This window comes from Carassius carassius, chromosome 26, assembly GCF_963082965.1.
Source record: "Carassius carassius chromosome 26, fCarCar2.1, whole genome shotgun sequence".
NCBI classification, from domain to species: Eukaryota; Metazoa; Chordata; class Actinopteri; order Cypriniformes; family Cyprinidae; genus Carassius; species Carassius carassius.
Genome location: NC_081780.1, coordinates 4,735,913 through 4,878,828, shown reverse-complemented (window position 1 = coordinate 4,878,828; position 142,916 = coordinate 4,735,913). Strand labels below are relative to the sequence as shown.

At 36.3% G+C, this 142,916-nt stretch overlaps 13 protein-coding genes, 2 long non-coding RNA genes and 1 pseudogene across 30 annotated transcripts in view; 10 read left to right on the top strand and 6 right to left on the bottom strand.

Annotated features, from left to right (window-relative positions):
* Nucleotides 1-14,212, top strand: part of LOC132105579 (serine/threonine-protein kinase WNK1-like) — a 76,090-nt gene extending 61,878 nt beyond the window's left edge. For 6 of the 12 annotated variants that reach the window (XM_059510802.1, XM_059510795.1, XM_059510800.1 and 3 more), the window contains 12 exons: nucleotides 1-382; nucleotides 2,220-2,300; nucleotides 3,619-3,705; nucleotides 4,390-4,426; nucleotides 4,554-4,624; nucleotides 4,718-5,214; nucleotides 5,309-5,511; nucleotides 5,659-5,859; nucleotides 6,940-7,032; nucleotides 8,687-8,728; nucleotides 11,530-11,735; nucleotides 11,978-14,212. The exon at nucleotides 1-382 is cut by the window's left edge and continues 709 nt beyond it. In XM_059510802.1, coding sequence (XP_059366785.1) covers nucleotides 1-382; nucleotides 2,220-2,300; nucleotides 3,619-3,705; nucleotides 4,390-4,426; nucleotides 4,554-4,624; nucleotides 4,718-5,214; nucleotides 5,309-5,511; nucleotides 5,659-5,859; nucleotides 6,940-7,032; nucleotides 8,687-8,728; nucleotides 11,530-11,735; nucleotides 11,978-12,322 — 2,245 coding nt within the window. In that variant the 3' untranslated portion in view covers nucleotides 12,323-14,212. Of the gene's footprint in view, nucleotides 383-2,219; nucleotides 2,301-3,618; nucleotides 3,706-4,389; nucleotides 4,427-4,553; nucleotides 4,625-4,717; nucleotides 5,215-5,308; nucleotides 5,512-5,658; nucleotides 5,860-6,268; nucleotides 6,328-6,939; nucleotides 7,033-8,686; nucleotides 8,729-11,529; nucleotides 11,736-11,977 lie in introns of those variants that run through there. The other 6 variants (XM_059510794.1, XM_059510797.1, XM_059510798.1 and 3 more) reach the window with 6 other exon arrangements.
* Nucleotides 14,213-16,329: 2,117 nt separating this feature from the next.
* On the top strand, nucleotides 16,330-16,778 carry LOC132106248 (uncharacterized). The gene has a single exon (XM_059511886.1). It carries the CDS (start codon nucleotides 16,359-16,361, stop codon nucleotides 16,770-16,772), a length of 414 nt encoding a protein of 137 aa, XP_059367869.1. The 5' UTR covers nucleotides 16,330-16,358; the 3' UTR covers nucleotides 16,773-16,778.
* A 1,448-nt stretch (nucleotides 16,779-18,226) lies between these two features.
* On the top strand, nucleotides 18,227-18,747 carry LOC132106247 (uncharacterized). Its single transcript, XM_059511885.1, has one exon. The coding sequence runs from the start codon at nucleotides 18,260-18,262 to the stop codon at nucleotides 18,665-18,667; it is 408 nt and encodes a 135-aa protein (XP_059367868.1). The 5' UTR covers nucleotides 18,227-18,259; the 3' UTR covers nucleotides 18,668-18,747.
* A 6,583-nt stretch (nucleotides 18,748-25,330) lies between these two features.
* On the top strand, nucleotides 25,331-25,946 carry LOC132106246 (perforin-1-like). The gene has a single exon (XM_059511883.1). It carries the CDS (start codon nucleotides 25,456-25,458, stop codon nucleotides 25,855-25,857), a length of 402 nt encoding a protein of 133 aa, XP_059367866.1. The 5' UTR covers nucleotides 25,331-25,455; the 3' UTR covers nucleotides 25,858-25,946.
* Nucleotides 25,947-28,744: 2,798 nt separating this feature from the next.
* Nucleotides 28,745-29,355, top strand: LOC132106245 (perforin-1-like). The gene has a single exon (XM_059511882.1). The coding sequence runs from the start codon at nucleotides 28,865-28,867 to the stop codon at nucleotides 29,264-29,266; it is 402 nt and encodes a 133-aa protein (XP_059367865.1). The 5' UTR covers nucleotides 28,745-28,864; the 3' UTR covers nucleotides 29,267-29,355.
* A 2,805-nt stretch (nucleotides 29,356-32,160) lies between these two features.
* On the top strand, nucleotides 32,161-32,775 carry si:ch211-240l19.7 (uncharacterized protein LOC799219 homolog). Its single transcript, XM_059511881.1, has one exon. It carries the CDS (start codon nucleotides 32,285-32,287, stop codon nucleotides 32,684-32,686), a length of 402 nt encoding a protein of 133 aa, XP_059367864.1. The 5' UTR covers nucleotides 32,161-32,284; the 3' UTR covers nucleotides 32,687-32,775.
* A 3,507-nt stretch (nucleotides 32,776-36,282) lies between these two features.
* LOC132105578 (uncharacterized) lies at nucleotides 36,283-43,055 on the bottom strand. Its single transcript, XR_009423962.1, has 2 exons — nucleotides 43,003-43,055; nucleotides 36,283-36,380 (listed from the first exon to the last, which is right to left on the bottom strand). It is a non-coding gene; the product is annotated as an uncharacterized LOC132105578 (long non-coding RNA).
* Nucleotides 43,056-43,155: 100 nt separating this feature from the next.
* Nucleotides 43,156-48,760, bottom strand: optn (optineurin). 3 transcript variants are annotated; one of them, XM_059510791.1, is made up of 15 exons: nucleotides 48,560-48,760; nucleotides 47,849-48,005; nucleotides 47,573-47,766; nucleotides 47,337-47,483; nucleotides 47,192-47,256; nucleotides 46,767-46,877; nucleotides 46,596-46,674; nucleotides 46,279-46,394; nucleotides 45,632-45,781; nucleotides 45,411-45,495; nucleotides 45,046-45,201; nucleotides 44,794-44,936; nucleotides 44,633-44,718; nucleotides 44,215-44,535; nucleotides 43,156-43,333 (listed from the first exon to the last, which is right to left on the bottom strand). In XM_059510791.1, the coding sequence occupies exons 2-14, from the start codon at nucleotides 47,979-47,981 to the stop codon at nucleotides 44,429-44,431; spliced, it is 1,572 nt and encodes a 523-aa protein (XP_059366774.1). In that variant the 5' UTR covers nucleotides 47,982-48,005; nucleotides 48,560-48,760; the 3' UTR covers nucleotides 43,156-43,333; nucleotides 44,215-44,428. The 3 variants fall into 3 exon arrangements, with proteins under 3 accessions (XP_059366774.1, XP_059366775.1, XP_059366773.1); XM_059510792.1 differs by having other exon boundaries at nucleotides 47,849-48,000; nucleotides 48,572-48,760; XM_059510790.1 differs by having other exon boundaries at nucleotides 48,572-48,759.
* A 1,304-nt stretch (nucleotides 48,761-50,064) lies between these two features.
* On the top strand, nucleotides 50,065-56,056 carry ccdc3a (coiled-coil domain containing 3a). The gene is made up of 3 exons (XM_059510789.1): nucleotides 50,065-50,601; nucleotides 51,387-51,561; nucleotides 55,177-56,056. The coding sequence occupies exons 1-3, from the start codon at nucleotides 50,234-50,236 to the stop codon at nucleotides 55,462-55,464; spliced, it is 831 nt and encodes a 276-aa protein (XP_059366772.1). The 5' UTR covers nucleotides 50,065-50,233; the 3' UTR covers nucleotides 55,465-56,056.
* Nucleotides 56,057-64,773: 8,717 nt separating this feature from the next.
* Nucleotides 64,774-110,403, bottom strand: camk1da (calcium/calmodulin-dependent protein kinase 1Da). The gene is made up of 11 exons (XM_059510787.1): nucleotides 109,934-110,403; nucleotides 82,476-82,607; nucleotides 78,530-78,604; nucleotides 74,448-74,586; nucleotides 74,239-74,365; nucleotides 71,592-71,667; nucleotides 68,118-68,230; nucleotides 67,762-67,840; nucleotides 67,009-67,096; nucleotides 66,632-66,890; nucleotides 64,774-65,601 (listed from the first exon to the last, which is right to left on the bottom strand). The coding sequence occupies exons 1-11, from the start codon at nucleotides 110,029-110,031 to the stop codon at nucleotides 65,471-65,473; spliced, it is 1,317 nt and encodes a 438-aa protein (XP_059366770.1). The 5' UTR covers nucleotides 110,032-110,403; the 3' UTR covers nucleotides 64,774-65,470.
* Nucleotides 110,404-113,103: 2,700 nt separating this feature from the next.
* cdc123 (cell division cycle 123 homolog (S. cerevisiae)) lies at nucleotides 113,104-116,750 on the bottom strand. The gene is made up of 13 exons (XM_059510786.1): nucleotides 116,606-116,750; nucleotides 116,236-116,307; nucleotides 116,079-116,139; nucleotides 115,961-115,993; nucleotides 115,781-115,876; nucleotides 115,587-115,693; nucleotides 115,420-115,468; nucleotides 114,849-114,924; nucleotides 114,596-114,718; nucleotides 114,478-114,506; nucleotides 114,194-114,319; nucleotides 113,933-114,070; nucleotides 113,104-113,336 (listed from the first exon to the last, which is right to left on the bottom strand). Exons 1-13 carry the CDS (start codon nucleotides 116,677-116,679, stop codon nucleotides 113,283-113,285), a joined length of 1,038 nt encoding a protein of 345 aa, XP_059366769.1. The 5' UTR covers nucleotides 116,680-116,750; the 3' UTR covers nucleotides 113,104-113,282.
* Nucleotides 116,751-117,017: 267 nt separating this feature from the next.
* On the top strand, nucleotides 117,018-119,852 carry nudt5 (nudix (nucleoside diphosphate linked moiety X)-type motif 5). 2 transcript variants are annotated; one of them, XM_059510784.1, is made up of 10 exons: nucleotides 117,018-117,040; nucleotides 117,171-117,271; nucleotides 117,519-117,586; nucleotides 117,785-117,837; nucleotides 117,925-118,032; nucleotides 118,554-118,649; nucleotides 118,734-118,835; nucleotides 119,042-119,095; nucleotides 119,189-119,348; nucleotides 119,414-119,852. In XM_059510784.1, exons 2-9 carry the CDS (start codon nucleotides 117,221-117,223, stop codon nucleotides 119,296-119,298), a joined length of 642 nt encoding a protein of 213 aa, XP_059366767.1. In that variant the 5' UTR covers nucleotides 117,018-117,040; nucleotides 117,171-117,220; the 3' UTR covers nucleotides 119,299-119,348; nucleotides 119,414-119,852. The 2 variants fall into 2 exon arrangements, with proteins under 2 accessions (XP_059366767.1, XP_059366768.1); XM_059510785.1 differs by lacking the exons at nucleotides 119,189-119,348; nucleotides 119,414-119,852 and having other exon boundaries at nucleotides 118,950-119,068.
* A 3,423-nt stretch (nucleotides 119,853-123,275) lies between these two features.
* On the top strand, nucleotides 123,276-124,774 carry LOC132105571 (uncharacterized). Its single transcript, XR_009423961.1, has 3 exons — nucleotides 123,276-123,418; nucleotides 123,508-123,777; nucleotides 124,698-124,774. It is a non-coding gene; the product is annotated as an uncharacterized LOC132105571 (long non-coding RNA).
* A 642-nt stretch (nucleotides 124,775-125,416) lies between these two features.
* On the top strand, nucleotides 125,417-127,263 carry LOC132105375 (protein MCM10 homolog; annotated as a pseudogene).
* A 755-nt stretch (nucleotides 127,264-128,018) lies between these two features.
* Nucleotides 128,019-132,697, bottom strand: ucmaa (upper zone of growth plate and cartilage matrix associated a). Of its 2 annotated transcripts, none has more exons than XM_059510782.1 (5): nucleotides 132,557-132,697; nucleotides 132,117-132,173; nucleotides 131,902-132,000; nucleotides 129,601-129,699; nucleotides 128,019-128,547 (listed from the first exon to the last, which is right to left on the bottom strand). In XM_059510782.1, exons 1-5 carry the CDS (start codon nucleotides 132,612-132,614, stop codon nucleotides 128,450-128,452), a joined length of 411 nt encoding a protein of 136 aa, XP_059366765.1. In that variant the 5' UTR covers nucleotides 132,615-132,697; the 3' UTR covers nucleotides 128,019-128,449. The 2 variants fall into 2 exon arrangements, with proteins under 2 accessions (XP_059366765.1, XP_059366766.1); XM_059510783.1 differs by having other exon boundaries at nucleotides 131,902-131,997.
* A 4,563-nt stretch (nucleotides 132,698-137,260) lies between these two features.
* On the bottom strand, nucleotides 137,261-141,511 carry phyh (phytanoyl-CoA 2-hydroxylase). Its single transcript, XM_059510781.1, has 9 exons — nucleotides 141,360-141,511; nucleotides 140,957-141,012; nucleotides 140,726-140,836; nucleotides 139,728-139,896; nucleotides 139,549-139,630; nucleotides 138,910-139,091; nucleotides 138,677-138,826; nucleotides 138,161-138,295; nucleotides 137,261-138,077 (listed from the first exon to the last, which is right to left on the bottom strand). The coding sequence occupies exons 1-9, from the start codon at nucleotides 141,423-141,425 to the stop codon at nucleotides 138,024-138,026; spliced, it is 1,005 nt and encodes a 334-aa protein (XP_059366764.1). The 5' UTR covers nucleotides 141,426-141,511; the 3' UTR covers nucleotides 137,261-138,023.
* Nucleotides 141,512-142,916: the final 1,405 nt, after the last annotated feature.

Sequence of the window (142,916 nt, the reverse complement as noted above, 5' to 3'; positions counted from 1 at the left end):
CAGCCAACCTCAAACCTCCACCGTGGCCAATCAGAGCCATGCACATTGTGTAGAATGTGAGAGTGACCTGCAGGGAAAAGGTGTTGATGACATTCAGGCTCTAGATAAAAAGCTGCGCTCGCTCTTCATGGACCTGGGCTCTGGTCCGCCCTCTGCCCAATCTGATGTCACATCTGACCCCATGGCAGCTGCAAGCATCCCTGGCACCTCCTCTCCAACTGCCTGCACCACCCCTAGTGGCACCCCTCTCCCTCCCTCAAGTTTACCCCTTAACTCCTCCAGTCAGCCCACAGGCTCTCCCATGACATCCATGGGTAATGCCTCCACAACGGTCTGCTACAGTCAGACGACTCCATCCAAAGCGCCATTATCAAGATTACCGGTGAGTTACCGTTGTCAAAAATTCAAAAGGCTGATTTATAGTTTCTCAAGAAACCCGTGAACATGTATGGTCACACCACAAAATCAAAGAAAAAAATGAATTATTTTTTTACAAAGCAAATAAAGCCTATTTTTAGCACAGTTATGATTTTTTTTTTATTGTGGCATTATTTTCATTTAAATTGAAAAAGTGATATAATGAATTTTTTTTACAATTTTTACAATTTTCTCAATACTACTCAATACTATATTTTTTACTATATATATATATATATATATATATATATATATATATATATATATACTGAAAAACACAAAATGCAAAAAATGTACCATATTTTTCGGACTATAAGTCGCACCTGAGTATAAGTCGCATCAGTCCAAAAATACGTCATGACGAGGAAAAAAACATATATAAGTCGCACTGGACTATAAGTCGCATTTATTAAGAACCAAGAGAAAACATTACCGTCTACAGCCACGAGAGGGTGCTCTGTTTTCAGGTGTAGACTACAGGAGCACTGAGCAGCATAGAGCGCCCTCTCGTGGCTGTAGACGATAATGTTTTCTGTTAGTTCATTTCTCTTGGTTCATGTCAAATTAATTTTGATAAATAAGTCGCACATGACTATAAGTCGCAGGACCAGCAAAACTATGAAAAAAAGTGTGACTTATAGTCCGGAAAATATGGTAGGTGCATTTTAAAATCAACTTATACTTTATGAAATTAAACTTCTATTTTAATGAATTATATGCAGCAATAAACAAAATGTAAACTAAAGCTGCAAGACTCTGGATAAATTGAGAATGTTTTTTTTATATATAGGCCTATGAATTGGAGATCACGATTCTAAAGAAAAAAAGATTAGAAAACTAAACAAAACATAATTTACTATTGGTTCTGACAAAATGTTAAATGCTTAACTTTTTTTTTTTTTTTTTTTTCATTATTATTAATTTGTACAAAATAAAAAAAAAGAATTAAGGAGTCACTGTCTAAATTCATAAAGACCTGTTTCTAAATTAGAATCTTTTGAATGAATGATTCAATGACAAATACTTATTTAAAACTGGCAGTTGTATATATATATATATATATATATATATATAATTGATTAAAATAAACTTAATTTAATTATGAATGCAAATAATAATAATCATGTGTCCAGGCAAAATCATTTACATTACTGCAGTTTTTAAAATAAATTTAAACTCTTTTCAGCAAGGACACATTAAAATGATCAAAAGATACAGTAAAGATGTTTATAATGTTACAACATTTTAAAATTCTAAATAAATGCTGTTCTTTTGATGTTTTTATTCATCAAAGAGTCCTAAAAAGTAAAACAAACAAACAAAAAAATTAAGTTTGTTTAAATGGTAGTAAGTATCCAGTGTAGTGTGTGTGTGTGTTTGTGTGTATATACAGTAATTTACATTTGGGGCATAGTTGTCATAAAAACAGTGTCAAAATGCAAATAAGTTAGACATCATGGTGCCAGTTAAAGCAAACACTGTTTTTGTCTTTAACATTGCATTTTAACCTCCCCCTCTCAAACCACTAACACTATTGAAACCTGTATGATTTTAGTCTTATTTTTAAACCAAGTTTATGCATGACTGACAATATGCATGATATTGTAGTTCTACATCAGTGCCATATAACTCAACTGACACTTTTCTGTAATAGTATAAGAAAGCTCTAGTCCCATTTTGAGTACAGCTTTGACCATAACGCTCAGTCTTATGCTGCATGTAGCTAGTGGTGGTTCATTGGCACCTCTGCCAGCTCTCGATCTTTACAATGCTTTAGATTCTCTTCCATCTTCATTCATTAGGTGTTGCCTGTCGGCCCAGATCAGGCTGGCACGCCACCCACAGAGCACCTACCACCCTTCCCAGGACCTTGTTTAACTCAGGTGCCCTTTTCTTCTTTCTTTCTCTTTCTCACTCTGTTTTTACATAGTTGCATTCCTGTAAAACATGCAGAGCATGAGTAAAGATTTGTAATCGCATAAGAATCAAACCACTGCATGGCGTAGCTTTCCTTTGAGGCCGGTTAGGAGCATGACCTGTGACACTCATTAACTCAGACTCGCTCCTCTTTCTCTTTTTCTCTGCCGTTGACGAGTGGAGAACAGGAAGGTTATGCTTTGAGAATACATTATCACACATGAAGCAGTGTTTTGACTCAGGTTCTGATCTTATTGGGATTGTAAAAAAACTCAAATTCATTTATTTTATGATAGTTAAAGGAAGGATGAAAGTATTTCTCTGTCCCGTTGTTAAATTTGAGTTTAAAGATAGTTTAGTTTCTTTTATTATTATTATTATTATTATTTTTAAGTGTGTTTACATGTTTACATTACATGCTAATTTATTTATAAAGCACTGAATAAAACAACAAAGTTGACCATAGTGCTGTACAAGCAATAAAACAATGAACAGAGAAAAAAACAAATAAAAGAAAATGCATATCCATAAATCTAAATAGGTAGTATAAACATCATAAAACACAAAAAACATATATTAATTCAATTGGAATTTTTTGGAATTAGATAGATTAATAGATTTGGAATTAATTCAATTTTGTAATTTTGAGCATTGCTTCTGCTCTGACTCTTATTGAGTGTAATCTTTAAGCCCTAAAACATCAGTGATTTGTTATCTTTTGGCATGTTGTGGATGAAGTTCAATTTCGTTTAGTTCTCAGTTAATCAAAGTCATTCAGACATTATATAATTTCCCTTGCTCCAATTGAACCCTGCTTGCAGTCACGTCATACTCAGAGAAAATCCTTCCCTTCTGCTTAAGGCGATTCATTCTAAATGCAAGAGACTTTCTCTAATCCTGTAGATTTGATGTGATATTTTTCATCCATCACTTGTGAATAGAAAAGTTACAGTGATTGCACTCAGCCGCAAGCCAACCTGTAAAAACATTTCAGGAACCGTGGTGCATGGACCAATTAAAGGATTTACTCTCCATTTCACAAATATGTAGTGGAACATGAAAGGAAACCTCAGCTTGGATTAAAAGCATTTAGTTCTTCCAGGCAGTGGTCATCTGACCCTGTACTTACTGTAAGAGATCATCTCATGCAGAAGTTAATTAGATACACAGTTCCCCTGCTGTATTTGTGTGCACTTGCCATGAGTAATAAGTGTACAAGGCTGCATGTGTGTGTGTTTCTTGGGGCTAAGTGAACTTGACTAATTGCCGAAATGGATTATTTAGTCCCAGCAACCCCTGGAGGATCTGGATGCCCAGCTGAGACGGGCGCTGAGTCCAGAGACCGTCCCAGTCAACAGTGTCACGCACCAGGTACACGCAACACCGACTGGGGTCTGGCCAAAAACACCAGCACACGTGGATTGAGTGCAGGATCTGTCTGATTTGATTTATTGCAGTTAAAGATTCAAAAGTGCACTACAGTGGAAATTTTCCATACACCAAAAACAGATAAAAAGAAATGGTTCTCAAATTAGCTCCTCGTCTATCTATCTATCTATCTATCTATCTATCTATCTATCTATCTATCTATCTATCTATCTATCATTTTTTAAAATCTATATGTATGTTAATACTTGTCTAAAATGACCTTATATAATATTTGATTATTAATAGTTTATCATTTTATTTATATATAATGATAAATAATTATTAATAAATATTATATATGATCATATTAGATAAATACAGAATACATACAGATATAAAAAAAATTAGATTAGTGCTGTCAAACGATTAATCGCAATTAAGCGCATATAAAAGAAAAGTTATATATAAATATATTTTATATACAAATATAACATATTTTTCTTAAATGCATACATGCATGTCTGTGTATTTTTATATGCATAAATATAAATACACCGAGTACACACCCATACTGTATATTATGTCCACAAAAACTTTTATTTTGGATGCGATTAATCCCAATTTATCTTTTGACAGCACTAATGTGTGTATAATTATAAATTGTCTACTTGTTTCTCATCCCTGTAGTCATCTATCACTGGGATGCCACCTGGAGGACAGCCAGGTTTGTGCTGCCAATTTTACTTTAACGTGTTCTTTAAACAAACAGTAGGCAGCTAAAAAGTTAAGTTTGTTCTCATGTTACATGGGCTCATTATCAGCTCTGCTTATTAATGATGATTCTCTTTCAGTTCCGTTTTCTCTGGATGATGAGACCACAGTTGCACCTGCAGCTGGAGGATACACACTGGGACGATTCCAGGTACCTTGATTTCGCAATGTGATAAAAGGAACGGGATGTTCATAGTGTTTGAGTATGACAGCAGGTCGCATTCTTGTTCTCGCTTTCGTTCAGGTGTCAGCGGCTCCTAAAGAAAAAGCCCCGCAGGTTCCAATCACCTCTCATGACTCATCCTCCACATCTTCGTCCTCCACCACCACCTCCTCTTCATCATCCTCCTCCAGTCTCTCTAGCCCTGAGAACACGCTGCACCGAACCTCCTCTCACCATAGAGACACGAAAGCAGATGTGGTTGATGGCCTCCCTGCTCTCCCCGACCAGACGACAACCCAACCCCAGCCCACCACCATCGGCCGTTTCCAGGTGACCACAAAGACTGACACAAAGGTGGGCCGTTTCTCAGTGAGCAAAGCACAGGACGAGGCTCCTGTGGCAAACTTACAACCCCCAGAACCCCAACCAGGACCTCAAGCCCATCTAGCTGTAGGCAACGGTCCAGCTCAGAGCCCCGGGAGCCTCAACAACTCCATCAGCTCCTACTTCAGCAGCGACAATGACTCCGAGTTTGAAGATGAGGACTTTAAGAGAGAAGTCAGCAAGCTGAGGGAGAAGTATGTTTGGTTTTGATTCATATATTGTAACAGGAAAGTGTAACATAGTTTAAAGATATGCAGTGTAATTGTGACTTCCTTGTTTTCCTCCTAGGCACATGATGGAGAGTCAGGCTCTGTACACCCGGCAGAAGGCAGAGATTGACGCCCTTTTTGCTCGCTTGGGCAAAGCACCTCCCGCCATGGTCAACCCTCCCGTTGTGAACCCAGCTGGCCGCAGACGACGTCACACCAAGAGCAAAAGCAGCAAATCCAGCCGCAGTAGCTCACAGGGAAGCAAGAGTCCTGTACAGCCAGGTATTCACTTCTACTTGCCTTTTTGTGCAAATCAGGAGTTGGATTCATTTGAATTTGAATTTATGAATTCAGCCCCAGAAATTTTAAATCTGTGTTTGTGTCCTGACTCTTCTATATGTATGTGTGTTTTTGTTGGTGGTCTTACAGCAACCAGCACTTTATCAGCACAGAGCGCTCCCTCTGTGTACCCGCCTCAGCAGGCCTTCCTGGCCCCTGGAGGGATGATGGATGGGGGGAGCAGCCCTCTGCTCCAGTCCTTCAAACCCTCCCCTTCTAATGAGAACCTGTGCTCCACTTACACCAGTGACGCCACGCTCTCTGCGCCCAGTTTGTGTGTCACCTCGCAAGGTAAAAATAAAGAAACCTAACATTTCACAGCCCTAAGCTTGACCCTGTGCTTTTTATTTTTTTGACTTTGTTACACAAATTAACAAAGATAAATTGACATTAGGGGTGGGCAGAAAGCAGAAAAAAAAACATTCTCACAATTTTGATCTATAACAATATCAGTGTGTGCATATTTTTATCACAAAGTAAAACGTTTAAATCATATTTTAACCATTGAAATGAAAAACATTTGTCGTCATCACATTGAAATGCATTTCTAAAAATACTAATATTTTTATAAATCAATCATAAATGTAATTAAAAAAAATCTAAACATTGTGGACAAAAAGTATTTTTTTAATGTAAATAGATTAGATCAATCTCTTCTTATTTGATTTACTCATCTTATTTGCATTTGCTTTGATTTCAGAATAAGGGACAACTGTTCGTGCTTCACCTTCTTCCTCGCAAATTTATGCCAAAATTATGGTATTTATGACTAATTTCAACCCATATATCGCCCACTCCTAAATGACATAGTTTACTGTTTTGGTTCTGTAATTTTGGGAAGTTTTAGTCACATAAAGCAGCTCTGGCCTATTTCCTGTGGGTCTTCCAAATATGAGGAGAAAACTTCAGGATGACACAGTTGGAAGAAACTTGTCTATTGGTCATCATAATGTTATTTTCCTGTCTAATGTTCCTATGATTTTTGTGGTGGATCATATATCGGATCTATTTGTGCTAGTGCTGGTGAATCAACACTAAACATAGGAATATTTGCTTTGCCTATCTGAGAAAGTGCACGCTTTGGTTTGGATGAAGCTGCAGGGCTGATGCTTGTGCCTCCAGGGGGCGCTTTTCCTCTCTTTCTTTTCCGTACAGCTCTACGCTCACCCACCCAGGGCCACTCCTCCCCTCCTTCACCTCCTTCACTCTCTGTCAGGAATCCATGGCTTACTGACCTCTGTTACCATTCTCACTGTGTATTTGTGTACGTTTCCTTTCTCTCTCTCTCTGCTGTCTGCTCCATCTCTCTCTCTCACTGTCTCTTCCTCTCTTCCACCTCTCTCTTTCTCTTTCCCTCTTTTTGTACCACAGGCTGTGTAAAGTTCAGCTGTGGGTCGGAGAGAGTGACCTTCAAACCAGGTGGCAGGAGGACGCGTTTTCTGAGTACGCCCTGCTTGGCTCTTTGTGTGTAACGCTTTTTCTTTTGTCTCTTTCCTACAATGTCATGTGATTAGTTCTTGATTCTGCCAAGCCTACTGATTGGCCGATCATCTCAGACATTGTATCATGAATCTTAAAAACAACTTGTGCTCATCACTTAACAGTTTTCGTTCATATCCCGTAATGCACTAGTGTAACCTATGAGGTCCGATAATTATTTCTAATTCAACGGTGTTCACAAGTGGGCACTTTGTCATTTGTAATTCATCTAACTAGTTTTAATGTTTCCTTCATATATGCTTTGGTTTAACATTATAATAAAATGTGCCAATTGCTGAAGATAATTACTAATAATTTATAAGATGAATAACATGCTGCATTGGACAGTGTCCAAAAACAGTATGGCTTGTACTTTAGCAGTTCCTAAGTAGTTTAAGCAATTTCTACTGAAAATACACATCAATTTCACAAAACAATCACAGCTGGATGCCATAAACAACTTTGTCCAATTGTTGTAATTATAGGTAAGAATTTAAATGTGCAGTGTCCATATACTGGTAAAACTTCACAATAAAGTTGGAAATGTTACTATTTTTAATAATAAAAAGGTATAATGAACTAATAATGAGCATCATTTATTAAGGTAGGTAAATGTTAATTTCTACATATGCTAAATAATTTCACGTTGTATAGCTCAGTAAAGTTAATATATTATAAACCAAAAATGTATTAACATAATAACCCTAGATTAAGGGCCTAATAAGCATAGATTAATAAATTGTATATAGTAGTTTATTGTAAGTGTTATTTTAGTATTATTGACACTGTTAAAATAGTATTAATATTTTGAATTAGTTTTTTAAATTTGTTTTATTAATTGTATGTACTTGTCACTTTTGTTTATTTTTAACATATCTAACATTTATTTTAGTTATATAATTTATTTTAATATTGTGGTATATAATTATATTTAATATTTATTTATTTCTATGTTTTTTTATTTATATATATATATATATATATATATACTACTATAATTATTTTTTTTATCTTACTGCTTCAACTTCAGTTAATTGCCAAGCCATTTGTAATTTCTGTTTGTTTGTTTTTAAGTGTAATATTTTTATATCAATTTAAGTTTCATAATAAAAAAAAAATTAATAGTTTTAGTTCACAATAAGATTGTTACCGACTGTAATGCAAATACTAACGGTAATTTATTGTAATGATACTCATGTTCTTCAGTATTATTTGGCTCTTCCTTTTCTGACACATGCAGTGTGAATATTATTTATGTAATTTATGTTATGGACTAATATTTCTGTGCATATATCTTACAATCTGAAGAATTTTCCTTAGTCTCTTTTCTTTCATTAAAAAAAAAAGTCAATTAGAGCAGGTACTTTCACACATCCTCTCACTTCCTTTGCAAGCTTATAATTTTTTAAACTGCCCTCACAATGTTAATGCACCTGATCACAGACCCATTAGTCACAACCACACGTGAACCTTCCTTCGCTCACCCCACCTTCACTGAGCATGAGCGTAACAGCCATCAGGGCTTGATTTCATGTTTTAGATTAGCATGTTCTGATACACTCCCATAATGCACTGTGTTTGACGTGGAGTTACTGTAACACTGATTCTCTCCAATCCCACCGTTCTCTCCATGCTTCAGGGAAGATGGTGAAAAAAGTGTGCCCCTGCAACCAACTTTGTAGTAATTATCTCTTTTTTTTACATCCTCCCACTCCTCCTTCCCTCTCTTTCCTGTCGTCACCTTTCGCTTCATGTCCTGTGGCCTGTTGAAGCTGGTATTCCCACTAAGCTCTCAGGCTGACTTGAGCATTTTTTTCCTGTGATGATCCATTCATGTGTTTATAAATGTGGCATGCCACGTATGTTTTCACTCTCAAATTAAACTCGCACTCCCCTAAATTCGAAACCAAACTGGAAATCACTCTCGATAAACGCATCGCCAGGCGACAGCGCCCCACTCAGCAGTAGACTGACTAATGCACTCTAAATGGACCGGTCTGAGCACTCGTCCCATTATGCACAAGCCATTTTGAAGCCCCAGAGTCCCTTATGCACCTTTATCTCCTTAATACTCATCCCACTTACTGCACATCGACCTCATCCTGTTCGGATGGAGTTTCTCACCTATTACAAGGGTCTAATGAGGCCTGGCTGATCTCCCCTCACTGTGCACAAGCCTTAATCACTATCCAATGCACAAACCACTGTATTGAGGGAATACTGCTCACATTTTTCATGCAGAAAGGTAGGTTTTCACAAAGAAAATTCCGGGATCCTTCAGTATTGAACAAAGTGAATGGAAGTCATCCAGTAAATGCTGAAGTCAAGCTGCGTGTGGAGCCTCCTCCTCTCCCTTAGCCCTTTTCCACCAGGTGGTGCCATTTTTTTATTTTTGTTGGCCAAATCTATATTCAGGTTTTATGAATATTGTAGCATTCACAATATTTCATGAGGATGCATGTATTCGATCAGAAATGCACTTCAAAATAACTTTTTTCTAATTTAATATATTTTGAAATGTAATTTATTCCTGTTATCAAAGCTTAATTTTCAACATCATTACTCCAGTCTTCAGTGTCACATGAGCCTTCTGAAATAATATATAGCAATATAATTTGCTGTTCAAGAAACATTTCTTCTTATCAATGTTGAAAACAGTTATTGCTTCCCTCAGTTTTCATGCAACCCCTGGTGTTTAGGGGTTAATATTTAAAAACTGCCATGTATTGACCACAAACTATACAGTTGTTTTTTTCTAAATGATTCATTTAGTTTTAAAGGCCAGTATAAACCAAATGAATGAAACTGGGCAAAAATTGGATACCGGTTTTGACGTCAGTACCAGCATGGTGGAAAAGGAGTTGCTGTCTTTCAAAGCATGGCTTGCTCTGGACAACATTGCCCAGAATTCCTTTTGGTGCTTCAGTCTTGGCACAGTGTGTCATTTTTTTGTTGCTGCATTCTGGAGGGGCTGTGTTTGCCATCCTAACAGGTCTAATCTGTGTCGCCGGGTGGCTGCCTGGATAGTTGGCAAGATATTTGCGCTGTTTGTTTTTAACTGTGCAAGATTTTATTTAGAATATTTTTCCCCCATCAGCTTTATTTTTGACTTACAATCTATTCTTCAAATGCATCAGCTCTTTGTTCCACAACAGATATGTGTAGATAAATGGACCAATCAGCTTATACTAGTGCATGTTTAAGTACCGTTATCTCTTAGTCATGACAGTGATGAGTCTTATGAAGGAGCTGAGGCATTTCCACTAATTTGGTGAATTTTTCATCTTGCTTCCCATTAACTGCACAGTAAAGAGAGCTTTTTTTATAAACATGTACCATATAATCCTCACTGCAATGCTTTGTTTTTCATAAAGAGGCTTTTGTACTCATACTTCCTGTTAATATTGACGTCCTAACAAGATTAAGGCCATTTTTGTTTTAGTATTTTGTCCTAGCTAATAGTACTAATCAACAATCTTTTTACGCTTCTAAATAGTAGGTACTGAACGTTTCGGATTGTTAGCCTCCATGAATTTTGAGACATTGCAGTTCAATTTAATCTAATACTGGAGCTCATGGTGAATCCATTTCCATTTCACCACCTTGTGTTGCAGTAAAAACAACCATGGCAAGCATGATGATGAAGCCCAGGCAGATGCAGATCGCTAGGTTTATGTACAAGTGAAAAGCCAGAGATGGTGTTTTAATATTGTCTTCGTGACCTGTTTTGCAGGCTGGACTCAAAGTGATAAAAGTGTCACTTTAGCCTCAGAGCGGATGCCCAGGTGCTCGATAGGGCCTCACTGCCATGACTTTTTTGTATACACATGACATTATATTATACAGTTGTGCTCTTAGATTTACATACCCTTTATATAATCTGCAATATGTTTTACTTTTATTTAAATTAGAAGAGATTGAATTAAATATTTTTATTTAGTGTTGTCCTAAAGAACCTGCATAACAGATATTTAAATATAATCATAAGTCAAAATAAAAGCTTAAATTTAATAACTGTTAGCGTTTTCAAACCCTTCAGTGTTCAGTATATTGCTCTATGCTCTTTATTTTAAATGTCTTGCTTTTACTGACAGCAGCTCTATTTATTTATTTTAAGCAAGCTTTTATTGGTTTAACTAAAGATTTCTTCATTTCCAGGTTAAAATGTAGTTTTGAATGTACAATCTGTTATGTCTAAAAGTCCTTAGAATCAGGTCAAACCAGGGCAGAACTAAATGGAAAAAAATAGATACACTGTAAATGTATAACCATATTTTAAAAATCTCTTCTTTTTTAAATCAATAATTTTACAGATTATATAAAGCGTATGTAATCTAATGTGAGGAGCTGTATATAAAAATATACACACATAAATATAGTCTGTGGGGCTTCAGATTGTATCAGCTGTTTTGGTATGATGCATGTTGGACTGACTTCATTTTTACGATCATATTCTCTCTTCGTGTCTTTTTCTCCGCTCAGGGACGAGCAGCACCAACACGGTGGCGGGAAGCATTCAGAATCAAAACCAGCCGCCCATCTCTCAGTCCCAGAGCTGCAAGGGCATGTTCACAGACGAGCTGCACAAATTGGTGGACAACTGGGCCAGGGACGCTATGAACCTGTCGCAGGGCAAGAGAGGCTCCAAGCACCAACAACAAGTATCTCCTCAGGGCCACAGCTACGAAGTAAGACATTCACAGTCCTTCACAGTTCTCAACTTTTAGGCCCTCAAAGTCCACTTTCCTGCAGAGTTTAGCTCCAATCTAATCAAACACATCTGAACAAGCTAATCAAGGTCTTCTAGAAAGTTACAGGCAGGTGATTTTGATCAAGGTTGGAGCTAAAGGAAAGCTCTACAGTGGACCTCGAGGACCAGGGTGGAGAATCCATGCTCTAAATAAACATTTTTCGTTCCCTCTCTTCTCAGATGGTTCCTCCTACCAATATGGGCCGTAAGTACTCGGCTCCTGGCCAGCTGTGCCCAAGCATCGCTTCAACTCTGAGCGGCCACCCGCCCATGCCCAACACTCCTGCTACCTCTCTGGGGGCCCGGAAGGGCTCCTTGTGTCCCACGCCACAGTATGGCTACCCCTCTGCACCTTACAGCACCCAGTGGGCTGGTTCAATCGCGCACACCCAGGCCGGACTGCTGGCCACCTCGCAACCCCTGGGACAGTATCCCCAGGTTCCCACCCCTTTACAGACCTTCCACATCAGCACTTTGCAAAAGTCAGTCAGCCACCCGGGTGGACCCAACCTGAAGACCACGTAGGGCAGGGCCTAGCCGTGCTAGGCCTAAATAACTCTTGAGTTGAGGGAAGCAAGGGGGACAAATTGGGCAAGCATTTGAATGCATTACAGCGATTCTGTCACAAGAGTTGATAGTTGAGAAAAAAGATGCCAGAATCTGCATACATGCTCACAGTTACATCACGGGGATGATGCACAACGGGATAAGAGAAGGATGAAAATAAAACAATGGACACTTGTGTGCAATGTTACGTGGCCAAAGAAGGTGTGACCATTTTTATTGTTAAGGTGTGTAGTGATGGCATCCTTCACCACCTAGCCCTAAACATTTGTCAAGGGGTTCGATTAGAGGTTTGCTGACCTAAAATGGAATGAATGCCACTGGCTTCCATCTGTATATCCTCCTGATAAATTCATACATCAAGCATGTCAACAAAAACAGAGGTCGGGTGGGTGATGGTGAGCAGCAAAGTGACAAACCTAGTTCCCCTCTTGCCCTAAACCCTCTTCTGCAATGCCATGGAATAATGCAATAATTACAATGTTTAAAAAAAGCCCATTTTAAAACACAGGAAGTGGCCTTCATTAGATTAAATGACAAAATCCATGTACAGATTTCCTTTGTTTTTAAATTGAGTTATGAGGGTTTTGATTTCATTCATTTGGTTGGTTAGTTGGTTTTTCTTCCCTATGCCCTTCAAGCCGGCCTTGTGTAGCAGAATGTTAGGGACAGTACTTTTTTTGTCATATGTTCAGAGGCCTTTCAGCTGCCTGTCCTACAAAGCTCCTACATGCACATTCACACTCTTACCATTCTCTTACGGTTTTCTCGTTCCCACACCACAAGGTGACTTGTAAAATGGTGGATTAAATCAGTTGGATTGGGGTTTGAATATAGGATCGGTTACCTTTAAGGCCCGTGAAGCTTTAAATCTTTGGCTAATTATCAGCTTTTTCTAATCATGGCAGCATTAGGGGCCTCTTACGATAGTTTGATTGAGACATTCAAATAAGAAGTTGTGTTCTGTATGGACCTGTATTTACTCATCAGTTTTTGATGTTGAAACACTGTGATTATTATAAATGTTGTTGGACAACATTAGATAAAAAGAAAGTAGACAAAAAAAAAGACATTTTGGAGGATGGAAGGCTAGCTATTTAATTACTCGCATCTTATTGGAGACACTTTAACCCTTTTTCCCCCCTTTGTACTTTCTTTATATTATTAGATAAATGTGAATGTAAATGGATTCTATTAACGTACTTGAAGAAAAGAATCTTTCCCTCTTTCGCTAAGCCCAGTGAGCTTTCTGAAGATTCTAGTGCCTTGCTTTATTTTTGTGTTACTTTTTTTGCTTCGGGGTTTGATATATAAGGCAGTGGAGAGTCTCTAGTTGGAGTGACTTCACAGAGGGTGATTATTAATATATTGCAGGAACAAGGAGTTGTTTTGGATGAGGTTTTGAATTGGCTATGACTGAAACCATTTGATGGCACAGTCCTAGTTGCAAAATGCTTCATATATTGGGTGCGCAAACACACAATCCACCCATTATATCACATTCAAAGGCTGTGAAAGTGCTTAAGGGGTTGAGTTTTAGATACTTTGATCAATCTACCTTAGTATGCAAGTGGAAGCGTGCCTATCATCAGCACATTTAAACTTATTTCGACAACCACGGTGTCTTTGTTTTCAAGATGGATTCTTAAACAGCGTGAACAGTTCTTGTGAAGGTGAGGGCTTGGCTCAGATAGAAACGCAGGACGAGGAAAGGTAGTACGCAAGGGACAGTATGTTGTAAGTATTTCAAAACCATCAACAGCTTAGATGTTTCTCCAGAACGGCTTAGTTGGTTTTGACGCCATCCAGTGTCAAATCCTCTCCAGGTGTGCATAGGGAGACACGTTTGACTCATTTAGCAACAGATGTGACTGCAAGCCTAGAAAAGGACCAGAAAGGTGAGAAAAGACCGTTAGCACCCCTCACCGACACAAGAACGCCACTCTCTGCCAAAACAACACTATTAAACTATATTTCTCGCTGGTTTCTCATCAATGCGCTTCTTTTGAACTCTCACTGCCCATGAAAGTTCACCGTACTGACAACAGCCCTCGGTTTCATGGCAGATCAGTAGCTTCTTTTGGAGGATCTCACTCTCTCTCTTTTTGTAGCAGTCAATCAAATCACTCTTGTAAATGCTTTGGTTTATTCAAAATAGCTGACCTGCATTTGACTGTTCAGATAAATGGAGAACAGCCCTGATCCACCAGAAACAAATGTACAGATCCTTAGAGCATTATATTCAGAGATGCTCTCATCACCTTAACTACTGAAAGGACTTAGATTACAACTCGTTACATACTGCTCAGTGTGCCGTCTGCGTGAAACGTCTGGTACAGGAACTTCACTTTAGGTCAACTGTACAGTTTAGATTCTCAACTGGCTCTCTATATTCAAAATCTGATCGTTTTAGCTTTATCTCTTGCTTTGTACACAACGCTTTACCTGTAGACAGCTCGTTTTTACCCACTTTATTTTGCTCGGTTTGTTCAAACTGTGAACACATCAGAAGGTCTTTAACAAAGAGGTCTAACCTGCTAAGTGTTCAGACTAATGAAATACTACCTTCTGAGTGCCATGTCCCTGTTCCAGATATGACATAAGTGTTCATTTGCTCTCGCTATAAGAAACAGGTCCCCCTGTTTGACTGTAGAGGGTGCTAATGTAACTGCAGTGCAGGTTTATTCACCTCTGACGAAAATGATACAGCACCTTGGAAAATGAAAAAAAAATAAATAAATAAAAAAATGTTTGTAGCGTGCTGATGTATGAACAAGCCATTCAGTATCGCTAGACATTCAGTTAATGATGGAGAATTATTTTTTTCTTTATTTTTGCATGAGACTTTAGTTACACGGATAAAATGCACACAAACTTCCTCAAAACTATCTTATTGAATGAATCCCTCCTTACTAGTCGCTCTCCTGTGGAAAGAAATACAACAGAACAGTGTTTACTTAATGCTACTGACCTGTCATTGAGTTATTTTGTTTTGTACTGCTATCTGATCCGCTTGTTTTGCTGTCTTTTGAGTCTCTAGATCTCCTCTGGTGACTTTCATTCAATGTTTGTTTTTTGTTTCCTCCGTATGATAGTTAACATTGTACAAAATGTTAAAAGAGTTACTTAAAATGAAAACCAAACAAAAACATGTAGGGAATCATCGGCAATGTTTAACTGTATGTTTTGCACTAAGTATAGGATGTTCAAGCTTCATATAAAACTGAGCTTTGCGCTCCAATAAAACAGCATTTGTTACCCTATTTGTAAACTTAATAAAAGTCATTTAAATAAATTAAGCTTGCCTCTGCTTCTCAATTCACAATGGATGCTGGATTAGCGATCATTTGTTCAGAGCAATAGAGCTGATGAGATTTAAAGTGCATTTAATATCAGTTACTCTACTTCTGCACTCTGTTAATTGTTCCCACCGTTAAATATGTCATATACTGTTTATCCATTAATTATTTGTGTTTGTACAAGCCAACCTGCATCTGATGTAGAAAGAGAATGTTTTGTTTTGGTTGTAGGTTTGGTTGAATAGTGAAAGATCGATGTGAATTACGTGGAGGTGGTTGTACTAAACCTCATCTGGTTGTGATCCTATTTGAAGGTGAGTGGCACACACTCTGTCCTTCCACATGTTTACATGCACTCTGCCCTGTTCTCCTAAATGTGTACGTGCATTATGTGTCTTGACTGTTCTTCTATTGGTGACATTGGAGTCTGAGTCAGACCGGGGGGGGGGGGGGTAAAATTTTATACACTCCTGGCAGCTTGACATGTAAACAGGCCAACACAGAAACTTAACTCAGATGTGCATGACATGACACCACCTGATCACCTATTGGAAGATGGTACTGGCTTTATAAAGGGGGTGAGGATCACAAAGCATTCATACGGAATCAAATACAAATTAGGTAAGTTATCTAACACTTATTTTTACATTTCAATATTTGTGTTTAACATCTGTGAACATGTGTTCATTCTGACAGCCATGGCAGTGTTTGATCATCTTGGGCTGGTGTCTCTGGCCGTGTTGATGCTGGTGTCTCTGGTGGACTTCACCAGCGGTGCTGTTCGAGTGTTTGGCTTACATGCCAAGGACCTCACCGGGGATCCTGCCGGAAACGATCCTGATCCATACGTCAAGGTCTGGTGTGGCTCTACTTTTGGAGGGATGACAGAATTTCGCAGGGATAGCGCTAATCCTTCATGGTCTGCAGAATTCAACTTCCCAAATTGCAAAGCAAAGGATGACCTGAAATTTCAGGTGTGGGACAAAGACCTGAATTTTGATGACTACTTGGGCACGTGTGTAAGAAAGGTGCAATATGAGTCTTCCACCGGTACTTGTGAGCTGAAAAATGGAGTCCTGTATTACAGCTTTGAAGCAGCCAGGTATTTGTAAGGCTGTTTACATAAAAGGCTGTTTGATTTAATAAAGTAGAACAGTACTGAATGTTTTGCACTGTTCATCAAAATCGTTAATTGTCTGTTCACTAACAAAATATGCTAATAAAATTCTTAAATCAAAGGTGTCTCTGTTTTTCACTTTGTGGTGGGAATAAAGCTTATCTGGCTGTTCAGAGAGTACAGAACTATGAAAGCTTGTTTCTGCCATGGAATAAGAAAAAGGGCAATTTAGACTTTTGACTTGTTTTTCCAATTGCACTTTCTCACAATGCAGACTTTCTCAGAATTGCTAGTTTATATCTGCACATTATAACTTTTTTTTTTTTTTTTGCTAATAATTAAAAGAAAAAATTAAAGAGCTGATTAAACTGACTTTTAATTTAATTAAACTTAAGTACATTTAATTTTGATAGATGCTCATTTGTGATATATGGTACAGTATATAAGGAATATTTGTGCCTACCTTCATGAATGACATATACAGTATGTTTGTCAATGTGTTCATACTAGTCAACCTACAGTACACAGAAAGATGATAAAATGTTTTGGATGAAATGGTGAAAGATGACATTATTGATGTGAATTACTTGATCATAGATGTGTGGATTTGGAGGTCCCTAAATCTTCATCCATTCCTTGTTACTTTCCAGGGGCGGACTGGGGCTAAAAAATGGCTCTGGACTTTCTGGCACAGAGCGGCCCACCACACCATAAACCCACCAGCTCATTATGGACAGAGCAATTTTAACACCACCTTCTAACATAAAAATATAACACAATACAGAAATAAAATGCTATTTTGTTTTTATTATTAACATTAATGAATGACTGGCATACTTCTTAACATTATAACTGGTCGTTCCTTGTGTATATGACACAACACATCTCTTTTAAAGGGACAATTCAATATCACTTAAGTTAATATCAGTCCATATGACGCAATGCTCAGGTCTTTGCCAGAATTGCCAGGTGGCCAATCCGCCATGTTACTATCTGATGAAAGTTTGAATGACCACCTGTTCTTTCACATGTGTATGTGAACTACGTGTCTTGTTCTTGAGCAAACTCATTTTTACATGCTGGTAACACTGGATTCTGAGTCAGACCTTCGACCATTGAAATGAGTTTGTTGTAGCTGCTCAGGGCAATTAATTATTAAAATGCTTTTAATGCATTAGTTCTATGATCTCTTATGACCTTAGGATGTAGGCCTAGTTTGACACCCTATTGGCAACTTGACAAATGTAAATAGGCCACTATGTTTTATAATATTTAGCACAGATAAGCATGGGATTTAACCACCTGTTGATCACATTTTGGAAGATTTTTTAGGTTAAATTGGCTTTATAAAGGGGATGAGGGTCAGGAAGCATTCATACAGACTCTAATGCAAGTAGAGGTAGACATCTTTAACACTGAATCATTTTGACATTTAGTATTTGTTGCATCATTATAACTGAACATGTATTCTTTTTGACAGCCATGGCAGTGTTTGATCATCTTCGGCTTGTTTCTCTGGCCGTGTTGATGCTGGTGTCTCAGCTGGACTTCACCAGTGCTGCTGTTCGAGTGTTTGGTTTACACGCCAGGGACCTCACCGGTGATCCTGCTGGAAACAAACCTGATCCATACGTCAAGGTCTGGTGTGGCTCTACATTTGGGGGCCAAACAGAATTTCACAAAGATACTGCTCATCCTACATGGTCAGCAGAGTTCTACTTCCCAAACTGCAAAGCAAGTGAAACCCTGAAGCTGGAGGTGTGGGACAAAGACCTGAATTTTGATGATCACTTGGGCACATGTACCGAACAGGTGCAAAATGGGTCTTTCGCTCTTAATTGTTATCCGAAAAAAGGCACATTGTTTTACAAGTATGAGATGTTACAATAAATCTGTTCCAACCAGTACTTTGTAAAGACAAACCTCTACTGTAACTAGCCAGGTAGTAATAAAAATCTAAATTCTGTTTATGTTTTACGCTGATATTTTTTTCATAATCTACTCACTGCTGACATAATTTTTTTTTTCAAAAACTGCTTCGAAATTACTAAGAAAACTAATAAATCAAGTTGTTTCTGCTTCTCAGTTTCCACTGTATCTATTTTAAAAGGGTTTAGCTTCATTACATGGTAGAAATACAGTTTATCAGGCTCAGGCTGTCATAAATTAATACTTCAGACTTAAGTTAGGGTTCTTATTCTCATATGTTTGTGCCATATTAGCCCTGCTTCTTCTCTTCCTGCTCACATATTCTTGTAAACATGACTATTTTACAACAGTTTTTATGCTAAAGAAAGAGTGTACATCAAATGTTCAACACGTAGTAAATGGTAAACTAGCTTAAAACAGGTCTTTTGCTTCTAGATGGGGAAATAAAAAATTAACGTTCTTCAATAAAATACCAAAGGTGTCATTCATCACTTTTTTTTGTGTGTGTGTGTGTGTGAAAGAAACAAAAGAAAAATGATTTCTTTGTGCAGCAACTACACAATTTCTTTGTGTTTTTAAAGCATAGATGTGTCTATTTTTATGTTTGGCTGTGTATAAAAATGACTTTTTTATACACAGCCAAACATAAAAATAGACACATCTATGCTTTAAAAACACAAAGAAATTGTGTAGTTGCTGCACAAAGAAATCATTTTTCTTTTGTCTTAAGTCACGTGAGCAAATGATGTGCAGAGGAAAATATGCCAAGAATTGAGGCCAATGTTGCTTCAGTTTATTCGTCACACTAGTATAAAGCCATACATTCCTGGTATAGTGGTATTCTGTAACATCTATATACAGGGAGAGACAGATTTGTGAGATTTTTTTCTTTAATAAAAAGTTAAATACATAAAAAGAGAAGGTAGACATGAAATGTAGTCACCAGAAGAGACTTTCATAACACCAAGACATGAATCTCTCATCACAAGATTTCTATATGTGCCATATGTCCCATTCCCAACATCACAGTCCCCTGCTAGAGTCTACTGTATGTAATAATAACAACAATTTTAACCATGTTTATGAAATAAAGAGCTACAGTACCCCCACTGTCAAAGTACTACCTCTGCATATAGACAGCACACAAGGGCATATATACAAAAACAAAACAAAAACCTTTGCTGCAAAAGTACTACCTCATATCACTAAACACAAAAATTATGCAAAAACATTAATTAACAGAAAATTTAACACATTACTGTTTTTACTTTGAATAATATGGTAATCCATAGTTTTTACTTGTAAAAATAATATATATATATAAATTTGTCAGTATTTTACAGTAAAAATACTTTTCATTCAATGTTATACTGTTTACACCATGTTACTGTATATGGTAAGGTAACTTACACTTAACTAATCCACAGTTTTTGAAAATGTAAAAAGAAAATGTACAAGGTATGTACAGTACAGACCAAAAGTTTGGACACACCTTCTCATTCAAAGAGTTTTCTTTATTTTCATGACTATGAAAATTGTAGAGTCACACTGAAGGCATCAAGGGCTATTTGACCAAGAAGGAGAGTGATGGGGTGCTGCGCCAGATGACCTGGCCTCCACAGTCACCGGACCTGAACCCAATCGAGATGGTTTAGGGGTGAACTGGACCGCAGACAGAAGGCAAAAGGGCCAACAAGTGCTAAGCATCTCTCGGGGAACTCCTTCAAGACTGTTGGAAGACCATTTCAGGTGACGATCTCTTGAAGCTCATCAAGAGAATGCCAAGAGTGTGCAAAGCAGTAATCAACGCAAAAGGTGGCTACTTTGAAGAACCTAGAATATTACATATTTTCAGTTGTTTCACACTTTTTTGTTATGTGTATAATTCCATATATAATTCCACATTTGTTAATTCATAGTTTTGATGCCTTCAGTGTGAATCTACAATTTTCATAGTCATGAAAATAAAGAAAACTCTTTGAATGAGAAGGTGTGTCCAAACTTTTGGTGTGTACTGTACATAGGGCACTCCACTCAGGACTCTGGCATCTCCTATTTCCATTAACCACCAGATGTCACCATATAATCACTTGGACACTAGCACCTTTCATTGTGTTGCACCACACCCGAACTACATTCCCCATGAACTACTGCATCGCAATCACCTTGCCACACCTGCACCTTATTCATCAGCCTATTAGACACACACCTGCAGCTAATACAGACACATATTTAAAAGGGTTAGTTCACCCAATAATAAAAATGATGTCATCAATAACTCACCCTCATTTCGTTCCAAACCCGTAAAACCTCCGTTCATCTTCGGAACACAGTTTAAGATATTTTAGATTTAGTCCTAGAGCTCTCAGCCCCTCCATTGAAACTGTGTGCATGGTGTACTGTCCATGTCCAGAAAGGTAAGAAAAACATCATCAAAGTAGTCCATGTGACATCAGAGGGTCAGTTAGAATTTTTTGAAGTATCGAAAATAATTTGGTCCAAAAATAGCAAAAACTACGACTTTATTCAGCATTGTCTTCTCTTCCGGGTCTGTTTTAAAAAAAAAATTTTAAACACTGCAGTTTAGTGATATCCAGTTCGCGAATGAATCACTCGATGTAACCGGATCTCTCAAGAAAGGGCCCTCAATAAAGGGCTACTACTACTACTACTATCTTCTTGAACCAGTTCACCAAATCGAACTGAATCGTTTGAAACCATTCGCGTCTCCAATAAGCATTAATCCACAAATGATTTGATTATAAAATAAACCAATATCCCGAGAACAAGTCAATCTTTCGTTCATTATCTGGCTCGGCTCTGTGTTCATCTTCAGTTCTCTCTTCACAGCAGTTCAGTCAGTGTACTGTTTGAGTAAATGAATTACTCCGGGATAATGGTTTATTTTAACTCCGAGGGAGTATCAGCCACGTTAAAAAAGCTAACAGCTTAAGTAATTTGTGGATTAATGCTAATTGGAGACGTCTACCGTTTTAAATGATTTGAGTTGGTGAACTGGTTCAAGAAGATCCGGTTACATCGACTGATTCCTTCGCGAACTGGATATCACTACACTGCAGTGTTTTGAAATCTCACAACAGACCCGTAAGAGAAGACAATGATGAATAAAGTCGTAGTTTTTGCTATTTTTGGACCAAAATGTATTTTCGGTGCTTAAACAAATTCTAACTGACCCTCTGATGTCACATTGACTACTTTGATGTTTTTCTTACCTTTCTGGACATGGACAGTATACCGTATACAGTTTCAATGGAGGGACTGAGAGCTCTCGGACTAAATCTAAAATATCTTAAACTGTGTTCCGAAGATGAATGGAGGTCTCACTGGTTTGCAACGACATGAGGGTGAGTAATTAATGACATAATTTTGATTATTGGGTGAATTAACCCTTTACGCAGCACAATCACTCTCAGTCACTGCGAAATCTTGTTTAGCCCCGTCTAACATTTCTGAGCGTTTTTCCTTGTGTTTGTTATTCCTGTGTTTGACCTTTTTGGACCGTGTATTCCGACTCTGATTCTCTGCTGCCTGCCCCGATCTCTGCTTGTTTCGATTCTGGTTATCCCTGACATAATTCCTGATTTCTGCCTGTCTGACCATTCTTTTTAATAAATGCTGCAATTGGATCCGAACGTCTGACTCTTCATCTTAACACTTATAAGTGTATATTCAGATTTACATTTATATATTCATTAAATATATGGTATATTTGTATACGTATATTTGCATTTCTAAATACAGGTGCTTCTCAACTTATGTCGTGGAAAAGTAAATTTATTGCAGTAATTCTACTCAAATTGTGAAATTTGTGTATTTAATAAATTCATACAGACTGCAGTAGTTTAACTTTTTGGTTCTTTTAATTGTGGTGATTTTAGCTCACATTTAACAAAAACCCACCAATTCATTCAACAAATTAGAATACTTAAGACCAATAAAATAATTTTTAGTGGATTCTTGGCCTTCTGGAAAGTATGTTCATTTACTGTACATGTACTCAATACTTGGTAGGGGCTCCTTTTGCTTTAATTACTGCCTCAATTCAGCGTGTCATGGAGGTGATCAGTTTGTGGCACTGCTGAGGTGGTCTGGAAGCCCAGGTTTCTTTGACAGTGGCCTTCAGCTCATCTGCATTTTGGTCTCTTGTTTCTCATTTTTCTCTTGACAATAGCCCATAGATTCTCTCTGGGGTTCCGGTCTGGTGAGTTTGCTGGCCAGTCAAGCACACCAACACATGGTCATTTAACTAGCTTTTGGCAGTCTGGGCAGGTGCCAAATCCTGCTGGAAAATGAAATCATCTTCAAAAAGCTGGTCAGCAGAAGGAAGCATGAAGTGCTCCAAAATTGGTAAACTGGTACAGTACTTTGTTTTTCAAAAAATACAATTGGCTAACACCAGCAGATGACATTGCACCCCAAATCATCACAGACTGTGAAAACTTAACACTGGACTTCAAGCAACTTGGGCTATGAGCTTCTCCACCCTTCCTCCAGACTCTAGGACCTTGGTTTCCAAATTAAATACAAAACATGCTCTCATCTGAGAAGAGTACTTTGGAATACTGGGCAACAGTCCAGTTCTTCTTTTCCTTAGCCCAGGAAAGACGCCTCTGACATTGTCTGTGGTTCAGGAGTGGCTTAACGCGGAATACGACAACTGTAGCCAAATTCCTTGACACGTGTGTATGCGTTGACCCCAGCCTCAGTCCATTCGTTGTGAAGTTCTCTCAAATTCTTGAATATATTTTGCTTGACAATCCTCATAAGGCTGTGGTTCTCTCGGTTGGTTGTGCATCTTTTTCTTCCACACTTTTTCCTTCCACTCAACTTTCTGTTAACATGCTTGGATACAGCACTCTGTGAACAGCCAGCTTCTTTGACAATTAATGTTTGTGGTTTACCCTCCTTGTGAAGGGTGTCAATGATTGTCTTCTGGACAGCTGTCAGATCAGCAGTCTTCCCCATGATTGTGTAGCCTAGTGAACCAAACTGAGAGACCATTTTGAAGGCTCAAGAAACCTTGGCAGGTGTTTTGAGTTGATTAGCTGACTTGCATGTCATCATATTCTAATTTGTTGAGATTAGTGGGGTTTTCTAAAATGTGACCCAAAATCATCACAATTAAAAGAACCAAAGACTTATACTACTTCAGTCTGTGTGTATTGAATTTATTTAATACACGAGTTTCACAATTTGAGTTATATTACTGAAATGAATAAACTTTTCAATGATATTCTAATTTATTGAGAAGCACCTGTATTTATTCAGACTTATAAGCATATATTCAGATTTACATTTATATATTCAGATTTATAACTATATATTCAGATTTACTTCTATATATTCAGACTTACAAACATATATTCAGTTTTACATTTATATATTCAGACTTATACTGTAAGTATATATTCAGATTTACTTTTTTGTCATTCAGACAAAACAATATATTCAGACTTTTAACTATATATTCAGAGTTTGCATTTATATGTTTAGGCTAATAACTATATATTCAGATTTTTATATAATTATTTCCTGCTTGGCACCTCATGTTTTACTGTTTACAGCATGTTACTGTATATGATAAGGTAACTTACATTTAACTAATCCACAGGTTTTTTTTTATTACCAAAAAAGAAAGAAAGAAAGAAAGAAAGAAAGAAAGAAAGAAAGAAAGAAAGAAAGAAAGAAAGAAAAAGTACAAGGTATGCACTTAATACAACATTGCACCATGCATCACTCTCTGGTACATTTAAGAATATTTTGAGTGTTATTTGCGCCCACCCTTAATGTGTCGTGTACTGTATGTCCATCTCAAACTCTTGATTAGTTCTGATCGTACAGTATATGATAAAGGTGTGAATGACACCATGTGTGCACATGCACTCAGTGCCCTGTCCTTCCAAATGTGTGTGTGCACTACGTGTGTTTTCCTTGAGCAAGACTCTCTTCAAATTCATATCCATTGGATTCTGAGTGCAACCAATACCCAATTAAATTAAACCATTGCACTTCCATATCATTTTACCATGTGCTTTCTGACTGTCACAAATACAGTCAATTATACACGTAAAAGTATTATAGCAATAATTAATTTGAACATTTGAGAAATGTGGTCCAACCGACATTAAATATTAGATTTTATTTGCAAGGCATTCATCTATATAAAAATTACTAGATGGTTGCACCACATGACTTTTTTGTCATTAAATTTAAAACAAATTTTGAAAATGGTGTAAGATTATTTTAATTTTAATTTTAAATCAAAATGAATTTGGACAAAATGTTTAAAAGATGATTTATTTCTTCATAATGTACACACTTGTATGTCACTGACGCAGTGTTTTCTTCTGTTGTAGCCACTGAGGACAGACAATTATTAAACTTATTTTAAATGATCACTTTTACGACTTATTAGGATGCAGTTTTACACACACTTGGCAACTTGACCAATGCAAACAGACCACTAATGTTTCATTATAATATTTGACAGAGATTCGTATGGGATTTAACCACCTGTCGATCACCTGTGGGAAGATTTCTGAGATTGCGTTGGCTTTAAAGGGGTGAAGATCAGGAGGCATTCATACAGACTCTAATACAAGTGAGGTAAGGCATTTCAACGCTCAATCACATCTCAGCTTCTACTTGTAATATATTATTATTTCCTCCTTTCAATACTTGTGTGTTAAATCTTGATTATAACTGAACATCTGTTCTTTCTGGCAGCCATGGCAGTCTTTTATCATCTTCGGCTGGTGTCTCTAGCCGTGCTGATGCTGGTGTCTCTGCTGGACTTTTCCAGTGCTGCTGTTGTTGTGTCTGGTTTACGAGGATATAACCTGCCTGGTGATGCTTTGGGAAACGCACCCGATCCATATGTCAAGATCTGGTGCGGTGGTGAATACAAGAGAACTAATTATTTCCAGGGTAAACGTGATCCTGAGTGGACATCAAGCTACAGCTTCTCAGGCTGCAAATCTGGTCATACACTAGAGCTGCAGGTGTGGGACCAAGACGTCAAATTTGATGATCTCTTGGGCTCGTATAGAACAACAGTGAGAACTGGATCTAACTCTGGTAGTTTTTCTGTGGGCAAAGGAAAAATGAATTTCAAATATAATGTTAAATAAATCTGTTCCAAATCAGCACTTTGTAAAGCTGCTTTGAGACAAACCTCCTCTGTATGAAGCTCAGCAATAAAAAAGTAGAAAAGCATGCATTGAACACTCTGCGTATGTTTTGCATTGATGTGTGTTCATTAAAATCTACACACCGCTAACACTACATTTTAACAAAGTGCTTATAGTCTATGTGCTGAAGGTTACATGTGCACTCACAATAAATACTAGTATGTAGCCTTAGAAGATAAAACTGAAGAAAGTTAGCTGAGTTTTAGCATCATTACTCCATTCTTTAGTGTCACATGATTTGAACAAATATATGTTATTATAATCAGTGTTGAAAACAGTTTTTGCTGCCTAATATTTTTTGTGGAAACCATGATAAAAAAAGTTAAGTAAAGTAAGATTTAAAAAAAAAAATAAGAAGAAGAAGAAATAGATTTTTTAAATCAGTAAGGACTCGTGAAATTGATTAAAATTAACAATAAAGACATTTATTGAAAGAAATGCTCTTCATTGAACTTTTGTATTCATCAAAAGAATCCTTAAAAAAACTATTACTGTTTCCACAAAAATATTAAGCAGCAAAAACTGTTTTCAACATTGATAATAATTAAGAACAATTATTAATAATTGAGCACTAATAATAACTTGGCACTAAATCAGCATGTTAGAATGATATCTGAAGGATCATGTGACACTGAAGACTAAAGTAATTGCTGCTGAAATTCAACTTTGCAAATTAAAAAAATATATTCAAACAGAAATCGGTTTTATGGTTTTTGTATTTCTGATCAAGAATAAATGCAGCTTTGGGGATCATATGAGACTTATTGCAAAAACATTCATAATTATATTATTTATTTAGGATCCACTGGTGAGCAAGTGATGTAATGCTACATTTCTACAAATCTGTTCCAGTGAAGAAACAAACTCTTTGAATCTTGGAAGGCAACGTAGCCCAATTTTAGTGTGATCTATTAACTACACATAAATCTCTCCTTTTACTTAAGTAGCAGGTATGGCTGTTATGCCATTAATTATTTTCAATACGTCTGACTTTGTGTTTAACGTGAATTTAATAAAAACATTTTAAGTTACTAATTATAACACTTGCATTGCACAGAAAGAGAGCAAAGAGCATTTACATGATCAAAGAACATTATCAATGTCTTCAGTCTATAGCCAGAGTTCAAACACTCTTAAAAACTCCTATTATAATCACTCAAACTGTTTAAACTATTTAAAAAGGAATATCTTACATACACTGTACACACATCTGCACTTTGTTGTTTCTGATGAGAGAGTTCACCAGAGATCAGACTTCAGTCAGTGAGTGCATGCACTGAATAGGTCCGCTTTTAGAAAAAAAAAAACCTTTAAAATGTTTTTGAAACAAAAAATGTTTTGTAAAATGTTTTTTTTTAACTAGATAATTGCAAAACATGACTTTTTTCATTTAAACTTCGAATTTAAAATTAAACTTTTCTTTAAAATATGTATAAATGTTTTGTTTTAATTATCTGCAACCAACATTAATGCAAATAGTTCATCTGAACTAAATGTTTAAAAGATCACTTCTTTTCTTTATAATGTACACTCTTGTATGTCACTGACCCAGTGCTTTCTGCTGTTGTAGCCACTGAGGACAGAATTACTCAAATTATTGAAATCATCACTTTTCTGCCTTCTTAGGATGCATTATTTTACACACTTGGCAACTTGACAAATGTTAATACACCACCATGTTTCAAGATAATATTTAACACAGATTTGCATGGGATTTACCCACTCGTTGATAACCTTTTGCAAGATTTTGTTATTGCATTTTGAGACTGAGATGCATTTTGGGATTAATTTTATGTAGCATACTCCAGTGTTACTTTACTAATGTTATACTGTTTACAGCATGTTACTGTATATGGTAAGGTAACCATTTAACTAATCCACAGGTTTTTTTTTTTAATTACCAAAAAAAAAATTGTACAAGGTATGTACTTAATACAACATTGCACCATGCATCACTCTCTGGTACATTTAAGAATATTTTGAGTGTTATTTGCGCCCACCCTTAATGTGTCGTGTACTGTATGTCCATCTCAAACTCTTGATTAGTTCTGATCGTACAGTATATGATAAAGGTGTGAATGACACCATGTGTGCACATGCACTCAGTGCCCTGTCCTTCCAAATGTGTGTGTGCACTACGTGTGTTTTCCTTGAGCAAGACTCTCTTCAAATTCATATCCATTGGATTCTGAGTGCAACCAATACCCAATTAAATTAAACCATTGCACTTCCATATCATTTTACCATGTGCTTTCTGACTGTCACAAATACAGTCAATTATACACGTAAAAGTATTATAGCAATAATTAATTTGAACATTTGAGAAATGTGGTCCAACCGACATTAAATATTAGATTTTATTTGCAAGGCATTCATCTATATAAAAATTACTAGATGGTTGCACCACATGACTTTTTTGTCATTAAATTTAAAACAAATTTTGAAAATGGTGTAAGATTATTTTAATTTTAATTTTAAATCAAAATGAATTTGGACAAAATGTTTAAAAGATGATTTATTTCTTCATAATGTACACACTTGTATGTCACTGACGCAGTGTTTTCTTCTGTTGTAGCCACTGAGGACAGACAATTATTAAAATTATTTTAAATGATCACTTTTACGACTTATTAGGATGCAGTTTTACACACACTTGGCAACTTGACCAATGCAAACAGACCACTAATGTTTCATTATAATATTTGACAGAGATTCGTATGGGATTTAACCACCTGTCGATCACCTGTGGGAAGATTTCTGAGATTGCGTTGGCTTTAAAGGGGTGAAGATCAGGAGGCATTCATACAGACTCTAATACAAGTGAGGTAAGGCATTTCAACGCTCAATCACATCTCAGCTTCTACTTGTAATATATTATTATTTCCTCCTTTCAATACTTGTGTGTTAAATCTTGATTATAACTGAACATCTGTTCTTTCTGGCAGCCATGGCAGTCTTTTATCATCTTCGGCTGGTGTCTCTAGCCGTGCTGATGCTGGTGTCTCTGCTGGACTTTTCCAGTGCTGCTGTTGTTGTGTCTGGTTTACGAGGATATAACCTGCCTGGTGATGCTTTGGGAAACGCACCCGATCCATATGTCAAGATCTGGTGCGGTGGTGAATACAAGAGAACTAATTATTTCCAGGGTAAACGTGATCCTGAGTGGACATCAAGCTACAGCTTCTCAGGCTGCAAATCTGGTCATACACTAGAGCTGCAGGTGTGGGACCAAGACGTCAAATTTGATGATCTCTTGGGCTCGTATAGAACAACAGTGAGAACTGGATCTAACTCTGGTAGTTTTTCTGTGGGCAAAGGAAAAATGAATTTCAAATATAATGTTAAATAAATCTGTTCCAAATCAGCACTTTGTAAAGCTGCTTTGAGACAAACCTCCTCTGTATGAAGCTCAGCAATAAAAAAGTAGAAAAGCATGCATTGAACACTCTGCGTATGTTTTGCATTGATGTGTGTTCATTAAAATCTACACACCGCTAACACTACATTTTAACAAAGTGCTTATAGTCTATGTGCTGAAGGTTACATGTGCACTCACAATAAATACTAGTATGTAGCCTTAGAAGATAAAACTGAAGAAAGTTAGCTGAGTTTTAGCATCATTACTCCATTCTTTAGTGTCACATGATTTGAACAAACATTATATGTTATTATTATCAGTGTTGAAAACAGTTTTTGCTGCCTAATATTTTTTGTGGAAACCATGATAAAAAAAGTTAAGTAAAGTAAGATTTAAAAAAATAATAATAAGAAGAAGAAGAAGAAATAGATTTTTTAAATCAGTAAGGACTCGTGAAATTGATTAAAATTAACAATAAAGACATTTATTGAAAGAAATGCTCTTCATTGAACTTTCTATTCATCAAAAGAATCCTTAAAAAAACTATTACTGTTTCCACAAAAATATTAAGCAGCAAAAACTGTTTTCAACATTGATAATAATTAAGAACAATTATTAATAATTGAGCACTAATAATAACTTGGCACTAAATCAGCATGTTAGAATGATATCTGAAGGATCATGTGACACTGAAGACTAAAGTAATTGCTGCTGAAATTCAACTTTGCAAATTAAAAAAATATATTCAAACAGAAATCAGTTTTATGATTTTTGTATTTCTGATCAAGAATAAAGCAGCTTTGGGGATCATATGAGACTTATTTCAAAAACATATTCATAATAATTTTATTATTTAATTAGGATCCACTGGTGAGCAAGTGATGTAATGCTACATTTCTACAAATCTGTTCCAGTGAAGAAACAAACTCTTTGAATCTTGGAAGGCAACGTAGCCCAATTTTAGTGTGATCTATTAACTACACATAAATCTCTCCTTTTACTTAAGTAGCAGGTATGGCTGTTATGCCATTAATTATTTTCAATACGTCTGACTTTGTGTTTAACGTGAATTTAATAAAAACATTTTAAGTTACTAATTATAACACTTGCATTGCACAGAAAGAGAGCAAAGAGCATTTACATGATCAAAGAACATTATCAATGTCTTCAGTCTATAGCCAGAGTTCAAACACTCTTAAAAACTCCTATTATAATCACTCAAACTGTTTAAACTATTTAAAAAGGAATATCTTACATACACTGTACACACATCTGCACTTTGTTGTTTCTGATGAGAGAGTTCACCAGAGATCAGACTTCAGTCAGTGAGTGCATGCACTGAATAGGTCCGCTTTTAGAAAAAAAAAAACCTTTAAAATGTTTTTGAAACAAAAAATGTTTTGTAAAATGTTTTTTTTTAACTAGATAATTGCAAAACATGACTTTTTTCATTTAAACTTCGAATTTAAAATTAAACTTTTCTTTAAAATATGTATAAATGTTTTGTTTTAATTATCTGCAACCAACATTAATGCAAATAGTTCATCTGAACTAAATGTTTAAAAGATCACTTCTTTTCTTTATAATGTACACTCTTGTATGTCACTGACCCAGTGCTTTCTGCTGTTGTAGCCACTGAGGACAGAATTACTCAAATTATTGAAATCATCACTTTTCTGCCTTCTTAGGATGCATTATTTTACACACTTGGCAACTTGACAAATGTTAATACACCACCATGTTTCAAGATAATATTTAACACAGATTTGCATGGGATTTACCCACTCGTTGATAACCTTTTGCAAGATTTTGTTATTGCATTTTGAGACTGAGATGCATTTTGGGATTAATTTTATGTAGCATACTCCAGTGTTACTTTACTAATGTTATACTGTTTACAGCATGTTACTGTATATGGTAAGGTAACCATTTAACTAATCCACAGGTTTTTTTTTTTAATTACCAAAAAAAAAATTGTACAAGGTATGTACTTAATACAACATTGCACCATGCATCACTCTCTGGTACATTTAAGAATATTTTGAGTGTTATTTGCGCCCACCCTTAATGTGTCGTGTACTGTATGTCCATCTCAAACTCTTGATTAGTTCTGATCGTACAGTATATGATAAAGGTGTGAATGACACCATGTGTGCACATGCACTCAGTGCCCTGTCCTTCCAAATGTGTGTGTGCACTACGTGTGTTTTCCTTGAGCAAGACTCTCTTCAAATTCATATCCATTGGATTCTGAGTGCAACCAATACCCAATTAAATTAAACCATTGCACTTCCATATCATTTTACCATGTGCTTTCTGACTGTCACAAATACAGTCAATTATACACGTAAAAGTATTATAGCAATAATTAATTTGAACATTTGAGAAATGTGGTCCAACCGACATTAAATATTAGATTTTATTTGCAAGGCATTCATCTATATAAAAATTACTAGATGGTTGCACCACATGACTTTTTTGTCATTAAATTTAAAACAAATTTTGAAAATGGTGTAAGATTATTTTAATTTTAATTTTAAATCAAAATGAATTTGGACAAAATGTTTAAAAGATGATTTATTTCTTCATAATGTACACTCTTGTATGTCACTGACGCAGTGTTTTCTGCTGTTGTAGCCACTGAGGACAGACAATTATTAAACTTATTTTAAATGATCACTTTTACGACTTATTAGGATGCAGTTTTACACACACTTGGCAACTTGACCAATGCAAACAGACCACTAATGTTTCATGATAATATTTGACAGAGATTCGTATGGGATTTAACCACCTGACGATCACCTGTGGGAAGATTTCTGAGATTGCGTTGGCTTTAAAGGGGTGAAGATCAGGAGGCATTCATACAGACTCTAATACAAGTGAGGTAAGGCATTTCAACGCTCAATCACATCTCAGCTTCTACTTGTAATATATTATTATTTCCTCCTTTCAATACTTGTGTGTTAAATCTTGATTATAACTGAACATCTGTTCTTTCTGGCAGCCATGGCAGTCTTTTATCATCTTCGGCTGGTGTCTCTAGCCGTGCTGATGCTGGTGTCTCTGCTGGACTTTTCCAGTGCTGCTGTTGTTGTGTCTGGTTTACGAGGATATAACCTGCCTGGTGATGCTTTGGGAAACGCACCCGATCCATATGTCAAGATCTGGTGCGGTGGTGAATACAAGAGAACTAATTATTTCCAGGGTAAACGTGATCCTGAGTGGACATCAAGCTACAGCTTCTCAGGCTGCAAATCTGGTCATACACTAGAGCTGCAGGTGTGGGACCAAGACGTCAAATTTGATGATCTCTTGGGCTCGTATAGAACAACAGTGAGAACTGGATCTAACTCTGGTAGTTTTTCTGTGGGCAAAGGAAAAATGAATTTCAAATATAATGTTAAATAAATCTGTTCCAAATCAGCACTTTGTAAAGCTGCTTTGAGACAAACCTCCTCTGTATGAAGCTCAGCAATAAAAAAGTAGAAAAGCATGCATTGAACACTCTGAGTATGTTTTGCATTGATGTGTGTTCATTAAAATCTACACACCGCTAACACTACATTTTAACAAAGTGCTTATAGTCTATGTGCTGAAGGTTACATGTGCACTCACAATAAATACTAGTATGTAGCCTTAGAAGATAAAACTGAAGAAAGTTAGCTGAGTTTTAGCATCATTACTCCATTCTTTAGTGTCACATGATTTGAACAAACATTATATGTTATTATAATCAGTGTCATGGCTGGACTGGCCATTGGGCATACCGGGCATTTGCCCGGTGGACCGACGTGCTTTTTGGGCCGATATCTCATACTCATACTTTTTTTTTTTTTTTTAAACGGCCCATAAAATTTGTACATCGGCCGCCCATTCGTTTTGTTTTGTTTTGCTTAATTGGCGGCGCTGGGTTTGTGCCGGTGTAATGCATTGGTCAAAGTCAGTGTTAGTTTTTTTTTCTGACAGACCAGCCCATGAGACACGTAGATCAGCGGCCCATTGGCTCTTTTCTTGATTGACACTGGGCTGGCCCAATCACAACTTTAAACGAGTGAGCGAGCGGCAGCAGTGTCAGTGTGTATCTGTAAAAAAAAGATGGAGAAGAAACGCAAGGAATGTGCAGATAAATAGCGTGAAAAAATAGAACCAGGCCCTTAAAGCAGACACTGTAAACTGTGTCAAAATATATCTTTATTTTTTTTGTGCATTTGTTTTACAAAATATGGCTATTACTGTCATTGGATTAATATTATAACTATTATTATGTATAGGTGTAATGTAAATAGACACTATAACTAAAAGAGGTTTGAATTTTTCTTTGTGTAATTTGCACACTGAATATGGGTTGGAGCTTTTAATCTTGAACTCTCAAAGTGCACCAGATTAATGAAGTTAACATTAAAATGCACAAACCTTCTCACGGGGGGGCATGCCCCCCAACCCCCCTAGAAGGACCGAGGACACACCACCATAGTTTTAACAAAAATCCTGTAAGAAACACTGGTATTGCTATGCCAGAGCCGCTTATAGCTTGTTTTAGGATTCACCGCTGTGGAGTATAGTTCAACTGTATTAATAAATATAACATTTTGACTTATTTCATCTGTTAACTCTCACTCGTTCCTATACTCACTCATTACATGGCATTAGTGGTTTTAATGAATAGGAGTTGGTATGCATATAATTAAGGGCGTGCAAAGATGGATGGTGTTTATGATCATATAGTGGGCCGGTCTGGGCAAAAATGCCCGGGCCGATTTTTTGTCCCAGTCCAGCCCTGATCAGTGTTGAAAACAGTTTTTGCTGCCTAATATTTTTTGTGGAAACCATGATAAAAAAGTTAAGTAAAGTAAGATCAAAAAAAAAGAAGAAGAAGAATTAAATGCTCTTCATTGAACTTTCTATTCATCAAAAGAATCCTTTAAAAACTATTACTGTTTCCACAAAAATATTAAGCAGCAAAAACTGTTTTCAACATTGATAATAATTAAGAATAATTATTAATTGAGCACTAATAATAACTGGGCATTAAATCAGCATGTTAGAATGATATCTGGAGGAACATGTGACACTGAAGACTAAAGTAATCGCTGCTGAAATTCAACTTTGCCATTAAAAGACTTCTCTATATCAATTTGCATATGTTTTCCCAAATGTCCCCAGTTCAGACATAGGAAAACACAAATACGTGCATAAATTCATTAAATTCAAATAAATTCAAATAAATTCATGCATACGGAAAGCACATCGGTTTCAACAGCTGGGCACAGTTTAGTTCTACCTCAGGACAGTGAATTGTTAAAATAATTTTCATACAATCTTACAAACATGTTACAAGAAAAAAGTTGTAAACAAATAGGCATGGGATCTAACCACCTGGGGTCTCATTTCTATAAACGTTGCGTACGCACAAAATAGGCATAGAAATTGCATATGCAATACGCACATATCGGGATTTATAAAAAAATAACTTGGCGTAAATATGTAGCTATGCATCTCACGGACATTCTAGACCATGCGTGCGCACTCTTTTCTTGGCGTAAGAAAAGTAATGAAGTAAGGAACGATTTTAAAATCAGTTTTCATTTCAATGTATTTACATTAAATATTCCACTCTTATGGAGATAAGCACTGAAAATACAGAAGTGCTACAGATGCACCTTAATTCATCTTTAAACTAAACTTTAAACCGCAGCTGCATGCAAGGAGGTGATGATGACGTGTTAAATCCTCTCTACAACATTATGAAAAATACCACTGTAGTTGAAAGATTCAACTTGAAGAAAATTGTAATTTGCCTGTTTTCTTTTTAAAATAGGCTACTTTGTCAGTGACGCACCGAGTCAGAAAATTCTATTTACACTGCAAGAAATATAGGCTAAAAATTATATGTCCACCTTATCATCAATACTGCATAAATTAAATTTGATTTGAATTTTTTAAAACAATTGAAATACTATTTGGCCAGTGGAAAAGAATGAAAGCAACTATATTCTATTAATCTGAGAACTATTTTAAACAGTTTTGTTTTTAGGGATTTTAATTTTTATATATTTATACTAAAAGGATACTGGATGATTTTTAGTAATAAAAACTGTGTTTGGCACAAATATCATTTATAGTCCACATCTCATATTTCCTTAATGTCTTGTAGCCTACCTTAAACGGCGTTAAATATGGTGTCACGTGGATGGGAATATGCAAAGAAATGATATGCAGATGAGGTTATGCATAGTAAAACTAGGCGTTGTAAACTCCATATATGGTGATTTCGGGGAGGAGTCGGCTGGAAAGGCAAGTAATCTTCCCCAGACTGGGATTATTAGTCTCGTGTAGCCAACGGTTGCAAAGGGAGCTAACGTTAGGGTCAAAAAAACATGCATACACACAACACCGACATACAAGCAAGGTAAGGCATCTTAACACTACATCACATCTCAGCTTCATATATTATTAAATTTAGCTCTCCTTGGCGCGTTCATAGAACGCCGCGTCGATGTAGTGAACGGATGGTTCATTTGAATAGAATCTTTTCAGTTCAGAGAATCGATTTAAATGATAAACTACAGATTCTGACGACTTCGACGGTTAACAGTCTTCGGGAGGTGACGCTTGTCAATAAATAACAACTTTAATTTCGGTTTGTTCTTTACACACATCTATTCTGGTTTACTTATAGTAGTAGTAGTAGTAGTAGTAGCCCTTTATGTTTATAATAGGACGAAAGCGGGCGAGTCGTATTAGATCATTAAAATAGTTGAATTTTTGTTATTGTGGATAGTGACGGTGCCCAGTAGCCTAATCATTAATACATTTGCGAGATTGAACATTATGTGCTGCAAAATTTTAATTTTGTCTTTCAGTTCCGACATGATTAAGGTGAGTAAATGACAACAAATATTTTGGGGGGTGAACTAGTACTTTAATATGCACTTTAATGCTATATGCTGAGTTTATTTACCCATAACCTCAAGAGCACATTAATGATAGAGCCCATGTGTCAAACAATATGAACTTCAGAAAAGTATTTATTAGATTTAGGCAGGTATTAACATTCAGACATAGTTTATATTTAGAGGAACTTGCCCCAAATCTAACTAACCTTGGTTATTATTAAACAGAATAAAGTGCTAGTTTAAATGTTAACAGATCCAACAAACAAAAGTAAGAAAAACATTAATGTTATCTGTTGACCTGTCTGTAAAGTGAAGTGAAGTGACATTCAGCCAAGTATGGTGACCCATATTCAGAATTCATGCTCTGCATTTAACCCATCCAAAGTGCACCCACACAGCATTTTTTGCTGCGGCGCCCGGGGAGCAGTTGGGGTTCGATGCCTTGCTCAAGGGCACCTAAGCCATGGTATTGCTGGCCCGAGATTCGAACCCACAACTAGGGTTAGGAGTCAAACTCTCTAACCACTAGGCCACGACTTCACTAGACCACGACTTCCCTAATGTAGGGCATTGAGAATATAATGAAAATATAACTAACTGAGACCTTTTCTAAGTCTTTAAAATATATAATTCTCTCAGAAACATTGATCTTAAACAAAAATATTTTTTGCTACCAACAACATAATTCACCCACAATAGATTAATCGATAATGTTTGCCACACTGATTGCTCACCTGTAACATATTTTTTCTTGATAGTTGACAGTGATAAATTGTCTTAAAGCAGCTTAATAATGTTGCTGTTATATAGAGTGTACTTAAAGTAAATCCATCAAGTCAGAACCTAAGCTACACATTAAATCCTGATTCTCACCCTCGACTAATAGCATCAATTAATCTGAAATCATCCACACTGATAATATACCGTATTGTTAGGATGCAGGGTTTATAGACCTGTGTTACTGAAACATTATGTTTCAGGCTGCTTGAAGGTAAAGCTATCAAACCACTAGTTCACATATAGAGGATAAACACAGTGTGCAACTGAGTTGATTCTATATATCTGCCATGCAACTTAATTCAAAAATGTGTGTTTTTGTAGGCATCAGATGCACTCACTTCTCATCCTGAGTTTTCTTCTGTTCCAGTTTAACAGCAGCCTGAAGGCTTTCCATCTTTACCTTCAGAGTGTCGTTCTCAGCCAGAACCTTCAGTTTCTCTCCCAGCTGAGCTTTCAGAGTACCTAGATCCTGCTCCTGATCTTTACACCTGCAGAGAGAACATTAGATGGGAGAAATAGGAAACTCTGTAGACTTTTTTTGTAGACCTTCATGCCAAAGAAAAGAAAATGTCCATCCAAAAGGAAGATCTGGATTTCTACATTTATTACTTATAAAATGTGTTATACAATTCTAGGTTAGTTTAATATAAAACGCTCCTGTGGCACCATATAACAACAGACTATTAAACTTAAGATGACCTTTGAAGTTGTCCAAATGAATACAGTCGTTGCCAAAAATATTGGCCCCCTTGGTAAATATGATCAAAGAAGGCTGTGAAAATTAATCTGGATTGTTAATCCTTTTGATCTTTTATTTAAAAATTTCACAAAAATGTATCCTTTCATTGGATAATAAGAATTAAAAATGGGGGGAAATATCATTATGAAATAAATGTTTTTCTCTAATACACATTGGCCACAATTAACGGCCCCCTTTTATTCAATACTTTTTGAAACCTCTATTGCCAGTTTAACAGGTCTAAATGCCTGATGAGGTTAGAGAACACCTCACAAGAGATCAGAGACCATTCCTTCATCCAGAATAACTTCAGACCCTTTAGATTCCCAGCTCCATGTTGGTGCTTCTCCTCTTCAGTTCACTTCTCTCATTTTCTGTAGGGTTCAGATCAGAGGACTGCAATGGCCATAGCAGAAGTTTGGTTTTGAACTCAGTGACCCATTTTTGAGGTTTGTGTTTGGGTTATTGTACAGTTGGAAGATCCAAACATGGCCTATTATAAGATTTTTAACAGAGTCAGTCACTTACTGATTTTTTATCTGTTGGTATTTGATAGAATCCACGATGCCATGTATCTAAACAAGATGTCCAGGACTTCCAGCAGAAATATAGGCCCAAAACATAAAAATACAGCTGTATATTTCATTGTACACATGGGGTACTTTTTATCTCTGTGTTCACCAAACCCATTTTGAGTGTTTGCTGCTAAAAATTTTTGACTGACCATTGAAGCCAGTCCCATTTGAAGTTCCAGTCGTGTCTGATAAATGAATATGCTGGAGTTTTGTTTTTGGATGAGCTAGGAGAATTTTTCTTGTAAACCTCCCAAACAACATGTGGTGATGTAGGTTCTGTTTGACAATTTCTTTTAAGGTTTTCTGAACCCGAGATTCAACTATTTTCTGCAATTCTCCAGCTGTGGTCCTTGGTGAGTCTGTCTTTAGCCACTCAAACTGACCTCCTTACCATACATTAGGATGATAGACACACATCATCTTCCAGGCAGATTCGTAACATTTTATGTTGATTGGAAATTCTTAATTATTGCCCTGATGGTGGAAATGGGAATTTTCACTGCTCTAGCTCTTTATAGCCACTTCACCCATTTGTGAAGCTCAATTATCTTTTTGCTGCACATCAGAAATATATTCTTTGTTTTTTCTAATTGTAATGGATGATTAAGGGAATTTGGGCTTTGTTTTCCCTCCTCTATATATTTTTGTGAAACAGGAAGCCAGAGCTGGATAATTTCATGTTTATAATCATGCTGGAGTGCTCAAAAGTGTGAATATGAATGGGAATATACTTAAGAGAGATTTTACTCATAAGAATTTCTAGGGGGGGCAATAATTGTGTCCAATGAGTATTTGAGAAAAACCTTTATTTCATAATGGTATTCCCCCCCGTTTTAAATTCATATTATCCAATGAAAGGATAATTTTTTGTGAATTGTTAAAATAAAAAATAAAAAGGATTAACAATGCAGATGAATTTTCACAGCGTTCTTTGATCATATTTACCAAGGGGGGAAATATTTTTGGCCACGACTGTACTTAGCAATGCATATTACTAATCAAAAATTAAGTTTTAATATATTTACGGTAGGAAATCAAAAAGATGTCTTCATGGAACATGATCTTTACTTAATATCCTAATGATTTTTAGCATAAAAGAAAAGTCAATAATTTTGACCCATACAATGTCTTTTTGGCTTTTGCTAAAAAAATATACCCCAGCGACCTAAGACTGGTTTTGTGGTCCAGGGTCACATATGTAACACAGATAAGCATGGGATTTAACCATCTGTTGATCACCTGTTGATCATCAAGGTTTTTGTGATTGCATTGGCTTTATAAAGTGGCAGAGGATCATGAAGCATTCATACAGACTCTAATACAAGTGTGGTAAGGCATTTCAACACTCAATTATACCTCAGCTTCTACTTTTAGCATATGCAAATATTATGCTCTCGTTTCAATATTTATGTGTAATAAATCTTAATTATAACTATAAACGTTTGTTCTTTCTGACAGCTATGGCAGTGTTTCATCATCTTGGGCTGGTGTCTCTGGCCGTGCTGATGCGGGCATCTCAGCTGGACTTCACCAGTGCTACTGTTGGATAATTCAAATCCTCAGTGGACAGGAAGCTTAATCTTCTCAAGCTGTAGTTCTAGTAACAAACTAAAGCTGGAGGTGTGGGACAAAGACACGAAGTATGACGATCACTTGGGCTGGTATAGCGGATCGGTGGGAACTGGATCTAACCAGGGGCGTCATGCATTCATGATTTTTGAGGGGGCACATTTGGGTGGGGGGGGGTTCGGGAGTATAAGTCATTCTACGAAAGCACTGTATAACTGATATAGGCTTATTTTTTTATATTTTTTTTCCCTTTTTATTCAAAACAATTCCAAACATGCTTAATATATCAGGAGATATCTCGTTTCTCAAATATGTGTAGGTAAACGCGTTTTGCACCTTTATAGATTGTTATTTGATCAATATATGGAAATGTAGTGTAATCTATTAACTACACATAAAAATCTGACTTTTTACTTAAGTGCCATATCATGCCATAAAATATTTTTAATACGACTGAATTTGCATTTAATGTAAATTTTAATAACAATATTGTAAGATACTTATTTTAACACTTTCATTTTACAGAGAGTAAAGAACATTTACATTATCAAAAAACATTTTCATTCAGTCTAGCCAGAGTTCAGGCACTCTCAAAAACTCCCATTAAAATCACTGAAGCACTTTACATTATGAAACGAATATCTTACTTACATTCGTACGCACATCTGCACTTTTTGTTGTTTCTGATGAGAGAATTCGCTAAATAATTCAGTCAGCGAGCAAGTGAACAAAACACTGCGTTTCAGTGATGACTCTTCTGGACGTCTCTGATTGGCCATTGCATCCATAAGCGCAACAGAATAGTTTCTGATTGGTTATCATGAAGCGTTGTACGAACGCGTCTGTCTCTGGCTCAGCGCCAGCCAGCGAACGCAGATTTGAATTTAGCAGCTGATGCTGTGCACTGAACGATCTATTCTCACAGCTGTGATTGTATCAAATATATAAAAAATATTATTCTGCAATTTTTTTTTTTTCGTTTGGAAGCTGCATTTAAAATCCACTTGGCTCAGAAATCTGAGGGGGCACGTGCCCCCTCACTTTGAATGGGCACGACGCCTCTGGATCTAACAACCATGTTTCTTTTTCTGTGGGAAAAGGAACTCTGTTTTTAAGCTACGATGTGAAATAAATCTGTTCCAGATCAGCACTCTGTAAAGTGTTCGCTTTGAGACAAACGTCCTTTAAAATAGAAAAGCATTGGACACTATGTTTCGCTTTGAGTCTATCCATTGCTGACTTTATATTTTAACAAAATACTTTTGTCTATTTACTGGAAAAAAGCAGGCTACCTGTGCATTCACAATATACGCTAGTGTCATCAGTTTTGGTGAGCATGGGAGATGTAAAAAAAATTCTGTCATAACTATTTTGAACTTAGATTTTTTTAATTTTGTAATTTTTGGTGGGGGGGGGGGGGGTTGACTTACTCCAACAAAAATGATTACAAATACAAGTTGAGATCCTCTGAGGTGCATATTAGTCCCATGAAAAGTGTCTGCATTCCAAATGTACAGCAGTACCAATCGCATGTGTTTGGCTGGGATCAGATGTTTGTCATTGCGTGTTTAATTCTGCTTGGTGGCGCAAAAAAAAAAAAAACAGAAATTTAACTCATCACCTCAAAAGACTGATGCTGTCTCTGAACTTACTCACTCATTCACCAATAGCACATGACATGGCAACTGAGTGCACTATGAATTGAGTGAATTTGGATGGTGACGTGCTTTGGAGAGATTACATTTATCTTACATTCATTCATCAAATACAAATAATCAAGATTTAGTCTGATAATGTCTCTGGACTTAGAACAAAATTTTGGAGGCAGATTGTCAATGACATTATCAATTATGGCTATTCATAAAAGTGCATCACAAGAGTGAAACGACTCCCTAGTCTTGTGTCAAAGACAGTTTAGATAAATTAAAATTCAGAAAATTAGGTATTATTAGGTAAGTAAATTAACACAGAGACACAGTTGTATTTAAGCTAATACTTTATAGAAAGACTCTGCTTCGGTACAGTTACTGTGTCCTGATCTTGAGCAAGACTCTCTTCTCCATATCAGAGATGTTGGACTTTGTGTTGGACCAATTCCATATCAATTTGTTAAGTGCTTTTCCAAATCTTCCCAGCTCAGCAACAGAAAAACACAAATGCACTGACCAAGCAAATTAAACAAAATATGACTGTAGATTTTTTTTTTTTCCAAAAAATATATGAAAGACAAATCTAAACAAATAAATAAATATGGCAAGCTGTCCAGTTGTAGATAAGATCCTAAATAAAGCACACAAATAAAAGCACTGGGGTTTGCTTAAAGACATACATTTGGTCTTTGACCATTTTTTATATTTACATTTTTCTGTAATTGAAGAGAATTTGAAACTTTGATGAAACTTTGAACTTTGTTTAAACTGAATGTTAAACTTTGTTCTAAGTAAAAAGCTAAGCAAATCTAACAGATATGCATGGGATCTAACCACTTGTTGATTGACGAAAAAATAATTGTGTGGGCGTTTGCATTTTAAAGGGAACTAGGATCAAAAAACATGCACACAACAGCTAAATACAAGCAAGGTAAGGCGTCTTTAACACTACATCACACCTCAGCTTCAGATATTATTTTTTATTAAATCTTAATTATAACTGAACATGTATTCTTTCTGACAGTCATGGCAGTGTTTGATCATCTTCGGCTTGTGTGTTGATGCTTCAGTAGTTAACAGCTGTTGAGGAGTTAATTTCACTTTGTTCTTTACATCTATCATATTTGCTTATAATAGGAAGATAACGGATGATCCATATTGGATCACCTTTTTTTTCTTTTTTTTTAATCATGATTAAGATCGACTGCTGAGAGCTTCAAAACTTTCATTTTGTCTTCCACAATGACCCTTTGAGAAAGGCAAACTGATTTCGACATGATCAAAGTGAGTAAATTACAACAAAGTTTAATTTTTGGGGATGAACCAGTCCTTTAATATGCATTTTAATGCTACATTCTGCAGGCTTATATACCCACAACCTCAAGAGCACATTAATGATAGAGCCCATGTTTCGAAAGCAATATGAACTTCAGTAAAGTATTTATTACATTTAGGCAGGTATTAACATTCAGACATGGTTATATATTGAGAGTAACTAGCCTCGGATCTAACTTACTAACCTTGGTTATTAAACAGAATAAAGTGCTTTAACAGAGCCAACAAAAAAAAATGTAAGAAAAACATTATCTGTTGACCTGTCTGTGTAATGTAGGGCATTGAAAGTATAAAATCTTTAAAATATATAATTCTCTGAGAAACATTCATCTTAAACAAAAATATTTTTTGCTACCAACAACATAATTCACCCACAATAGATTAATCGATAATGTTTACCACACTGATTGCTCACCTGTAACATATTTTTTCTTAATAGTTGACAGTGATAAATTGTCTTAAAGCAGCTTAATAATGTTGCTGTTATATAAGGTGTATTTAGAGAACCAAAGCTACACAGTAAAGGCAGGGTAGGTAAAAAAAAAATGTATAAAAAACTTTTTTCCCAAATTTGTTTAAACTTTATTATATATCAATACATAATTAAAATGTAAGTACTCTGAAAAAGAAAGTATAAAAATCGAGTGACTGTAGACCTCTCACGACTGTTTTAAAGACAGCTCATTATTTCCATTCACTCCACCCCCTCCCTTCTGGGCTCCTTCCAAAGCCTCTACTACGGCTCGCTAAGTAATGTTATGTTAGCTATATTACGCAGCTACGTGTGCTAATGACACATGCTTCATAAAAAAAATATGTATGATCAAAATACAAAAAAGAAAGATTTACCTGTCCAGCAGAAATAAAGCCATCAAGGAGTCACTTTTCAGCCCCTTGAGTTCCCTCAGTTCTCGCCATCGCTGGAAAGCCACGCCGATATTAACTCGCGTTTTATTTCTTTGTTTATCCAAAGACTTTTTGTTCATTGCCTTTTCTTGTACTGTTACGGTCTTCCTTTTTTTGCCTGGTTTGCCTTCACTAACTGCATAGGCTGGTACTGTGAATTTTGCTTGCTGTTTCTCTGCCATTGTTTTGGTATTCCTAGGATCCGTGCCTGTTGAATTCCTCAAGTCAAACGTGCACGCGCAAGTGGGCAGGTCATGTGTGGCAAAAGGGTGGTTGCCATGGTTGCGAGAGAGTGACAGTCGCCTAAGCCAATCCTATGTTTCGTCCCGAAATGGAAATAATGAGCTGTGTTTAATACAGATTAAACGGTCTAGAGTCACTCGATTTTTATACTCTTTTTATCAGAGTACTTACATTTTAATTATGCATTGATATATATAGAAAGTTTAAACAAATTTGGAAGAAAGTTGTTTATTACATGTATTACCTACCCTGCCTTTAAATCCTGATTCTCACCCTCGACTAATAGCATCAATTAATCTGAAACCATCCACACTGATAATATAACGTATTGTTAGGATGCAGGGTTTATAGACCTGTCTTACTGAAGCATTATGTTTCAGGCTGCTTGAAGGTAAAGCTATCAAACCACTAGTTCACATATAGGGGGGGATCTGGCATAGGGTTACAAGGCAACAGGCTCAAATGATGCAATCCATGATGTGGATCTGCAGGGAGTCCAGGTCAGGTAGGACTTCCCCACATTTGGGACAAGCATGTTCTGGAATATTCTGCTGCTGCCAGTCACCTGTGGAATAAAGATGTCTATATGATCCTGATATATAGTTACAGGTACAGGAGCACAAAAGTTCACAACATAGACTCTTTATGGTAAGGACCTCTACCTCCTTGTGGGTGATGTGGAGAAGCTGGCCCTTGTGGATTGGCCCCACGTGACACATGTCTCCTTTGCATCTCACTCATGGAATGCCTATAGCATAAAAAAATTCCCTTTTCAAAATCACAGAGGTCACATGTGCACAAGTAAGTGAAGTTTATGACGTACCTGCCAAGTGACTCCATCTCATCCTGAAGCTGGGTGTTCTGTTTCTTCACATACTCCAGCTGAGTGGCCAAACGCTCTTTCTCCTCGTGAATCTTCTCCCGAGCAGCTCGTTCTGCGTAGAAATCCGAGGAATATATCTCTGCCTGTATGTGTACAAAAAAAAAAAAAAACACTTGATAAAAAATAATGATCCCGATTGCAAATAGTTTAAAATGTGGGAGGACACCCAGCAAGCCATGCAATTGTTCATACCTGAGCCTGGAAAACAGAAACGGTTTCTAGTTCCTTTTCCTTCTGGAAGATTTCCATCTTCATCTCATCAATCTTCTTCTGTTTGTCTGCCAGCGCCTTTTCAGCTGTATCAAACCTGGTTTGGAGGTCATCATAGTCTTCCCGTGAAACACAAGCCTGATCATGCACAATTAGGTAGGTAAGAGGGATGAACCACCAACATAATCTGGATGTAAAATTAACTGCTTTAAATCAAACTGTATTTAAATATAGAAATGTTCTGGTGCAAGCTTAATAGTCACAGATGTACCTCATTAATAGTGCCTGGCCGAATACAAAAAAAAATTCTAAGCCTGAAGTTTTCTAAAGTAAATGGGAATTTGTACCGCTCTCTTCTTTTTCTCCTCTTGGAGCTCATTGTAGTCCTCAAACAGCTTGGTATAGGCATCTTTCAGCTGGTTCAGGTTGTTCCTGACAAAGAAAGATAAGAGGAGATGTGATTGTTATGAAAACATCGTAAACACAATGTGCAACTGAGTTTAGTCTATATATCCAGCATGCAACTCAATTCAAAATGTGTGTTTTTGTAGGCATAAGATGCACTCACTTCTCATCCTGAGTTTTCTTCTGTTCCACTTTAACCGCAGCCTGAAGGCTTTCCATCTTTACCTTCAGAGTATCATTCTCAGACAAAACCTTCTGTTTCTCTCCCAGCTGAGCTTTCAGAGTACCTAGATCCTGCTCCTGATCTTTACACCTGCAGAGAGAACATTAGATGGGAGAAATAGGAAAACTCTGCAGACTTTGTTTGTAGACCTTCATGCCAAAGAAAAGAAAATGTCCATCCAAAAGGAAGATCTGGATTTCTACATTTATTACTTATAAAATGTGCTCTACAATATGAGGTTAAATAATATATAAACATGCTCATGTGACACCATTATGCAGACTATTATAACAATACTGTGTAACATATTGCATATAACAACAGACTATTAAACTTTAGGTGACTTTATATATTGAAACTAGATTAGCATTTCCAGAAGAAACAACTTTCAGTCAAGTCTGAAAGCAATTTAGTCTAAATTTCAAGTTTAATATTTATAAAAATACAAATTATATGTAAAACATAATAATGATAAACAAAAATAAATGTATTTTTATTATTTAAAAAATATATGATTTGTTTAAATAAAAAATAAAAAAAGTTATTATAACTTTGTGTATAAGTTATTGTTGTCTGGTGTTTCTGACCTGTCCTGCAGATTTCTTTTCATGTTCTCAGCCTCGTCCAGTTTGATCTGAGCCTGTTTCAATTCATTACAGAGCTTCAGCAACTGATCTTCCAGATTCTTCACCTCAGCGCTTGCCTGGTGAAAACAAACACAGAAAACACACAGTCGCTTCCTCATAGTAAATGTAAATTCATAGTTGTTGCCGCACTCCCAACTATTTTCTTTCACTTTCTTTTAGAAAAGACTGGCCTCAAAGACCACAGTCACATGGATGTCTTGATTAAATAACTAGTTAAAAATGCTACATGGATAGCTATAAAAGTCTGATTATCCTACATTGATTTCAGTTGTAGAGGGGGGAGATGTCTGTGCACTTCTGTCAGCGTGTTCCAGTCTGTTCTCCAACTCGGCAATTCTGCAAATACCCAATATGCGCATACAATAAAAGAAGCTCATACACCTTAAGTACTGTCTCTGAGAAGGTTTGACTGAGAAATGTTGTCCTACTTCCCACGTGCCTCCTGGAGCGCTAGCTGCAGTCTCTCCTTCTCATCAGTCTCTGCTCTGAGGGAGTGAAGCAGCTGCCTCACCGTCTGTTCCTCCGACTCAGCCTTTGGCCTGCGTACACACACATATTGGCTTAATTATCAAATCGAGGACCTATTGTGTTTCTACAATTACTATACACCTTCCGTGGCCCACATCCTATCTTTAATCCATAAAGATAGAAACTATTTGAATTAGTTTTCCAACTTAAGACACTCAAATAAAGAGTTTTTGTCAGATCTAGTTCCATTTCTAGCTCACAAACTATTGCTACATACAGCAAATGATCAAGCAAGCAAGCAAGAGGACAAAGACTTGAATTTACTGCATCAGAAGCATTTCATTAGAAATCTGCTGAACCTCATGCTTAATTCTGCAGTGCTTACATGCTGAAAGCGCAAGGGTCCTTTGGTATATTGGGCAAATCTCTGGTTACTTTTAACTCATCTTCCTGTGGAAGAAAGCACAGAGAGTGACATTGAGCAACACCGTGTTACTTTATTGAGTTTGTGTGTGCGTGTGCATACTTACAGCTATTCTAATCTCAATGAAGGAATCTCTAGGTGAACCTTGACCCATTTTGAGCTGGAGTTCAGAGTTTAATGCTACCAGATCATTCTTCTCGGCCTGAAGACGAGCGATCTGACCTCTCAGCGTCTCCAGTTCGGTGTGTAAACACTACAGCAGATATTTAACTTCATTTAAGTCTTTTTATGATTAGATATTTTTGAGTGGTATGATTTTTCACAGCTTCTGTCTTGTCTTACTTCAGCTCCACTTTTTTCCAGGTCTTCCACTTGTTTCTTCAGTGCCTCGTTCTCTGAATCCAAAGTGTTCAGTCTGGTTTTGGCCTCCTCTAATCGTTGCTCCAGGAAGTCTCTCTCCTCCTTTTGCTTCTCCTTCCATGCCGACAGACCCTCAAATCTCTCCTTCATGGATAAGTTGGTTTGTTTCAGGGCCTCTGCGGGACAAACATAAGGATTTTATGTGAAGGAATATGTTTATGTACCGTGATTATGACTGAAAGAGAAATTGAGTCTCACCCTTCAGTTCTCGGTTCTCTTTGATTAGGGTGTTCATTTGCTGGAGGGTCTCTTCTAAACTGCCCAGGTTCCCCAGGCCGGACACGCGTGGGTGATTGATGTCCCCATTCATCATTGATGAACCAGATGCCATGTTTCTTGAGTCACTCGAGCTGAGCTAGGAAAAACCAGAACATGACTCTTAGTTCAAGAATGGTTTGCGTTTAAATATGCAATCATCAGCACAATGAAAAGTGAAACTTAGACTGAACTAAAAAGAAAAGGTATGTTCTAGTGCTAGTATGTTCAAAATGCAATCAAAAAAGTAACATTAGAATAGTATCAGTCATTTTATCCAAATCACCAAGTCTGAACGATTCGTTGAGTCGGTAATAGAGTTAAACCCAGACTTAAAGATTCGATGGGTAAGTAATGACTGTTCTATCGTCTGGCTCGAAATGACTTTGGGATGACATTATTGTGAGTAGATTACACATGTTTGAGTGGCAAACAATGATTTAGTGTTCTAGTGTGATTAAACGCTATTCTAATCCCACCTGGGACGTTTCACAATACATATGATGAGAAAACGAAAGTTAATTAGGATATCTGCGGTAGAAATTAACCAAAACTCGTAAACTAGCCCTAATATGTTTTGTAAGTGCGCAACATGTTAATATATGTAGAGACACTTTATAAATAAATGAAATAGCTCGCTACATTTAAGCGCACCGCGATACTCACCAAGCGTTCACTTCTTCTTGTGTACACCAGCTTGTTTTGGGAAATGCTGCGTTTCCTGATCCAGACGTCAGTGCAGCGCGCCGAACGCACAGATCTGTGATCCAGAAGGATTGGTCTGTTTACAACAAGCGTGATGCATGTAATTGTCTATCCGTTGTCATAAGGCTCTAGCCTCTGAAGCTGCTTACGTGCAGCACAGCGCTGAACCAGCTGACGGTGACGTCACGACGCGGCCGGGGTTTCCCTGCGCCTGTTCTGCTGAGGTCATCCCGCATGAAGCACCCAGAACTGCGGCAAACGAAGGGGCTTTTCTGGCACCCATTATGATTTTAGTGTGTAACAGTCATACTTTCCTATTTATATGATGTAAAACTCTCGTGGGTGTAGAATCATCTTTTTTTTGCGTTTTCCTTCCATGTGGTAAATATAGATTAATGGATCATAAAACGCTTCAATATAGTAATATAACTATATCAATAGCAATAGATCAGTATCGTTGTAATAAAAAGTTTTTACCTCTAATGTAATGACTTTATTTATGCACTAGAGAGAGCCATTGAGACAGAGCTGAACGACGACCATTCTTTCAGAACTTGAGGAGCGTTTGATTTTAATGGTTTTACCTCGGGAAAAAAACTAAAACAGAATTTCAAACAACATTTTTAGTTTCAAAGATAGTTCTAAGATAAATTATAATCCTACTACTTTTCAAAAAAAAAATACTAGTTTTGACACTAGTTTGTGTCATCAGCATGATATTAAAGGATAATATTCTGTGTTGTATAATTTATATGATTAATTGATTATTGTGTGCTGCATTTTGTAGACTCGTCACTACCGTCATGTAGTCTAAATAAAAAAAGAGCACAAGTAAACAAATAAATCACATCTAAATATTATGTGGTATCCCAGTTACCATTTTAGGCTCCTGGCTAATTTAAATAATTTTAAATGGACAACAAAATACAGAGACAACCTATTAAGTATTATTTAATAATAATAATAACAACGCACATACGTTCTATAAATGTATTTTCCCTAAAAGCACTTTTGTAAAAAGTGAGTTTCCACGAACTGTTTTCCGTATAAATTATACTTTGTTAACCTAACAATTAAGGGGTGTCTGAACTGAACGTTTTAACACGTATATCACCAGCATGAAATAAAAGAATAATGTTCTTTGTCATATTATTTATATGATTATTGTAGTCTGCTTTTTGCAAACTTGTTAAACTTTTGCATGACTGAAAAGTGATGGGTCCATACATTTCGATTTAATATATTTTCCCTAAAAGTACTTTTGTAGAAAGTGAATTCGCATGAACAGTGATCTGTTTCCTGCCTGTATAATCAATAAAGACATAAAATGAGTCTAAATGCCATCCAGGAATGCAGCAGTGAGGCTGCTGGACGGACGCAGGACGCAGCGCGTCTATTGGCTGTTTATAAACTCCCGCGCGCCGATTGGCCTGAGACGAACTTCAGGAGTGATGATGGATCGAGGAGGAGCAGGATGGGAACTCGTACTTGTGAACCTAGAGCAGTCGGGACTATGTGATCTGACCCCGGGCCGCTGCATGGGTGCTTACACTTGCATCGCCTATCCACTGAACCCTTGAACGAGCACTTTTACGCGTGGGTTTATTTGCTGGCACAGGAAGCATGCACCTTGCGCTTCTGCTGACGCTGGGTGTCGGGTTCGCGTTTGCGTGCCAACTGCCCAGCGAGTGGCGACCCTTGAGCGAGGGCTGTCGAGCTGAACTCGCCGAGATTATCGTGTATGCCAAGGTGCTGGCCATCCACGAGGAGCCGTACGCGTCCAGCCTTTACAATTACCTGCCGCACCTGAAGCACGAGCGCGCGGAGGACGCGCTGCTGTACGCGGCGGAGGTGGAGCTGCTGTGCGATCAGGCGTGGGGCAGCATGCTGGAGGTGCCTGCGGGCTCGCGCCTCAACCTCACGGGACTGGGGTACTTTAGCTGTCAGTCACACACGGTGATGGAAAACAACTCCTACATATTCTTCCTCAGGTGGGTTCACGTCTATGAACCAAAAACCGCTTCTTTTTCTGAACTTCAGCTGGGGGGAAACGAATAACCTACGTTCCATTATGTACAGTATAGGCTATTCCATAATAGTTTTTTCGCCCTCTTTTTTGTTTCTTTTTTTTTATTTATTTTTTTATTTTTTGCCCTAACATTCAGTACAGTACCGCTACTCAATGACTCTTATGAACCAATTCTTTTTAGTGAATCAAAACACTGAAGTCAATCCCGAAACGAATGACTCTTATGAACCGGTTCTTTTAGAGAATCAGACACGTACAGCGCGGCCAGTGCAGTCGAGACGAAGAACTCTTTTGAGTCGGTTCTTTAAGTGAATCAGAAACGTACAACAGGACCAACGTAGTCCGATTCTAGAACAAATGACTCGTACAGATTCTACTTAAGAATCGAGTTGTTAATGAATCATTCTAATCACATACTGAACTACAAGTTTTTTTGTGTTTTTTTTTTCATTTTTGATTTGAAATATATTAAAATTAATGTAGGGAATGAGTTGCCCCTTTAACCTACAGTACACTTTCTTTAAACAACAAACAAGCATTGCTTGTCTACTTATTTTCAAGAACTGAATGTTCTTTTTTAATAAAACAATAGTTGGATATATTTTTATTTTCAGTTAGTCGTAGTATTTAGTATTTGAATGTATTTAGTAAATTTGTAAAAATCTAATTTATTTTAAATGAATTTAAGTCATAAAGTCAAACATCCTCACAAGTATATGCAAACAAACATGTACATGTTTCTTACAGGATGGATGAAAACTACAACATCATCCCTCATGGAGTCAACTTTCAGGATGCCATATTCCCTGACACACTAGAGAACAGACGACTGTTTTCCAGCCTCTTCCAGTTCTCAAACTGCTCTGGTGGACAGACGATTCACAGCTTTAATAGTGATTGGGAGAGCCAGGAAGACAGCAGGGTATGACACCAATAAACACACACACACACAGACACACACACAGATTGGCTCAATATGCACTATAGAGTGGCAGACATAAATAAAAACTATATATCTTGTCAAGACAAGAAAATTGAAAGCCATAAATCTGTGAAAGGTGAACATCAGTATGTTTACATGTTTGTGCAAGCTTGCTTGCATTGTTACAGGCAGACGTTCAGAGCGTGTTCACTGTTTTAAAACGACCGTTGTAAATTCAAGAGTCTCGTAAATTACTTTTTATTAAGACAGGAGTGTCTGCTTGCACAAATGCATTATTTTACCTGTGCTTCAACAGTAAAACATCACCAGCGTCTGGAGAAAAACAACTAAAGAATTGAGAAATCTGACTGGCTGTGGCCAAAAAGGTGTGAGTAACACAGAAAGCAAGAATAATATAAAAGTAACATGTTCAGATTCTCATAAGTAAATGCAGCTCCATCATACAGCACACACTTAGACAAACAAGTCCCTTTCTTTGGTGGTCTTTGTATTGACGACTGTGACTGTTCATCACGGTAGGAGGCTGAGGTAATTCAAGAGTTCAATCGGCTAGATAAAGGCCGGATTAAAGACCTCCCAGCTAGAGCTGCTGTACCTTACACACATATACACACACACACTCACGGACAGCCTGTCTCACCTAAACACACACATCTGCCACTGAAAATAAAGCTGAGATAGAGAGAAGAAGGAGAAAGAGTGAAGGAGACGTCAGCTGGACATGTGGACATCCTCTCGGGGAAACAGCAGTGGGTTTTGAAAGGAAAATAAATCATGCGTTTGATGTGGACGGTTTCGAGGCAGAATGGGAGGAATGTCAGGGGTCCTAAGAGGTTATGGCAGGGGTTTTGAAGGATGTGAGGATCTAACACACACACAGTATCAAGTGGAGGCAGATGAGATTAGCCTGCTGTACATTCACACACATCAAACACAAAGCCGCTCATTAGTCGGACTGTGGTCTGCTGTTGGGAGGGGGGGGTTATTTGAAGACGAACACAATGAGATGCCTGAACTAATAGCCAACTTCAGCTTACTGAAAACAGTCATCAGCTGAGGCGATACAGTTTCAGATTTATTGAGCGTAATATACCAACAGAGAACAGTTCTGGGTGTGAACCAGCGGGAACCTCCCTTGCCTTCCAGACAAATGCCAAATGCTTTTTTTGTTTGTCTGCATATGTTTGTCTGGAAGGCAAGTGAGTAGAATTGCAGTAAGAATTTGCATTCGAAAAAAAAAAAAGTAAACATATGATATTTCTTTCAAGAAAGGTTTTTTTTTTGTGTGTGTGTTTTTTTTTGTCTTTAAATGATAAAACAATATTGGGTACTTTCAGGTTGTCAGATTTGAACAAAACGGACTTCGTCCCCTAAAACAAAAAAACAAATAATATAGTTACAAAAACAGTAAAAGTAGTAAAAAACAATTGTAAAAGTTGCAAAGGAAAGTCAAGGAAATGTTCAAATTTTTTTTGCAGATGCCACATGGTATTTTGTTAACAGAGTTACATTCAAACAGTGATTTAAATGATGAAAAAATTATATATTTTATAATATTATTGTATTTAATAAGTCAGGTATTATCTTGATAGGTTTAAATTCCCAGTCTTTTATACCAACCCAAATATTTTTGAAAAATATTTCATTCAATTCATTCAAACATTAGAGACCATAAAAGACACACAGGGACACTTCAGTAATCACATCTGCACAGAGAGACAGACAGATGCCGAGAGAGAAGATAAAGATAATGATGGTGTATGTGCTGCAGGAACAGGTGGGGGTGATTATCAGGCCCGGGAACCTCAGAGAGATAATGAGAGCTGTTTTACACAGGAGCTTTCCTGTGGGAAAAGGATTGTTTGAGGCCGCCTGAGGGTCTTTGTGCTCTTGTGACTGTATAGCCGGCACAGTGTCAGTTACTGTTACGTACCCCCTGCTTCCCGTACCATCCATCTTAAACACCCATTATGCTTTATTAAACTCTTATCAGATTCACACAAATGCAAAAACACCATTGCATTTGCTACACAGTCAAATGTTTCAATGCATATGTATTTTCATCAAATATCATGTAGGATTCTGAAGAGCTAGGGCAAAACTTGCTCAACTACATCCATGCATCCATCTCTCAATCTCTCCCTCTCTCTCTCTCTCTCTCTCTCTCTCTCTCTCTCTCTATCTATCTATCTATCTATCTATCTATCTATCTATCTATCTATCTATCTATCTATCTATCCAAACCCAAATGTGTGCCCAAATTCTCTCCGTTTCTTCATTCTTTCTCTCATTGTCTATTGTGCATTCTTGTCTAATTTTCTTTTCACAAAAACACTCATCTATTGTTATGGATGACTCACGTACCACAACATCTGGGTCTGGTTCTGGTTTGGGTTTGAAAGCAAAGCAGGCTATGTTTGGCTCTTGTGGTTTTAAATCCACAACACCCACATTAAGACGAAACCTTATTATATCAAATCGCATTGCTATAAAGCTGTTTACATAGATTTAGAAGCAAATGAATGGCTATAAGGTCTAGTTAATGAGCAGACATGTTATTCCAGCATGTGTGTGTTGTGTCCACCTGTCTGTCGTGTAGTTTGGAGAGTGTTGGTGTTGTTACAGCAGTGGCTGTTTTGTTTGGACAGTAGGACACAACAACAGGCATTCGCAGCAGTCCTTATTCTACAGTATGCATGTTTTTCTGTCCAAGGACAGTGTTTAAAAAGCTGTGCAAACATAGATGAGCTTATAAACCATTGTTTAAAAAATATGGGGTCTGTATTTTCTTATTTTAAGAAATTAACACTTTTATTCAGGAAGTATGCATTTAATTGATTAAAAGTGACAGTAAAGACATTTGTAATGTTTTCAGTTTAAAAAATGCCGTTATTTTGAAGCTTCCATTTATCGAAGAAGCCTAAAAATATATCACAGTTTCCACACAAATATTAAGCAGACCACTGTTTTCAAGACGGATAGTATTAATAAATGTTTCTTGACCAGCATATTAGACAGATTTCTGAAGGATCATGTGACACTGAAGACTTGAGCATAATGATGCTGAAAATTCCGCTTTGCATCAAAGGAATAAATTACATTTTAAAACATTATAAAATGCTTGGCATTTGAGTCATTATTAACTTTTAATGACTCCATGTCTCTATTCATTTTCATGACATTTGGGTTTCACTTTTTGTGCAGTTAGCTCGTGTGGTGACCTTTGACATCATGTAACTCAGATTTGGTTCTCTACAATAGGGATTTAGATCTTTCTGCTTTTCAGGGATAACATGTGGCCTCCCATTGCTCAAATCCACACAGACATGGCCATGCAAACACACACTCTCCACATGTGCACACACACCGCATGCCTCAGCTTGTGTCTACCGTGGGCATGACAGCGGGCCACTTTTGAACTGCCTCCATCACACACACGCTGGCATGTCTAGGGGCCCAGAGAAGAAAGGCAGCGCTCAACAGGAAATAATAAGGCTGACGGAGGCTGGAAATGATGTCATGTTGTATGTTGAACTATGCTGAACATAGATTATAATGTACATGAATGAGCGTCTCTCTCATTTTATCTTTCAGCTCCTGTGTTCCTCCGTGCAGAAGGTGTTGTTTGAGGAGGAGGAGCGAGTTGGACAGCTTGAGGAGCGTGTGGCCGAGCTGGAGAGGAAGAACGAACAGTTAAAAGAGCGAGTGGGGAAACTGAGGCATTCTCTGAGAAAGGCCCGCAAAGTGTCCCGCCGTTCAGAACGGGAACGCCTGGAGCTGCAAGAGCGCCTGAAGATGGCGGAGAGACACGTGGGACAATACCTCAATGCCATTTCACCCCAACACAGCCCTCCCCGCCACAGATACACACACGGACTGTGAGCTCCAACACACACACACACACACACCTTCACATGGACTCATACAGACTGCAGGGCAGTCTTCAAATCCCATATATTTGCATTTTTTGTTCTTTGCATAGTTTTTAGCAATTAATTAAACTCCAAATGCTTGATGTAAACTTTTTTTGTACATAATTTTAATGTTGATATTGATAACGTAAGCTTAAATTTAAATATTCTTTTTGAAGAAATGTAAGATCTCAGTGTAAAAACTGAATACTTATGGAGCTATTTCTAATCTGACCCTTAAAAATGACTTGTTAGTGTTTAGCTGATGTCATATTTTAAGACTTTTAGTTTGAATTAAACTAATTTTGATGCTACCACATGAAGTGCATTTTTCAAACATTAAAGTGTCTTTCTTTGAATTTTTAAAGGGATAGTCCACCTAAAATTCTGGCAACGTTTACTCACCATCATCAATCTTCTGCTGAACACAAAAGAAGATATTTTGAAGAATGTTGATGGCCAAACAGTTTTTTTCCCCATACTAAGAAAAAAAAAAACATTTTTCTTTTGTGTTCCACCGAAGCAAAAAGTCATATAGATTTGGAACGACATGAGACATGAGTCTGAATTATCTGAATTATAACAGAATTATCCCTTTGACATACACTGATGGATTGTTTACGCATTCTAAATCTAACGGATAGTGATGGTCACTGAATTATGGTTCCAAAACTAAATTAAGATGAAAGTTTGTAAAGTGTTACAATAGTAATAGCATTCATAAAGTAACAAGAAGCAGTGATGTTATCATAACATTTGCGTACTGAATTGTGGTTGGTCTGTCTTACCTGAAAGTATTTTAGCTTGTTTAGTTTAGTTCGTACATTGTAAAACTCATACAAAATTCAAAGCTTAAGCAGAACAAATGCTATTAGCTCTACTACTTCTGAGAAGTTTGAGACACATGATGGAAGTTTGTGCAGATGGACGGAAGAAGCGTACATTTCACTACCCCAAAAATGTTTAACTTTGAAGCATTTTCTGAAGTACTTTCTTCACACACACACAACACAGAGGAACATCAGGAGTTTTCATCTGTACACCTCCAGTTCTTCCGGTAATGAAACTGCAGGCATCGTGCAGCAGAAAGAAAGGTTAAAAACATCTAGAATATTTCTCTTATTCCATATGGCAGAGTCACATCGCATGTGCAGAGTAAGAGCGCCTGCATCCTCTCTTTTAAGAAGACAATCGCTTTGATTTCACCAGTTAGCTGTAGACTTTCTAAATCAACCAAATGACTCACTGTGAGCTAATATTGAACTTTGTGGGACTGCTGCTACACAAAACATTATCATGCTGACAATGCAGAGCGTATAGATCTAAGACGGTTCAATCTCACTCCAACCCAAGCAAACACTAACCAGTCCTCTCATAAACATTAACCTCAGCTGATCCCACTACAAAACATACCAGACTGACGTTTGTCCACTTTCACCACAGTCTGAGTCTGTTATTAAAGTCTTTGAGCTGCAGATGTGATCAAACAGCAGGAACTAAGAGGCTGATAGCAGGAGCTGATGATGGACACCACAGAAATAGACTAACTGAGGACAATGTTATGGTTTTGGTCACTAACATAGCATCTCTATGTTAGATCACATTCTGTTGCAAGATGGCAACATCGATTCAATTTTAAGAAAATTTAAGGAAATGCTCTTTTAACATTTATGCAGGGTTTCTGATGGTCTTAAAAGTCTTAATTTTCCCTTTCTACAAATTAAGACCTTAAATTGCCTTTCAATTAGAGCAGTCATCCTCAGTATTTTTGTCTTGTATGAAGAGTGTGAAAATATGGAATAACGCTTAGATTCTTTTTTTTTTTTTTTTTTTTTTGAAGCCCATTGGCAAATAGATATTCTTTTTTAAATCCTGAATTCACTTCATGAGTTTGAATCATTCAGCTCATTTAACATTTACATAACCAAGAATAAATTTTTTTTTAAATGTTTTAAAAAGGATTTTTTGTACATTTAGAGAGCATGTAGTTAATAAAACTTAATATAATTGTGAGCAAATTCTTTTGGAACATATTTGTTACCTGGGCTTGAGGTATTTTTCTTGGTGTTGCCAAGATGGCCGCAAAGGGATTTCTTTTAAACACCCTTGTCATGCTTTAATTGAAAATGCATTCCTTCATAGACTGGCAGATTTCAGAAGAAAAATAACCGGTCTACGTTTAAGTGAACATCATTGGTGAGTCAATATGCTTTCATGCTAATTTGACTGTAAGATATTGCATTTGAAGTGTTGTTGATTTGAGATATTCCAACATTTTGGTTGATTAGTTTGGTTGTACTGATAAAGTGAGCTATTTGAAAAGCATGTGAAAAGACCAGGTAGGTTTGTTTATGCGCTCATGTTGGTCAAACAAAGAGCCAGAGATGCCATCTAATGGCTCAGGTTTTTATTTCTATGACCTGCTGGATTTCTGAGATGTCTTAATAGCCTGGTGTGTGTATGTGAGTGCACGTAATGCTCTGTTTTCTGTTATGTGTGCCACTATTCTGGAAAAGTTTCTTCATTTGTACCCCCAGCATCCGCTGAAATGCCCTTCAGCATGATTCAAACAAAAAGATGAAGATTTTTGTGGCTTAGAAACTGTAACATTATCATGACTCATAATTTCCCACTGTTAGGTTGAGTAGAGAGCGGGTCACATGTTGCAGAGCACACTGACACTGGCTCTCGAGGCGATGCAGTTAGAAGTCATTTATTTTAAGAGGATAATGACAGGGAAACTCTACTGCTCCCTGCGGCAGCATGAGAGGGAAAACAATGTGTACTGTCCTCCGGGGAAATCTCAGCATCTATTTTAAGATGTTTTGGATATCGATGTGTAAAATGAAAGTGGGTTCCTGCATGGTCAGGTCTGCAGAAGAACCATTAAGGGTTTGACTGCATCTGGTGATGGTGAGTGAAAAGAAAAATATAAAAGAGAAACTTATTTTTCTTCTTTGCATTTCTCCTTTTCTCTAGCTTGCTTCCTAATCTAGTTATCTTATAAATATGGCATTGTAGATTAATAAAAGCATCAGCTAAATGCATAAAATTTAATGTAACAATAATTTAACTTTTCACATAATTCCATTTTGAAGTACAGTTGTAAAGTTTGGAGAAGACAGTTGAACATCAAAACAAGAAAAATATTGTGGGCAAGAAAAATAATCTTGTTATGAATATTTTTCTTAGTTGGGAGATATTTTTTTTTGTCTTAAGCAAAAAAGTAAATGCGTCTTGATTCAAGAATGTTTAGAAAACAAGGCAAAAATTTTAAGAAAATATTGTTTTGCAGTGTATTTTTAATGTGTATATAGATTAATCTAGTTGCCATTCCCAGTTATCTGTAAAAAAAAATAATACTAATAATAATTAAAATTAAATAATAATAATGATATGCATCCACATGTCATTTTGTCAGCTATCTCGTGAAGTTCCAGTTTTGGTTCTTGCTTACGACAACAAACACAGTGCGAGCCCTGATACTTGATTGTCTAACAAATGACTCTTTTGAACCGGTTCTTTGTTAAATAGTTGGTCAAAGTGACTCAAAGGTACCAATTTGAATCAAACTTGCTCAGTCAGTGAATCGTTCAGAGCTGTTAATGAGTGTGTGTACAGTATATATAGCTTATTGGTCATTGTTTATCAAAGTAAGGTCCAGTTGTAACTGTTAATCAATTGTGAGGGGAACTGCAAAGGTGAGTGTTTTTCTCTCTCAATATTTTTAACACATATTGAAGTTTACGTGGTATTTTATTCATTTTTCTTAATATACACTGTATATACACACGGTCTTATTATACTTATACTGAGTGTGTGTGTGTAATGTCTGCTAAGCCGGCAGACAACCTGTACTTTTTGAATATCGAGTAATTTGGCAAGCAAGTTGCATTTTCACCGATGCCTCCTTGACACGGCTAATGTCTAACATGTTGGCCAGACACACACACACAGATGCCTGGGGTCGTATGAGGTCACGCATGGCTGGATGGTTTTCACATGCTCTCTTTCCAGTCTGTTTTGAGTCAGTAACAGCAGGCATCGCCTGAAGCTCTGAGCTGGTGGGAGACCAGCAACCTCCAGCCCCACTGACCGCTAATGAAAGACCACTTTCACTGGATCCAAACCAACGGCAGAAAACACAGTGTTCAAAGGCTAAATAGGGGTCAGAGAGATACTGAGATCCTTTACAAGCCATAAAATACAAATCATGATCATTCAGGATTTATTTAAGGAAAAAGGAAAGAAAAAGAAAGGAAAAAAACAATAATTCATTTCCCATTGCTTTACAGCATGGAATAAAAACTTTGATATGTGCAGATGATTGTCAAAGGCATTGGATATACAAGCCCCATATCAACAGAAGATCACGTCACAGTAAAGTTAGTATTCGTATGCCACTCCCAAAATATGATCATCATTGTCACATGCATATGAGTATATAATTCACATTTCACTGGGCAACTTTTATTTCAGACAGGTTGTGTCAGAGATGCAGAGATCACAAGGCCTGCATTATCAGAGTTGCATTTTTTAAAATATATATTCATATAGATATAGACATATTTCTTCATACATATAGTTACATGGTGAGGACTTCTAAAAATACGCGAATACAATCGGTTGAATCGGAAAGCGCATTTAACATGCTCGCAGTTCTTTATAAAATCATTTGATGCAGTTGCAAGGTTTTTTCTTTCTTTTAATTTGCAAAGAAGATTAAAACTGCACAGTCACTGGGTAGCACAGACACTTGTCAGTCACAGCTTTTTCATCATAAGAGGCAAAAGTGACGCCTGAGTTGGTAAAAAAAAATAAGAAAAGAAACCTTCAGGAAACGATTTGTTCGGAGAAGGACGTTAAATATTCATCATGTTGCACGTGGGAAGTTTGTACAATAGAAACGTGATTTTCTCGAAACGTACGACATTGAATAAGAGACAGATTTGTGAATATACATCTGTGTGTATTACTGTCAAGTGTGGCTGATAACTGCAGAGAAAGGCAGTGTTAAGAGAACGAGATGAGACACGCAACAGACACACTAACATCTCCTCAGGGACAACATGACAGACACGACACAATCACAGTCTATTTACAAAGCCTTTGGACACACAGAGTGATTTGCTCTGGACACAGACAGACCATAGTGATGCTGTTATTGAACTGAACCTCTCTGACCTTCACTGCACTCACTGACTGATCAGGGTGTGTTTGTGTGTGACCCATGGCACATCTGTGCATGTATTTACTGAATTGCATTACTATAGTAAGTTCATAGATTTAATTGTTAGATTTAAAATACATTTTTGTTTGGCTTGCAGTGCCGTTAACTATATATAGGCTTATTTATCTTCGTTCAAAACACCCTCAAATTTTGGTTTATACTTTTTCTGTATATCCTAATGAGGGTTTAAAAAATTCAAAACCAGCATGTCAGACAAATTTCCTGCATTTTACACCCATTAATGCACACAGAAGAAAGTGACACTTACAAGCACAGACTACATGAACACTCAAGCCAAAAATGTTAAGCGCTGTTACCACAGAAAATCATCTCTAGTTGTCCTTTAGTTTATAAAAACAAACAAAGTGACATTTATAGTAATGCACTTACAATCAAAGTCTACAGGGGCAAGAAATGGCAATGAAATAAATGTTAACACTGCACTTGTATTTATTTATTTTTTTCAAGATAACTGGAATATGTATTACAGAAAAGATAAAATAATAATTTCAAGCTTTCTACTTTAAAATTTAGATTTAATGTTTTACTTGCCATTTCTTTAGAATTCATTGTGAAATTTACTAAAAATTTCTAAGTAAAAATTGTTACTACATCAAATGTTTTTCATGCACAGTTTTCAAAGAATGAGACTAGTTGTAAAACATTACTTACTAACCTTGTTTGAAAAGTTACATTAAGTTTAAAAAATAAAACAAATCTGCCAAATTTCATACAGTATGCACAAAGGTACTGTTTACAATGACTAAATATCTAGATAACATCAAATTACAAGCCTAGGACAGTTAACTAACTCAAATAACAGAGAAATTAATAGAGGTGCTTTAAGAAAACCCATAGTGTCTTTAAACTCTTTATATGCCTTTCTATACAGTGGACTTTTATTCTTACAAACTAAGAGACAAATTGAAATGATTTCCTGTGGTAATCAACATTACGCCACAAATACTATCAAAAGAGCTCAACACTCATTTAAACAACTGTTACTTATCAAACACCTCATGCTTACAGCATAAACTGCTCTGAATGAAACAGAAATGTGCAGTATGGTTCACTCTCAAAGAAAACAGCTCTCAAAATCATAACGTCGCCCCAGTTTTGTGAAAAGCTTTGCAGCGCATCTCCGTTGTGAGATTACGAACTCCTCTCAAGTGTGAAAATGAAGACAAAATGGTGCATGCATGACCCGACTGAAAAATAAACCCATTAGCTCAAACCCCTCACGGTAAAGCGCCCCCCACACCGAAACAAACATTCAGGATGAAACTAATAAGAAATGCATGAAGATTTTCGATGGCACTTTGGAAAATGTCACACACTCCTAAATCTTGTCTGTAGACGAGGTTCCCTCCTGTGATATTAACAAACCCTAAAGGGCAAAGAAGACATCAGTCACTTTAAAAACCCAACAGGACATAATAAGCAGAGCTGTTCGGGGGACAGAAGAGCAGTCACCCATCAATAAGGATGTGTAAAAATCTTAACTTAGCCCTTAAACCAATGCTAGAAATTCAGACACTTTGAGTCGTACAGGAAAGATGTTTACAGTTACTGAAAGTTATGCTGCGTTTGCGTTGAGTCAGAATTACGCAACATGTAAATGCATAATGATGACTTTACTGCAAAATACTTAACAGACACATTAAATAGACACTTTTTTGCAAAATCAGGAAGAGCGAAGAAAGCATACCATGATATGCTGGCTATAATAAAATGACATCAAATAGAAAGATTTAGCAGTATACATACAAAACTGCCTTTAAAGCGAAATTCCTATTCCACTAGCATCACAAAATGTTGCAGAAATAGTAACAGGTATCCTAAACTCTCTGCCGCCTTTGACTTGTTTCCAACGTGTAAAGTGGGCGGCCACTATTGCACTCTATTATCAGTAGCCTTGGATCCGGAAGTATTCTTTCCATTCATTTTCCCCATCTAAGAGATATGAGGCATTAACCAAACCAACCAGAAACGAGGTAACTAACAACATTATAAACTTTGATTTGAAGTATTTGAAAATCAGAGAAAATATCTCTAATGAGGAAAAGAACTACTATCCCATGAAGCACTACAAACAACAAATTCAAAACATCAAATACATATAAAAATATTTATTTAAAGATGTGTATGATTGTGTATTGCAAAATATACACAATAATATATGCTAATATATATATATATATATATTAGTGCTGGGCAGCGATAACATTAAAAAAAAAAATCTCGATTAATTGCATTATTGTCTGCGATTAATCGCATTGTTATGCACAAAACTAATAATGCATTCCAAAGTAGTGTATTGTGCACCTTTTTCATTTAAAAGTACTGCTATATGAGTGTAATAACATTTGGTTTGCAAACACTTTAAACAAATAAGATGCTTTTTACAGCAGTGTTCCTTTTACATAGTAGCAGTTAAAATATTTATTGTAGCCTAAATCTCAACTTATAACAATAATGTAATTAAATTAAATATAAAACAAGCTATCTGTCACTGCCAGGACATTGACGTTTTTATAGAAGTATTTTATAGTTTGTTAAAGAAAAACAAGTTATGCTCAGAGTCCAGAGCCTCGATCATAAAATTATAACAGGCACCTTCCTATTAGAGACCTGCACGATCACGGGCCATCACTTGATGGGCGGATAGAGACTCGTGTGTGCGGGATGTGGGAGAATAATTAGGGTGTGCTCACACTAGGCAGTCTTAACCGTGCCGGAGCATGTTTGACCCCCAAAGACTGATTCGTTTGACTAGTGTGATCGCCACGTTTAGCAGTCCCTGGCTCGGTTGGAAGAGGTGGGCAAGAGCGTGGTTCAGTTATATATAGATCAGTGAGTGTGAGCGCTAACCGCACCAAAGTGTAGATCTTCTCATAGGCCTACGTGCTGCATGACTGTGTGAATATTTCTGAGCGGCAAAATTGATAGATCTGTAAAGCAATATATTGTGACTTGTGTTACCGTGTCCCATATGATTCAGAATAATACGAGCTCGTTGCATTCTTTTCTGTTAAAAATAACAGTGGACAGTGGTTTGTGAATGTTGATGCTTAGCCTATATAATTTGATTGGGAGCATCTCCTCCTGTGACCCATGATTTGTCTGTATGTGTATTCAGAGCCAGTGAGCAACGGATTTTCGTAATAATAAAAAACTGTGTCAATGCACAATAACATAATTGTCGGCGTTTATCAATTAATGTGTTAACGTGATAACGCGTTAACTTGACCAGCCCTTATATATATATATATATATATATATATATATACACACACACATAGTTTAAAAGTGTAGGGAGATTACATCAGTCATTAGCATTAGTGGTTCATGGGAGTGTAGTTGTTGTTTTTTTCCTGAATCATGGGCAATGTAGTTTTTCACTAGGACTCCCACTGTTAAACATTATTATTAAAAAACGCTGAAATAATGCTATCGATAAATGTAAAAAAAAAAACATATACCACTGATAAACAACCTCGTAGCTCACAGTAGGTGATTAAAGGCTTATAAGTTATGGTTAAAAAAACAAATCTCCAATTGAGAAAAATGATGGGATTTACTTCCAGAATCCGACTTTTGCTCTCTATCAGGAGTTTGTAATCACGGTAGGCTAATTCCGAAACGGCGTGAACGTAGCATAACATATCAGTTTTCCCGCATGATCAAATTGTCATACAATCGTTGTGAGAGTTAAACAACTGTCCATAATCCTAATCGATATTTTTGACATTATTCCAGCTGGATGAGACAATCTCAAACCATGGAGACGTTACTAAAGATACCATCACTATGTTGCCCAGTGCAGCTGCGGAATTCCCTGAGAACTCGTACACTGGGCATAGAAAGATGCTGCCATGGCTTTTTCGGGAGATTTGTGTTGCGTATTAACAGTTATACTATATTCAATAACTAACACTGACTGCCTGTGTGTATTTAAAGTCACGTTTGAAGCAGAGAGTAACAGGATCAAGCTGTTTTTCTCTCTGCTTTAAAAAAAAAAGTCCAGTAAGGTAAGATAACAATCAAACATACAAATCAATAATCTCCCACCTCGTAAAACGCTAGCAATTGCGCTACCTGTTCTCTCGTATAAATGTGCAAACAGAAGTCTCGACTCAAAAAATTTCGCAAAACAGTCTAACGTGATTATTAAAAGCACTTCTGCAGGTCAGCGCGACACATCATTGGAAAGCCCCAAAAGATCAAAATGGTAGCTAAAGAGAAATATAATAAATCGTGAGTAGATTATGTGAGTAGAGGGTAAGAGGGAAGAGCTAGACATGTTACGATATAGTAAGAAGAATCATTTGACATTGGCGCTGTCCTCCAATAAGTGCGGACATGATCATGCACACGCTTTCGCACGTAAACCTCTGCGCTCATCGTTCGTTTTTTTTTTTGTTTGTTTTTTTCACGGCCGGAGAGGTTCGTAGCACACTCATAGCAAAGACATCACAGTTCTGTCCAGCCACACAAATTCACTTCTCAAAATGGAAGCCTTCTGCTGGAATCTCTGACTCCTGCCGCTGCATGCATTGCACCCTCTAGTGGCCTGGAGGATTAATGGCAGGAGTGCGTTAGGTGCACGCAGTGTTTTGAGCCTCACGGTGGTTGCTATGGTGATGGGTCAGTCCTCTGCCTTATTTGGCGGCAGGGCAGGGAGCGGGCTGAGGGGCGGGGCTCACAGGGCAGTGGCCTCCCAGCTCTCTCCCCGCAGAACCTGGCGTCACTTGGTCCCAGTTAGCACTGTGCTCACCGATGCAACTGAGGAAGGGAGTGGCCTGCAGGGCTCCGCCCCTGAGGCAGAGGAGGAAGCAGCTGATGCCAGGGAACAGGAGGTGTGGGGAGGGGCAGTACCTACAAATGCAAATAAATCGGTTAGTGCATTTATGCATTTAAGTTACTAGGGTTAGGCAATTATAGCAGAAAATATATCTAATTTAAAAATTTTCAGCTATTCTAGAAGCTATTCTACATCTGAATATTTATTTGGTTTTAAATGGCTTAATAATGTTTTTTTTTTTTTTTCATTTTTTGAAAAGTTAGAAGAGCCATCATTTTGACGCTCGCTGATGAAGTGCGATAAGTTAAATATGTTAAAACTTAGTTTTAAAAACATGGGTGTTTTACCACAACATTGAAAAGTAGTATAGCTATAAATAATAGGTTTTCCACATTTTGTACAACATTTAAAACATTTTGTAAAACATACCATGTGACATTTTTGAGTTTTGACATGAACAGGGTCAATACTGTTAACTAAACTAAAAATAAAACCACTCAAAACGTTTTTGTTAAATAAAATGAAGATGAAATAAAATATAAATATCAGAGGAACAACTTCAACAAAAATTTTAAAATTGCCTTTGCAAAGTGAAGCACTAAAATTACCAGAAATAAATAACTAACTAAACTTCAATTCTAATCGAATCGAATCTAATCTAATCTAATCTAATCTAATCTATTAATATTATAATATAATATAATACAACTTAAATATTAGTAATATAAAAAAAAAAATACTAATCAAAAAAATTAAACACATAGCAAAGTACTAAAAAATAACATTACAATTAAAATTAAAACAAAATATAAAAATGTATATCTCATTCTAAACATAAAAAATGTGTACTGATTGAAAAGTAATACTAAACACATAATGTGAACAAGTGATTAAAATGATTCACTGAAACAGACATTTGAAATGAACTTAAATGCAAAAATTAAACAAACAGCCCCATTTTTTGCCATTATACATATAGCACAATTATACTCCCCAATTCTTGACAGGAGCGGGTCTAAAATTGGCCTAAGGAACTTTTAAAAGTGCCTTCACATTATTGCAATATTCATGTTGATTAATATGATTAATATGACTAATACTTACAGTCTTTGCGTGGTATAGAGGTGGTTGCTGTGGCCACATCGTTAATGAGAACGGCGTTTGCGTTGGGAGCAGCTTTGTGGTTTTGGGTAAGTGCCGCAGTGGAGTTTGGTGTGGTGTTCGGCGGTAGGTTTGGATTCTGGTTGGCGTTCAGTATGCGGTTCTGGTTGGCGTTGTTTGATTGGTCCATGCTGCTCCCCATGCTGGTGCCCAACTGCAGTCTCCTCATGTGGCGAACCACGGCGGTGGCGTTGAAGGCTTGCTGAAATGCGGAGAGACGACAATTCTAGATTAGAGACACAAGCTCAATTTTGTGTTTAAAAATTTTACTCTCCTTGTATAAGGTTGCTGGCCTTATTCACAATGTCACTTCTACTCACTCTCCATTTGCTTTTTGCAAAGTTTTTGCGCATCTGTCGACTGACAGACTCATGGATGTTCTTGCAGAGTGCAGTGTCTCCTGCGATCCTGAAAAGCAAAACAACAAAGTCTAAACTTTGCACCCTTCTTCACCTCTTCACTTTGTCCTCCCCTCTCAAGAAGCACTTTGATTTACTCTAAAGTGTGTCAATTCCCTATGGTTTTCGATCCTTCTGCTCTGTCCTCCAGTTTTTCAGACTCAAGTGTTTGGTAAAGGCTTGTTAAAGGTGCCAGTAGAGGATGTGCTAATTGCAGATTAGCGCTTTGGAATACATAATGTGAGATTAGGCGCAGTGTCTTAATTGGCTAGCGTTTATTCAGTAGCTTTCCTCCTGCCCTTGAGAGAGCATCTTGGTGCATGATAATAGAGAGACAGAATTCAGCCTGATACTCAGAACGTACACGCAATCCCCGGCTGACGCAGACAGCATCTCAATCGAATACCAAATGAAATGCTGCACTAATAATTTAGTCTCTAAATGCTGTTTATGAGGTCACAGTTGAATTGCTCTTGTACGGTTTAAGTGTCTTTGAGGACCTGAAAGACAGTCCAACAAAATAAAAGTAAATCATAAAAAGAAAAATGATCTGCAGAGACCTTCTTATTTTTTTTTTTTTTTTTTTACAGCTCAACTATATTATACTATATTATTTGTAACAAGAACGGATTTTTATTATTTAAATGTATTATTTATTAATCAGGACTGACTTACCAGGGATGTCGAAGGGACTGTTCACATGTGTATCGCTTTGTTGGGTCCTTTTCCATCAAACAGCTGATGAAGTCTTTTGCTGTGGATTAAATATAAAAGATATAAAAGTTAAACATTAATGTTCAGTAGCTTAGACCCATTAAACTACATTGACATTTCAAGGCATCATATTTGCGTTCTATACTGTGAACCTAGAGCCGGAGCTCAGACTTTCCTGTAAAACATTTTTCCTCTCTTACTGGCAGCATGTGCAGTTACTGATAGATGAGTAAGTGAGTGTGTTATAGATTAAACACCTATAAACCAGACCATTAGCACCATGTGCTTCTTTTCTACACTTTACAGAGTGAATGTACCTGAATCAGATATATCATCCCAGTACGGTGCATCGAACTCATAGTCTGCTTTCAGGATCTGCTCAAAGAGTTTGGAGTCATTCTCATCATAAAATGGAGGGTAACCACACAATCTATAAGAAAACAAAAGTATATTGTATCATTTCCATTCATACAGCTCATTCAAAGTATGGAAATATTTAAGCAAGTGTGTGTGGAATCCAACCCACAACCTTAAATATGTAACATCAGTAGTTCTTATATGCTACTTATATTTTTAATGGGACAGGTTACCTGAAAATTTTATATTTTGTCGTGACTGTTTTCCTCAGAATTTACTTGTTGCTCTTTTCCATATAATGAAAATGGAATCCACTTTGTCAAACTCCCAAATGTCAAAAATTAAAGCTTTATATTTATTTCCCATAAGCTATATTGAAGCTATATTTTACAATATAGCTTCAAAACACTAGTAATATAATGCTAGAATCATAAGGACTACTTTTATGTACTTATTTTGGCGATTAGTCCTGAATAAATAATGCCAGATTCTCACTTGTGAGTGAATGATCCCTTTAGAGTTTAGATTATCACTGTTATCCTCTAAAAACACGTCAGCTCACACCTTGATTCAACAGTAAACAGTAGGGTTCGTAAATAAGAGTAAATAAATCCCATGGGCCGGAAATCTGAAAAGAAAGACAGCTGATTAAACCTGATCAATGTAAATCAAATTTCCTCAACACATCTCTTGGAATGTTTTTCTCCTCCCATCATCAAAGCCATTGAAATACCTTTCCTCATGGGGGACGGAGGCAGTGGGGGAGAAAGGGATGGTAATTTTCTGCCTGATTTCGACCCCATTAGCTTTGTGTTTTTCTCTCTTCTCGTTGGGTTAGCTAATCAGACGCTAAGAGAATTAGCTATGGTTTCGGCCGGCTGTCACTGTAATATTCACACCTGAGAGGAGGCCATCCATCCATGAGATCTGACTCCAAGCTCTAGCGGACAGCTGGCTCCGAGGAAGAGGACGGGCAGAGGCCCTTGTGTGTAAACAGTTCTTTTAGTATTATTTTTATACATATTAATATTCTGAATTTGCTTTAATTTTTAGATTTTCATGTTTTTAATTTCATGTTTTTTGTCAACTTTCATTTATTTATTTTTACAAATATTTAGCTTAAGTTTTAGTCATTTTAGAACTTCAACTTAAAATTAAGTTGGCAGATAAGTCAACTTAATTTTATATTTAAGATCTTTAAGTTTTTAGTTTATTTCAGCTTTACATCATTTAATTAAGCTTTTAATAGTCAAATCATAGTTTTGGATTTAGTTAGCAAAAACAACACTGACACACTCGTGTCATGTACAAACTTAGCTTAAATCAACGTAAAATGTAAATGTACTTTTATACACATTTCTGTTCTTACTGATTCAAAATGTAATAAAATGCTTCACTTACAAAAACAACATCTCCTATCCAGCACTTTTTCATATAGAGACCACTTTTCAGGATCCAATCAATTCCTAATGGATAAAGTCCTGCCCTACATTTTTCTCTTCTTGTTTAAAAAATTATTTCTGAAAATGTATTAAACAGCAGATAAAAACATCCCAATAATCCAAAACATGACTCCAGTACATCAATGTCATGTGATGCCAAAGGCTGTTTTTGTAAGAATGAAATCTATCATTAAGGCATTTAAATTTTTAACCATCACTTCTTCCAGTTAAAAAGTTCATCCTATGTTGTCTTCTCACATCAAAATCCACTGATATATTTATTTAAAACAGTTTTTGATTGTAAATGTTTTGTGCATATTTCTCTCCTGATTCACGTGAGGAGAAGAAGGTGAAATGAAAATATCGCAGTATTATGGCTAGAGGATTTGTGTTTTAGCTGAAAGTTTGAAGTTAAAATGCCTTGATGGATTTATTTTTTACAAACACGCAGCTTTTCACTTCACAAGATGTTATTTGGATTCTGACGGCACCCATTCACTGCAGAGGATCCAATGGTGAGCAAGTGATGTAATGCTGCATTTCTCACCTACATCTTGGAAGGCATGAGAGAGTACCTTTTTAGTACATTTTTATTTTTGGCTGAACTTTTTTTTTTAATCACATATATTACATTATGGGAGTTAAACATTTCAAAAGTAAGTTAACGTTAACCTGTGCAGAAGTAAACATTGTAAACAAACTCAACCATAAACATGTGAATATTTGGGATCAGGACAGCTGTGAGTGGGAGTGATGGGAAGGACAGCTTCAGCAGTTTGTTGACAGACAGTGTGAGTGTTTGTGTTGGCGCAGGAGTCGTCCCAGAGCAGCCGGGATCCAAAGACCAAAACAAAAGACAATTGACTCAGATGTATACAGAGAACTGCAGCAGATTAAGATATGAGAAGGTGATGAGGCACTTGTTTTTATGTTGATTTGTCTCCGCTCAGTAAAATGCTAATTCACAGACAGAGAAGCACAGATGGCCACAGCTCATGTGAAATGTACAGCTTTTATGACACACTCTCAGTATCCTAATGAACATTCCCACACTAAGAAATAGAAGAAAACATTCAGAGGGAGAAAAAGAAGGTGAAATGAAAATATCACAGTGGTATCGCAACGATTTGTTTTTGGGACAATGTACTTTTAGTGTAAGGAATATTCCATTTATAGGCTTTTTAATAGCTTGTAAAATTATATTAAGAAATGTCATATTATGTCATACTATAGACTCTTCAGGTTAGAGCCAATAAGTTTGGTTCTTCATCTTGAATCAGTTCAAACCATCTGATATATATATATATATACACATATATATTAGTTTAGATAAATACTATTTTTATCCATGTTTTTTAGATATTAAAGTGTATGTACTATAATATGGGCAAATATATGGGAAACATGGAGAACATTTTGAAAATCCTGTTGTTTATCAATTGTTATATTGTTTAAAATCTAAATATCTGTTGTGTTCATTTAGTGAAAAACTACCAAAAGATAACTATTTTAATATAAAACCATTATAATATTATGTAAATATTTAAATCTTTTTTTGCCAAATCACCCTGCCCTGTTAAGTAAAAAAACATGTTATATAAAAATTTATATCAGTACCATGGCATTAGCATCTCATACCATCATCATGTACCATGGTAACACCGCAGTGTTTATTGGTAAGAAAGCATTCCCATCTGCTGAGGAACCAGAGAAAGTCAAGAAAGCTTCCATTAACATCAACATCTGAAATATTTACTCTCTCTTTTCTGTTTTATGAACTTAGTCAAACTGCACCACAACAATAAGCCCATATAAGGAGCCTGAGTAAAGTCGGGCACAACATCTGTAGCTCATCTGGAGAGATAGGTCATTTACTCCGTGGTCCAGTGACACTGCAAACGTTTTCTTCTTCTGAAAGATTCATTCAAACCTTAGCTGAAGGTTTCCTCAGCTTATAAATGAAAGGATGAGTGTGGGATTGTGGGTACTCACAGGATGTAGGCAATGACCCCAATAGACCAGCAGTCCACAGCTTTACTGTATGGCTTCTGAGCGAGAACCTCTGGAGCTGAGAAGAGAGAAAGAATCAGATCAGGTCAGATTGAGACAAATCATATCAATCCTATCTGCCACTGACTTTCTGTCTTTTTCGACCATCTTGCAACTATATAAAATCAATGTCTTGAACATGTTCTTGTTTGTATATTATATATATATGAGTGCAGGAGTCTGGGAAAGCAGACAACCATGAAAATCATGAAGGGGCACTCAATTCACCATCTTTTTGAGACACACACCTTCACGCACCCTCACATACTCATAATCCTGTTATACTCCAGGAAGTTGAGGCTCCTGAGTCCTTATAATTTATTCTGCTTTTTCCTCCATTTTCTGGCTCTAGACTTTTTCTTCCTCCCTTCAGGAAACAGGCTTTCACTCACGACACAAAAGCTTTGGTTCTGTGGTTTAGAGCTTCAACTTATCTCAGAGTCGCCTTTTGTGTTTGCATGCCGGACTTTTCTGTTACTCATGAAAGCTGTGTTTGAAAAGCCCTTGAAATGAAACAGGCCCATTTCCATCAGAAGTGATAGAAACTGTGACCTTTAAAAAAACAGCTCTTAAAAACACACACAGGTAGCAGAGATGAGAAAGCTACTTTGAACCTGTAGCTTGCTTGGCTACAAGTGATGCATAATTCATAAAACACTTCAACCAAAGAGAAGCTACTCCTTGAAAAAATTAGCTGCATTGAAGCTATTTACAAGGGCAATATATTAGAAAAAAATTTAAATATCTGAAACAAAATACAAGGATGTAAATTAGGGTTGTGTTATGTATTAAGTATTCATAATACATTTACTATTATTTAGCTGGTATTGAGCAACATTGTGAATTTCATATTTTATTTTGCAATCAAGTAAAAAAATTCCACTCAAGAATTTGACCGTGTTCTGGTATAAAAGTCAGTAGGTAAACTTCACTTAAGTTGGAAGGTTTGATTCATTTCTGTAAATCAGTTTAAAGGTTTCATTGCATAAAATCAAAACTCTGATTCAGTCCACTGTGTGACTAAATATCATTTCTAATGTACTAGTCAAATAACGGTTTAATTTGAATGATTTCAAATGATCTTAAGAGTAAATACATAAACACTGAGTAGATATATGTATATATACTGATACTGTACCATTGAAAGGATAAAATCTCAGTTATGATGACTACAACAAATTCAAACACATAATGATAAAATAATACACCAATTTAATAATAAAACAAACTAAAAACATGAATTAATTAATATTAAGTATTTAAATTTCGCAATTCTGAAAACAGTTCTTTCTTCTCAGAAGTGCGAATTATATATTTTGCAATTTGTGAAAATCTTTCAATTCTGACTTTATATTCTGAAGCCTGAATTTCTTTTTAGTCATGCTAATTAGAAAGTGTCGTGTCTACAAGAACACAAACACATACATACCGCATTAGGTCATGTGAGCTTCTTTTACAGTTTAATTCAGGGATGTGCAAACAAAACCTGCTTCAGTTCATCTCCCTATGAAAACTAAACAGTTCATTCCTGTCCCAGGACTGCAGGAATGGAAGTTTTCCAAGACGGGCTATTTTGAGGATATGATCAATATAATCCCATCATCACATCTGAAGTGCTTACTAAAGAGATGTGTGTGCATGAGGAAGACGGTGAGGCAAAAATAGGGAGAAAAATGAGGAAAACGATGACAGTGGATGATCCTTAAATTTGATTGGAAGAGCTTGGTGTGAGGTTGTTACCATTTAAAGACAAAAAGAGGGCATTCCAGACGCACACACTCATACAAACACACACTGAATGCATGCCTGCGTGCTGCTCTCATTCAGCTCTAGTGTTTCCATTGAGGAGAAAGCTCACACACAGCACCGTCTGATCCCGGTCCAGGATGCAACTGGTTGCAGACTCGTTTTATAGCTGCCACAGTGCCGTTTAAACACCGTTACCATGGAAACTTGCCCATAAAGACTGCCTTAAACACACATGCATGAAGAGGCATGTAGGAAACTCAACACAAGTGAGATTCAAACCATAGTGACTTTATATGGTTTAGTTACGGTGTGTGAAGGACCTACAAGAGGAGATATTTCCATCATGATCTTATTCATTTTGACTTTACAGTTACTACACAAGTGAAATGGGTTTCGGCCATTTCTTAAGCTTGTTTAATGGGTAATGCTCTACAATAAGGTTTAATTTGTTAAAAATGCATTAAGTTACAACGATTTTAATAGCAAAATATCTGACCACATAATAAAAGAGTTACCTTTCTAATTCAATAATTTCTAAACTGAATATTGTATCCAGCTGTGTGTTTATTTCACATACAGCATCACATACAGCCATGTTGGCTCAAGAATGTAGCAGTCGCTCTAATCGCAGGGGAAAAGCAGGCGACTCTGAGGCAGTTCTGTCAGTATGAGATAAGAATAAGCTTCAAGTGCAGGGCGCACATAAATGAACCGACACATGCATCCCATATAGTCACTCCTCAATAGCTAAAATATACACATTTGTATATACAGTATATGAACATCTACAATAGACAAAAATCATAAAGATCTCAATCAATCTTTCTTTCTAAACTCTTACCCACGTATCCTGGCGTTCCGCAGGCAGTGGACATGACATCTCCTGTCCCCTCCATCTTAGACAAACCGAAATCACTAATCATGATCTTTGAGCCATCTTGAGGGTTGAAATATAGCAGATTCTCTGGCTGAAGAGAGAAAATGCACTCCTATTAAAATCAAACGTATCAAACCAGAGCTGAACTGTGAATGTGGGTGTGTTTTGTTCACCTTTAGATCTCTGTGTACGATTCCCATACTGTGGAGGTAGTTTACAGCATCTAGCACTTGTCTGATAAGTGTACTGGCATCTTTCTCCGTGTAGAAACCTTTCTCCACGATCCGGTCAAACAACTCGCCTCCAGACACACTGCAAATAGACAGAAAGTGAGAGAGAGACCACAACAAAGAGCAGAGAGACCACTAAAAAACAAATTCCATATTAAAATATACATTTAAATGTTTAGTTACATATGAAAAATACTAGCAGAAATGTGTGTCCTAATATACAGCACAGTTGCAGGGCTGTAATTGATGTGAACTCCCCTGTAGGGGGTGCTGCATGTCGACTCGGATCAGAGAAACCCATCACAGTGCAACTGATCTGAATACATGGGGGAAAAGACTTTATCTCGTCCTTGTAAGTGCAGAGACCAAGCCATCACACAATGGAGCCTCGGCAAAGAACTCAATGACGTTTGGCCTCTTGATCTCCTACGCCTGCATTAGCTAGTCATTTTTATGTAAATGAAAACTCTACTACATGCAATTAGGCAAATTTAAGCTCAAAGCTGGAGAGTTTAGACGTGCAGCTTTTCAGAGCACATTAATGCTGCTTATTAAAGTCGGAGGATGGACTTGGGGTGGTCTGAGCAGGGGTTGTTTTCAAACTACTAAGACTATAGCACCCCCTTCTGGATGGAGATACACTCGCTTTTGTTCATAGTCTTTATAGTGATTGACTTAAAAAATGGATGCATTGCCCATTGATGCATATAGGCACACAAAATATACATAATATAACTCTTAAAATTGCAGCCTAATTTATCTTTTGTTTTGATCTATATGTAGGCCGCAGTTGAAACAAACATTAATGTGCAAAATTGTCCATGAAAACCAATTTCTGATGAAAATCAAGTTGATCTACCCATTAGAAATGGCTCCTTAAGGTAGCAAATGTACATTTGAACATTGATGAAGCAGCAGTTTTAGAGACCATTTTGACTGCACTCTTAAAAATAAAATTCTTTATTTGCATTGATGGTTATATAAAGAACTTTCCATATGACAAAAAGTTTCTTTATAATGGAAACAGGTTCTTCGGACTATTAAATGTTCTCTTTTTCTTTCTTCTTTTAAGAACTGTTCTCTAAAAGGTTCTTTGGGCAACCAAAAATGGTGGTTCTACAATATCATTGCAAAAAGGATGCCTATTGGAACCTTTATTTTTAAGAGTGCATGTAGGATTATTTCTTATTTTTACAAAGTACTCCTGCAGCCAGTCTTACTATTTACAATATATATTCCTTCAATGCACACTGCTTATTTCATTTCCAAGCTTTATTGACTCCTGCCAGTGAGAGTTATGATTATATGGACCTTTGCAGGGAAGGAAACCATAGAGACCTCTTGGACTTTAATTGTACACTCCTTCTTTACATCCTCATAATGCACCATTTCAGTTGTAGTCAATGGATTTACAGCGCTCTCTGCTGCAGTATGCAGACGCCCTTGAGCCGTCCCTTTCTTTCTGTCCTCATATAGTCCTCATTTCTCTCGTTCCACTGCCGTAAATCGTGTCATACTGTGCAGCAGTGCCTCAGGATCTAACATGCATGAAGAAAACAGTCCATATCTGATTGAATCACACTTGCACACACACTTATGTGAAGAGTGAATTATGAAAAGAGTTTCTAAACGGCATCTGTGAGATCATACAGAAAGCAGATTGGTACTGTTTAAATATTCATCGCAACACCATATGCCAAAATGTTCTTCATGTTTCTCTCAGTAACACACACACACACACACTTGGCACAACCTATTAACAGGGAAAAGAGGGGCAGGCTCCCGGCCAACTATCAAATTAACACTCTGGAATTCAAATTCTAATGCGGTTTCCAGGGGCGAGATGAGGACGGAAAATAAATGTTTGTTTCCTCTAATCCGCCTAACTTCCCTCTCGTCTCCGCATCATCAGCATTTATAGTTGAAATGAAATCAGAATTGACCTCGTTTATGCTGTTGTCTTCGTAATCTCTCATGAAAATGTAATAACAGGCTCCGTCCCTGAACTGAATTTCCTTTTGGCTGACGTCAGCAACCCCTCGCCTGCAACCACCTGTCATAGAAACCACTTTACACGATCATGTCAATTCCCGATGCATAAAGTACTGTTGTCCATGCACTCACTTTTCTTATTTACATATATGGACACAATCATTTGAGTTTTCGAATACACAATCCACAGGGAAGCAACATCATAAATGACCTCTATGTGAAGATTATTCCAGGATCAATACAAGTCAAGTTAATCTACAGCATAATGTTGATCAGCACAAAAAACTATTTGAATTCATGCCTCTTTTATTTAATAAATAAATAATTAAAAGCTGAGTTACAGTTAAGCACTTACAATGGAAGTGTTAAAATACTCACAAGATGTAACTAATATGCACGTTAACATGGTTTTATATGAATATGAACCATTTCTGTGTCAAGTTGTATCTAATTGTACGGTTCATATGACAATGTAACACCTAAATTGACTTTATTTAGCTCAAATAATATACAAATTGAAACAGAATAACTAATTTATAACTTGGAAATATACTACTGTTTAAAAAAAAGTTTATATTCACCATGTCTTCATTTATTTCATCACAGATACAGCAAAAACAATATTAATGTCAAATATTATTTTTATAATTTAGAATAAATGTTTTCTTATTGTATATATTTTAAAATGCAATTTATTCCTGGGATGCACAGCTGAATTTTCAGTGTCGCATGATCCTTTAGAAATCAGTCTAATATGCTGATTTGCTGCTCAAAAACCATATCTGATTGTCAATGCTGAAAAAAGTTGTGCTGCTTTTGCTTTGGCTTTTGTGCAGTTGTGCTATTTTTGTGGAAACTGATACTCAAAAGAACAGCATTTATTTGAAATGCGAATCTTTCGCAACATTACACGTATTTAATGACACTTTTGATGCATGAATTAAAATATTAATTTTATTTTTACATTTTTTTATGCCATTTCATTAGCTAACATGCATTGGTAATAACAAAATTGAACATGCTCTGAAAACACGTACACTGCTCTGATGCAGTAAATTGTCTTTCAGTCTATATTTATTTAATAGCAAGAATTCAAATGCATATGATACACACACTACATGCTCCCCTTACATTACGTTGTGTGTGTGTTATTGCAGTGCTGGACAGACATGCACATTCTGCTACCCATCACCGATGTTACGCAACGCTTCTACGTCAGCAAGCATACAGCAGCGCTCAGCCAACTCACCAGAATGCCACCCTCTCTCTTCCTCTCTATCCGGATCTACATTCTTCATCTTCCAGTTCACTGTGATCTGGGCCGTGGCCCACCATGTCATCCTTTTTCTTATCGCTTTACAGATTCATTTTTTGTGCATTCATGTGTCAGAACATTAAGCTCATCGAAACAGAGCTGAAGTGAAGGACGGTACAGAAGTCACTTTAATACTTGAGCAAGAGGTCAGACTGTCAACTGCTGTTTAATCAAACACAAAATACAGTGTTTTTAAGCGCAGAAACGTCTGAAGATTACATAAAGATGAGCAACAGAGCTGTCTGTCAAGGTTTCTTGTGGTAATTTAGTTTTACATTATCACTTTCCAACTTCTCTTTGACCTCCGTTATGATGGGCTAACCTCTTCGCATTGGAAATGAGTTAGCGATGCCCCCGCTGGGTTGCTGAATACTAATAAGGAGAAGACGATGTGGGCGGTATTAGTGTATGTTAAAGTCATAGTTCATTTAGTTCTGAAATGGCTAAAAATCATGGACCACAGACACCATCAAAAGGGACAGTAAAGACATTTGATATTTCAAAAGATTTCTGTTTCAAATAAATGAAATACGTATTCATCAAAGAATCCTGAAAAAAATAGTATCATGGTTTCCACAACATCTTACCCACTCCAAATGTTTGTACATACACAAGCAAATAACTGGGTATTTATTTGTTAAAATGTCCATAGAATGAACAGGAAGTCATGAGCACATTGTGCATTGTGGGTAACTGTGTAAGCGTCGAACATACTCACAGCTGCATTATTAGGTAGAGGTGATTGGAGCTTTCATAGATGTCCTCCAACGCCACTATGTTCTCATGTTTAATTCTGCAAAAACAAAATGCATAAAGATTATTTAAATGCACAGATATGTATTATAACAATGTTTATCTTTTCATCTGAATGGAAACATGGCATAAAAATTGTGTTTTTGTGAATATTCATGTATACTGTTTTCATATGGTGTAAAACAGTTACAAATTTGATAAATTGCAAAAAAGTACATTCAAATTTAATTAATTATTTATCATATGTATATATATATAATAAAACTTTGTGAAAGCAGGCTCAGCTATAATTGCAATGTAAAAAATATGCATTTAGCGTTTATTTTTATGCAAGTGTTTGCTGCAATCTGGCTCGCTTTGCCTCTGGGTTTTTTTTTAGGTAGTTAATTTAACAGCGTGGAACATTCTGGATCTTCTCATAAGCATGTGAATACTTCAGTGGTGCACATTTCCATAAACCCATAACATTTTAATTTAATTTACATTTGTATCGATATACAGTATATTGTCATGTGCCAAAACAAATGACTAAATGGCTTTTGAAGACTCTAAAGCATTTAGATTTACAGCTAGTCTAATTGTCATCTAATGGATGCTATTAGGGTGCCTGCTTTAAAAAGTAGCGTTTTCATCTCTATCATATCAACTGGCAATATTTTTTTCATTTATTTTGTTTTTCTTCTCCCCTCCTTCCCTGCAGTGAACATCTCTCTCTTCTCTCGTCATGGTAACACAGTCACGGCGGCTGTGTGTATACACATTAGCGTTGCATTTTAAGTGAATTCTGATCAGCGAGTCCAACTGGCACATGATAACAGGCCAGGCAATGACGCAAGTGAGTGGACAATAACAAGACGCACGCGCACACACTCGCTCATAATGGACATCAACGAGTACAGATAATACATTTGTACCCCCCTCCCCAACTCAGTTTCCTATAATTAACTCTCTTTGTACATGCATCTGTTCAGAAAAGGTTGATCCCTACAGGTAAGGGGCAATCATCTCAGAAACGCCCCTTTCATTGGTGCTCACCGCTGTCTGAGCCCGAATAAAACAGAAAAAGGTTTCAGTTCAGAGAAGTGCAAAATAAAAGACTGCAGTAAAACGCCTCCTAGCAGCCAGCAGGTGTTCGTTTTTGTCAGAAATGCTCCTTGTATTGTAGTTTATTATATAAAAGAGTTACTGAGGAATGGATAAATCTTAGAGTGATTCATTTAGTGGTTTCATTGAGTGGTTTCATATCGATTCACGATTCAATGAACTGAGAGTCACCTCTGATGCAGCATATTAAAACATTAGCTTTGGTAACAAATGAATTAACAAAGACATGCTCTGCTTTTTCTTCTCAAACAAAACCTGTAGGTCGATTTGCCCTTTGACGTATTGATTTTTCAAAACTGATTATGGAAAACCTGTCTGCTGGAGGATTACAAAGCCATTCAATGGCTTAATATCCCTCTTTGATGCGTTCGCTGCTTCTTCCCTCTGTCTGTTTCTCTCTCTCTTTCTCCTTCAGCAGTGAGTGGGCAGAAGCTGTAGCACGACTCATTCGCTGCCTCTGAAACCATCTTCTCTTTTGATTCAAGAGGAAAAAGCACTTAGGAATGGGGTGAAAGCAGAACAAGGAACAAAAAAAACACTCTCTTTTCCATTATTTCACAAAAAAACACAGCTGAGTGCCAATAAAAAGAAATCATTTAGCAATAAAAAAGGTAGAATGACTAGCTATTTACTGCTGAAAGCTGCATCTCGCTTTCTTTTGTGCCAGGTGCTTTTAAGTTATAAGTGATTCACTTCAGCATTCACATTATCTGATGTGGAGTGAGACTCATAAAGAAAATACACAAGTTCAGACTATGCCTTATGCAGCTTTTTCACTTTTAGAGTGGACTAAAACATTTATGACTGGAAACTTCACATCACGCCTGATTAGAACCCACTTATATCTCGTGAGCTAAGAAAGAGCAGCTTTTGAGCAATAAAATTTCCCTCTGGGTTAGCAAGTCCCGTGTCTGGAAAAATCGAATTGACTTAAGTATTTAAACATAACATTAGTCAGTTAGGCAGCATGACTCTGAGGCATGCTGGGAGAGTGCGCTAGTGATTCTCTGCGGGTATTGCAAAGATTAAACTCTAACCTATGAGAGCATCTCATTATCTCACTTGTAGATGTGAAGGAAATATCTTCCACATATGCAGGCAAGACAAACAGACAATTAGGAAACGAACACACTCTTGTTCGTTGGCTTGTGTGTGTGCACTTACTCTATCTAATTACAGGCCTATGGCATCACCCAGGAGATGTCAGACAAGCTGTCAATCATGGGAGACCAAGACTTGAAGGACAAAACTGTGTCTGATCTAGAGGATACATTCGCTGTGACAACAGAAGCCCATGTCAGAACCAGAGGCAGCCTTTCCTGATGAGTCTCAGGGGAAACACCCGTCACACACCATATGTCACACACACCGAACACACCTGCTTTCATTTGCACCGACAGTGGGAAAATACCTGAGAAATGTGTTAAGCTTGTTGCTTGTATGTGAGAGGATGTTTTGCTTTGCTTTCTTTGAGCTAGAATGGGCAAATTACAGTGATAAAATTCAGAAATAAAGAGAATATTAAACGTAGAGACATCTAACATTCAGACATACTCTCTAATGTATTTGTAATATGAACTTTTAATGGGCCATGCATTAATTTAACTTCTATAAAAATATTATTTTGGAATGCATTATTTTGAAAGAGCATGTCAAGATAAACTGAAGTGACTTTAACATGACATTCAAAACTTATATTTATAACATATTTTTTAAAAATGATTGGCCTTCAGTTTTTAATTTATGTAAATATAACCAATTTAAATATCTAATAAAGGTAAAGCTGATGTTGTGTCCATGTCAAGTCATGGAGGAACACTTCATGAATATCAATTAGGTCAAGGGACTGAAAAGCGTAAAACTGCCTGGCAATGTCAACACGGGCTAATTAATATTCATGAGGGAGTCTTTGTGATGGCACAGCTACATTTTCAGAATCATTACTCCAGTTCATTCTAATATGCTGATTTGATGCTCAAGAAACATTTATTTTTATTATCAACGTTTAAAACCATTGTACTGCTTAATATTTTTTGTGGAAGTATTTTTTTTATGATTTCTGCATAGAAACATTATAAATGTATTCACTGTCACTTTTGAATAATTTAATGCATCCTAGCTGAAAAAATGTATTAATATGTAATAAAAAATTTTTTTAAAACAGCTGATGCCAAACCTTTGAAAGGCAGTGTGTGATTGGACTAAAACTGGATGAATTATGCTTATGATTATGATTATTATTTTATAAAAAATATTTTTACATATTATTGAATTTGATCCCAAAATTATATCAAAATATTAATCAATTTAATGCATCCTTGTTGAATAAAAGTATTCATTTCTTTAAAAATTTAAATCTTACAGACCCCAAACTTTTGAAAAGCAGTGTGTTATTGCACTAAAATCGGTTGAAATCACAGATTTTTTTATTTTATTTTTTTAACATTCTTTTACATAAAATGGGATTTATTCCAAAAAGATTTAATCTACTTCTCTCTGTGCAGACTATCTTTTGATACTAATAGGAAGCAAACCATATATAGTGTGCATTCAGTATGCAGTAAGCATGCACTCATTTTCCATTCCAAGCCTCTGTCCACACTCACGGACACGGTTCACGGAGAGAGAACATCTGAGGGAGCTTCCCTACTGTAACTGGTAGAGGGCACCGCAGTTACCAAGGTAACTGGAGGTCAAACCTCAAGCAAACAAGCTCCTATCAATTGACAAACTGAGAGAATGAGTGTGGAAGAGAGGGGTGATGCTGTTGCCATGGGTACAGGTGTGGTACGGGAAATGGAACTCACTTGCGTAGAACGGCAATCTCATTCTCGATGCTGCTCTCCTTCCCCTTCAGCGCTTTTTTAGGGATGCACTTCACAGCAAACATCTTTCCCGTGGACCTCTTCTCTGCCAGGACCACCTCTGAGAACGCACCCCTTTAAAAGAGAGCGAGAAAAAAGAGGGTTTATGGCTTCATTTATGATAGAAGGGCTGCGAAATACTGATGGTGTGCTACAGGTTAATGCATGCAGCTGAACGTAATCAATTGATTCAACCAAAAAATGAAATATTAGTGTTGTCAAACATTGATATCATGTTTTTGGACCATGTAAATATGATGGTAGTCTTTTTCTATGAATATAGTAATCATTATATACCATACTGTATTTTAAAATATGAGGTTACTATCCAAAACTTTAACAGTAATTTTATAAAAATGCATATAAATTTAACTGATCCAAGACTTCTGGGCCACAGTGTTTTTATAGTGAAGTCAAATCACCTTAATTAATTTACCATTTCATACAATGCAGATTTTTATATACAGGTGTTTCAAAGCAGCATTACAGCATTAAACAGGAAAATATGAAACAAATTCAAGTTATGCTGTAAAGCAGCACTGAAAAACTATAGTATCATTATTTTATAAGTCAGCTCATTGTTGGTTCAGTTCAATAACTGTGTAAAATTAATTATGAAACCAGTTCAGTTTAGCTATAGGCATTTCCTCAGAAGACAATAATGTTATTATTCTGTGTTAAATTCAGTTAATTAATGTGTTGATGTTGTAAAATTCATCAATTATGAAACAAATTAAATTCAGCTATTCTGATTCCTTCCTAACTGACATTTTACAACATTAGCATGTTATAACTGAATTGAATCAACAATGAACAATCTCCCTGAGTGTTTCAAAATTCATCAATTGTGAAACAAATTTGATTCATATATAAACATCTGTACAGAAGACAACATTATAATTATTCAGTGAGTCAGTTCAATATTGATTCAGTTCTGTTCCGATTCAGTGGTTATTTGTTCAGATCTGATAAATTATGCAACATCGACGTGTGATTGAACTGAACTGAATCAACATTGAACCGATTCATTGAATGTTGCAAAACCCATCAGTTGTGAAAAAAAATTAGATTCAGCTGTAAGTACTGTATCCTACAGAAGACAGTAGTGTCGTTATTCAGCTTGAGTCAGGTCAATGTTAATTCAGTTCAGTTTAGTGTAAATGTTGCAAAATGCATCAATTACGAAACAAATTTCATTCCACTATAAAGTAGTTCTACAGAAGACTATAATCGATATTCAGCTTTTGAATGTAGCTCACTGTCCAGTCAGTCTCTGAAGCACTGAGTGTGATTAAGTAGTTTACAGGCATCAGCATCTACACACGGGTGCTAAAAGCCTTCTGTTGTCCTCTCTGCTCTCATACACTATTCAACAATGACCCTACAAACACACATATTTACAAACTAGATTTGCATTTCCCAGAGGAAACACCAGTGCTCGCAAGGCATCAGCAGAGTGGTGTTAAAGTTTTCTGTAAGTTCGCTAAAGTTATTGCCAGTGCCCTTGAGCAAGGAACAGAACCTCAGCTTACTCCAGGAGGCCTAAACCTGGAACAAGTGTACTGGATAACATTACTACTTGCATAATTATAGTATATTTTTTATTTCAACTGAAGTGCAGTGTAACGAGTCAGTCGAATCAGTTTACTCAACAACCATCTTGGTAACCCTTATTACCGCTATGTCTTAGGTAATGTACAAGTAAAGCTCTCTATTTGAATGAGGAAAAATCCTGAAACTGTTTGTCTAGAATTTTCTTCAATAGTATTTTATTCAGCAATAAAATCTGACAACGAGATCATAAATGTAGCTTCTTTAGCTCAAATATCATTAAAACTGTATTTTTCAGTCTGGTCCAGTACTGTTTTGTATCAGGGAAAAAAATACATATTTCCATATATCACAACATGTCCATGTACATGTACATGTAATATATTACAAATATTACAACATGGCCACAGTTAAAAAAAAACTAACCTGTTTGCACCTGTTAACGAGATGATCTGCCTTTTTAACAAGAAAGTGAGACTGAATTTTATTGGCCACTGTGATTTCTCCCATTCATTAATCTACGAGTGGTCCTCTTTCTTCCCTTGGTCTCTGATAGAGCTCACACGGCTAACACACCTGGAGCTTGAATACTGGTGCTTACTGAAAATGAGATCAGCATAAGGTTACTGACCTTTACTTTTTCATTTAAACTAAAACATATCCACCAGTTCTCAGAGTTCAGTTGAATTAATTAATGATTCACAATGTGTGTGTGTGTGTGTGTGTGTGTGTGTGTGTTTGTGTGTGTAGAGATGGGTGGCCGGAGATTTGAGAACACCCATTTGCTGATGAGGTCCCTGAGAAAATCCCCATCTCATCTGCCATCTGTCAGCACACGCAAAAGCTTTTAAAACACTGAGCAAAGAATTAGGGAATATTTGCTTAGGCAATCTCACACTGTTGCTATGCTGCTGCTGCTGCTGCTGTATACACCAAACACACTCTTCAGCATGACTGGACATGTGGCCACAGAGGCTTCCTGTTACCAAGTCACACACAAAATATATATAAATAACTATATATATATATATATATATATATATATATATATATATATATATATATATATATAGTTGCTTTTGTGTGCATGTAGTTCATCTTTCTGTTTCTTACAATGTTGATCAAGAACATATCTCAATACATATTTCGAAAATATTTTATAATTGGATATCATAGAACAAGATATGTTTTATCTCTCTTTCTGTCTCTCTCTCTCTATATATATATATATATAAAAAAAAAATATATATATATATACCTTTATGCCTTGCTACTTGCTTCTACTCTTGTGGACTTGGATCGGACAATGCTTTTTGTTCTGCCCTGTGTACTCTGTGCAACACTGTAGCCGTGTACCTGTAATTTTTGTCTTTTGATCTCGAAATGAAATATGACCCAGATGTGATTTTGTGAGATTGACTTGCTTAGCATTTTCTTTTTCGCTTCAATATGAATGTGTGTGTTTGAAGAAAGAATACTCTAAGATGGGATTAAATATACAGAACTGAGTATAGAAATAGTTTGCAAATGCCATCAACAACACACACACACACACACACTCTGCAGAATGAATCCCTGATTAAGTCTGTCATATTTTCTTAGCTCTGTTCAATGCAACATGAATCATAAGACATATTCAGGGTGGACTGCTAACAAGCATGGAGCCAAAATCAACTCCTCTAAGCTCCCCAGCAACAATCACCTCTATACTGCCTTTCACACAGCAAGGAAAGAGGTAGAATCAGAAAGAGAGCAAATGTTGAGGAGGACAGCATACTGTGATTGTACGGTCAATAAAACAGAGATGAAATAAAGGTGGGGGTCCTGATAAACCAATGCGGTCAATTTTGTGAGATTGTATTGATTTAGTAATTGTGCCCGATTAACAGAAGATTTTTAACCTACAGTAAGTAAATGTATAACCTTAATAATGAATAATGCACACCTCTCAGTTAATTTTAAGTACATATTGTGTAAATGTATAATTCATATTTATGCATTTATGTATTTAAATGTAGCAGTTTTGTGTACATTTTATTTGGTGTCATATAAATCACACTATTTTTACTGTAAAAGTGTTATTTTTGTATATTAGCTGAGAAATTATTAGTATTTTGAATCAGTTTTTATTTTGATATTTTATTATTACTATATATTATATTTTTTGTTTTATGTTGTTTTTGATTTGATTTGAGACTTTATTTCGAACATATAAAAAAAATACAATAAAAACTAATAAACAAAACAAAAACAATACGACACAGTACAAAACAATTTTAACTTATACATGTCTGAAAAGGAGCTGGAAGAAGCATAATCTTTAAGCATGTTTGGTGGCTTGATAATTAATAATGCACATCTCTAAGAGAATTCACATTTTTAATTTTTAATTACATTTTTTTTCCATTTTAGTTAAATCTTAAAGTAATGAAGATTTATATATATATATATATATATATACAAAACCCTGCTGCAAACCACTGTTCTCTAAATATTAGCGTCAACCACCAATTATAAGCTTATTCGAATTCCTAACACAGTTGTAATAGTGATGCAGTGCCTTTGCAAAGCACCATAAATGAAACTGTAATGAAAATGACACATCTCAAATTTAATGAAAATGAAAAATGGAAATGGAGATGGAGACAGGAAGCCAGGGAGGAAAGGAGGGGTGAGACGACAGGGAGCATGGCACGTAGCGGGAGAGCAAATCGTGATGAATGAAGGTTGAAGAGAAAATGTGAATGAATCCGCCAACATGCATAGCCACTTCAGCTGAACACACACACACACACACACGCACTCACTCCATAAATGACATTAATTTCAGGCCACAGGTGAGAGAACGACATGAGGTAGATTTATATGGTATGCGAGAGCCTCTACCTGTCAGATGTAATCAAGCATGTGTGTTTTTTATTGCCTGTGCACATGGCAGGCGTGTTGAGACAGGCTTGCCGACTCGTAATCAAACTAGATATAGCCAAACCAGCAAGACCACAAGCAAACACACAGACACACATATAAAACACCAGGCATATCATTTCTGTATCCAAAAGTGCAGCTGCAGAATGAAACCCCAGCAGCACTTATGATGTAATTTCTATTCGAGAGAGAGGGTAGCAAACAAGCGAGAAGAAAAATGAGTTTGTGTGTTTTGAAATGTGCTTCAATTTGTGCTTCTAAAACGAGGGCAGCGGCCCAGCTTGTGTCGAATCACTAGAATTTTGTCAGCAAGGCTCCACTGCCACTGTGATTTGTGTGGAAATAATGCTATGGAGTTTCCTGGTGCTATTTGTGTATGTATGTATGTGTGTGTTAGACCGCTGCTGAGGAAATTGTATGTCAATATGCATCGATAAGTGCTCATACGGGAGGGAACAGAGCCACTGTGACTGTCAGTCAATGATTCATGAGTGCGCAAACGTCGCACATCCTCGCTGGAAGGGTTTCTGCGCCGCTGCGTTCTCCTCTAGGGAACGGTTGACAAATTATACACATAACATCCACTTATTACTGCCTAAACTGGAGAGAGAAATAGACAGACAATGAGAGCTGGTTTAAAGAGGACAGGATTGAGTTACGATTAACACAGCCTCAATGAATGTTAATTACACTATGCATCAGAAAAATAAATCATGTTAGAACATCAAGCTTAAGTGAAAAGCACAGCTGAGATATATATGTAATTGAAAAAGGGAACCATCTGTATGAGCTTTCATTGAAATGAAAGTCCCAAATGGTCCCAAATGACATTGGTCCTCCGAAGGATCTACAAAAGGTTTGGGGTCAGTAAGTTTTTTGAAAATTAGAAATTTATAATTTTATTCAACAGGGATGCATTAAATTGAACAAGACTGACTGGCAATAAAACCATATACAGTGATTTATATTTTAAATAAGAGTTTTCTTTTTAACTTTTTATTTATCAAAGAATCCTGAAAAAAAAATTATTACGGTTTCCACAAAAATATTAAGCAGCACACTTATTTTCAACATTGAGAATAATAATACTTTTTTTTTTGAGCATCAAAAAAGCATATTAGAATGATTTCTGAAGGATTGTGTGATGCTGAAGACAGCTTTTCTATCAAAAGAATAAAATACATTTTAAATATAGATTTAAATAGAAAATAGTTTTACCAATTTTTAAATTGTAATAATATTTCTGTTTAATGGAATGTTTTTGGATACTATTTATTAAAAACAGTACACAATGAAGCCCACGTGTGTCTCAACAAACATCTCATTACATGGGTGTTTAATTTGGTAAATGTCATCCAGATATAAATTGATATTATTTTATATTCATATTTTTTTATTTTAGACCAATTTTGTTTTGGTATCCAAAATGTATAATGAGATATTAAAATGTATGATATTACTTCCAATTCAGTCATTACACTTGAAATGTCAAATTGGTTGTTTTGGTTTGTGGGATACAATATTCTACCCAGTTTGTTTTTTTTTATTCTGCACTTTTTTTTCAAATGTAGTAAGGACATATTGCATGCATACAGAAAATTGACATACCGTGCACAGCATGCACAGTGTGTTTACTAACAGTGTTATGCTATTCTGCACACAGCTGACTTCATAAAAACATAAAGAATTGAATATTAATTACATTAAACCAGACATGAATAAACTGAACATAAAAAAAAAAAATTTACAATTCAGAAATATACTAAAAATGCATCTTCAAAGTACCGAATGTGTAAAATATGCTAACAAGTGTCATTTTCAGTAGTATAATCAATATATGCAGTAAAATCTCGATTTAAGATGCAGGTGAATAATGACTTCTTTTCTGCTGCAAAATATCTATTTCTGCACGTTCTCAGTCACTCATTAACCTTATCTCAATAAATGTTACAACGAATGGTAAATTTGGTCATCATGCATCGTAAAACGCTTCCCTTTGTCTGACCCTTCAGTTCAAATCCGTTTTGTTAAAGCACTCTTAAGAAGGGTACATGGAGAGACTGATGATGTAATCAACTAGCAACTACTCAAGTGAACATGAAAAGCCTTAGTACTCATTCTCCAAGGACTACATTATTTAGCAAATTCAAAAAATGCTTTGCAAATCACCATTGGAGATACAATGGCTTGTTTCAATTATTTTCTGCTTTAAGTATTCGTAAGCGTTTTTCCACAACAAATCACCATTCCGTTTGATTATAAAGGAATCACTCCCAGTGCCAAAGGAAATTAAAGCAAGAGCAGAAATCCAGTGCAATTGATTGCCTAAGCCTCAATCTCTTGTTTAGAGCTGTCCGATTTCCTATTAAAATGGAGGTGCAAATGCACAACTTTGAATAAGGCAGAGGTTGTTTGTGCACAGCATCCTGTGAGTGTTTTAAAGTCACTTCTATACACTGCCTCCATAAAACCAACAGCTGCATCTCGCCCTGAAAATACTGCTGAATATGATTACAGTATGCATTTCTCTCCCCGAGTGTGTGTATGTGTGGGTGTGTGTCAAACTATAAGCCCAAGGGTTGGTTTGGACGTGGTTCCAAAGTCTCACAAAACCTGACAGAAAGATAATGCTCTGCTTCTCATGTTAAAAGTAAAAGTTACATCCGTACTAGATAATCTCAGCACAGCTCCAAACCACTTCCTCTTTTCTATCTGACCCCCACTCAGATTAACAGATCAGCATCAGAACCTGACAGAAACCATTTACTTGAAGTTTTTCTCATTAAGAGAGGAGGAAATGGGAAAGCCGATGTGTAGTATACGCTACGATTTAACAATATATTTGTAAGCACTTTTTTAAAAGGATTGCTATAGTAAACATTTCAGCATCTACAAGTGTGCAATTACAGTCGAGATTGGAATATGTAGTAAAAACTATTGACAAGGTGATGAAGGGGTTAATTTACCAGAAGATCATGTGAATTAATGAATGGATTGGTGCACATTTGATTTCCCCTAGGAATGCATGCACTTCCAGTGGCTTAGATCGCATAATGACATGACAGGTAGTAAATATTGAAAATATAGTTTAATCAGAGTCCTTCTGCACAGAGGTTATGCTGACGCAGGAGCTGTGAAGATTTAGAGTCAATGATCATGTGAATGTGTACAAGAACACATATACCATCTACTGTAGAAGATTAGATGAACGTTTACATCAGCCCAAAGACCCACATGCACACCCTTCAAAAATTCAATAGTGCTGTTCCCACAGCAGCATTTACAGCTTAGGTTGGAATATGTAGTAAAAACTATTAACACATACTGTGTGGTGCTGAATTCTCACACTAGATGCCAAATAAACAAATAATCCCAGGGAAGATCTAAATTAACAACATAACCTGCAGGAAAATGCTGTGTTTGAGGGTGCAGAAACTGTCTTATTGAGACGATGCTCTGCAGTTAATGTCTTGAAGCAAAAAGTTTGTAAGAAACAAATCCATCATTAGGTGTTTTAACCAAAGTCCATAATAATGGTTCCTCTAGTAAAAAAATAAATAAATAAAATATAATAAATAAAAAAGTCCATCCTCCACTGACATAGATGTTTAGAACTGTTTTTGCTTGTGAACAATGCTTAATCTGTGCATATTTCTCTCCTGATTCAGACAACATAACTTTTTTCACTGGATAAAGCAATACTATAGACAGAGGAATCTTATTATAAGCAACAGTTTTAAGTTAAAAATGTCTTAATGATGGATTTGTTCCTTACAAACATGCAGCATTTTGCTTCACAAGATGTTATTTGATCGACTGCATTACTTTTTATCAGCTCTTTGGACTCTCATTCTCATGGCACCCATTCACTGCAGAGGATCCATTAGTGAGCAAGTGATACAATGCTAAATTAAAATCTATTCCAATGAAGAAACAAACTCCTCTAAATCTTGGATAGCCTGAGGGTGAGTGAATTTTCAGCAGAGTTTAATTATTGGGCAAACTGTTCCTATAAATTGTCTAACCCAGCAATTTATCAACCAAACCCCGAAACTAACAAACACACACAAAGGCACACTGAACCCATTATTTATTAACTTCCAACAAATAATCGTTTCAATTGGTTTCTTTGCCTGCAGCGATCAATAGTCTGCACTGTAAAAATATTTGATCTGTTGGAAGCGTCAAAAGCTTTGATGGATGTGTGCAATTCAACCACTGATACGTTAACATTTAGACATTCGTGAGCATGTATCTGTAGTTGACATTAATTAGTTGTTCTAATATCTACAGAAAAAATTTTTTGGAATGTTTCCAAAACATTTCAAATATTCAAATAACATTTGGAATGTTCGGATCAGATCAAAGCACCCCTGCACGCCTGTTGCTAGGAAACCTTGCAGCTGTAGCAGTGAGATGCTTTATTGATGTATAACTGTCCGAAATAATGTATCACCCTTCCTTTAGTAATGGCAGGGGAACTGACATCCTTCTGTTCATAGCTAAAGAGAACGAGCCATGCAGTGTTTAATGAGAAAGCATTTCTGCATACTGTATTTCATGCTCCCCGAGAAACTATAGCATATCATTTCTTGATTTCATCACAGTGAGTGCATAGAAATATGAGACTGGAGCTCTGATCTCAAATCTAGTGCACTGCCATACTGGCTACGGTTTACATAAGAAAACTGTGGTAAGCATTTAAAGGATTTATTTCTACTCCATCTTACCTTTTAAGAATGACTTTTGCTGGTGTTAACTAATTTGTCAGATTGATTTATACAGATTAACTACTAGTCTGACTTCAATAAAACCAGTTTTAAGGTTGTTGTTACCACATCAAACTGAGCTGAAACATGCACTCTACATAGACCACAACTCCATACCACACAAAATAACGATATTCAAACATTATGAGTGACACAACCACAGTTGATTCCAAAAGTTTAATATTAGCATGTCGCTTAGCTAAATATGCAATATACAAAGAAAATATATTATATAAAGGGGCCTATTTTATAGCAACATTTCTCTCAATTCATCAGCCATCTTGGTCACTATACAGTACATTCTGGGATGGCCTTCTCTCCAAAGGAAATATCTGATTTTTACTGTCTAATATACAGTCAAAAGGAGCAGAATAGGACCAATGAGATTTCACTGTGGACGGAGATGCCCTATCCAATAAAAAATCTAAAAAGGTCCTGTTGCTTGTTCCTTTTTGCAGATTCACTACACTAACAGTGAAAAAGTTTATAATAGTGTGTGATTCATACTGACACTCATTTACGGCCGTTGGCACAAATACAAGGGAGTGGGTGCGACTGACGAGGTGTGATCAGAGATGTGAGTGTGTGTGTTTGTGTCTGCGTTTCCCTAAGGTCGTGACTCATATGACGACCAGTGGGTTGCAGAAGCCTGTAATTTCAGTAAAAAGCCCTGAGTCATGGAGCTACACACACACACACACACACACACACACACACACACACACACACACACACACACACACGCAGAGCTAGATGAAAGTTTGGAGGGTTGTTCTATAAATCACTGACATTTCATCAAACTCAATCTATGCCCAGCTGTTAATTGAAGTTTTTTGTAATGCAAAAGAGGATCATGAGTAATTACTTGAGCAAAGGTGTCATACTCCCTTAACTACAGCCGTTTTGGAGCATCTGTTTACAGTTACCATGGTTACAAAAGTGATGATCAGAATATTGACAACAAGTCTACAGAAGAGACAGACGTGAAACAGACAGATCTGTGAGGGCCAGAAAGACGAGAGGACACTCGGGGCACATGAGGGATGAGGGATGGAGCTAGAGCTGCACAAAACAGCACAAGAACATTCACAGTAAAAGAAAACTCGCTCTGGCATTGCTTTCGCACTCTCTCTGAGATATAATCCAGGGCAGGCCCAAAGGACCATGGGTAATTACACGTCTTATTATCTTCTCATTCTGACTGCACGCGCCCTCCAATTCATCACTGCAAAATCCCACTTTTCTCTTTCCTACTGCCTCTTGTTCATTCTCTAAAATAAACGCCATGCGAGTTCTTATTTTAAATGACTAGCTGTTCTTACTCTATACAGTACTAACAGAACTATGAAAAATGGAAGACAATGTGTACAAACTGTATTAAATAACTAGAAAAAATAAATGTAAATAGTACTGTATCATGGTACACTGATTTTATCAGATAGTAAAACCACAGTAGTTTGTGATTTAACATGGATTTACATGTGTCACTACCATTTCCATACCATGTACCATAGAGAAAAGAATAAGCATTTTTGAGGGTTTACCAAGTGTTAATTTTTTTCTCATTAAAATATGAATTTACACAATAAATAAAAACAAAAAATCCAAAAAGGTATTTTTGATAAATAAATAAATAACATACATTTTACAAAGGCATTTTACAATAAAATAAAATATCATGCTTAGTTTTTTGTCATAGTATAAATACATCTTTAAGCATGTGTGTGTGTGTGTGTGTGTATATATATATATATATATATATATATATATATATATATATATATATATATATATATATATATATATATATATATATATATAGTTTATACTATATTAAAATATAATTTATATATATGTTTATGTAATAAAATAAAATAAACATATTATATAAAGGACTTTATTTACGAATGGGTTCATATTTAGGGGTCCTTGCCTTCAAAAGGTATTTTATATTATTTTGCTTGGCAGATGATAAAATGGACAAGAAATCTAAATTGACTTCCAAATGAAGGAAGGGCTTGAGCTCTCTGGAGACCAAAATGTTCAGAATAATGTTTAAAAAACACCCTAGCAACCGCCCGGACCACTCTCAACAACTTAGCAACCACCCACATGTAGGCAAGTGGCACATTTTCTTCACAAAACATCATACTATGCTTGTCTTTGCTGTTAACCCAAGTCCAAAGGTTAAAAGCCCACACCAGTGAAACCATTTCTTTTCATTTTCTTTTAGCAGTAAAGTGAAAGATGACAGAATGTGACCTGTGTGCAGAGCCACAAACATGTGAGATGAATTAAAAGGGTCCTTTTTGGGTCGCTGCATTTGATGAAGCAACACTAATACACTCATCTGCAGAAACCCAGCACCCTGTGCCCTCAAAAAAAAAAAAACACACACACAAATCTCTCATAGAATAACACAGCTGAGATCTCACCATCTTGCTAAAAGCTCCTTTTATCAAACATCTGTTATCAAAACCTCTCGCTCCAAAATAAAAATGTGATTTTTCATTGAGCAACATTTATTCTGTGGATTGTATGCGTGTACGTGTTTATTTGTGTGTTTTTGCACTGTGAATGGAGTAACAGCGCACACCGGTACAAACCACAGGAAGCCTGCATATTCTCTCTGTAGCTGCACCTGCAAACAGCGAGAGAGAGATAGACCGCGCATGTAAGGGCACTGTGGGGGAACACAGATGAAGCTCCATGGTAACTCTATTGAGATATGTGATCAAATCACATCACAGGCAGAGTCGGATCTGAACGTTCTTACCACTTTGAGCCCGAGACACGAACACGCTGCCCAATCTAGCCTCCTGTTTCTGCCACTAACGAACTAGAGAGAGTATACAGCTATCGCAACCTCTTACCTGATTCTCTTTCTATCCTTTTTTCACAAGATAAATTTGCTTTGTCTGTGTCAAGGGAGCAGACAATCCCTTAAGCACATAAAACTCCAGACACACACACACACACACACACACACACACACATACACACATTATCCTGTTCTGTCCTATTGTTCCCACTGATCTGATAATACTGATCTGATACCTAACCAGGAAATACAGGGGATGAGGTGATGCACAGCAGGAATCGCAGACTTGCACACACACACACACGGGCCTCCTAAGCTGAACCCAATGTTTCATAAGGCAGAAAATCAGTAAGCATGCAACACAACCTCACTCAGATTCATTACTGTCTGTACGGTTTAAATGAATAGTTTGTTCAGTGTTGTTTACTCCCCTTTATGTAGTTACAAATCTGTATGAATTTTTGTTGAATACAAAAGAAGATATTTTGAAGTAACTAAACAGTTGCCAGTAGCCTTTGACTTCCATAGTATTTGTTCTTCTCTAAAAGAAGTAAATGGCTACCGGCAACTGTTTGGTACTGTCACTTACAAACATTCTTTAAAATATCTTATTTTGTGTTTAGCCAAAAAGAAAAACTCATACAGGTTTGAAACAACTTGAGGATGAGTAAAGGATGACATAATTTTCATTTTTGGGTGTACTATCCTTTTAAGATTATACTGACTAATTGCTTTTAAGGTCCAAAAAGGTAGAAAGGCCAGACGTGTTGACAGTAGAAATAAAGCATCTGCAGAGCATGCACATGGTTATACAAGCAAGTATTATCAAAGCTTTGTCAGTAAATTAGGAACTCATTTAAATAACCATACATATTAAGGAAATTGTAAGCGTAGGATTACAGTGAGTGAACTTTGGCTGGCTTCTGTTTCCTCTTAATAAAAACAACCTGCTTCAAATAAAAGAACATTTTTGAGGTGAATATAACCTTAAATTTTTTTTAAAACATATTTTATACAGTTATATATTTACATTACATGTGTGTATAAATCATATATAAAAATCATATTTTTATAATTGTTTTATTTATTTATTTATATATATATATATATATATATATATATATATATATATATATATATATATACACACAAGTTACATAAATATATAAATTATGTATATAAATCATATAATTTTGTATAATATTTTTTAATAAGCCTAGATGCAACCTCATTACATAAAAAAAAAAGAAAAAAAAAAACAGAACAACTGTGCAGTCAATTGATTAAACACACTCATGCACTGATTGGTCCACTGACGTACACACTTGATTTACAGTGACAACTCCACATAAGAGTTTGCTCATCAAAGGAGGGGCTGCAATTGAACGTTCTGTTCCATAAACTACAACAAAGAGCTTTCAATTAAACAGACATGATGAGCACTCTTGTACAACAACCACAGGCCATTATGCAAATACCTCAATTAAAGATAGTGTTACAGGAAAGGGGGCTAAACTGTACAATAACAGCCACAAACAGGAAAAAGACCCCCCCTCCTGCAGTGGGCCGATGCCTGCAGGCTTTGCTATGAAGGAGAACAGTTGCTCTGCAGAACAGAAAGAACCACAGAGTATAAAGGCCTGTTCATAAAAAAAGACAATGCTAACTACAAAGTCTACACCACAACTAAAACGAAAATGGATCGGGAAATGATAGCTTTAAAATCACTTACAAAACTTTTTTTTTTCAGCTGATCAACACTAAAAACATTGGCAGCCAATCAGAATCCATGCAACGTTTCACTTATATTAAACAATGTAATGTGCGTTAGTTTGGACGTTACTATAGTTATCAGAATTTATGTTAGCATGTTGCTGTGCTAATGATTCAATACTCTACTAAGCATAAACACTCAGTGAGCACACATAATTATTGGATAAAATAATTAGTTATACCTGGATTCCAATCTTTGGATTGAATTCTGTGCAAATGATGTATGCAATGCTGCTATAGAATTTCATTAAAATGGGGTATCTTTTAAGGGCAGCATAATGTTGCTGTCTATTTTTTTGGTTGAACTTTCATGCCTATGACGCCTAAGTAGGCAGCTCACTAGGTTTTGGGACAGAGCTTATGCATGCATGAATGAAAGAGCGAAGCCTGAATGTATCTTGAGTTATCTTCTTCATGTCTCAAATTTCATGCCACAGCAGAGAGATAGAAGCTTTATCTGATGAATGTGAGCAATAGAGACAAAGAAAGAAATCAGTCAGCGTAATAGCCTGTCCGGGCGCACATTACACCCCTTTATGAAAGCGAGAGTGAACCAGCCTGAGATACCCTAGAGAAATCAAACAGGGAGCATGCTGGGATACTGTGGAGATGGATCAAACATGTTACTGTCGACAGTTTGAGCCAAGCAACTGCAATGCACAAATTCTCTATGTTTATTAATCAGTCTTAACTTTGTTGTTATCAGTGGTTTGAGCCAATCAGATGCGATGCCAATGCACACATTTTCTTTAAATCATTATATATTTATCACATTTAAATGGTAAATGGACTGCATTTATATAGCGCTTTCAACAGACCACATGGCCATCAAAAGCGCTTTACAAGTTGCCTCACATTCACCCATTCAAACACTCATTCACACACCGACTGCGGTGTCAGCCATTCAAGGCGCCATCCAGCTCGTCGGGAGCAGCTGGGGTTAGGTGTCTTGCTCAAGGACACCTCGACACTTGGTCAGGTGGAGCCGGGGATTGAACCACCAACCTTCCAGTTTGTAGACAACCTACATGAACCACTGAGCCACTGCCGCCCCAATAATAATAACACTTAATATTGTTATATTTTTGGATTCCGGATTAAAGCAACCTCCAATAGGCAAGTGTTAAACTTTGGCTTCCAATCGCACAGAGATCATGCTGGGATATCATTAGGATGGATCAACCTTGTCGTTATTGGTGGTTTGAGCCAAGCAAATGCAATGCCAATGCACATATTTTCTTTAAATCATTATATATTTATCACACTTAATATTGTTCAAATTTTGGATTCCGGATTAAAGCAACCTCCAGTAGGCAAATATTAAACTTTGGCTTTTAACTTATGCCACTATGCCACTTATGCCACTAACTTATGAATTGGTATCATCGCTGAGACTGCAAGAGAGGGAGTATAAGAGAGTGGTGAAAGAGCACTTTTTATTTGACCTCACTGCAGTCCAAGACCAACATTTAGAAATAAACTACTCAAGGACAACAACCTGCTGAGGTTCCGGCTGCACAAATGGGACACACACATACAAGACACTTACATTAAAAGTCACATTATTTAGATCCCTTCTGAGGGGACAACCTGTAATGGAACTTTTTCAAAGTAGGTCTCTCATGAAACATGGCCAGAGAGAGAATGAAAGAAAGTGAGAGGGAGAAAGATGTGATGTGGAAAGAGAAGCTTAATGAAAAAGAAACTTTTGAAAGGACTGAGGCAAACTCCAGAGATGGACTGGGTGTTGCTAGAACATTTTTCAGAAGACAAACAAAACAAACATTCACATACTGCACAATATCAGTTTCAAACGAGTCTTTAGCTGACATTTGCTATTCCTACCTGGAGGTTACATACTCAGTAACTTAAGAACTTTCTAACTCTGTCATTAATTATTAACTGTCTACTTTAATTATTAGACTATTATTCATCAGTTCTGTGAACATGAACCTCCAGTTAGAAATTAGATTGCACAAGAACTTGTTTTAAAGTTACCATGAAATGGCACCCACAACCTTTGAAAGGGCAATGGTTGATTTTATTGATTGAGAACGGACTGATTGTGGAAATTCGTCATTGCACACCAGAATGGAGTCATATATTTTGATGAAAGAGAATGAGGACAAAGCTTTTGATTACGAGTAGGATAACCAAGCTTTGAAGAGTGGGGTAGGGTCATATTTAAACCATACTATATTTATTGCATCAAATTTTGTTTAAACTTTACTATAGTTAGGGGTGTATAATTTTATCAGCTGTTTATTATTCACTCTGGTAGCACCTCGCAGCAAACATTTTTATACCATGGATGCTAAACATTCTTGCAAACGTTCTAAACTGAATTATACATGTCAGGCAGACATTCATATGAAGTGTTGAACAGCAAATTAGTCATTCAGAGAACAAATTAAATTTTTGAACATGAGAGATTTACCAAGGTCCGGACATTGATGACCTCATAGCTGGCTACAGGCCTGAAAGATTGTTTGCAGTTTTGGTTAGTTTATGCAAGGAGCTACAACATGATTTAATGGTGGCAAGTTCTACAGTGTGTAGACCAACTGGCATTTAACAGTGAGGTAATGAGTAATGACTGAGTTTTCAGATATCTGGGGTCGATCTCCCCCTGAGGCCATACTAACATGCCTCTCGCTCAGCAGGTAAGCTTGTGTTCTGACTGAATTGGGTGACGACCGCTGCTGCAGCTTACATGCTCATCGTATAAAACATGCATTTCCTTGTGGGAAGTTATTGGGTTTGACAAATACAGCAGAGAAAATGAGAACTATGGCAACCGAAGACCTCAGCACCTGTCACTAAACCATCCCCGCCACTCAAGCTCATACATTAGCCACTCAGCCATTTGCTTAGAGTACCACACAATTTGCATAAATCAATGAAGTTTCTAATGTTCATAAATGGTTTTGTGGCATAAATTTTGCCTGACTTTTCACTTAGTAGTCAGATGCATTACTAGACCCATCAACCAATTTTAGCTTCACTTCATACACATTTGTCATCCCTAAGTTGTCTTCAATGCCACGTTAAGTAGTGAATACACATTATTCAGTTCAAAATCTATATTTGCTTTTGTATAATGTTGAGTTGTGGATTAAAATGGCTTTGTAATGGTGAAGCTGCTTGGCTAGAGATGACATTGCTGCAAATTTACTGTGATGATAAAGAGGAGGCCTGTCACATGTTCTGCCCTGTTCTCTGGGTTTCCACGTGGATCTGGCCGCGCTCACAGCGGGGATCCTGTGCTGGAGAGAGTCTACGCTGGGCTAGAGTCTTATCAAAGAGCAGGGAGAACTAAGATTAGATATGACAGAACAAATAAAAAGGAAAAGTGACGGCGGCTGAGAATGCGGGGAACACATAATTTAAGCTTTTTTTTAGCATTTCAAACAGCTGATTGTAATTTTTAGCATTTTATTTTGAATTTTGACAAAATAATATAGAATCTTAAAAGTTTTTCTTCATAAATTTAAAACAAAACAATAAAAACTTGAATCAAATGTTTAATGCTGAAGTGTGTTTAGGCATCATAATTAAAATGCACATTATGAGAAAATCTATTTTTTTTTAAATTGTCAAACAATTAATGTTATTGACAGTTTTTTTTCTTTTTTGGTAAAGTTTTGGTAAGTCAGTTGTTTCGTCATTATTTTAAGTTGTTTTTTATATGTCTATATATATTTTTTACTCATTTTTTTATTTCAGTGTTAGTTTTAGTTATTCTAGTACTTCAAGGTAACCTTAATGAGAATAAGATTTAGCTTTAGAAACTTGCAGAATGAAAAATACATTTTAGGGTTAAGTAATTAATTTTTTTTATTTTTTGTAAATAAATCATCACAATTACATAAAACATGTTCAATTTGTAACATTAAATGATTAGTTCTTATTCATAATATCAACTTAGTACATATTAATCATTGTTTGGTTCCCTGGTGGACACCGGACCTCCCATAAGCTTGCTATTTTCACAAGTACTGTTCTGTGTTTTGCACAATAGACTATCAGTAAGCAGACTATGAGGGGTCTGTGATGCTGAGAATACTCTAATCCCCCTTTTCTACTGCAATCTCTTGTAAGGATGCATTCAGAATCAGCACAGGGCTTAGTTAAAGGCCAAGCAGATAATGAACAGGCTGTTCCAAAACAGTCTTTTTTTATTTAGCCTAGTTCACTTCCAGTGCCCTTTCCAATATACTTCACACTAAGCTTCACCACTATCCTCCAAGCAGACGGTCTGTTCCCCCGCAAGCAGTTCCAAATGATGACTTTATCCCATGGCTCCAATCTCGTTGTAGGCCAGTCCTGGCTTAGTAGATATAGCAAACGAGGAAACAACTTGACGCTTGTGAAAGAACTTAAGGTTGACGTTGATACAGATTAATGTGGCTAACGTAATAGACTTAAATTGCTGCACTAGGCCTATTTGTCAGCGGGACTCACGATGAATCCCAAAGCCCTGAGCCGCTAGGCTAAATAAAGGGCTATATTCAGACCGGACGGAAAACCTGGTCACTGCTTATAAACTTACTATTTATATATTAGGTTGATCCTAAAATAATGGGCAGTGCTTGTGTCTGAGCTTTATGTTTACGAGTGAGTGTGTTAGTGCACGGAGAATGTGACGAGTGGAAGATTGTAGATAATCGCTGTAATGAACGCTAAAAGCTAAAGTAGGAAAGAATCTTCATTCTCTCCCTCTATTTTTGGCATCAAGTATTCTAAAAGAGATACACTGAAATAGGAGGGGCCTTACAATGCAAGAATTAATTCACAAGCATGGGAGCAACACTAACAGTTATGCGCTATACAAACATATGCACACATTACGCCCACATGCAAATAACACAAAAATGCACCTTTCACACTTCAATACATAAAGTACTGAATGCAGTCATTTATAATTTAGTAAACTGCACTTTTACACACAAAAAATCTGTCATTTGGTAATCTATTTGATTAAGCTAAATTATTTAATTTATCAATATGAAACCTCTGGATAATCAGTGGAACAAACTGCATTTGAGGCAAAGTCAAAACATGGGACATAAAACATGTCTGTGGCTCTGTTTAGAATATCATGCTGCTTACTGAATACTGCATACTGTGTAGTATATACTATATACCAGCAACTATTTAAAAAAAATAGTATGTGAAACAGTGTGCTGTATGTAACAAATGTTATAAACAAACTATAATGTGACCTCATGTTGCACATTTAAGTACTGTATAGTCCAGTTATTTGCATTTTATGTAACAATGTCATTTAAAAAAAAAATAGTGAAAAATTAGATGGAAAGTCAAGTCGAATGCACTGCATCGTTGGATAGAGTAGCTCATGCATCACACACAATTAGGAAAACGTGGATATTCTTTGCATACAAAAAAGACCACAATACAAAAAAAAAAAACTATTTAACTTTATTTTTAGTTGGGGATGGTTCACTTGTGTGACATTCATTTAGCCTGCCATTACAGCTTTACTCTCTTAAATACTCTAATTTGTCCCCGTAGAAGACAATAATTGCACTAGTGGTGTGTGTTAAAAAAAAGATTGAAACCACTCTGAATGCACTAGGTTTCTAAAGAAGTGAGTAGATATTACTCAAACAAAAACAACCACATAAATCAATGTACTGCAGTACTTCTCAGTTCCAAAAACAAGCATTTCCACCAAAGGCCACACAGCACACACTCAATCCAACATGCTGAAATACAGGTCTTCATGAAGGCATCAAGTGAAACCCTTGCTGAGATGTAATACAAACCCACTAATCACAGGCATATTATACCTGCTACATAACAAGCAGGGCATAATTAATGATTCACAAATGTTTAAAGGGGCTGCAAAGTGTCATTAAAACATTGCCAGGGAAATGCTTCCCTGCCTAATGGACTTGAAAGGTGTGTCAGTGAGTCTAATCCTACTCGAAATGAGCGGTGTGAAGCGCTGTGTGCGTGGGCAGGTTCTGTATTCATTGTGGGCAGAAAATTTCAGAGCGGGGACGTCCCAAAAATGAGTACGGGGCGTTCATATAAAGGTCATTCAAGGTACTAAGTAATCCTAAATGTCTGTTATAGTCAGTATTTTAGTTCCCAGCAGAGGCGTCGTGCCCATTCAAAGTGAGGGGGCACGTGCCCCCTCAGATTTCTGAGCCAAGTGGATTTTAAATGCAGCTTCCAAACGAGAAAAAAAAAAATTGCAGAATAATATTTTTTATATATTTGATACAATCACAGCGGTGAGAATAGATCGTTCAGTGCACAGCATCAGCTGCTAAATTCAAATCTGCGTTCGCTGGCTGGCGCTGAGCCAGAGACAGACGCGTTCGTACAACGCTTCATGATAACCAATCAGAAACTATTATGTTGCGCTTATGGATGCAATGGCCAATCAGAGACGTCCAGAAGAGTCATCACTGAAACGCAGTGTTTTGTTCACTTGCTCGCTGACTGAATTATTTAGCGAATTCTCTCATCAGAAACAACAAAAAGTGCAGATGTGCGTACGAATGTAAGTAAGATATTCGTTTCATAATGTAAAGTGCTTCAGTGATTTTAATGGGAGTTTTTGAGAGTGCCTGAACTCTGGCTAGACTGAATGAAAATGTTTTTTGATAATGTAAATGTTCTTTACTCTCTGTAAAATGAAAGTGTTAAAATAAGTATCTTACAATATTGTTATTAAAATTTACATAAAATGCAAATTCAGTCGTATTAAAAATATTTTATGGCATGATATGGCACTTAAGTAAAAAGTCAGATTTTTATGTGTAGTTAATAGATTACACTACATTTCCATATATTGATCAAATAACAATCTATAAAGGTGCAAAACGCGTTTACCTACACATATTTGAGAAACGAGATATCTCCTGATATATTAAGCATGTTTGGAATTGTTTTGAATAAAAAGGGGAAAAAAATATAAAAAAATAAGCCTATATCAGTTATACAGTGCTTTCGTAGAATGACTTATACTCCCGAACCCCGCCCCCCCCCCCCCCCCAAATGTGCCCCCTCAAAAATCATGAATGCATGACGCCCCTGGTTCCCAGAGATAATCTTAAATGTTAAGAGAGAACCACAAACTGTTTGTTTCCAACATTCTTCAAAATATCTTCTTTTGTGTTAAATTCATACAGGTTTGGAAAAGCTTCCAACAGAATTTCCATTTTTGGGTGAACTATCCCTTTAAAATTGGAGACAGAAAAACAGGAATCACAATAAAGCCTAATGTTATAATTAGATTTCAAAAGTCAAAGTAGGGTTGTTGCATGCCGTTTCAGAACTCATTTAAGCCAACAGATTGCTTATGATCCATTTTTGACTTATAACTGTTTACTTTATGGTATGTAATTTATTGTAGATGGGTGTTAGAGTGTGTTATATGTTACTCGACTTTTTGAATAAGCAGTCGACAATAGTAAAGAACAGATATTTTAAAATAAGAGTCCTGCATCAATTCCTGGATAATCAAAGTGACAAATTTGTAGTACAGTTGCAAAAAAGACAAGTTGAAGTCTATAAAAGCACATGAGACTGTTTGTGGGTGGCGTGTTGTTGTGCCCATGTTGTCAGCAGCAGATGGGATTTGGGCATAATCTCATTCAGAATCTGCCCGCTCTTGTTAAGTGAACAAGCTTTGCTGATAAACATTGGTGACACGAGTACAGACGGTCGTCCCCTTGGCTGAAAGCGATGGCAGGAACCAGACCGTACACTCAGATGAACAGAAGAGCGAGTGAGCAAGCCAAAGACAGCAGAGCTTGAGGAGAGACGGAAGGGAGCGGATAATCTCTAGATGGGTTTCCTCCAGAGTGAATCCCGTTTGCTTTGATCAGTGCGGATTAATCCGGCACCAATGACCTCAAAGCCAAACAATTTATAGAGTTACTGTGAAACTTCCTGCAAACCGGCCTGTCAGCATGTATTGGATGAGATGACTTTCATGAAGATTTTACAAGACTCCATCGTGTAGTTTATCCATTAATACCTGACGGATACTTGTGCCGCACACGTTGATGGCACATAACAGATGGTTGTGTGAGCTGCACACATGGGGGGGATCTATTAGAGCGGTCACAAGATGTTTGCATCAGAGGAAACTTGCAAAACTGTGTGTGTTTTTGTTCTCCAAAACAGATTGTACCACAGGGGCCAGTTTATGAGAGTAAGATCTTTTAAAGGGATTTCTTGCAAAGCTGTCAACCTCTTCAGACCCCAAATCAACAACAAACTTTTCTGAACAGGTCAAAGTGTTTAACACCACAAAATCTACGCACTTTACCATTCAGCAATATGTGATATTTTCTGTCAGAGTAAATGTCACTTTCCCTTTTTGAGCACAGACAGCGTTGAAGCTAAAGATTAGGCCCGGACAGCTGACTCAGGATCTCAGGCTTACCACATCACTGAACAGCCGTTGGGAACACTTTCACAGACAGGAAGACACGCTCTCTCGTAAACACAAAACCTTGTTCTTTTTCTGCTTTTTTTATTTTTTATTAAATTTTAAATACTGTATATTAATATAGAAAAACTGTTATTTTAATTTGGAATAACATTTACAAAATTACTGTTTTATTGTATTTTTGTATATCTTTTTTCTTTTCAAAAACACAAAACAACCCTGACCAATCCCAAGCTATATGTACTTACAAAAAGGAAAAAAAAAAAAAAATACAAAAAAAAAAAGTTTTTTGCGCTAAAAAAGAAAAAGCATACTTTTTTTTCAGTAAACACAAAGAAAATGATATGCATTATATTAAACAGCATTTTGCATCTAAAAAAGGTAGCTTATGATGTTAATATTTCTAAATATGTGTCTTACATTGCAATTAAAACCAGGCATTATACATCTATTTAGTCACTAAAGCAAATATTTATTTTATTTGGCCCATGACTTGATTTGATAATTTGAAAAACTAGTAGAGATCAACAAAAAAAATGTAGATGTCAGAAAAAGCCCTTGCTATATTTTGAAGCAACTGATAACAACAACCATCACAAACTAAGGAGAAACTTGGTGGTGCATTTAAATGGTTTGTTTTGCTAACATGGCAGTAGTTTTGGTTATTAAATACAATTTAAGTAGACAAATATGATTTAGTATACCTTTAAGTGACTTTCCACTCAACAACTCTGGCTTTCCTCATTTTTAACCCAGCACAACAAGTAATTGTGACAAAGATTTTATAATAGAATCTCATTTTGAACTCTAGCTTGCCCTGCAAAAGTAACTTTAATAGAGTACAGTGAGGAGGGATGGAGAAACAGAGGGATATGAGAGGGAGAGAGAGAGAGAGAGAGAGAGAGAGAGAGAGAGAGAGAGAGAGAGAGAGAAAGAGCAGGGGACAGAGAGACATTCTTAAATAGAGGACAAAGCCAGGAGCACAGGACTGAAAATGGAGCAGGCAATTAAAGGCTTCATGTCCTCAATGTTTCCTCTCTCTCTCTTTTTTTTTTATCTCTCCCCTGCCTTTCCTTTCTCTCCTCTGGAGTCACCTCACCTGGTGCAGGATGTGTGTTTTAGGTTGTGGCTTTGAGAGTTTTCTAACAGTAGCATGCTGTACCTGGCGCGCACACACACACACACACCTGTTGAGAGATAACATGACCTCCTGTGGCCTCTGGGCGCTTCACATACTGAATAATTCAGTTCAGGGAACAACACTGGAGGTATTCACACACACAGATGAAACACAACACTGAATTCTCATGTCCCTGAGCTACTAGGCAGAGTGGACAAGTCTATTTCTACATATTCATACTGCGAGTGTGCTATTTTTGTTATTATTATTGGTCCTTGTTAAGACATGCATCACTATTCCTAATTCTCCAAGTATTGTGGAATTGAGCAAATTCTTAACTTCCAAGTATTAAACTTAAGTATGTTACAGACATGAATGACATGAAAAATAAAAACAGTACTTATATAACACTTAGACAGAAGGTGGGAAAACAGCACAAATTATTTTCACACTTTTGAAATTGTTTAATAACAAATTATATATAATAAATAGTGCTGCAAATGATTAATCACAATTAATTTGCTTACAAAATCAATGTTTTTGATTGCATAATACTTGTGTGTGGTCTGTGTATATATTTATTATGTATATTTAAATACACTTACAGTATATATTTTGAAAATACTTTTATTCACATTATTTACATTAAATGTATTTAATATATAAACATAACATATTTTTCTGAAATATATACATTTATGTGTGTATTTATACTGTATATACATAAATACACAGCACACATATGTTATGTAAACAAAAACTCTTTAACTAAAACTACATTTATTTGACTAAAATTACAGTAAAGATTTTAATATTGTGGAATGTTATTACAATTTCACTTCTAATTATTACAATTTAATTCAGTTCAATTTAAAAATAACAGTTCTCCGTATTGATGTTTAAAAATTATTTTAATTTGTAGGCAAATCTAAATTTTCAGTGGCCAGAAAAAAAAACTCACTGACTGCAATCTTAAAATAAATATTTTCTAAATTCATTCTAGAATTTTTTCCCCCCATATCTTTAAGTTTAGAAATTTATTTTATAAATATTTCAAATTTGTTAATATATTAAAATATTAAAATAATATTACAAATAATAATAAAATATTATACTCATTTAAATCATATTAAATTAATATTCAAATATTACAATATTCAAATATCAAAACTATTTTTATTTGATGTTAATTTTACTGTGCCATCACAAAATATGGATAATGTATAATAAAAACAGAATGCTAAATGAACTTACTGAACAACACACAAGCCACCTCCAACTCAACAGTTAGTGTTAGCTTTTTTTTATTTTATTTTTATACATATGATGAAGAGGTTACACAAGGTCTAAAAGTAGAATCTGAGAGAAGAGAAAATGATCTACAAGTTGCATACACTCAAAAAGTGCAAAAGCTAGAAAAAGCAAGTGAAGTCAGCCCTGTGCGGTCGTTCAAGGCCAAACAAGCTGGAGCTGAATGATTCACATGTGAGATGTGTGAGATGGTGGGGAGAGGATGTGAAATTGCCCAGGTCTAGGAGTGGAAACTGTTTAGTCTCTGAAAACACAGGGTTTTAGAAAGCTGCCCCTGTAGAGCCCAACTGTTGACTTTGACATATCCGTCAAGAATATGGGCAGAAATACCCTCCGCTCTGCCTGAAACGCCAACACAGCTGTCGTTCTTCTGGATAGAGTGAACGAACAGGGTTATAAGTCAGAAAAGCTGCGGTGTTTCCTCGCCATTTTAGACTAAATCAATAATCAATATTTCCAAAGGAAATAATAACACTAAACTGTGAATACAGTAAAGATCAGGCATACTGTGTACTGGTTTATAATGGCCAGTTGGATGTCTGTGGGTGGATAAATAAAATCTGTGTGTGCCATGAGCGTGGGAGGAAAGGACCGTATGATGCCAGCAATGTTTTTTATAAGGGGGAAAATAAAGATCGGTGAGACCCTCTTAATGGTGTGCTTGAACAGGTCAGTCTGAGTTGCCATGACTCCTGTCTCCTGGGTTGCTATGACGGCAACATCTTCACATCAAGCCCAGATTCACCTAATCATAGGTTTAATAGATGTGCCTTCACAGACATGAAGCTCTTCCATTACCAAACACTCCTCCAACTGAACGATCTTGCTTACAAGATTTTTTTTACACCAGTGTAGTCTTGACACCTTGTCCTTTCTACTGTAATTATATTAAAGTCCCCGTGCAGTCACTAATTGTATCCCTTAAAATGCATCCTTGACAATCAAAATTACATATTTAACTGTTTTTCCAGTGAAAATGATTTCTTGAAGCTTTAAAGTGCCCCTATTATGGGTAATGAAATGTTCATATGGTTTTGGGTGTCCCCAACAACAGGTTGACATGCATGCAAGGTCAAAAAACACTTTCATTGCCTTATAATATGCATTTATTTTTACATTTCATTTCATCATGCCTGTGTGATGGCTGATAAAGCAGCGTTTGTGAGCGCAGTGCTGTTTGGTGTACAGCGTTACCGGTGAAACAACTATTTGTACCGCCCAAAAGCAGCACCCATTGGCAAAGAATGAATTTGCATTTTCATTCAGGCTAACATGAAAAGACCAACAAGTGGGTGGGCAATATGCAATATTTTATGTTGACGTCAACATGAAACGGCTTGAGATTCGTTTTATGAATGACTCATTTCAGTGATTCAGAGTTGAATTTTATTTATCAAAACGCATGTTTAATTAACTGAAATCATGAAGTTTTCAATGTTAATAGTAATTTATTAAACGTTTCCCATAAGTTAAATTCTTAAGGCCCTATAAAATGTGTTTTATTCGTTTTATTTTTAACGAATATTTTTTTTTTTTCATAAATTTTTCTGGATTTGATTTTAATAGTTTACTTAAATATTAATCATTAAAACATCTCTAACTAATACATTTTATTTAAAAATAATTACTATTTTATTTAAAATGTAACTTCTGGTATATATTACTGTTAAAATGTTTTAATACTCATTTGTATTAGTAGTAGTACTATCATTGTTTAAGTTATATTTCTGTCATAATTGTCATAAATGGCTTCACAGCAACCTGTCAAAATAAAACTTCAGTTTAACTTGAAGAAATCGTGACAGAAATATAACTTAATACAATGATATCATTGCTGCAGACTGCAAACCAGTGCCACCGTTTGCAATCAAGCACACGTGCATGACCACAACCGCTGCAAAAACACTGCATGTGGGGTAACGGAAACCAGCATGTCCCTTTGTGCATTAAACAAAAACCTAAGCATGAAATAACTCCACCCAAAACACCTTCAGGGCATCAAAAAAATTGTTTTTAAACTCCCTGCTTTTAGAAGTGTGGAAACTGAATAATAATGAAACCACCACCAGAACATTATTACTTCTCTTGTGTATACAACAAAACCCTTTCTGCTTGGAAAGAAGGCCTGTTGGAAAATCCAGTTTAAGGTGGCTGGTTGGTCCAAAACAAATTTGACCACCTTAACCTGGTATTTTTTTTTTTTTTGGTAAAAGATGGTCAACCAGCAAGTGATTGGACCATTTCAAGATGGATTTTCCAGAAGGGTTTTAGTTATTTTTTTTATCATTGATTATTTAGGTAGCCTTGTTCTTTGTCTATAAACAAAACAAGATAATCTATTCAGGTTAGCATTTACACATAATACACACAATTATGGCAACTACACTGTAAAATGTTTATAATTATTATATTACAACATCTTTGTTTCAGTTTAACTTTATTAATTTAATTAATTAATTTAACAGTATTTTTTATTAATACTCAAAAGGGAAACCAGCCAATAAGTCCCCAACACATCTGTAAAACCAGCAAACCAGACCAATCTGGGAGACCAGCGTATGCATTAAGTTGGTAGGCTAGAAAATGTTTATTTTAGTAGCGGCAATTAACTGCAGTAACTGAGATGAAACTATAATCAATTCTCGTCATTGTTTTAGGTTAGAGCCGCGTGTCAAAGCCAAAAGAAAAGTTACTCACGTCCCAAGCACCTCTTTGAATTCAAACATCTCCTTGATATCATCGACCTGCTTCTTCCACGAGCAATCCCCGCTGGCCTCTCCGTTCTCCTGAGCCATGGCGGAAAAAAACTAAACGTGGAGGACCGTAGATGGAGAAATGAGTGCTGGAGATCCCCGGAGATTTTCCCCGCTTTCCCACGCTGCACTTCCTGCTCTCGGCTTCTCCTTCTTCCCTCGCTTTCCCCGGTTGTACCGTTAACGAATAACCCCGGTGAGGATTTCCCTCAAGCGGCTTAAACGGTTAGACGTAAACAGTTCGGAGAGGCGCGTGCGTGCGTGTCACCTTTGCGGAGTCTTAACGGCACCAGTGCGGGTTTATTCCGCCCCGCGCGGCTGATGAACGTTGATCAGTCCGATGCGCTGCATCCGTTGTTATGGCAATGATGAGAGAGAGAGAGTGAGTGAATGAGGAGAAGGAAGATGCTCTGCTCCTCACCAAGCGACCTGACAAAGAGCAAATGCATGAGAAATATGGCAAGCCATTTTACTAACACGCATCCGTTTTTTAAGCGCACTTACTAGTAGCCTATTTTTAATTAAAAAAATTATATAATTACAAACTTTTCTACCAGCCACTTTCCCAGTTGTGATAAGTGAATATTTACTTGTTACTGGAAAAAAATTTCAAACAGTATTACAATTGATATTGGTACCGATTCCAGTTATACAAATACTGAGTCTTTAAAGGGATAGTTCACCCAGAAATAAAACTTGTCATTAATTACTGACCCTCATGTTGTTTCAAACCCGTGAATACCTTTGTTCATCTTCGGAACACAAAATAAGACATTTTGGATTAAATCCAAGAGCTCCCTGACCCTGCATTGTTACCAGGTCATTATTTTTGTTTTCTTTGTGCACAAAAATATTCTTGTATTTGACAGACAACAAAAAAAAAAAAAGGTTGAACCATTGATCACATAGATTGTTTTACTGATGTCCTTACTACGTTTCTGGGTCTGAGAATATTTCAGTTACATTACTGTCAGAAATGGAGGGTCAGAAAGTTCTTGGATTTCATCAAAGATATCTTAATTTGTGTTCAGAAGATGAAAGTCTTACAGGTTTTGGAACGATATGAGTGTAATTAAAGACAGAATTTGTATTTTTGAGTAAACTATCCCTTTAATACTTTAACTGTAAACTGACAATTTCTTAGTTATCAGTATTCTGTAAGTGACAAGTGACTATTTGGGAAGTTGTGGAAAGAGCCAAATATTAAAATTTACTTTGTTATATTGAGTTTAATAGAGACTAGTCACTGTTGAAATAAGTACTAGTATCTAAGGAATTGTTCATGAAACATAAAAATATAGGATTGTTTTCTAGTACTTAATGTTGTAGTAACAACAAATAAATGTTAAAATGGCTTGCCATATGAGCGAGTAGAGGAGAGGAGGAGGAGAGACGTGTGGCTGTGTGGATCGTTCGCATTGCACCAAAAGCATGCTCAGGTCCAACTGAAAAAGACATGCATCTGTTCAGACCAATTATTTTAATAAAGTCTAAATTCTTAGGGTGCCCTTTAGGAAATGAAACAGTGGTCATTTCAATATAGATGCATTACGGAACACTGAAGAAGAATATATTAATCATGGTTAATAGTTGCTGCATTTCAAAGCAACAGTCAAAATAGTTTAGGCAAAATCAAGGTAAAATAACACTTTGGCTACATCTGGTGGTATGAGCAGGCTAATGATGATAGTAGCGAACAAACCAGCTTGAGTTCTAAAAGTATCTGTTTATCGACCTTAAATGTCTACATCCAACATAAAACAGCAGAATTTAAGGGTTCAAAAGCAGGTTTTAATAGTAGAACCGAAATTTGCTTGACACGTGTCTAATGTGGATGTCAGATTGGCTGCAGGCCATTCACATTTATCAATACAGTTAGCAGTAAGGACAAAATGTGTGTGTGTGTGCGCGCGCATAAGTCAGCTTTGCTGTAGTCTACCGCTCATGAGTATTCCAGCTGCAAACCACTGCAGTTTCTCAGCTTTGGAAAATCTGTCCCTCCCTTTGCATTCTGTCGCTCTCTCTTGTCCTCTTTCTTTCATTACCAGCTCTTGAGTCAGCAAATCTAAGCACTTTGATCTGACAGTCCGGCACCACTAACCCCCCCGCTTTTCTTTTTTTTTTTTTTGCCCCCAAGAAGATACTTCTCCTCTGATTCCCGAGTCCACTTTTGCATTTGTGTTGTCAGTCATTAAGAAACATTCTCAAAAAAAATGCAATCCAGCAACCGTGGACAAAAACAAGTGCTATTCAAGACACCTTGATGTGCAGGGCTCGCTGGTAATTGTTCATTTGATGCTAGCTGAATTCAAATCAACATCTTGTTTTTCCTATTACATTAATTTGAGTGCAAATACTTGCAAATAATTGCACAATATGAGAGAACTTTGGGGGAGAAAGAATATTCAGTAACAATATTTACAATAAGGTTTAATTGGTTAACTTTTGGTAATGCATTAAGAATCACACGAGTAGCAACAATGAAGATGTTTCAAACAGCATTAACTAATCTAGGTCAATGTTAATGTAATATATAATTATGCTACTGTTTAATGTAAAATTCATGTTAGTTCATGATTGATTTACTAATGGTAATTTATACAACTTGAAATGTTAAAAATGTATGTGTAATTAACAATTAATCAACAGCTATATATATTGTATCATTAATGTAGAGAACCTTACTGTAATCTGTAATGTAACAAATATTGTGGATATTGTGTATCCCTGTATGTATATCAAGACCCAAAAAAAGTCCCAAATATATAGTAAAGTATATGCCCTATATAAACGTATATTCTATTTTTTAGATTTTATTAAATTCCAGTCGTTTAGAAGGCCAAGGAATTAAAGTAAAATTTAAGAGAAAGTTGAAATATATTCCAATTAAAGATTATGCCTGTCCACAAAGTTGTTTAGTATTTGGCGCCCCCACGTGGACGCTGAAAAATCGCTTGAAAACAAAATATTTGTTTGGTCTTACGGAGATACTACATTTTAAGAAGGTATAATTTACACAGAAACGTTTTTATATATTTTTTAGAACTTTATTTCATAACAGTTTTAAATCTACTACTAGATAGAAAGCATAAAAATGTCTACTGCAACATAGAAGCTTGTGTATTAGCTGAGCATTTGACGGGCTTTATTGGCAAGCAAACATCCCATTGCACACAGCAAGGAGAACTTTCTACAATGTTTGGTACTTCAATCTAATTTTAACACTGAAGTAGCCAATGAAAATCTTCCAATTCACTTGAAAAATACAGGCAGGTCTATTCAAGCAAGACTGACTAAGGTTCATCCCCTTCTTCATCAGACTCCTCCTCTTCCTGCTGACCCTTTTTCTACAATTACAGAGAAAGAAATAGAAGTGTAAAATCCAAAATACAGGTCAAAGTAAAAAAAAAAATGTTTTAATTTGTAATATTTAAAGGAATGGTTCACCTAAAAATCAATCAAAATAGATTTGGAGAAATGTAGCATTACATCACTTGCTCACCAATGGATCCTCTGCAGTGAATGGGTGCCGTCAGAATAAGAGCCCAAACAGCAGATAAAAACATTAAAATAATCCACAACTCCAGTCCTTTTTTTTTACTGGAGAAAGCAATATTATGGATAGAGGACTTGTGATGTTTTTATCAGCTATTTGGACTCTCATTCTGACGGCACCCATTACTGCAGAGGATCCACTAGTGAGCAAGTGATGTGATGTTACATTTCTCTAAATCTGTTCCATTTAAGAAAAACACTTCTACATCCCTGAAGGTCTGACTGGTGAGTACATTTTCAGTATTTTTCATTTTTGGATGAACTATTCCTTGAAGTAACTCACTTGGGTTATTGAATGCAAAACTACTGTGAAACAGGACCGACAACTGCATCCTGCTTTTTCTACAGAGGTCCTTGTCTCTGTTGTTCTCATCTCCATCTCACTCACCAGCTTAAGAAAATCAATGAGCTTATGGGCATCTTCCCCTGTGGTCAGATCCAGGAAGTCTTGTGGGATTCTGTAGGACAGACATGGGCTGGGCTGCACTGTGACTTCACTGGTGGTGTAACGGAACGCAGATCCGTCCTCATAAAATACAAGATGCACGGCATTAATATAGCAGCACCTTTGACTTTTAAAATACAGGCAGTGCAATACATTTGAACAGGGTTTGATGTAAAATGTGGATCATTTTCAAGTAAGGACTACCTGCAGTGTTGTGTTTTCTTGCGTTTGACTTGTGAGATTTTTCCCAGATGTTAGCTCCTCCCACGTGAAGAGCAAAGAGTCTGTGACTTCACCAAACGGGTTGAAGTCAATCAACCACATACGTCTCTTTAGAAAAACAAACTTGCAATTATTTTTGTACTTGTTAAAGACTCAACTCAAACCTGTTCACAACAACAGGCTTGTATTGGGAATACATTTAGAACCATACATTGCTATACAGTAAATTACATTTAAATTAGAAATTTGCATTCATAAAAACTTACTGAGCTATCTCTGTAAACGTCCAAAACGACTAAAAAAAGAAAGAACATTTTTAATGCACGTATGTAACTTTTTAAAAACAATACAAATATTTTCTGCTCTTCATATTGAAACACTTACAGTCCTCGTCTGGGAACCGGTATTGGATGTGATCTCTAAAAAATTCCAGTATAGAAGAGGAGATGCTGGCCTCTTGTTTGGCGATGTGCTGGTAATGTTGTGTGTAATCTCGCTGACTGATCGCTAAAGAGCAGACTTGATCTCAGTACATACAAATTGTTTGAAATGTTATACTCCCATGGCATTACATAAAACACAATACAATACATTCATTTATTCACAAATCAGGTTAAAAAATGCACAATTTTCATACCGATTACTTTGTTTTCTTTCACAAAGCAGCGGAATTCCGCTCCTGGAATAAGCTCACTCCATTTTCTCAACACCAACTGCACAAAATGAGTCCCACAGAATAACAAGATATTATGTAATAATATTGATTTATTTGGGAGACATTTAAGAGTTATTCATCAGGTTTCATTATTACATAATATAATACAATATACACACTATTGTTCAAAGGTTTGGGGTCGATAAGATTTGTTAATTATTTTTTTTTTTTTATAAGTCTCTTATGCTCTTTTGCATTTATTTGAAAAAATTTAATGTTAAACATTATAACAGTTTAGCATTTTAAAATGCAATTTTCATCAGTTATTACTTCAGTGTCACATGATCATTCATAAATCAAACTAATATACTGATTTGCTGCTCAAGAAAAAAAACCGTACTATCCTTGTTGAAAACAGTTTTGCTGCTTAATATTTTTAGTGGTAATACATTTTTAATAGAAAGTTCAAAATGCTTGAAAATTGTTTGGTAATGTATTATATAATATTGTATTATATTATCTTGAGTATTTTTAACTGTTTGTGATTCTGTACCTCATAGTTTATGGCTGGATCTGGAGAATCATCACTACAGTGAAGGAATCTGCCAAAGGAGGTACAAAATTATTACTTCAACCAACCTGCTTTCTTGAGAAAAAAAAAACCCATCACGTGGAGCATGATGGGAACTGAGAATATCAGCATGTGTGCGGGATACTCACGGCTGTGTGAGGTCATGCGTTATAAAATCTGAACTTTTGAAAAGGAGGAAGATGTCGCTTAGACTCTGACACTGTAAAGAACTGTTCAGGGCAATCCAGTTAGCATCCTGGGCAGGAACACATAAAGATGAAGGATATTGTGAGTATTGTATATTCATGTGTATGAATTAGGATTTTAAGTCAAATCTTCTCACCCTAGGGGCGCTCCAGTTCAGTTTTGGGAAGACGCACCCACCTAGAATGTTTATTGCCTCTTGCACATTTATGTTGAACTCTGGGAACTCTGGGGCCTGAAGAAGATTCGCACAATTTAGTACCTGCACAGGTGTATGGCATCAGCTGTGCTCTGATTGGCTGAGAGGAATAAGACGCACCGTGACGGCTGTTGTAGTTTCATCATCAGTCCACTGGAAACCAAATGCATGAGATCAGGAAAACACTCGAGTTGAGTTTCAAGAGATAGAAGTGTATTTCACACAACCACACACATACCTGAACGTCCTCCTCATCCGAGTCACTGTTATTGATCTGTGTTTGTGAATCGTTATTCTCACTATGAACAGAAACAAGCAGCTATTTGTTCAATAACCAGGCGTCAATAGAAAGAATGATGATTTATTCAATGCCAAAATATTTTCTAAAACCTCACCTGCCAGAAACCACAAGTGTCCCGTCATCTAATAAATAATCGATTACATTTTGAGGTATAGGTAGAATCAAGCTGGTAAAAGAGAAAATAATTTAACGACAACAGCACGGACATAACAATATTAACAACAGTACAGATAACTAAATACCGGTAATCTCAAAATTGTAATCTTACAGTGCATAATTATCGCCCTATATATAATATACTATAACAAATATTAAAACATTTGAATTTATATAGAAAGAAAACAGTATACAGTACAGCGATGTTAACATATTATAATGATGGCATTGTTAACGCACGCTTTTGTGAACTTTCTGAGTCCCCCCCATCATTATATATTATCAGACTGTGCGGATCTCTCTCTTACCTCTTGATGGTGTGTTTCTTGAATAAATGATACCAAACAGAAAACTGACAGTTTACAACTTGCTCTTTCTTCATGCTGCCTAAAATTTACGGTGGTAATCTGCGCAACCTCAAAAACATCCCGGCATAACTATAATACCACAAAACCAATAACTACAGTTCCGGTTTATAACCGTGCTTTGTTTTGAAATCAATCTATATTTTAATACTTAATGGAAGTTTTATTTTAGTCAATTATACTAGTTTTTCTTGAATATTAGTGGCCAGGTTGACAGTAAGACATATTAATCGATAACCAGATCCACTGTACAGGGGGAGGAACTGTTTTAGCGGCACACAAGTAGGCAGATACTTACTGAACATGTGACTACTTGAAAGAAAACTAAACTGGATAGATCACTTTGTGACTTTTTTGACACACACAACGATTTCTCAGGTACGTTCTTCTCTGATTAAACCGACTTGGAATGATCTCACTTTTCATGTTGTCTAGCCTAGCTGAAATAGCCTGTGGTCATTATGAAAACATCATGCGCCCTGTAACTTAATTCCTGTTGCACGTGCAGAATTACTGCAGCTGCTCCAGAGCTTTAGCATTACTGCACTTCTGCACAACATGAGCTCTCCGAGGAAAGCGACTACTGAACCTCATGTCATCGAAGAGGAGGTAAGAATCTGTCTTAAAGTCAGAGTTCACAAATACTGTCATCCTTTCCCAACCTGAGAGTTTCTTCGTATAATTTATTTTTCCATGAAGTGAATGATGCATGAGACTGTCAAATTGCCATTGCATTGCTTGTTTTTCACAGACAAAAATAAAATCCTATGCAAAATTGAAAAAGAAATTTGTGCGAACTGTTAATGTAATTCTCATGTGTTGTGCTTCAAGTACAAAGTGAATAATGTGTTTTTAGCTGATAGCAAGTGGAAAATGGGTGAAGCTTGAGAAGACCACATATGTGGATCCATCTGGAAGCATCAGGTATTGATTTGTGATTGTATGTGAATGATATGTGACCCTTGACCTCTGGACTGAGTGGACATGATACCGCTGATTGAAATTATCTTGTTTATTCTTGCTTCCTGTGAATCAATCTAAAACATTGTTTGTGTCATTATTTGTTAAAATCCTCAGGAAATGATCTCTATGCATATTTTTGTGAAACTCTTGTCTCTTTAGAACATGGGAAACAGCAAAGAGAACAACACGAGTCACCAACATTTCCTCTGATGGTGTGTACAGTCTTGTGTACTCTTATTTGAACCGATTTATATGCTTTAATGCTCCATAATGATTCGTATGTTTGGATTCATTTTAAGCTGTAGCAATCATAGCCCTTTTGAAGAGGACTCTACATAAAGACTGTGTTGTAATGGTGAGGCAGTTTCGTCCACCCATGGGATGCAACACACTGGAGTTTCCTGCAGGTCTGCATCTGATGATTATATAACATATAATATATAGTCATATAATAGCACAGCCCTGCATCTTGAAAAAAAAAATCTGCTGATTTACAAAACATATGACCTATTTTTATTTAGATAAAAATATGTAAAATCAGCTTTGATGCACTTATAAAAATAAAAGAAGGCAAATGTGAAATGGAAATCAGGATTAGGCAAATAGTGTCTTCAGAATCATTCATGCATTTGATAATCAACTGAGAATGAAAAAAAATGTAATCTGGCTCAGAGGAAGATGGAAATAATATCTCTGTGTCAGATTTTCTGGTGATTAAGGGATAGTATAAAACAAGATCTCCTTAAAAATGGTTGTCAAAAGTAAAAATGCTACGAAATGCATCATATTTTGTGAGAAAATGTGATGTGCTTAAGCAAAACAGAGACTATTTTTTTTAATCAGCACCACAAAATTAGTAAGATACAGGTTGCTAATATAATGCAGTGTACTGTATTTATTGATCATTCTTTGTGTATGAATATTTCAGGTCTGATAGATGACAATGAGACTGTTGAAACTGCTGCTTTGAGAGAACTAAAGGAGGAAACGGGTTACAAAGGGGAGGTGGTGGGCGTCACTCCAGGTACAGCTTCTGTAATCTGTGTGGATACCTGACAAAATGTTTATAAATTTGAATAATTTAATGTACCATTCCCTTGTCTTTTAGTCACATGTTTAGACCCGGGCTTGTCTAACTGCACCACACAGATGGTGATGGTACATATCAATGGAGATGACACTGAAAATATAAACCCCACTCAGCAGCTGGGTGAGTGAAGAAGCACCAGGAAATACTTTATTATTATTTTGATTATATTGTCCATATTTTGTTTTAAATTAATGCTAAGCAAAGATTTATTTTATTTTTCCTGTGCATGTCTAGGTGATGGAGGTATGTATTTGTTAAAAAAAAAAAAAAAAATTGTCACCATTTTTCTTCTTTTTCCTAAAAGTATATTAATTTTTGTCTCTTAGAATTTGTGGAGGTTATTCTTCTACCTCTGAACGAATTTCAACAAAAAATTGATGGTGGGTGTACTTTTCGCTGAATTCTATCTTCATTTATTTAGTATGATTTTATTCAGCATGTTAGGTTTTGCTTTAATGTTCCTTCTTTTATAGAGCTGCTGAAGAAAGAGAAAATAGTGGTGCAATCTATGGTGTATATTTATGCTATGGGAATGTCACAGGCCTTCTTTAAACCCAGAGAGTTGCCTGTGCTGAAGCAGTGAGATGCACAAATCTCTCGCCTGGAACACACTAAAGACAGACTCTCGTGAGATCATCAGAGTGATGAAATCTACCAATACTTGACCATGGCCTTGGTGTTTTACAACAGCTGCCTGAACATTCCTAATAAACTAACTGTACTTAATTAAGAGGTATTCATTGTTTTCACAGTTTTACAATTCATTATAAAATAGATAGGAACTTACCTAAAAGTGCAGGTCTATTCTGTGAATTATTTTGAGCATGTCCTGTCTGATGTTGGCCTGTGATAACAAAAGAAGTCCATAAAAAATATAGTGTCACAAAAAGACTCTCTATAAGAAAGGTACTTTGTATTATGATCAGAACTTGGAGTAGATCTGGTAAAACTGATTCGGAAGGGTATTTTTGATGTACTGTATCTATGTATTCACATACTAACATCCAATTGTCTGTCTATAGGACTGCAATACACAGGTAATTCAAAAACTTTACAGTTTATGCTGGATGCATATGCAATGCTGTGTCCCTGGATAACTATTAATTTTTATCTAATAAATTTGACAGTTTACATTTTTCAATTTGTGGTTAGAACTTGTTATTGTTCCTATAGATCTTTAAATGTGCACATATTTAATAAGAGTGTAATCCAAATAAATTGTCAAACACAACTCTAGATTTCTTTCTTGAGTTTATTGGTCGAATGCACATCTTACAACTTGGTGCTGAGTGCTTGTTTCTATACATTTATAGGCTGATTTACATTTAATGTAAAGAAGAAAGAAATCAATATAGTGTACATTATATGTACATTACACTCGTATAAACAGTTAACAACTAATTCAAAAAATATAAAGTATTTATATTTTTGTAGACTTTATAGTATCTTACAGTAAATCGTAATTTTAGATCGAAATGTAACTTTTAGAAGTCTATCAAAGCAAAATCGAATTTATTTATTTTTTATTTTATTTTTTTACAACTGTACAAAATAGCTTTTTTTGCAATATTATTTTGTTATGGACAGTCACGAAGTTCTTCCCTGAAAAGTGACGTAGTTCCGTAGACAATTTTCGCGCGACATTGAAACTACAGTTTGTACGTCTGGTCCAACACAGAGATGTTTAATCGGTTTAATTAAAAACATAGCGAGTAAAAGCGATCGAAATCAAAATGACAGTTAAGCTCAGCACAATATCAGTACAAATGCTAGGCAAGTTTATTACTCCGTTGACGTTTAAATCTCTGTTAGCTAGCAAAATATCTTTATCTGATTTAGCCCAATCACTAAATTCTACATTTACATCATGTACAACATGACATAAGTTGCTTAGTCTGATCATATATTTTATACGTAAGTTAGTAGTAAGCGTGTATCATAGTCCACGACAGACAACATTTTACTGATATATTTAATCATTGACGAAATTACCAAATTTAAATATTAAAGTAAAAGGTGATTCCAAATGTAAAAAAATATAAATAATACTAAAGTAACAGTATATAAATACTAAACATGATCGTACATAACCCATTTTTAAATCCAAATGATAGAAGTAAATCAGGTTTAGAACAACAGTTCATGTTAATGAGAGTAATTTGTTCTGTTTGTTTTCTCCAGCTCTGAAAGGTGGGAGAAGCCATGGACTTCGGCACGTGCAAGGCTAAAAAGAAGAACAGAGGTTGGTCTCCAAACATGTCCAAACAAACATCATGCTTTACTGCAGTAATTCATTATTACTGTTTGTTTTAACTATGAATGCCAGTACTGCCAGTATCACGTTAAATCCCAGTACAAGAAAATGTATGGAAGCGTATGGGTAGCAATATTCAATTTGGGATGTAATATGCAAAATGACAATGCAATATGTAAAATGACAATGCATTTCTGTATTTACATTTACATTTTCCAATACATTTGTGCAACGTTTGGTGCAAAATGAAAATTAAATTACATAATTTTCATTTGCCATTTCATACACCAGTTTTAATATGTAAAATGAAAACTAATTTTAACGCTTTATATGTTGCAAAATTAAAATGAAAATGTATTACAGAAATTATTAGATATGTATAACATGTTCAAGCAAAAACTGTGGCAAAATTATCATTTAAATGCTATTTTTCTTAAATGCATTAACACTCAAAGTCAAGACACTTACGATTGCATTTTCATTCAATGTCCCGCAATGAATGTAGCAAAATTCAATGTGCAAATTGAAAATGCATTCCGAGCCGATCACGTCTCCGCCCCCTCCCGCCATGTCAATTACTGCGTGAACAAGGCGGGGCTTGCAGAAGGTCAGACCGAATGGACAAGACCGTTGGCCCGTGTATGTTTTGATCATTTCGGTTTATGGCTTCAATATTTCATTCGCACATGTGGGCGGAGCGGAAACGCTGCTTTCATCTGATTGGTCAAATCGCTCAACCTTCAGCTCGGTCTTTTCATTCTTACAGACAGAATAAGAGTCAGTGCGAGTGCAGCACTGTAATGTCTGAAACCACCACTCACTGTTAATTAGCATAATATTTGAATCAGATGTAGCTGGGCACATAATTCGTGCTGCTGAGACCTGCAAATTATTTCTAGGTTGTAGTATTGTATGAATATTGTCCCACTGATAAATACAGCACAAATAGTTCTGTCTCTTTGGAAAAAAGTGAAGTGGAAATAAAAATCAATAATAGACTGAACAGTTCCATTAAAATTAGCTCTGTGCTGCTCGGTGCTCCTGTAGCCTACCCCAGAGCGCCCTCTCGCGGCTGTAGACGGTAATGTTTTCTCTTGGTTCAGAATAAATGCGACTTATATATGTTTTTTTCCTCGTCATGACGTATTTTTGGACTGATGCAACTTATACCGAAAAATACAGGTAACATTATTATTATTATTATTTATTATGAGAGTAATTGACACAGACTAGAACTTTAATGTTTCACCAAATTCATCTCAGATCTTCAGACTAGTCTGACTCGTGTTGCTGTATAACTGGCCAGACTTACCTTCCCAAAAAATCCTATTTAATTTTATTTCATAAATTTAACTATATTTATTTCCACTTCACTGTTATCCAAGTAGACAGAACTATTTGCACTGGTTTTTATCAGTGGGACAAAATTTATACAATACTATAACCTAGAAATAATTTAACGGGGTCTCTTGCAAGTCGCAGCAGCACGAATTATGTGCCCAGCTACATCTGATTCAAATATTATGCTAATTAACAGTGAGTGTAGTTTCAGACATTACAGTGCTTCACTCGCACTGACTCTTATTCTGCCTGAAAGAATGAAAAGACAGAGTTGAAGGTGGAGCGATTCGACCAATCAGATGAAAGCAGCGTTTCAGCTCCGCCCACAAGTTCAAATGAAATATTGAAGCCATAAACCGAAATGATCAAAACGTACACGGACCAACTGTCTTGTCCATGTTCTCTCACTTGAATCCTCTTGAGTCTTGAGTCTCTTGACCTTCTGCAAGCCCCGCCTTGTTCACACAGTGATTGACATTGCGGGAGGGGGCGGAGACGTGAACGACTCGGAATGCATTTTCAATGTGCACATTGAATTTTGCTACATTCATTGTGGGATATTGAATGAAAATACAATCGTAAGTGTCTTGACTGTGAGTGTTAATGCATTTAAGAAAAATAGCATTTAAATGATAATTTTGCCACAGTTTTTGCTTGAACATGTTATACATATCTAATCATTTCTGTAATACATTTTCATTTTAATTTTGCAACTTATAAAGCATTAAAATTAGTATTCATTTTACATATTAAAACTGGTGTATGAAATGGCAAATGCAAATTATGTTAATAATGTTAATAATAAAACTTAATTTTCATTTTCATTTTGCACCAAGCGTTGCACAAATGTATTGGAAAATGTAAATGTAAATACAGAAATGCATTGTCATTTTACATATTTCATTGTCATTTTGCATATTACATCCCAAATTGAATATCGCTACCCATATGCTTCCATAAAAATGAGCTCAAAGAGATTGGAGCTTCAGTCCAGCTTCACAGGCTCCGCCCCTGGCAAAGGAAGGGGGCGGGGCAGTTTGATGGAGCGCCTATGGCAATCTGATTTCCACTACGGGGGCATGTCCTCGCTTGCATGTGCGCCCTCAACGTGAGTTCACTGCCTCTTTTTATGACCATCACCTCCCTTTAAATGCACCCGAACCCTAAAATTATTGCATGAATCTTTTATTTCGACAGGTCTGCCCTGCAGTCAAAGAAACAACTCTCTATACAGTCTGTTTTGGCATCCATCCCAACTAAGAAACTTGATAAACTTTAGAATTTTTTTTCTTTTCTTTTTTTTTTCAAATGTGCTGGTGTTCATGTTGTCTAATCAAGTCTTACTTCATGTAGTTCTGAATTCAGGTGAGGTGTCAGGCTGTTCAGGTGACTTCAAAGGCCTGATGTCTATGCTGACACCTGGAGCGCTTAATATTAAGAAACACTTAGGACAAGCAAAGAATTCAAGTAATTTTAAAGGGATTATTCATCCTAAAAAATTGACTTTACTCAACTTTATGTTGTTCCAAAACTTTAAGATAACTTCAAATGTCATTTACGCTCGTGCATAATCAAACCATAGGCCATCACGCTACAGTAGATTTGACATCAAACACTTTTGGTTTTCACTGGTTGCACTTCTATTAACTATGAATGTTCCCTGATGCTGCAGTACTGTTTTGGGCCAGCAGATGACTGCCGAATGCCAACCCAATAAATAAACCAAAAGCAAGCACATCTGTCACTGGAATATAAGCAGGGTTTCTGTGGGTCTATAAATTATACAGATTAAGGCCTTAAAAGGTACTAAATCAGAGCTGAAAGTTATGGCATTAAAGATAGATATGTTTAAAAACATATAACATATTCCTTTTGAAAAAGTTTATTTTTATTTTTTTGTTTTTGACAAAAAAAGCATCAGACATTTCCACTGGAAAACAAGATGAGAGTTTTCTGCATAAACTCTCCATTGTACCTTCATAAAACCAATAGAAACCCTGTGTATGGCCTGTACAACCGTGCAAATTCAATCTCCAACTTTCCTTTATTTAATTTAGCTGTTGCAGGATCTTCAGTTCGGTCTATATCTGCGTCTGACCTTCTCAAGCGGCAGAAAGAACAGCACCAGCAGAGAATGTTGCCTTGAAAGAAGAGGGCGGAAGAGATTCAGAAGAGGCGAGAGGCAATTAATGTTGCTTTAACTACTGATTGCATTTGTTTTGCATTACATTTGGAAGCTGGTAGATTGTTTAGTGTTTCAGTATTGAGTTTTTGGGGGTGATTTATAGGCTCTAACTTCTGTAAAATCCTTTGTTCTTGTGATCAAGAAGACCTTTTACCTGTCACTGTAGGATATGTACTATAAATATGAGCTCTTCTCTACCCAGGGTGCTCCAGAGTAGTCCTCCCTCCCAGCCCAATGTAAGCAGGGGTTCCTTGCTCTCTCCGAAAGATGCCCCTCAGGCCCTCCTGTGCCTTTCAGAAGGAGAGGATATCTGAGGTACTGTTTCAGGAAAGTGCTCCATCATTTGGTAAACAATATTTTCAACTCCAGAACATTTTGCTGTAGTGTTTTTTTTTTCTAACTGTAATTTTATGTAAAGTAAAAATATTATTAATAAAAAGTAAAAGCTGAATAAAATAATTAACTTCAAACTATTTACTAAATTAAAAACAACTTAAATAGTTTTAAAACCATTATCATTAAAAGGTTTTAATGTCATATTAATAGTAAAAAAAAATCTAAATGAAAGAAATTTGTACTTGTAATAACAACATTTATTATTTTTTCATATATATATTTAAACTTTTTTTTTTCATTTTGTATCAAAAATGAAAATAAGAATAAACTGATCTTTTGCATCTTTTAATTTTCTCTTAAATACAAAAGCTGTCACTAGTGTTTTTATACTTTATTGTAATTTTCCACGGACCCCCAGCAATACCTTGCAGCCCCCTCTGGGTCCCTAGTTTGAAAACCCTCAATCTAATTTACGCTTTCGGGAAGAATTCTAGCACAAACATTCAATTTGCTTATCATATTGTCTATTTATAAAAATGCTTATAATATTCTTAATTGCTTAGTTGGCGGCAGTGAGAAAAACTCCAAGGTAAAGGCTCGGTCATGGTTAAAGACGACCCGAATGCTGTAAAACACAAACAATCCAACAGCGATGACATTGCAGATCGAGTAGAGCGAAATCTCTCCACACCTAAAGGTATAGATATTCATAATTAGTTTTATGATTGATTGACTGGTTGCTTGTTTGTTTGTTTTTCTCTGTGGCACTTATTCTGCTAAAAAAAAAAACATCTGCAGTGTCAGATGAAAATTCAACTGGTGAGGAGGAGGAGCCAACTCAGAAAAAGAAGTGGGAACAGCTAGAGTACATCCAATCGGAGGAGTCTCAGCGCATCCTCAACGCCAAGTCCTCAAATTCATAGATGATGGGAGAGGTGTGTATTTTGGCTGAACATTAGTGCATGTATGTTTTGATATGAATGTCAGTGCTTTTATATATGATGATGTCACAGTGGGTGGGCGGAGCTTGCGGTTGTTTTGAAAGCAATTGGCGTGATCTGTCCAGATGGCTTTATTTGACTTGGATTCTGTACTGTTGCTTTTGCTACATGCAATATAAAATGATGGAAGTCATGTCCCATTGGAGTGTGCTTGCATGTTTGACGAAATATCTTGCGTCTAGATTGAGGAGCGGCCCATACAGGAGTATTTTGATCTGCTGGTGCAAAAAGAGCAGATGGAGGAGAAGATGAAGAGCATCAGGGAGATGAAGTGTTGAGCCATCACCTGCACATCTGTAAGTCAACAAATTAGCAACTTTATAGATTCAGCATCTGTCCTTCATGCTGAGTAATCTAGTTTTTCCAGTGCAAAACAGGGGTCAGAAAAAGCACCGGATGCATTTTGAATTTCAAGTGGCCCATTTGAAAATCCCTACATTGTGTCTCATTCAGGTCCTCATGAAAACAGAACGATTTCTCCTGGACCATTAGTAGCTAATCAGTATTTATTCACAGCAAGTCATAATGACGAACCAATTTTGAAAATGATTTGTGACATAATACCTCAATAAATGTTGTACATGGGGAACGAAAGGCAAACAAACCTCTCTAAGATGCTAATTAGACAATTATGTGGTTTCGGACTGATTACACATGTAAATCACGACCTGTGTATGCGGTTTAGTTCATGAGCCCCTCTCGCCCGCAGTGTAAATACACCCACTTTAAACCAGCAGTCCGCTGTGTCAAAGAGAAACATGACTACCATTGGGATGACCCCGTCAAACGCTTCTTTAAATGCCCCAGCGGTCAGAGAAAGATCTGTCTGGCACGGATGCCACATAGAGCCTGCAGGTGAGGGGATGCGCCATTACCTTTATTTTTTATGCGTCACATTTTTAAAAAGTCATTTTTTTTTATTTTTTTTTTCATTTCACTTTTTTTCAAAAAGTCATTTGATATAATACTGGCAGTTTTACATGTTGTATTAACATAAATTTCACTTTCCATTTTAGCCATTGTGGGCACGAGATGGCATGTTAAAGGTACAGTTTACTTTACAGGCTTGTTAACATGACCAAGTTGAATATCACTTCTTGCTTGAATATTGCCACATTCTGTCTGAATTGTTACATTGTTTCATATATATATACACACACACACACACACACACACAGGCAAATATACACAGGCAAATATACACTTTACTTCCCAGTGTGGCTGCATTATTTTATTAGATTTTTTTTTTTTCATTTAATATTTTGTTATGTCATCAGTTATTTAAGAATTTATTTGTGTATTTCGAATGTATTTATTACAATTTGGATTATGTCTTTCAATGGCATAATTATACGAGCATGTATTTGGTAACTAGCTCCAGTTTTGACCTGTCTCTCATTTTTTCTCAGGAGAAAAAGGGACCCAAAATAGGAGGGGAGCTACTGTTGCCACGTGGAGAGGAACAGCCCAAATTCCTCAACAGTTTAAAGTAGAGTCATCCGTCCCGTGTGCGGCCCGAGCCCAGTCTTACTCAGAAGAGGACTTACTCTGTGCCTTCATAATCAGAAAGTAAGAGTGAAGGGGCATCGGCATTACATTTGTGTTGATCAATGTTAAATCTGTCTTTAGTACCTTAATGTTTGTCTGTTGTCTACATATGTTGTTTTAAGATAAACTATCAAGCCTTTTTAAATGTAAATATTCTTATGTACTGTTATTATTTTACTTCTGAAATTTTATGGCAACAATATCAGGCACACCAATTAAACAACATGTGAACTTGCAATGTTTTCTGTGAACGCTCTCTCGATTTGACTGGAGGGACTGGCACACATGCTAAATCTTGTGCGTCTTCCAGCACGCAGTGATATTTTAAAATGCATTACCCCTGTGTGCTCTTCTTAAAGCAGTAGGAGTGGCAGGAAGTTGTTCTCCTGTCAGTCAGGTGCATGTATGATTCGGTTAGTGGCACCGAGACTCAGGAAGGTCGATAAATCTTTCTTTCCACTTGTTTCTTTCTCCCTCATTTTCCCATCTGTCTAAGCACTCAGCACAGGAATGTCACTCTGTTGCCAGCAAATACTGCCTTGGAATTATGATCCCGTCTGTAAGGCGCACAAACCTGGCCTTTTTTTATTATATATACACACCGTATTTATGAGTTTACGAGATGTTGCAATATCGGGTCTTTTGCATTTTTTCTTTTATTGGCTTTCCCTTTTTTATAATTCTGGTGGGTATTTATATTATCGAATCCTCAGTAATGTGGAAAATGAAAGAAGCTTTAGTCACACAAGAGTACAGATTGAAAGTTATTAAAAAGGGAGGTCAAATGACAGCTGAATGTAATTACTGGAGAAGGAAATAACGAGTTGTTGCTGGAAAACATCTTAGAATCACAAACTAATCATGAATGTTTTGATAAAGACTACAATAATAGAGTAAAGATAAGCAATTAGAACGGGGGAGATCACATTCCAAACACACAAACCCTTTTATTATACACGTATTAAAAGCTTTAAATCTGTAAGTGCTTAAATGTTGTGAATGATTATATTGTGTCTTGAAAGTATCCATCGAATGATGGTCATCCACTTTCTGAGGCATTGCATGGTCCTCAGACATAGCGGCGGTGGTGAGGGTACCGTGGGTATTGCCCATCATAATGGAACTCTCTCCACTGCTCATTCTTCTCTCTGGTCCTCTCGTACTGTTCTGTTGATACAAAGACAGACAGCAGCTGGCGCTGGATCAATATCTCAAAACAAACAGTAACCGTTTTTTAAAGGAACTTCTCCCTCAATTGCAAATTCCAGAGAATTTACTCTCTGTCAGGCCATTCAAGATGTAGATGAGTTTGTTTCTTCATCTGAACAGTTTTGGAGAAATTTAGCATTAGCACATTAGCACCAATGGATCCTTTGCAATGAATGGGTGCCTTCAGAACGAGAGTCCAAACAGTAACAATTCCTTCATTGATAATTAAGTTTTTGTCTTCAAAGTGTTGCTTCTGGCTGAAATTTGAGTCCATAATATTACTTTGTCCAATGAAAAAGCCATCTTGTCTAGATCAGGAGAGAAATATGCACAGCTAAAGCAGGCCAAAAGCTTTCTAAATAAATAAGTTGGTGGATTTTGATGTTAGAGGACAACAAGTGATGGATACTTTCACTAAAGAACACATTATTAAAACCAGTTAAACTGTTAAAAAGCCTGTTAGAAATGGATTGTTTCTTGCAAACTGGCAGCTTTTTTTTCACAAGACTTTAACTGATGGACTGTAAGTCATGTGGATTTGTATTGTGATGTTTTTTTATCAGCTGTTAGGACTCTCATTCTGACGGCACCCATTCACTGTCTGCAGTGGATCCATACTGTATGTGTGCAAGTTATGAAATGCTAAATTTCTCCTGTTTGTCTGTTTGTCGGTGAAGAAACAAACTCTTCTAATCTTGGCTGGCCTGAGGGAGAGCTTACAATTATGATAATCATCACAAAGGAATTCTGGGCTCAGAATTGCGATTTTTCTAATTTAAATTTAAACTACTGCACCAAATGTTCCGTTTACCTCCAAATCAGTTAAGAAATTTCATGTCACCAGTCTAGTGTACTGGATCATAATGCTGTCTAAGAGGCTCAGAGGCATTGCTGTCATCAGCCTCTTATTAGTCCAGCAGTCCTGTCCGTGAACTGTATCCTGCAGAGATTTGATCAGCATGTTTCTCTTTTCTGGAAGCCAAGATAATCAAACCAGGAGATCAGTCTCACCATCGCGCTCCTCCTCTAAATAGTTCTCGTATTCGTTGCTTTGTTCCTCTAAGTGCTCTCTCCTTTGCTCGTTTGCAGTCATCTTCACCCTCTGCTCCGCTAAAAGATAATGAAAAAGGTGTCGATTTTTAGCATACAATGACGACATGTAAATGAGATACCATTTTAAAATATTTTCATGTTTTTGCTTGTCCTCACCAAGTATCACCAAGTACCAAAATGAAATATTGTGAAATATTATTGCAATTTAAAATAAGTGTTTTCTGTTTTATTATATTTTTAACTGATTTATTCCTGTGATGTCACAGCTGAATTTTCAGCATCATTACTCAAGTCTTCAGTGTCACATGATCCTTCAGAAATCATTCTGAAATGCTCATTTGCTTCTTAAGAGACATTTCTTCTTATTATCAGTGTTGAAAACAGTTGAACCATTGAAACCATTTTTATTTTCAGGATTCTTTGAATCTCAGTAGAGATTAGAAATGGCAAGCTGATCTCAAAATGAACAAATATCAGGTGCAATTGCTTTGGGATTTCATGAGACAATTCTACATGAGCAGTTTAGCGTCTGCTATCCTTGCAATCCTGCACATTTTCAGTTGCTCTCATCTCTGGAGACCAGCTGACAGCAGCTCACAGATATTAGCAAATTGAGTGCCAAAAATAATCTAGATTTTACTCTCTTTCTGTCTCCATCTTGAGGGAAGTTAGTTTAGCTCATGTCTGCACATTCCAGTCTCGAGTCCCAACTGCTTTAAATTCAACCTGCAGTGTCTGCTCCTGCACCATTATACACACACACACACACACACACACACACACACACACTGCTGACAATTTAAAATCCACTTCAGTAAAACTTTTCCATGCCTTCATTGCTGCAATCAGCCTGATGCAGTGTCAATATGTGTGTGTGTGTGTGTGTGTGTGTGTGTAGGAGAGAGAACACTGCTCCATATTGTCCTGTTGGACCTTCTAGCCCAATGTTTTTGACTCCGAGCCTCCCACTGTCCAAAATAACATTAAAATATTTTTCCTCTGGATTTTTTGTTTTTTCGTGGATAATTTTGTCTTTAGCCAAAGATTTAAAAAGGTAATTGTGACTCTGCCTCAAATTTCTGATGTTTTGATTTTATATCATGTCTGAGGAAAAAAATAGGAATTGGGATATAGAAGATTTAAAAGTTTTATCTTAATTCTGGGAGGGGGGGGGGGGGGGATTGTGAGATAAAAATTGTGAGATAAACTTAATATTGTGAGAAAAGATCATAAACTTTTTAAAAGATCCATTCCATTGCAGGAAAAAAAATTGTGAGATGTAAACGGAGGTATAAACTCAGAATTGTCTGAAAAGAATCAGAATGCTGAATTTGTGTTTATTTATTTTTACCTTTGAGAGAGAAAAGTAATGGATGAAAACTTACAATTACCTTTTTTTATATCTTTGGCCCATGGCAGAAATAAGCTTCCATAAAGAACTGTATATTCTTAAATATATATATATATATATATATATATATATATATATATATATATATATATATATATATATATATATATATATATATATGTGTGTGTGTGTGTGTGTGTGTTGATTGGGCTTAAGAAATATAATGTAGGTTTACATGATCTACTGTAGTTTACACACTTTTGTTATTTTTATCTTTTTTTATATATATTTGAGATCTGGTCAAATTTGCATATTGTGTTAGGGTCAATGGCTCTTTCATCTGCATATTTAATTACAGGGCCTGGGTAAAGAGTGGGGGACTGTAAAGACTAAATTGTTGATTTTGGTATTACAGTTGTTGTTGTTTTTTAATCACCATCATACACTAGAAAAAAAATTGTGTATAAACAATTTTCACTCAGAAATTTCTAATAAAATGTAACAGAAAAGCCTAGTAAAACATTAAATCAAACTTCAAGTACTGAAGTAGAAAGACTGAAATAATATTTTTTGTAAAATGTACTCGCATATTTGTTTTATTTATAACTTCATAAAATCTAGTGTTCCTTCTAGTTAATTTGCGGACACTCGTCTAATATCTGAGAGAATGACATTAAAGAAGGCTGTTAACTCATTTAGTCACTTCTGTGTCCTATTGCAGCGTGCAGTAGCATAAATTAAATGTGAATACAATTTTATGGGAGATTACTTAAAGTTGACTTTAAGCTCTTTAATTTAAAAACTACATATTAGAACTGAGATTGTTTCTTTGTTTTTAAACCTATAAAAAGATAATGAGAAAAGCAGAGCTGAGATGTGAGAAAAAAGGTCAGTTCTGCAGCACTCACCATAGTACTCTTCATAAGTTCTTGGGGATCTGCGACCGCGGTGTTTCAAGACGTTTGAGGCATCAGATGCTGGCACAAAAACTCGTTTAGATGCTCCTGCTAAAGCAATGGAGTAAGAGAAGATAAGAGTGTGTGGGAGTTCGATTTGTCATGCTTGTGTGTGTGTGTGTGTGTGTGTGTGTGTGTGTGTGTGTGTGTGTGTGTGGTGAACTCACCTTGTGCTTTACTGTCTTTTACATCTTTAACAGCTGCACTTTCAACCCCAGCCAACACTAAAGAGAAAGAATTTTCTTTTCACTGTTATTCTGTCAGGTCTTTAAGAATCATTACATCAAATAAAAAATACCATGATATCACCACAGTTTTTAGACATGGTACCATAATTGTGCCTACTGTATACATTTTGGACATGTGTCCTAAAATACCATCATATATGAGTGTGGTAATCATTAAGGTACCCTGGTATTTTTATAATGGTAAAAAGGATTGCGCAGAAACATTCTAAAGCAGACTTTCTTTTTCAAATTAATATTTACAGCATAAAATTCATAAAAAAAATGTAGTTGTCGTGGTCTTCTACTGTTGTTGTTGTTGTTTAATTCAATTCATGGGGAAAAATGTATCCCCAAAGTATTGATTGGTATTAGGTACTCACCAATTAGAATGAGGACAGTGGGCAGCAGTGTGAGCAGGACAATATGAGTCCCAGCCATCCTTCAGAAGATGAGTGTGTCTTATGCAGGTACCAGAATCACAGCAGAAAGTCCTGAGACCTGAGAGAGTGTTTGTGTGTGTGTGAGAGTGTGTGTGTGTGTGTGTGTGAGAGAGAGAGAGAGAAGAGGGAAGGCGAAGGAAAGGAGGGGGAGCTGGAATTTCACTGGCCCAGGGGAACGCAGGAGGGGCGAGAGAGGGAGACACGGACCCCAGCGCACACCCACTGATCAGACCATCTGTCTGTGTACACAACCACCTCTATCATCACCCAGTGTTACTGTTCAAACGTTTCGATCTGGCAGGTTTACAGATTAGCATCAGGTTTCCATTCCATTGAAACAAATGAACAGCAGATCAAGTGTGTGATGGATTTCTCAAGCAGCTACTCATCAGGATTAATTAAAATCAGCACTTTCACCTGTCAGCAAAATAATACCCTGTGCATTCCCCGGAGATATCTATCTATCAAAATAGTTTAATGAAAAGTTGCTACTTTTTGTAAAATTTTATTTAACACCAAACTGATCTTTTTTTTTCACTTTTTTTATATGTCAAAAAACAAAAGTGACTGTCATATGATATAGTATTTATACTACACATTTGCATACCTTAAGAACATACTTTAACAACAACTGAGAGGCCCACCTGGAGCCAGACTTGGATATTTATATTATACTATACAAGAATGATCAGTTAGTCTCCCGCTTGTCTGTATCTAACGTGAAACGGACAGAATTAGAGTAACAACTAGCAGACAGGATGTCAGGAAATCACAAACAGACATGCTGAGAGTGAAGTTAAAAGCCGTTTGTTACTCCTTCGATTGGCTCCTGTCTCTATTTCTCAACGCTTATCAAAGCATATAAATGTCTATGAGAAAAACCTGCATAGGATTTGGCCTTTCTGGGTTGGTTTGACTATATGGTGTGCATGTGCATTTATGAGGCGTTTTTCCATGCTGTGTAAATGGAATCCTGGATGTTTGGATACCATCCAGGTATTTTCTTCGGTTCCAAGTCTCCATAAGGCAGACACCCCAGGAAACAGTAGCGATCCCAGCCATTCTCCGTAACACACACATATACATAGACAGCATGTGAAATACTATTCCAGGCATAAGATGTCTTTTTCACAAAAGGTTCCTCCATTTAAAACAGTCTCTCTTCTCTGGAGAATCACTCTTTCCCAAGAAAACACCCATTAAGTGTAAAAGCGGGTTCCCTCTCAAAGGAATTTTTCACCCAAACACTAAATCTTTTACTAACCCTCATGTCATTTCAAATCCATACTTACTATCCTCTAAAAAGAGTGGAAACCTGCAGTAACACTCAGATCTCATTTTTGGGCAACTTGTATCATATGGACCAACTTTATGATGCTTTTATTGGTTCATAATTCGAGCTTGACAGCCCATTCCTTGTTACTGTATGGAAAAGAACAGCATGCAAATTCTGCTAAACCTCATATTATACGCTTGGAACAACATAAGGGTTAATCATTTTTGGGTGCACTATCCCTTTAAGCTCTATCTAGTTAATTAGCCAGGGCAATTTCTTAACTGTGAACAATGATGAACCAAACTCACCACTACATCTTATTGTTTGTTTCTGTGGAAGTTGTTGGTAGGGTCTGGTATGAACTTGTCTTAGGGAGATTGTACCAAGGACTACTTTAAATAGCCTAAACAGCGACTTTCATTTAGTGCACTTACCTTTTCTGTTAAAACAATTTGATTTCAATGGAGACTGCAGTCTGGGCACGTATGGTATTTATTATATGCCCGTATGAGAAACAAACAAGCAAGCATTCATGCCTGCTCTAAAAATGGCCACTTATTCTGCTTTTAATCAGCTCGATCAAAAATTTGGATTGCAGTTAGTTGGTAAATATCTAAATAGATTGTGTATCTCACATCCGCTAAATAGAGGAAAACCACTAGTGACTAATCCAAAGAGAAGGCTGCTCTTGCACATACATTTTGCGAGAAAGAGCGAAATAAATTTACCCGAGAGCATTGGAAAAGTTTGTCTGCTTGCATTAACAAAGCTTTTTGTGTACACACGAAAATATACTTGCATGCAGGCAAATTTTCAGCTGTGTAGTTGTGCAAATGTTATTTGGGGGGGGGGGGGGGGGGGGGATATAGGCCTTCATTATTTACACACATACATATATATATAGAGAGAGAGAGAGCAAAATGTTTATTATGAAATAAAGGCAAATTTGTGTGTGTGTGTATATATATATAAAGTACCCTTCATAAGTATTGGAACAGTAAAGACAAAATTTCAAACAAAAAGTTTGCTGTGGAGTCAATAATGAAAAATATAATTCAAAGATAAATATGTGACAAATTGTCACATTTTATTATTGGGTGTTTCAAACACATACATGTTTTACCAGCTAAGAAGATCAGCACTTTTAGAGTTTCATCCCCCTATCTGATGTGAGCATAAGTATCGGAACAGTTGGATCAGTGATCAGCTCAGCTGTGTCCTGTTGCATTAATTCTTCAGATATTAAAAGCAGGGGATGTGTTGTATCAGTTATAGCCATTGCCACAGCGACATCAGCAACCAACAACAAGCTAATCGGCTGATTATAAGTTGATGACAGACAAATCATAAATGCTTTAAAAATAAAAAATAAAAAAAAACTTAAAATATGTGTCCGCAAAATCACCAACAATCTCCAGAAAGCTGGGGTGATGCTCTGATAATCTACTGTCCGCAGGAGACTTCGACAAGAGAATTCCAGAGGCTAAACTGCAAGTACAAACCTCTGATCAGCACTAAAAATAGAAAGGCAAGATTAGAGTTTGCAAAAGCCAGTAGAGTTTTGGAACAGAGTTTTATGGACTGATGAGACAAAGATGAACCTTTATCTAAGTGATTGGAGAGCAAAAGTGTGGAGAAAGAAGGGAACTGCAAATGATCCTACAGTCTCAGCTGTAAAGCATGGTGGAGGTGGTATCGTGGCATGGGCGTGCATGGCTGTCTCTGGAACAGGCCCTCTCTACTTTACTGAGGACCTAATGCATGAGGGCAGCAGCAGAATGAATGCAGAAGTGTACAGAATCATCTTGGCTACCAGTGTTTAAGCAAATGGCACCAGATTAATCAGAAAGTGCTTCCTATTAAACAAGCAACAGCTGGAATTGGCTGCATTAAAGGCTGGGAAAAGCATTTCAAAATATAAGACCAAGAGTCTGGTGATGTCTATGGGTTGCAGACTCACTGTTCTGATCGCACGCAAGGGATCTGCAACTAAATATTAGCTTTTAATTTTTTACATCTGCCTTAAATTCAAATGTTCCAATAATTATGCTAACATCAGATAGTGGGATGAACTCTAAATATGCTGTCTTTTACTTGGTGAAACATGTACGTTGAAACAGCTAATAATAAAATGTGACATTCTGTAGTTTTGTCTCATATTCATCTTTTAATCATATTTGCAAATGTCTTGACTCCACAGCAAACAAGTTGTCTTGTTTGTCTTTACTATTCTAATATGGAGAGAACTATATACATTATATATAATGTATATAACTGTCAAACGATACATTTTGTTTACATAATGTGTGTATCCTGTGTATATTTATCATGTATATACAGTACAGACCGAAAGTTTGGAAACATTACTATTTTTAATGTTTTTGAAAGAAGTTTCTTCTGCTCATCAAGCCTGCATTTATTTGATCAAAAATACAGAAAAAACAGTAATATTGTGATATATTATTACAATTTAAAATAATTGTTTTTAAATTTATTATACTTTAAATTATCATTTATTTCTGTGATGCAAAGCTGAATTTTTAGGATCATTATCACATGATCCTTTAGAAATCATTCTAATATGATGATTCATTATCAAAGTTAGAAACAGTTCTGCTGCTTAATATTTTTTCAGAACATGTGATACTTTTTTAGGATACTTTGATGAATAAAAAGTAAAAAAGAAAAAAAAGAAGCTATGTTTTTAAAATATAAATATTTTGTAATAACAATATACACTACTGGTCCGTAATTTGGGGTCAGTAATATTTTTTTCTTTTTTTTTAAATAAAATCAATACTTTTATTCAGCAAGGATGTGTTAAATTGATAAAAAGTGATAGTAAAGAAAATATATTATTAGAATATATATTATTATATATTTTTTTATTTTGAATAAATGCAGTTCTTTTTAACCTTTTATTCATTCATTCAGACAGCAGAACTGTTTCCAACACTCATAATAAATCAGAATATTAGAATGATTTCTAAATGATCATGTGATAGACTGGATCTTACATGTGACACTGAAGGCTGGAGTAATGATGGAATAAATTATTTTTTTAAAGTATATTCAAATAGAAAACTATTATTTTAAGTTGTAATAATATTTCACAATATTACTGTTTTTTCTGTATTTTTGATCAAATAAATGCAGGCTTGATGAGCAGAAGAAACTTCTTTCAAAAACATTAAAAATAGTAATGTTTCCAAACTTTTGGTCTGTACTGTATATATAATATAAAAATCTAAGAATATAAATATCTAAATGTATATACATGTAAATATTTGTTAAATATATACTGTATGTGTGTGTGTGTGTATATATATACACATACCTGTATGTTGCAAAACACTGACATTCACATATGAAACTTAATCAGGCATAAGTTTATTTAAAATAAAAGTGTATTTATTTATATTAAGCAAAACTATATGGTAGAAACTTTCAGTTTTACTAACTGGATTGTTACTCCAAAAGCAGTGTGTTGTCCAGGCAAAGTTACCGTTACTGTAGTGTCAAAGTTTAATTGGCACGTCTAGACTTGATCTAATGTTGATCAAACATATTAATCCATTTAATATTCCAGAATTAACAGTAAAATACATTTGCCTCTCATTGCTTTGCCTCTGATTCTTTCAAAACCATCATTTCCATCTGCAAAAAGATGGATTTTAGACATTTCAAATGAAGACCGATTGAATGCTCTGCTGTGCTCACTGTGAAGTCGAATTCTGATCAAAGTATTTCACAATAAGCAATAACCTCACCAATTACTTGCAGGAAACACTCTCACGAACACTACTTTAGTATCAGTCCAAGACAATGGATTAAAAATGTTCCTACATTCCACAACAAGATCCACTGATGATAATATTACAATGTCTGGCTTTCATTCATTTTAGATCGGTATCATGACTGCTTGTGTCAGGCACAGATGGCAATTCACAAGATGTGATTCATGATTTATTCCCTACAGTGCCACCCGATGGCCAAACTTTGTACTTTTAGTGAAAGGATAATTATCAGTTTTTAAGGAAATTGACAGATAATTAACAAACAGCTGTGTGCTGTTAATTCTCCTAGTTGTGAATCCATCCTCTCTCTAAGCAGACAGATGAGCACTGGCGATCACATTGATGTTCTATCCCCTTGGACCAGACGTCCCCGCAAAGCCCAAGTGTCCTGCACACAGAACAAACACACGTATGATGAACCACACGTGTGCATGCAAGTAACTCTGCATTTATCTGAAGCTGTGAACACACCTGAAAGGTGACGGTATCATCAACTCCATACTTCTTGGCTGCAAGCTCTTTCACTTCATTGCTGATGTTCTCCTGAGTTGTTCCTTTCACATCAATGTAATAGCAGTCAGAGCTGGCATAGTGACAGGAGATGGCCTGGAATAAATGCATACACATTGACTCTCATTCTGACGGCACCCATTAACTGCAGAGGATCCATTGGTGGGTAAGTGATGTAATGCTAAATGTGTTCTGATTAAGAAACAAACTCATCTTCTTTTTGGATGGCCTGAACGCGAGTACATTTTAGCAATTTTTTGGGCAAAATATTCCTTTAATTCTACAAATGCAATGTGTCCATATCCATCCCTGAACACCTCCGAATGTATGTTACGGTTGAGAAAATGTCCCTGGTCTCCATTTACACATGTATTTAGCTCTATCGACTTGACCGCAAGAAAACAGGGAACACTGAAATGTGTTGAATATAAGCATTATAATAATAGAATTATAATAACATTAAGAAAGTATCCCAACCTTTCGAAATCCATCGGTTTGGTTCATTCCTGAGCCGTGGATCAGCAAAGGGTGAAAAAACACTGTATCTCCTTTCTCCATCTCTAAATGCACTCTGGGATGGTTTGGGTCGTAGTTACGCACCCCGTGGTACATCTTATTTACTCCACCCTGGAAGGAAACAAAGAGGCAAAGTTAGGTGGACCGATGTAGACCATCTGCATAATCACACTCACGTCCTGGGTCTCGCTCACCTCCCATTGTGGGTAGTCATGTTCCAGCAGAGTGCCATGGTGAGAGCCGGGCAGGACAACCAGACAGCCATTTCCCCGATGCACTTTCTCCATGGCGGTCCATGAACACACAATGCGGTCTGCAGGGCGGAAGGGGAAGTAGTGTAGATCCTGGTGCATAGGATGGCGAGAGGTCTTCTTACCTAGAAAGTATAAAAGAAACGCACATTTAGGTATTATTTAAAATAATTATGTACAAAGTATTAAAACATTTTGTACATAAAAAATATTCCTCTATTTTTAAAATCATGTTTGAAAACTTTATACACCACAATATAGATTTATTTGATTTGAACAGTTTTATTTATTTTAAAGTGTGTATGTATGTGTGTGTGCGACTCGCACACAAATTGCTGTTATTACTATTGCTATTATGGTTTCTTTGATTTAAATGCTTTTTTTATTTAAAATAATTATAGCTAAAATATTAACTTAGATTTTAATTATAGCTTGAATATTAATAATAGCTATTACTATTTAATGAAATATTTTGATGACTATATAAATACTATATCAAAAATGCACAGTTAATCTAGATATTATTTAATGATTCCGAAAACTTTCTGCTTAGTCCAAAAACCAGGTCTGCACAAATCTAACCCGTGTCAGGTGGTTTGTTGATCAGCATGGTGTGCATGGCCATAATGTTGGGTCCAGTGAAACTTTCCACATACTTCAGGATCTAAGAAACATGCAATCAAAGATTGGTCAAAATAATATTCCTGTTGCTGTAGAGAGTGTATTGTATGCATTGCGGTCTACTCCGTGCTCGTGTCTACCTGTGGTAAAATGCAGTAGCGGAAAAGTTCTGGATCTTCCTGGTAGTCCTGAAGTTTGGTCACAGCCTTCTCACCTTCAACATACTCTGATTTAGCAATGGTTACATCTCTCATTACCACCAAACCAGGCACCTTCACCTCTCTCTTACAGATGCGCTCAAACTCTTTCCTGTGAATCACACACACTCAGTTATGTAAGGACTATGTGCAAAGAAGAGCACTGAAATGTAAACTTTCTGTTAATAATCTACTCTGAATTAACACGACACTGCTACATGGGGTGGTTGACTTGACCATGACTATGGGGTGGTGTTGGCGCAGTGGATAAGACCCACGTCTTTGGCGTGAGAGACCCGGGTTCGAATCCACTGTGAGACACCAATGTGTCCCTGAGCAAGACACTTAACCCCTAGTTGCTCCAGAGGCGTGCGACCTCTGACATATATAGCAATTGTAAGTCGCTTTGGATAAAAGCGTCTGCTAAATGAATAAATGTAAATGTAAATGTACAGTAACTACGTTTACACGCAGCCTAATAATCTCACTGTCACGAAACAGAATTTATGATGGATTGAATTTGCTGGTGTTGCTTTTTTTTTAAACCTCTGTTTGTTACTTAGTAATATATATATATATATATATATATATATAAAATCATAAATATCAATATTTACTCTCCAAATTATGATAATTTAAAACCTTGTTATTGTAGCGGATGAATCATTAAAGACACATTAAAAAAAACATACATTTTAGAAGCCAATACATTGTTTGTTTTTTTCCTCATATTATTGCATAACCTTATCACAGGCTCAAAGTCCATAGCAATGCATTTTATAATCAAGTTTGTCCATTCTAGAATTAGGGGCTGTTCACACAGAAGGCATTCTTGTATTCAGTCAATATTTTAATTAAAAGAAGGAAGTTTTTCTGGCATATTTTTCATGCTTTTATAGGCAAATACCACAATTAATGTTCAATAATTTGATCAGTCTTGCCTGAATCGGTCAATATCCTGGTCCGACACCAGTTTTCGGATGAGTATGAAACCATTCTCCTCATAGGCAAGTCTCTGTTCTGGAGTCAGGACACCAGTGTCAAGAGTGTATCTGCAGACAAGCCAGAATATAGTTTACAAACAGACAGACAAATATCAGGACATTATGTCAAGTGTGCTTAAATTAATTTCAGCAATATTGAAAGACTAAAACAACAGAAAGCTGACTAACTGTAGGACTTGTGGATGGTGATATGACACGTTTTGTGCAGAAGTGAAGGATGCTTTCTGAATAACTCGGGTTAAAGTTCATTATATGATGTCAACAGCACATAATACATAACAACGTAAAAAAGGATAGCCGTGCTTTATTTATTTGTAATAGCAAGAGAGTAAGTATAGTTAAATGTGATCCAATGTTGTTAAAAATAAATATTTCCATCACTGAAAAGTAGTAAATAATAAACCAGGCCTGTTCGAAAAGCCTCGGCTTGTGCACGGCGCGTGATCCGAGAACAGCCCCCTGTTTGCGGCCAGAGCTGCGCTGGAAGAGCGCCGCTTAGCTTCCTAAATAACCGGCGCGTTGTATTTCATCGCGCCGGTCGCTCGCGGTAAACGCGCCTGTGAAAGGATACGACAGCTCCATGGGACCGATCCAGGTGATTCAAAACCACTTTTAATCTGTCTGTTGCCCGGGACATCTTTAATCCTGCACAGAGTCGACGAGATGAGATGAACTGAACTGCAGTGCGTGCGTGCGTGCGTTAAGTGTTTATATAACTGGGGTAAAGTGCATTCTTAGTGACACTTGTCCTATATATAAACACTGATGAAGTTTGGTTTATATTATTCATTAACTAATGAAAATACTAAACTATTGTAAGAAAATATAGATATAGAAAATAAAAATGTAGCATATTAAAAAATAGGATACATAAAATACAGTGCATATACGCATACATTGTAGAATATATTTTCAGAGTTTAGATTAAGCTAAAGTAATGTGTGAGCTAACAGACACTGAAACTTGTTCCAGTGTTCTTGAGCTACTAAACCTGAACATAATAACTATTCAGACAAAATGTAAAAAAAAAAAAAAAAAAAATGAACCGGTGTAAAAGCAATGTTTAGTAAAGCATGCCAAAGCTGTTCCTTACATGAACATGAAAATGAAGACCTTTCCTGAAATATAAGAAAGCCACAGTCCTCATGTTTCTTGTGTCTTGATCTATGGTCTTGATGCGCACTTGTCTTCAACTCTCTTCAACTTCTGCTTGCCCTCTACTTTCATTTTTGTAAGTGAAAGTTGCTGACTAAATTCATAGTTCAGGCTTTAATGAATTCTACAGATATATAGTTAACCCAGGTCTGCTCCTTTAGCCTGACAGAATGTGATGGGGGAAAATATTTTTGTATATTGTAATAACTAAAACATTTCAATGCTCAAAACACAGTTAAAAAATTCTTATATAAGTAATTTTGTAGTTTTATGAAAGCAATATATTGCACAAGTATAAGGTCAAAAAAGGCAGTTTTCTAAAAAAAAATGCACATAGCAATTTAAATTTTTGTTTATGAATATATGGGGAAAAAACACTGTAAAAGTGATGATAAAAGACTGCAAATATGCTACCCTAAAAACCTGTTAATTACTACAGTGAAAATTTGAATATTTCTTGTAATTTTTGGTACAGTACAGTTTTTTTTTACATTTGATGGTATTAATAAAATAAATAATATTATGGTAGTAATAAATAATAATGCGAGATTTTTATTAGCAGATATTTTTTTATTGTTAATGCGTACAGACACTGAATATTCAGAAGCAACGGACCAGAATTACATTTCTGTTTAAACTGGTGATGGACATACAGCTTATTCAAAGCTTACATTAGACTTGGATAAAATATGAAATTAATTTTTAATTATTTAATATTTTTTATTGCATATTAACCTTAAAGTATATGTAACCAAATACATCCATCAATATTTAAAAAATACTTCAAATAATTTGTTGCTCAAACAGTAGGCTATTTGCAACACTTCTCTCTCAAGATGACAAGAAGAAATCATGCTCATTCTGCATCTGAGCGAGGAATACAGAATTAGCCTTCGACACTTCCTCAGATGTGTTGAGATACTTATTCAGCAGAGCTTTGTAGTGTTTCTCAGGATGGCCAACTATATTACCC

Bases quoted from the DNA above. Each gene is read 5' to 3' on its own strand.
- cdc123 (XM_059510786.1), bottom strand. From the start codon at position 116,679: ATGAAGAAAGAGCAAGTTGTAAACTGTCAGTTTTCTGTTTGGTATCAT. The intron at 115,877-115,960 runs GTGCGTCTTATT...AATCTTCTTCAG, and splicing joins AAACTACAACAGCCGTCACG to GCCCCAGAGTTCCCAGAGTT. The intron at 113,337-113,932 runs GTGAGTGAGATG...CTGTAATTGTAG, and splicing joins TCATTGATTTTCTTAAGCTG to AAAAAGGGTCAGCAGGAAGA.
- LOC132106248 (XM_059511886.1), top strand. From the start codon at position 16,359: ATGGCAGTGTTTGATCATCTTGGGCTGGTGTCTCTGGCCGTGTTGATG.
- nudt5 (XM_059510784.1), top strand. From the start codon at position 117,221: ATGAGCTCTCCGAGGAAAGCGACTACTGAACCTCATGTCATCGAAGAG. The intron at 118,836-119,041 runs GTGAGTGAAGAA...TTTGTCTCTTAG, and splicing joins AAACCCCACTCAGCAGCTGG to AATTTGTGGAGGTTATTCTT. The intron at 119,096-119,188 runs GTGGGTGTACTT...CTTCTTTTATAG, and splicing joins ATTTCAACAAAAAATTGATG to AGCTGCTGAAGAAAGAGAAA.
- LOC132106247 (XM_059511885.1), top strand. From the start codon at position 18,260: ATGGCAGTGTTTGATCATCTTCGGCTTGTTTCTCTGGCCGTGTTGATG.
- LOC132106245 (XM_059511882.1), top strand. From the start codon at position 28,865: ATGGCAGTCTTTTATCATCTTCGGCTGGTGTCTCTAGCCGTGCTGATG.
- ccdc3a (XM_059510789.1), top strand. From the start codon at position 50,234: ATGCACCTTGCGCTTCTGCTGACGCTGGGTGTCGGGTTCGCGTTTGCG. The intron at 50,602-51,386 runs GTGGGTTCACGT...TGTTTCTTACAG, and splicing joins TCCTACATATTCTTCCTCAG to GATGGATGAAAACTACAACA. The intron at 51,562-55,176 runs GTATGACACCAA...TTTATCTTTCAG, and splicing joins AGAGCCAGGAAGACAGCAGG to CTCCTGTGTTCCTCCGTGCA.
- si:ch211-240l19.7 (XM_059511881.1), top strand. From the start codon at position 32,285: ATGGCAGTCTTTTATCATCTTCGGCTGGTGTCTCTAGCCGTGCTGATG.
- optn (XM_059510791.1), bottom strand. From the start codon at position 47,981: ATGGCATCTGGTTCATCAATGATGAATGGGGACATCAATCACCCACGC. The intron at 47,484-47,572 runs GTAAGACAAGAC...TATCTGCTGTAG, and splicing joins TGGAAAAAAGTGGAGCTGAA to TGTTTACACACCGAACTGGA. The intron at 45,782-46,278 runs GTCAGAAACACC...TTCTCTCTGCAG, and splicing joins AAAAGAAATCTGCAGGACAG to GTGTAAAGATCAGGAGCAGG.
- camk1da (XM_059510787.1), bottom strand. From the start codon at position 110,031: ATGGCTCAGGAGAACGGAGAGGCCAGCGGGGATTGCTCGTGGAAGAAG. The intron at 78,605-82,475 runs GTGAGTTCCATT...TTGTTTTTGCAG, and splicing joins GAGATTGCCGTTCTACGCAA to AATTAAACATGAGAACATAG. The intron at 65,602-66,631 runs GTAAGTATTAGT...TTGCATTTGTAG, and splicing joins CTCTATACCACGCAAAGACT to GTACTGCCCCTCCCCACACC.
- LOC132106246 (XM_059511883.1), top strand. From the start codon at position 25,456: ATGGCAGTCTTTTATCATCTTCGGCTGGTGTCTCTAGCCGTGCTGATG.
- phyh (XM_059510781.1), bottom strand. From the start codon at position 141,425: ATGTCCCGGGCAACAGACAGATTAAAAGTGGTTTTGAATCACCTGGAT. The intron at 141,013-141,359 runs GTATCCTTTCAC...CGAGTTATTCAG, and splicing joins ATCGGTCCCATGGAGCTGTC to AAAGCATCCTTCACTTCTGC. The intron at 138,078-138,160 runs GTGTGTTCACAG...TTCTGTGTGCAG, and splicing joins ATGATACCGTCACCTTTCAG to GACACTTGGGCTTTGCGGGG.
- ucmaa (XM_059510782.1), bottom strand. From the start codon at position 132,614: ATGGCTGGGACTCATATTGTCCTGCTCACACTGCTGCCCACTGTCCTC. The intron at 132,174-132,556 runs GTGAGTACCTAA...CTTTCTCTTTAG, and splicing joins CACTGTCCTCATTCTAATTG to TGTTGGCTGGGGTTGAAAGT. The intron at 129,700-131,901 runs GTGAGTGCTGCA...ATTATCTTTTAG, and splicing joins AACTTATGAAGAGTACTATG to CGGAGCAGAGGGTGAAGATG.